At 46.2% G+C, this 142,081-nt stretch overlaps 4 protein-coding genes and 1 pseudogene across 27 annotated transcripts; 4 read left to right on the top strand and 1 right to left on the bottom strand.

Moving 5' to 3' along the window:
- The first annotated feature begins 1,204 nt into the window (after window positions 1-1,204).
- CUNH20orf202 (chromosome unknown C20orf202 homolog) lies at window positions 1,205-8,776 on the top strand. Its single transcript, XM_052725187.1, has 2 exons — window positions 1,205-3,348; window positions 7,468-8,776. Exons 1-2 carry the CDS (start codon window positions 3,283-3,285, stop codon window positions 7,696-7,698), a joined length of 297 nt encoding a protein of 98 aa, XP_052581147.1. The 5' UTR covers window positions 1,205-3,282; the 3' UTR covers window positions 7,699-8,776.
- Window positions 8,777-20,075: 11,299 nt separating this feature from the next.
- Rad21l1 (RAD21 cohesin complex component like 1) lies at window positions 20,076-49,125 on the top strand. Of its 8 annotated transcripts, none has more exons than XM_052723490.1 (14): window positions 20,076-20,191; window positions 22,433-22,608; window positions 22,954-23,083; window positions 24,776-24,869; window positions 27,156-27,262; window positions 30,602-30,772; window positions 32,541-32,633; window positions 33,689-33,802; window positions 34,965-35,191; window positions 35,569-35,665; window positions 36,799-36,923; window positions 41,344-41,430; window positions 44,471-44,560; window positions 47,245-49,125. In XM_052723490.1, exons 2-14 carry the CDS (start codon window positions 22,465-22,467, stop codon window positions 47,431-47,433), a joined length of 1,668 nt encoding a protein of 555 aa, XP_052579450.1. In that variant the 5' UTR covers window positions 20,076-20,191; window positions 22,433-22,464; the 3' UTR covers window positions 47,434-49,125. The 8 variants fall into 8 exon arrangements, 4 of the variants coding, with proteins under 4 accessions (XP_052579450.1, XP_052579448.1, XP_052579451.1 ...); XM_052723488.1 differs by having other exon boundaries at window positions 41,341-41,430; XM_052723489.1 differs by having other exon boundaries at window positions 20,089-20,215; window positions 41,341-41,430.
- A 113-nt stretch (window positions 49,126-49,238) lies between these two features.
- LOC128100831 (acidic leucine-rich nuclear phosphoprotein 32 family member E-like) lies at window positions 49,239-54,922 on the top strand (annotated as a pseudogene).
- Window positions 54,923-63,570: 8,648 nt separating this feature from the next.
- Window positions 63,571-107,784, top strand: Snph (syntaphilin). 6 transcript variants are annotated; one of them, XM_052723493.1, is made up of 7 exons: window positions 63,571-63,704; window positions 63,906-64,012; window positions 94,452-94,479; window positions 95,254-95,920; window positions 96,553-96,660; window positions 99,603-99,752; window positions 103,764-107,784. In XM_052723493.1, the coding sequence occupies exons 4-7, from the start codon at window positions 95,739-95,741 to the stop codon at window positions 104,929-104,931; spliced, it is 1,608 nt and encodes a 535-aa protein (XP_052579453.1). In that variant the 5' UTR covers window positions 63,571-63,704; window positions 63,906-64,012; window positions 94,452-94,479; window positions 95,254-95,738; the 3' UTR covers window positions 104,932-107,784. The 6 variants fall into 6 exon arrangements, with proteins under 6 accessions (XP_052579453.1, XP_052579457.1, XP_052579456.1 ...); XM_052723497.1 differs by lacking the exon at window positions 94,452-94,479 and having other exon boundaries at window positions 95,824-95,920; XM_052723496.1 differs by lacking the exon at window positions 94,452-94,479 and having other exon boundaries at window positions 95,824-95,920; window positions 96,454-96,660.
- Window positions 107,785-108,329: 545 nt separating this feature from the next.
- Sdcbp2 (syndecan binding protein 2) lies at window positions 108,330-128,659 on the bottom strand. 12 transcript variants are annotated; one of them, XR_008214961.1, is made up of 10 exons: window positions 124,267-125,238; window positions 118,733-118,805; window positions 118,421-118,490; window positions 117,603-117,703; window positions 112,198-112,356; window positions 111,434-111,609; window positions 111,182-111,353; window positions 109,074-109,165; window positions 108,700-108,814; window positions 108,330-108,607 (listed from the first exon to the last, which is right to left on the bottom strand). XR_008214961.1 is itself a non-coding variant. In XM_052723501.1 (10 exons), the coding sequence occupies exons 2-10, from the start codon at window positions 124,338-124,340 to the stop codon at window positions 108,760-108,762; spliced, it is 972 nt and encodes a 323-aa protein (XP_052579461.1). In that variant the 5' UTR covers window positions 124,341-124,352; window positions 125,144-125,239; the 3' UTR covers window positions 108,330-108,759. The 12 variants fall into 12 exon arrangements, 11 of the variants coding, with proteins under 11 accessions (XP_052579461.1, XP_052579460.1, XP_052579468.1 ...); XM_052723501.1 differs by having other exon boundaries at window positions 108,330-108,814; window positions 124,267-124,352; window positions 125,144-125,239; XM_052723500.1 differs by having other exon boundaries at window positions 108,330-108,814; window positions 124,267-124,352; window positions 124,887-125,237.
- Window positions 128,660-142,081: the final 13,422 nt, after the last annotated feature.

The raw sequence follows: 142,081 nt of genomic DNA, 5'->3' as shown, positions 1-142,081 counted from the left end.
CTCCAGACATTTTTAAAATCTTACTTTTTGCACTGCCAAAAGAACATGCCTAGAAATCCTGGAGAATGGCAGGAGATCTGTGGAGCAGCCTCAGACCTGTAGATATGTGGCTGGCAGCAACTCACCATCCCATCAAACCACTAATTTTTCTGTGAAAATAGATGGTTGCTGTGATTTGGGTAAGTGTCCTCCAAAGACCCATTGGTAAAGTCCTCTCCAGCCTGAGGTACTAGAGGGAGGTAGGGGAACCTTGAACATGTTAGGCCTAGTGGAAAGTTTTCCGGTCATATGAAGGGAATAGTGGGACCCTGGTGTTCTTTCTCTCACCTTCCCCTATGTGGCTGTCATAAGATGAACAGCTTGTTTCTACACACACACAGTGCCGTAGTGTGCCACCTCACCACGGTTCCAGGTGGCAGGGCCAACTGACCATGAACCCAAGCTTTCAAAACTGAGCCAAAATAAACTATTTTACATTCATCATCTCAGGCATTTGTTATAGCAACAGAAAACTGATTAGTGCGATTGTTACTTGAAAGTATGGCGTTTTAGAGATGTTTGTTATCCAGTACTCTTGGGACAGTGCCACCTCTGGGGCAAATTCAAAATGAGATCAGATCTGATTGGCTCCTTTGGTCACCACCACCAAACAGCTCCATGAACATCAGCCACCATGAGCCAAGGATCTCCTTCCTGTCCAGCCTGCAGGTGGCTTTTGTGGACTGGAGCACCCATCTCTGCTCTGACAGTTGTCCTGTTATTTCATAGCCATGTGACACAGAGCCTGGAAAGGATTATTTCTGGCCCCCATGTTTAATAGCTGGGCGGATGTGGTCAGCATCTATTTCTCAGAGCACTTTGGTTCTAAAGCGTGACAGCTGAACCAGAATAGAATTTGCACAGCAAATTTTGTCTGTGTGCCGCCATCGGAATCCATCTTGGGCTGTAAACCCCAGAGTGAAAGAAAGCGGCACTCCTAACAACTCACTTTAGGAACTTCCTTCTACAAAGCTGGAGGCAGAACCCAGGCTCTGTGCAGCGCTAGGTCCTTTTGCCTGACTTAGAGACCTCACACTTAGAACCCAGGTCCACCTCCATGCCAGTGAAGCCCCCTCAGCTCTCTCTGGACATCACACCATGCTTCGTGTGCCATCCATCAAGTGCCCACCGCTTCGCAAAATTCCTAGCAACACTCTCCCCGGCAGAGACCAGCTTCCCCCATGTCCTTCACCCAGTGCTCCTGCCCTGTTGTCTGGGGCTAAAATAAGACCCTCCTCCTTGATTTAAAGATATTTACTTGAAGTTTTTTTGCTCGAATAAATTATCAGGTTCTATTTCAAATCCCCTTTGTTAATATGGTATCTTTTTTGTTTTTAATTTTTTGTGTCTATAATTATTTTCCTAATACTTTTTGTTTTAGACAGGGTCCCACTGTGTAGACCAGGCTAGCCTAGAACTTACAGAGATCCGCCTACCTCTGCCTCCTGAGTGCTGGGACTGAAGATGTGCAGCACCAAGTCAGGCTTCATAGTATTTTTCTCCTAGAGTTCTTGGAGGAAGAAAAGTCTGGTCCCATGGTGGTTGGTGTCTGCTCACTGTCACTTGTTCTGGGCAGTTTCCTTACATGTTTTGTCATTGTGGGTCCTGGATGGATCTAACGGAGCACATATCCATGGGTATGCTGTCACAGCCTGAGCTGAGAGCATGGATGGAATTCATTTAGCTGGTCCTCTCTGCTCTGTATCTAGGTTCTGTATCTAGGATGGCTATATCAGCTCTTGGATTGGAGTTTCAGATTCATGCGGATAGAGTGCATTTTTGAAAACCCTACATGAGAATTACATCCTGTTTATTCCCACTGTAACATGAGTTTGGGTCTCATTTGTTTCTGTTTGGTAGAATATCGACCAGCGAAACAAGGTCATTCTCTCTCTGGTTTGGAGCTTCTTCCTGGTGCCTGGGGCAGAACTTGGCACACAGTAGACAATCGTTAAGTGTTTATTGGAAGGGATGATGAAGGAATATCCTTTCCACAGTGTGCTGTGAGGAATAAATGTGGAATTGGGCAGGACCGGATTTGATGGCAAGCAGCGGAGTCCAGTTCAAAAGGCATTTACAGTCCCACTGACATGCAGATGGTGTCGCTGACTTGGTGGAAGCATGATTTCCAACCTCTCCTTTTGTTGGCTGTCATCTTATCGTTGCTAGACGGCAGCTGTAGCTCCAGGCACCACATCCACATCCCAGGCAGACGGAAGGGACAAAAAGCAAAATTAAAGAGGAAGCAACAGTAACATTTCCTGGTTTTTAGGAAAGTGAAGATTTCCCAATGTGTAAGAGCACATTTCTGCTGTGATTTCCCTCATGGAGAACTGGTCACGTGAGCATCCCAGAAGTTAAGGGGCATGGGAAGTCAGCATCCCTTCATCCAGACTCCACAGGTGAGGGAGGAAGGGTGGGAGACTGGGACCACAGAAGGGGTATCAGCCCCAGAGGGCATGTGTAAACTGCCTACTCTACACAGAAACCATAAAGAAACCCTAATAGGCCTTTCTGTGCCGGCCTCACTCAGCCTCATAGTCCTGGTGTGCCTGTGGACCATCACCGGCCTCACTCAGCCTCACAGTCCTGGGATGCCTGTGGACCATCACCGGCCTCACTCAGCCTCCCAGTCCTGGGGTGCCTGTGGACCATCACCGGCCTCACTCAGCCTCACAGTCCTTGGGTGCCTATGAACTATCACCGGCCTCACTCAGCCTCACAGTCCTGGGGTGTCTGTGGACCATCACCGGCCTCACTCAGACTCACAGTCCTGGGGTGTCTGTGGACCATCACCGGCCTCACTCAGCCTCACAGTCCTGGGGTGCCTGTAGCCCATCACCGGCCTCACTCAGCCTCACAGTCCTGGTGCCTGTGGACCATCACCGGCCTCACTCAGCCTCACAGTCCTGGGGTGCCTGTGGACCATCACCGGCCTCAGCCTCACAGTCCTAGTATGCCTGTTGGCATCAGATCCCCTGAGCTCCTGGAACCATCAGGCATGAAGATATCCATATCCCTGATTTCTCCCCTTCTTTCTTGTTTTGTTCAAAGCACTAAAGCTTAAAAAAAAAATCCTAAACTACGTTTTCCAACGTGAATAATGTCCTGCTCTCATTAATTCCACCTGGTGACTTAGCTGACAGGCTGAGACAGCTTGAAGGAAGCCGGTGACTGTACAAGTCAAAGGTCTCTCAAGCTCGTAGCCAAGTCATTGCCAAGGACTCTATCAAGGACACTGAGATGGAAATACCAGGAGAGCCGGCAGCCAATCTCGGGCAGATCCTGGAATGGCTGAGGAAGGAGCTGGTAAGCCTTTTCTTTCGCCTTGTCATTTCTGCCTGTATTTCCCGAGGCTTCTGGTCACACACACACTCTTCCCAGGACCTCGGTGGCTACGACAGGGGCTTTGGGCTGAAGTTTGAGCCCTGCAGGCACTCCTCCTGGGGCAGCCACACAGAGTACAATGGAGTTCGTAGGTACTGGGAAAGTGGGTCATGGCCTACATAGGAGACCCTGGGTGCTGGCCAGACTGGTTTTAGCATTGTGCTGGGTGCTAGGAATGTACCCAGCTCTGTTGCTGTGTGACCTCTAATTAGTGTCTTTACCTCTCCGAGCCTCAGTTTCTTAAATCACAAGATGAAGGTAATAATAATGCCAACATTATGAGGGCTGTTGGAAGGCTTCAGTGAGAGGTGTATGTCATTTATTTTATTAGTGCTTGGCACCTAGGATGAAACATGACCCCTGGGACAAAGGACACCCAGCACATTAGCTAGGAAAGCAGAGGCATCGACAAGAACTGAGCCTAAGATATAAGTGGAGGGAGATGAGCTGGAGGAAGCCCAGTAGAGGCAAAAATGGCATTGGGCTGGGCCAGGCCGTGAGTACTGACACCAGCTCCCACTGCAGAAGGGGCCAAACAGAGCCAGTGGCCTGTGGGACTTCCTCTCAAGTGTTGAAAGAGCAAGCAGGAAGACGTTCACTTATGCAGCTTGCTCCTGTCTCCTGTTTCCAGTTGGTAAAGACTCACCCACGGGTCCTAATTCTCCTGAGTATATATGCCGTGTTACCTGGGAAGCCAGGCGCCATGCCTCTCATTGTGGTCTTTTCTCCATGTCCCCAAATAAAGAGGCGTCCCAAAATATGTGTGCACAGCAGCCAAGACAGAGGAGAGAGTGCACAGGAACACCAGAGGAGAGAGGGACAGACAAGATCATCCCAGGAGACCTTTGTGGGTTGCTAGGCAACAGGCCAGCTGGGAGGCAACCCTGACAGGGTTTCTCATGGGGTTGGGGGTCACAGCTGCTGCTGAAGCCACAGGCACCCCAGCTGCACAACTGGTCCTCCCAGTGCACAGACCCGGGCTCCTCATTTGTAAGGTGATCAGGTTAACACACACAAAATAAAAATCACTTTTCTTTTTGCAGTGCTAAACCTGAACCCCAGGGCCTTCCACAGGAAGTATTCTACCATGATCCCAGCCCTCTTAAACACTCTTTTTAGTAGGAAAATAATTTTGATAATTATCTCAATTATCTCATAAAGAGAGACCCTCGTGGTGCTAGAGGTCCATCCTAGGATTTGGTTGATACATCCTCAGCCCTTGAACATCTGCATCTCTGAACCTGTGTCCTCCTGTGTGGCCAGAGAGCCATACGCAGTGACTTCCTCTATGGAACAGCTGAGTTATGTTGTATAATAGCTTGGGCTGGAGTGGGGTGGAGTTTTAACTGTAGTTGACTCTACTATTTTTGTAAAAAAAAAAAAAAAAGTTTTAAATTACCTTTTGTACTGGCTAGTTTTATGCCAACTTGACACAAACTAGAGTCTTCTGAAAGGAGGGAAACTCATTTGAGAAAATGCCCCCATAAGATCCAGCTGTAGATTATTTTTTTTTTTGATTAGTGATTGATGGGGGAGGGCCCAGTCCATTGTGGGTGGGGCCACCCCTGAGCTGGGTTGTATAAGAGAGCAGGCTGAACAAGCTAGGGGGAACAAGCCAGTAAGCAGCACTCCTCCATGACCTCTACATCGGCTCCTGCCTCCAGGTTCCTGCCCTGACTTCATTCAGTGATGAACTGTGAGGTGGAAGGAAGCGTAAGCCAAATAAACCCTTTCCTCCTGGGGTTGCTTTGATCATGGTACTTCACAGCAATAGTCAGCCTAAGACAATCACTGTGACCAAAACAACTTACAGAAAGAAGGGTTTATTTGGCTTACAGTTCTAGAGGGGCTGTCATGGTTCGGAAGCGTGGCAGCAAGCAGTAGGCATGGTAGTCGGCACAAGAGGCTGAGGGCTCACTTCTTGAACCGCTACACACCGGGAACAGAGAATGAACTGGGAATGGCATGTGGTTTTCAAAACCTCAAATCTCAGCCCCCAGTGGCATACTTCCTTCAGTAAGGCTACATGTCCTAAACCTACCCAAACGGTGCTACCAATGTGGAAGCAAGTTTCAAACACCTGAGCTTATAGAGGACGTTCAAACCACCACATTAAGCTTGGCAGCAAGTGCCTTTACTTGCAATGCTGTCTTGCCAGCCCCACAGTTGACCCCCCAGCACACTAAAGATTTCTTTTTAATTATGTGTATGTGTGTGGGTTTGTACACATGAGTGCAGGTGCCCATGGAGGCCAGAAGAGGGCGTCAGATCCCTGGAGCAGGAGTTATGGCTGTGGAAAGCATAATCTTCATTATATCAATAGAAACCTAAGACACAGGCCATCTAGCAATGACCAAAGCAAACAGAAAGCTCACAGGCCATGTGCAAACATGGTTCCATTTTCTGTAAAGTGCTTGGATGCCCTTAGATCTTGGTATCCACCGGGATGGATCCTGGAGCCATCCTCCTTGAATAATGAGGGACAGTTACCCTTTTGTGGCTTTTCAATGTATGTTGCAAAAATTACTTCATCATAAAATAAAATTTAACATTTTAAAATAGGGTGCAGAACAGACAAAATATATAGGAAAAGATTTCTGGAAGATGAGAGGTTTGGAGGTAGATGACAGTGATATTCTAGCATAGCAGCTTTGAACTCTTTGTCTTAGGTCCCCTTTGTGTTTGGCAAAACTATCAAGGGCACTGAAGAAAAACGTCCTTTATACGTATTATAACCCAAAGCCGAATACTTTAAATTATTTATTCATCAATACATTTGAACAAATAAACTCACAGCATGTTAATAAAATATTATTTAAATAACTGATTTTTTCAAAGCAGATATTTAGAGAGAAGAGTTGACCCTGCTTTACATTGTTGTAAATCACTTTACTATATGGATTAGTAGAAAACAACTGAGTTCTCCTTTCTGTTTCTGTATTCAATCGAGGTATTGCATGTCATTGGCTTCCGGAAAATCCCACTGGGTGATAATAAGAAAATAAAAGCAAAGGGGGAAATTGTATCTTATTGTAGGGCAAGTTGTTTTGACACTGCTGATCCCCTGAAAAGGTTTTGGGAACCTAGGTGTCCCCAAGCCTTGCACTTCCTAATGTGTTCTAACTGTGGGGTTGGCTTCACTTCATTATTAATGACAGAAGCCACTAGCATGTTAGCAATTGTGATGGCTCTTCTTGGTTGTCAACTTGACTACATCTGGAATTAACTAAAACCCAAGTAGCTGGGTACACCTGTTTTTTTTGTTTTTGTTTTTGTTTTGTTTTGTTTTGTTTTTTTGATTTTTTGAGACAGGGTTTCTCTGTGTAGTTTTGCACCTTTCCTGGAACTCACTTTGTAGACCAGGCTGGCCTCGAACTCACAGAGATCCACCTGCCTCTGCCTCCCGAGTGCTGGGATTAAAGGCGTGCGCCACCACCGCCCGGCGCTGGGTACACCTGTAAGGGATTTTTTTCTTAATTAAATCATTCAAAGTGGGAAGACTCCCTTTTAATTGGATCTTTTGAGGTGAGAAGACCCACCTTTAATCTGGATCTTTTGAGGTGGAAAAATCCACCTTTAATCTGGGCCACACCTTTGGCAGCCTGTATAAAGGACATGGAAGAAAGAAGCTTGTTCTCTTTGCCTGCTTGCTTTACTATCACTGTGAAATCCATTCCTTCGTTGGCATTGGAGCCCACTTCTTCAGGATTCTGGCATATTCTGAAGACCTGCTGAGACATCAGCCTCATGGACTGAACAACTACTGGATTCTTACACCTTCTGTTGGTAGACAGAGACTGTTGGGCTAGGTTGGGCCACAGCCTGTAAACCATTCTAATGAATCCCATCCATTCATTCACCTTGAGAAGGTGAGTAATTTGTTCTATCTTCCTAGATTCACAACTGAGGCTTCAGGGGAATATGGCACTTATGGCTTGTGTGAGGAGGTAAGGGCTTGTCTCCACTGAGACAATGACATGATGGGGCTCAGTGAACACAAAGAGTGCCTGTTTCATCCCATCGATGCCTCCTCTCTCCTAGGCTGAGATGCAGATCCAAGACCAGCAGCTGCTGCTCGCACTGAGGCATCTGCAGAGCCTCCTGGAGGAGCTTCGAACCGAAAGCACCCACTGGGAGGATACAAGGTCCAGCAGAAACACATCACCTTTCCGAGCTAGACTGGGCTCAGAGGGCCGGGGCTGCCAGCCTGTGTTGAGGGAACTGGCCCAGCTGCACCGAGGGGAAGAGAGCAGACGAAGCTCCCTTCCTTAACCAGCCAGAGAGGGTACTCATCAAAACCCTCCCACCTTGAGTATAAATTTTGTGTCTGCTGTGTGTCCTTGGATCTGTCAATTCTTAACTGTCTCTGTCACTTATCAATGTATGTGTGCGTTTGTGATAAATCATTGGATGCACACATGCTTCAAAAGAACAACCCTGTTACATAGTTTCCAGCAAGTTTATTACCCAGGGTGATAATCCTATTTTTAGGAATTTTTCATAGGGCGATTGTTAAAAGAAAGATTATGATGTGCAAAGATGGCTGCCTACTGTTGTCTTGGTTAAAAATCAGAATACCTGTAGTGACTTCCTGGCTACTTTCTGTGTTCCCAACAGGCCTTCCTGGCCCTCTTTATCTGGTAAGAACAGACCCTGTTGCCACCACAGATCACAGAGATGAGCAGGTCTCCAGGCCTAGTCAACTATATAATTCATGTTGGCTCTAACATGATTCGTGATTGGTTTAATTCATGGGCATGTGACTCAACAAAGCCAACCACAGTCCTTCCCTGGGATTGCTATCTGGATTCTGCCAACCACACTTCCAGGATGCAATTTGATTTCTCTTAAGCTGGGTTGGTCTTCACCAATAAGCCGTGTAGGGTTAGACTCTAAGGCAAGAGGTGGGAGGAGAGACTGGCTCCTTTGTCCCCACAGTATCTTGTAGGCTTCTTGCAACTCTTGGTGTCACCCTCAGTGATGCTTCACCTCAGAGCAAGTGGCACCAGCTCTGTCTAGATCTAAGGCCCAGCCTGGAGGCACCGTCTAGGCTCCAAGCCCCCTTTTAGATGTCTGTAGGCCAGTGCTACAGGCCTTCTTTCTGCGTGGTTTAAATTTTAATCCTTCAGCTTGTTCCCCCGGCACTGGTGGTAAATTCTTCCTGTAATTGCAAGCTTGGAATTCTTTTCATAACTTCTCATCCACTCAGTTAACTTTATACTTAGTTAACAATTCTTTGTATTAAATTCTGTGTGTTTAAAAAAAAGGAAGAAAGAAAAGGTGTGGCTTCTTTCCTACCTATCCCCACCGACACCATTTTTGCCAATGCAGCTCTAACTATTCAAATGTCTTCCAGTGCACAAGAATCCCTAGGATGCATATGTCAAAGAGAAGAGCCAGAGAGATGGGGATGCTTTTGTTTATAAGAAGCTGTAGGGAAGGCACTCACAAGGCCCCAACCTTAACTGAGGAACTAGTGATAGTTGATGGCCGCTGGCATCAACTATGGTACTTTCTTTAAGTGCATTGTCTCTGGTAGGTCAACCCAGTGCCAGTGGCTGGCCCCATAACCATGAGTGTACAAACTGGACTCTGTGGGTAATAAGATAAAAATAAAAGACATATAGTTAGAAGGAGGTTGGGTACATCTGGGAGGGGTTTCATGGAGGAGTAGGGGTGAAAATGATCAAAATACTGAGGAAGTATATGAAATTTTCAAATAACTAATATAATATCATAATTTTAAAAAGAAAACCTTAGCCCAGGGTAGGAGTCTAGATTCATCCTGCATGCACATGCGACAGTTGGTGCTCTGAATCTGGCCAGCACTCAATGTTATCAATTGAAATTTTGCCAGTATAGACGGTGATGACTATATTCCCAGTACTTGTGGAGACTGAGGCAGAAGGATTTTATGAGTTCTAGGCTAGCCCTGAGCTACATAGTAAGGGTTGAGGCCAGCTTGGGATGGAGATGTATCTCAGTGGTTTAGCACATGTCTAGCTCGTGTGAGGCTCGATTTGATTCTTAATATCACAAAAAAAGGACTTTTTACATGCTTGATTCTGATTACAGAGATGGTTGTTAAGCTGATTTTTAATTTAATTTTAACCCTACCTTTTCGAGTGTGTGTACGTGCATGTGTGAATATGTGTAGATACCCATGCATGGGTGTGCACATTAGGGTGGAGGCCAAAGGTCACTGTTGGGCATCTCCATAGCTTCCCATATTACTGTTTGAGACAGTGTCTCCTCCTTGAGCCTGGAGCTTCCTAATCAGCTAGGCTGATTGGCCACTGAGCTCCAGAGATCCTCCTGTCTCTTCTCCCTTCACTGGGATTACAAGTGCATATCACCTTGTCTGGCTTTAAAAAACAAACAAAACAAAACAAACACTGTATATTTCTGTGTTTGTTTCTGTTGGTGGAAAGGGTATGGAGATATTCAGGTACCCACAGAGGGAATCAGATCCCTGTTGTGTGACAGAACTTGTTCTGGGGAGACACAATACAAATGTCTACTCACCCCAGATAGGAAACTCATAACAGACCAAAGTACAGATACCACCAAAGTTCAATTTTGTGAACAAATGACTTTTATTGGGGTTGCTTACAGGAATGTAGGCAGAGTTTTCCTATCCTGACCACCTGCTCCCAAATAATCTATAGCTGCTTCCCAAATAACTGACTCAGAGACTTAAAATAAATTATAAATGTTCGGCCAATAGCTCAGGCTTGTTACTACCTAACTCTTTCATTTAAATTAATCCATATTTCTTATCTATGCTTTGCCACGTGACTCGTGGCTTATTACCTCATTTTCTACACATCCTGATTCCTCAGTGGCTGGCTGGCATGTCCTCTGACTCTGCCCTTTTTCTTCCCATCATTGTCCTAGTTTGGTTGTTCCCCTTAAAATTCCTACCTGGCTACAGGCCAATCAACTTTTTATTAAACCAATCTGAGTGAAAAAACTTCACAGTGTACAGAAGGATTATTACACAGCACAGGAACATGGCTAAGGGGTCACAAGAGTAGAAATGACTCAAAGACGGCTGCATCACCGAAACCCACCCCAGCATGGGTGACAGCTCACAAAGCTGGGAACTTGGAGCACACTGCACAGCCTGCAGGCAGCTCAGCAGACTGGAGCATATGCCAGGTGCTGTGCTCTAAACCTCTTCCAGATAGCTCAATCGGTTTCTGCTTTTCCAGGCAGCTGGTCTGGTCTCAGGGTCTTCTTTGCAGCTCAGCTTGCTTCTGTCTCAGGGGCCTTCTCAGCTTTTATGGTTTGCTCTTACAGGAAGGGAACTAGTGAATCTGGTCAGTTTCAGGGACTTCCTGAAGCTATTTTGAGTTGTTTACCTTCCTGCTTAAGGAACTTCCTGCAGAATGAAAAGTTTTAATCTCAGAAGAAACTGTTTCACAACAATCCTCTAAAGCTGGAGTGACAGGTAGTTGTTTGGTGCTTGACCTGAAGGCTGGAAACCAAATTTAGGGTCTTCTGGAATAACAAACAAATGCTCTTAACCACTGAAACAGCTCTTCAGCCCTCTCCTGGTTTTTATATTGATGCTTGGGATCAGAACTCAGGCTCTCAGGCTTGTGTGGCAAGTACTTTATGGACAAAGCCATCTCTACAGCCCCCTCATTTTTATATTTTGCTCTTAGGTGAGTTTCTCCAGGCTCTTTGAGCCTCATTCACCTTATCCACCCATGTATAACAAGGTGATAACAATAGCACTTCTCACTTAATATTGTACAGATGAAGTGGACTCATTCACATATAACGCTTCACACAGAACTCTGTCCTGGAAAGACTAATACTTGGCAACTTGTTCTTCTTGCTATGGGGTTGTATACTAACTTGTGAAACCATGATAATGATAAGTGGACAAGCTTGTTAACAGCCATCATCGAAAGACACACCTGGCCATGCAAAGGGGAAAGGACAGTGGTCTCCCATTTCTAGTGACACCACTTCTACCCTCTGCCTGTTCCAGCTTCCCACAGCTGGCTCCACAGACCAAAACACCCTGCCAAACCCTTCTTCCACATTAATCTTAGAAGTAGACCCAGGGCCCTGCAGTTGCTCCTTTATGAGATATTCTCCCTGCTCCAGGATTTTCCACCTAAAACCAGTTAAAGTTCTGATGCTAGGTCAGAACAAACTGAGACTGAGTCCAAGTGCTGGGAACAACATCCTGCGCACAGGTTGCAGAAGGCTGGGTATTGAATCCATCCAGGACTGCCAATGAGCACCAGGGGGAGCACACAGATCATGCTATTCGAAAGGAAAAGCCAAGGCCTTTGTCCACTGAGGAGAGGAGGGAACAGAGCTGACAAACAGATGCATCAATGTGGTCAGATGTTAACCACTCAGGGGCAGGAAGAACAGCAGTTCAATACAAGAAACCCAGAGTGGCTTGAGGCAGCAGGACAGGGCTCACACTGGATTGATGATAAATGATTAGGTTGAGTCCTGGTCTTGAGCCATTCATGCATGACACATGACCAAGTATGCATCAATGTGTACAAACTGCCCCAAACTTCAAATGACAGCAATCATCTTACGCACAGCCACTGCTGACTGGTGTAAACCATCTCACCTGGGCCTGGGAGTTGCCTGGGCTCTGCCCAAGCGGGTCTCCCTTTGGGTTTCTCATGTGGTTGCAGATAGGCCTTTGGCTCTACACATCTCAAAGACAGATTCATTCGCAGGTTTAGCAGGTGACACTGGCTGTTGCCCGGGGCCTTATCTGAAGCTGTCACACATGACCCTCACACGGCCTAGGTTTCCTCACAGCACAGGATTGAGCTTCTTTAATCCATAACTGGGATGCCCTTTCTAGTTTTTTTTTTTTTTCATTTTCTCAGTTCTTTCTCCACTGGCAATGAATTCCACTGTCCTGCTGTATGTGTGCACGCAGTATATACGTGTATACATGTTCATAGATATGCAGGTGTGTGCGCATGTGTGCAGAGGTTGACATCCTGGTCTTCCTCTGACAACCTTATTGTTTTCTGAGACATGGTCTCTCACCAAACTGCTCATTGACTTGCCTAGACTAGCTGGCCAGCAAGATCTAGAACTCTGCCTGTCTCTGCCCTGCCAAGGCTGGGGACACAGACACACATGACTGCCCCTGGCTTTTGTGTGGGGTATGAACTCAGGCTCTCATGTTTGCACAATAAGCACTTTCCCAGTGAGCCATCTCCCTGACTCTCCTGTTACGTCTTAAAGTCGAAATCTGTAGAGAAGGGATCTGACTGGTCATCTCCACTTTTAATACATGGACAGGATGATGGTAAGGTACAGGTATATCAGCTTCTTCCTCAATATATAGGGAACAAAATCAGATCAATTAAAAGTGAGGGTTTTCACCCTGGGCTGCCTGAGTTTGAATTCCAAGCCTACTATTATAGGTTTTGCCATCTTGGGTAAGTAATAGAATTCTTAAATTATTAATTTTCAAAAAATTGTGTTGGGGTATACATGTGGGTATGTACATGTGAGTACAGGTGCTCACAGAGGCTAGAGGTGTGAGGCCTTCTGGAGCTGGAGTTACAAGTGGTTGTGAGCCACCTAGTGTGGGTTCTAGGACTCGAACTCAGGTCCTCTGGAAGAGCAATATGTGGTCTTTGACTTTTTTAACGTGAGTGTTTTGCCTGCATGTATGTCTGTGCACTACATGCATACCTGGTGCCTATGGAAGTTAGAAGAGGGTGTAGGATTTCCTTGAACTGGAATTATAGATGGTTATGTGTTACCATGTGGGGGCTGGGGATAAAATTCAGGTCCTCTGAAAGAGCTACAAGTGCTCATGACCACTTAGCCAGCCTATCTTCAGCCCAAGTAATATAATTTTCCTGTGCTTCTGTTTGTTCCTCTGTAAAGTGGGGATAATAAAAGAAATGGCCTCATAGGACTCTTGAGCAAATGCAGTGTGTCAGCACATTCCTGGCACATAAGAAGAACTCAGTATATCTTTAGCATTATTAATGGAGGATGAGGAGATGGCTCAGCCAGTACAGTGATTTCATGCATAAGGACCTGAATTCAACCCCCAGCACCCATATAAAAAGCTAGGCACAGTGCACACTCCTGTATCCTGACGAGGTGGAGAAAGAGGATATCTGGGACTCCCTGGCCAGTCAGTCTAGCTGAATCATCAAGCTCCAGGTTCAGTGAGAGACTCTGCCTCAAAACATAAAGTGGAAAGCAATTGGAGGAGACACCAGATGTTAACTTCTGGCTTTCACACAAGTGTACACATATGAGAACATGTATACATATACACAAAATAATGACAGTTAGTTTTTTTTAACCTTTATCTATTTTATTGGGGGCAGGGCGCATGTATGTCACAACTCTCATGTGGCGGTCAGAGGATAACTTGCAGGAGCCAATTCTCTTCTTTCATCATGTGGGTTCTAGAGATTGAACTCAGGTTGTTCTGATAGTCATAGCTTTTATCCACTGAGCCATATCAATGACCCTGACAGCTACAACAGTCAGGATGATATAGCAGTTGAAGGTACAGCCTTACGGCCTGTCTTCCAATCCCAGCTCTGTCATTCACTAATTGTGTGCTCTTAGGCAAGCCATTAAACACTCTGTGCCTCAGTTTACTCATCCGAAGAACAAGGCTAATAATGCCTGTCCTCTGAGGTTGCTGTGAGGAACAAATGAATTAATACACATGAAGTATTCATACCAGTGCCTGGCACCTAATAAGAACTACATAAGTGTCATACAGGCTACTCATTGTCACCTTGAATCATCCACTCTTACTTCCCATACCATGTACAGCACTAGAGTGTGATCGTATTGAACTGAACCCAATCAACATCTCTGCAAGAGTGATTTACAGCCCCATTTTATGGGTGACTAAATGAGCGACAGGGTGACACAAAGTCTCAGCCCCATGTCCTGTCTAGACAGAGCTCCTGTCATGCTGCTGAAGCTCTTATATTTTTGGTTGTGAGCCTAGCCTTTAACGGCTGAGCTATCCCTCCAGCCTGCTGCTGAAGCTCTTATCAGTCACCGTGGAGAGGCATGCCACGGGACAGAGGAGGCAGAGGTGTCAGGAAAGCCTGGCTCCTGTCCCTTCCTTCTACTAGCATCTGGGGTAAAGTGGTCTTTGGCAATTGTAAATGGAACTCTAGGATGACAACGCTGAAGCCAGAACCTGGTGTCCCCAATGATGCATCCCCTTCCTACCCTCAGCAACCTCAAATCCCTAGTTCCTGGGTGGCACCTCTACCCTGCTCTCCTCTCTGTCCTGTTTGCCCGCCCTCCCCCAGCCCGAAGTTCAGCTCTTTCACCGAGTAAAAGTCAGTTTTCCTAGCCCAAGAGCCAAGTGTTGGCCAGGCTGAATCCCTCTGGAGGTTCACAGGGAGAACTTGTCCCTTGCTTCTTGCTGTTTCTGGTGTTCCCGTTCCTGAGGCTGCATCACTCTGGTTTCTGCCTGTCTTCTGGAAGCTTTCTGCAGTGGGTTTATGACCTCTCCCTGTCTTCCTCTCATGAAAAAGCCAATGGTTCATTTAAAAACTCCTTGCTGCCAGGGCTAGCACAATCCACATGCAGGGGGCCCTGGACTGGATGCCCAGCACCACAGAGAAAACACAAAACACATTATTGTGTACGAGGCACTGTTTGGAACTGTGAATGCAGCAATGAATAAAACAGGTAGAATTCATGTTTCCATGCAGCTAACACTCTAGCTTTCTGGTTTTTGAGTCATGCATCCATTCATTTACAAGTACGATTCTGATCATTTGTTTCTGAGACTACTAGGGCCAGGAGCTTCCTAAGCCATGGCCATAGAGGGGATTCTAAAGACTAGAAGAGCCCAGGAAGGCAGGGGGAGGAGGCCAGAATGGGACAGACTCCACCTTAGAAAATTTAGGTCGTTCGTCAGGAAAATGAATGTGATGTCGAATATACAGAATGGGATTAGGAAGGGAATGGTGTGTTAGGATGAGGGCAGCAACAAGTTACAAAATTTCAAAAGCTGGTAAACATCACAAACAGCATAAAATGTAGACATGGTGCTAAGGCTGAGCTCTTAAATGTCACCCATGAGCTGAAGCCTTGGTTAGCAGCCTGTAGCACTACTGGAAAGGAAGGGAATCTTTAGGAGACAGAGCCTAGTGGCAGGAAGTTAGGTGACTGGGAATAGTCCTTGAAAGAGATATGAGGACCCTGGATATCTCCCCACCCCACACCACTCTCACACTCTCTACCACTTTCCCTCCCCTTCTCCCTCTCCCTCCTTCTCCTCTCCCTTTCTCCTTCCCTTCCCCCCGAGACACAGTGAGGTGAACAACAGACCTGCTGCTCTTCCAGGCCTTATCACCCTGTTCTACCTCACCAAAGCACCACAACAACATGGATTGAAACCGCAGGCCAAAGCAAAACTTTTCTTCTTTTAAGTCGATTGTCTCAACTATTTTGTCACAACATTGGAAAATTAACACATAGTTTTATTAATTGACTGGATGATATAGCTCTGTATTAATTTCTACTTTTTTGCTGATTAATCATGACAATGCTTTTGTTGTATTATTTTCTATAAAGAGCCTAGGGAAATACTTCTGTCCTACAAGGTTAACTTTTTATGTGTGGATAATCTGACAGTTTTCTTTATGTTGTAAAGCTTAATGACATGTTAATTCCTAGGATTGTTGTGAATTTGGGGAAATTGCTAAGCTTCTTTCGTATTGGAACTCTTAAGTCTTACTGTATAGTGACTAATTCTAAATATTCTTTGAGCTGACAGCACTTTAACCAGCTTATTTTTGGTGTCCCCACTGTAATGATATATTATGAGCTGTCTGTTTTCTTCATCCATGCCAGCATTTCATGTCAAGAAATAGAAAAGCTTAACTCTTTCTCAGTACATTTATGACTCACTCCTTTTTTTGAGACAGTCTCACTGTATAGTTCTCCCTGACGATGTAGACCAGGCTGGCCCCAAACTAGCAGAGATCCACTTCCTTCTGCCTCCTGAGTGATGGGATCAAAGGTATGCACTTTTGTGCTCAACCCTGATTCTCTCCTTTTAATTAATTAATTGATTGATTAATTAATTAATTTTTGAGACAGGATCTCACTATGTAACTCTGGCTGTCCTGAAACTTTCTGTGTAGAACAAGCTGACTTTGAACTCACAAAGGTATGCCTGCCTCTGTCTCCCAAGTGCTGGGATTAAAGGCCTGTTCTACTATGCCAGGCCTTCCTTTAAATTAATTAGATTATTAAATGATCAATAATATACTCATCATTTTGACTTGGAATGTATCTGCTTCTCTTAATGAATTACTAGTCCATTATGCTCTGCAGGACATCTCCTTTATAGGCACCAGACATTGCCAAGGCAGACACTCCACATAAGATTTGACCTACTACAATGAAATCATACAACAAACACTCCTACTGGCTGCTTGTAGTATTGCTACATGTCTGTGCTCAACAAGCACAAGTCTGTGCATTTTGGGTTTTGTTGTTGTTTTAATTAGAAAGGAAGAAAATTATATATTACACCAATGACTGTATATGCTGCATTGCCAGAAGATTTCTGTTGGGTGTATCCATGCACATTTATATGTGTATTCCTGCATGCGAATATGGGTATGTTCCTGCCATGACAAGTGTTTAAAGATCAAAGCTATGTTTTTTGTTTTGTTTTGTTTTTTTTCACCGTGATAGGCCTCTCCACAGATGCAGCAATCCAAATCAGACCAAATTAGGTAAAGGCCCGGTTTAATGGGTAAAGTGTTCCTGGGTGATTTCCTTCCTGGTCCCCTGCAGAGAGGCAACAGGAAGAGAGACCAGAAGAACCACATGTCTGTTTTCTGGGATGCAGCTTATATACCCTGTGGGAGTGGTCTTGAGCCTCTCTGGGGGAGGAGCTGTGTTTGGTGAGCTTTGAAGGGGCAGGTTTGGGGAAAGAGATGGGAGAGGGGAGTTGAGATGGATCTTCCACCAAAACATTCCAGACTCTTTGGGTATAGGGATGCCAGGGTGCCAGGGGTTGAGGTGGAGCTCCCACCCAAACACAAACGACAACCCCAGGAGTGAATCCTCACCTTCCATCTTTTTTGAAACAGGGTTTGTTGTTTTTCAGGCTAGCTGTCTGAGAGCTTCTGGGTGTTCACCTGTCTTCACCTTCCATTTCTGTGTAGGAGCACGGGAGTTACAGACACTTATACCGTGTGTCCAGGTTTTACATGGTCCTGGGGATTTGAACTCAGGCCCTTACACTTCATGGCAAGTACTTTTACAGACTGAGCCCCAGGTTTCTGCTTTAACTGGCCTTTATGAGAGCCAAATCTTCTGCTTAAGTTATTGTGTCTGATGATGAGAAGTTGTTTTCCATGGACTAGCTTCCAACCTTGTTTCCAGCCCTGTGTACACACTCCTGATGCTGAGTATTAACATAGTTTTTGCCCATGGGATCCTCCTTCACATGGAGGTTGAGTCAGCTTAGTGTGTGATAGTTGCGTATCTAGAAGCCATTCCTATACTAAGATGGAGAGCAATGACGTAACATAGATGGAAACTAACAGTGGCCCATATGCATGGATCTCTTTGAACCTAAATTAAATGTGCACCTAAGTCTGTCTTGGCTGCTTCCTTTGTTTCACCAATATAGTGGGACAGAGAGTTGGAGTGAAAAAAAGCTATTGATCTTAAAGGATTACAGTTAAATATAATCCCCCAAAGCTTGCAGAAACACCTGGCCATGATGGTGTAGGCAGCATCAAGGATGTCTCAGATATTTGCTTGAGTAATGGCTGTAGCATCAACCTCAAGGTAGGAAATGGGAGCTATACTTGAATGTGAACCCTGTTTCTATCATTCCCAATGATGTGACCTTGGACAGTTTTGTTTCCTCTCTTAGAGATTTCCTTATTTCACAAAAAGAAAAACTAGTAACTACTATGTGGTTGTTTATAGAGTAAATGGGACAATCTCCTCCTTCAGGAAGGAGCCTGGGCCATGTTTACAACCTCATACTGGCTATCATTGTTTCAAGATGTATTATTGATACTTATTATGAAGCTCAAGAGAATTAAATTAGCATTAGATCATATGTTCCGGTATGATTTTCCTCAGATTCAAGCAAATGGCTTTAGCTATTAAAAGTTATAATTCAGGCTGAAAATGTTTACTGACCACAAAACTGGGGAAAGGGTGAGTCAATGTGAATGATCTTTTAAATAATAATAGCAATAATAGCCAATATTTGTTAAGCACTTATGACTGTGGGTCCTTTACATACATCATCTCAATAATTCTTTTTTTGCAATTCTCTTTGGTGTAGGTACTGTTATTATCAACATTTCCATTTTACAGATGAGAAAAACTGAGGTTCAAGGGGATGATGTCTTTTTTTTTTTTGCAGGGAACTCAAGTATGACAGGAGTAGCAAGTTGACTATGATGACTCCATTTTGGTACCTCAGACGACCTTTGTCTTGCTGAGTAGAGTGCCAATAACTAACTGTAAAGGAGAATTTAAGAAAAACAATTCCGGGAAGAAAAACAACTCAAAGATATGGGCTCCTGGCAATGGTCAGCCTGACCTCACTATTTTTGCTAATCACATATTTTAGTTTTTGAAACTATGTGCTTGCAGGTGCAGGAAGGGAACCTTAAGGAGTTTCCAGCCAGGATGTAGTTCTCTTGCTTACATATGGACCCTAAGAAAGGCTCGGGCGCACTTGGGTCCAGAATACCCAGGCACAGTCATCAGTCGTCTGGAATAAAGACTTTAAATTGGCTCATAGATTGTGTTTGAGTGGTCTTCTCTAGTGAGAGCCTTGCAACACGAGCGTGAAAGCGATTAGCACGCAGCCTAAGGAAGTTCAGAAAGTTCTCACCTTACACAGTAAGACCATAGGGCCTAAAACCTGAAAACCTGTCTCCACTCTATCTACCCTTGCAATTTTGTCAGAGATCTGTTCCTTTTTTAAAAAAAAAAAATTATTTTATTTTTGAGATAGGGTATCTGTATATAGTCCTGGTTGTACTGGAGCTAATGTAGCTCAGGCTAGCCGCAAACTCACGGAGATCAGGCGTATGCCACCACACCACCATGCCTGGCTCTGTGCCCAGAATTCAAGTACAGATCCTGAGCAGGTGGGCTAGGTCGGATGCCCACTCCTCACGCCTCAGCTCCGCCTTCCAGCCACCCTGTACACCTGCTCCTGCAGTTTCAACCTCTCATCCATCACCACACGCCCCCCGCCCCTCCACGCCACACCCTCACGCCCCGCCCCCTGCACTCCTCCTCTCGCCCCGCCCTCCACACGACCCCTCCCACCGCTCATCACAACGTGCCTGACTCAGCGCCACATTCTCGCGCCCCGCCCACCCCTCACGCCCCGCCCCTCCCACCTCTGGTCGCCCCAAGCCTTACTCAGCCCCGCCCCCTCGCGCCTCCGGCCCTCTTAATCTCTTAGGCTCCGTCCTACGTCACTTTACGCCACGCCCACCCACGCCACGCTCCTCACGCCTTATCCCGCCCCTCCACGACCGGCGCCCCGCCCACCTCTCCTCAGCACCGCACACTACTCGGCCCCGCCCCTCACGCCCCGCCCCTCACGCCCCGCCCCTCACGCCCCGCCCCCCGTCCCGCCCCCTCACGTGCCAGTGCCCACTTGGAGCCTTCACCCGGCAGCCCGGAGCGGCGGGAGACCTGCGTCCGGGATCGCCCTCGGCGTGAGGCGCTCCACAGCTCCGACTCTACACTGAACGTAGGGCGGGGCCTGCGAAGCCAGGCAGGCGGGGGGCGGGAGGCGGGCTGGGTGAGTTGGGAGTGGGGGTGCAACTCAGAATCCTCTGGGCTCCTGGCGCCGAGCCCTGAGGCCCGCCTGAGGAGACGACCTGGTCCTGCTCTGGCCTGGGCTTCCTCTCAGCGTTCCCATCACCCCTGGCTGCGGCTCGACCCTCAGCCCCTCCACCCCGACCCCTCTCCTCAACCCCAGGCCCTCCTGTGGGGCCTCGCCCTCCCCTTGACCTCACACTCTCTCCTCAAGCCCTCACCATCCCCCTCCCCTCAGGCCCTGCCCTCCCCTCGGACCCTCACCCACCAGGCTTGCTTGCGAGGCTCCTTAGACACCTGCCCAGGTCCCGCCTCCTGGCCTTCCCTTCCCTCTCTTCCCTTCCCTGGATGGGTTTCCAGGAATCAGTCCCGTCCCCTGCTCCCGCTTCCTTGTGTCAGCCTTGGCCTTACCTTGCACGAAGTAATCTGTACAAAAACTAAGGGGTATTGGTGGGATGGGGAGCAGGAGCACCCGCGGGTGGGGTGGGGATCCATGCTCAGTAAAGCAGCTCTCCAGAATGTAAAATCCCAGCGTTTGGCTTTTTCTCTTATGTATTATTTTAATCTATTGCTGAAAAATTATTTTAATTGTCTCACTTGAGAGCATTATTTATTTATTTATTTATTTATTTATTTATTTATTTATTTATTTATTTATTTATTTATTTATAGGGTGGGTTCGAGACAAGATTTTCTTTGTGTAGCCCTGGCTGTCCTGGAACTTGCTCTATAGACCAGGCTGGCCTCGAACTCAGAGATCCACCTGTCTCTGCCTCCCGAGTGCTGGGATTAAAGGCATGTCACCACCACTGCCTGGCTGGGAGCATTTCTTTTTAAACTTAGGTTTGGAATTAATTCCAAGACACTGAAAGGAAATAGAGCCATTGCAGGGCGCAAGCCATAACCATATCGAAGTGTCTCCCTGGGGACTGTGGTTTGGTACATAGTGTAACCTTTAGTTTGATTCTTGTGGTGGAAATGGGCATTGATCAGAGTTGACCTACGTTTTTAATTCTGTGGCTGACTTTATGTTTGCCTTCATTTTGGCTCAGTGTTCCTTTTTACCAAAACTTTGGGTAGGAAAAAAGCTTCAGATGAGGTATGAAATCATTAATTTGTACTCCAAAAGTAAAAATATGACATCTCTTTTCATTTTTTATTTTGAAATAGAGCCTTATGGTCTCATCAGCAGTGCACACTGTAAAAATATCCATTTATTTCCTGTCTTTTTGTTAAGCAAAAATTATTTTAGCCTTACTCCAAAATATTAAAATTCAGTGGTGGTTTCTTTTCTGACTTCTGATTCTTTTTCTGTTCATTCTTTTCTTTTTTCATTTTATAGTCCTTTGGAATTCTGTTGTTTTAGCTTCAACATTAATATATTTATTAATTTATTAATAATTAATAAGCCAGGCATGAGGTACATATGTGTAATCCTAGCACTTGGAAGAAGAAGCAGGAAGTTCAGAAGATCCAAACCACCTTGTCTATAAGCAAGGCCCTATTTCAAATAATAATAATAATTAACAGTTAATAATATTTTGCCTCCTAAAGAAAAAAATTAGATTACACACCTGGCTGTAAATTAATGATACGACATCAAATTCTTAATTGTTAGGAATCAGATGACCTGTTTCTTGGTTTTGTCCACTTCTTTTTATTGTTTCCTGTTTCTTCTCCCCCCACCCAGAAACCTTCTTGTAACTATTTTGTTACTGTATTTTATGTAGAATAAAACAAAATTTGAGAACATTGATTAGAATACATTTAAACTGGGTGTGGTTCACAAGTTTCTAAACAGGGCTTTAGCCTTAGTTTAAATCATATTCTAAATGAGATTTTCTTTCTTTCTTTGTTTCTTTTTCTTTTTTTTTTTTGGTTTTTTGAGACATGATTTCTTTGTGTAGCCTTGGCTATCCTAGAACTCGCTCTGTAGACCAGGCTTGCCTCAAACTCACAGAGATCCACCTGCCTCTGCCTCCTGAGTGCTGGGATCAAAAGTGTGTGCCACCACTGCCCAGCTGAGATGCTCTTTTTTAATGAGACAATAACATTGGATTAGGAGATAATTTGAGTATTATTTTGTAGCATTAATGACAAGTTTTGCTCACAGTAAATGAATACTAAAAAAGTTTTCTTATCAAATTTAAGACATTTTTTTTGTTCTCTCCAGTTCCTTGAATATAATTGAGGAATACAGGCAACATGTTCTACACTCATGTGCTTATGAGCAAACGAGGACCACTGGCCAAAATATGGCTTGCAGCTCACTGGGAGAAGAAACTCACAAAGGCCCATGTGTTTGAGTGTAATCTAGAGATAACCATTCAAAAAATTATTTCACCTAAGGTATGTTACTGATTAAAATTATAATTTGTATTAGCCATGGCTGCTGTATAAGAATTAAAATACATTTCCAAGATAGTTTTTCTTCTCAAATGATCACTTTTAATTCTCCCCTAAATTATTGTCTATACAAAGGCACTCCAATATGGCATTTAAGTGAAGCATGACTTTGCTGAATAAACAAAAATAAAAGTCAGTCATTTTATATGGTGAGGTGAAAAGTGGTTTACTTTAATAAGAATACAACATTTGCTTTTCAAAGAGAAATTACAGTTTCCTTAATTTTCAAAGAACAGAATTTACAAACCTAATGTTTATTATTCTAATGTTTTAAAAAATTATTCAAAGGTGAAAATTGCACTCCGAACTTCAGGACACCTTCTTTTGGGAGTTGTTCGAATCTATAATAGGAAGGCAAAATATCTTTTGGCAGATTGCAGTGAAGCATTTCTTAAGATGAAGATGACATTTCGCCCAGGTATACATACATTGTTAATTTGTGTCACTGTTGATTACTTTCATCATTTTTGTGTTGGGTGGTCTCAATTAGCAGCATGCTGTATATAATGAATGTAAACTTCATTTTGACTGAATCTTAAGTTTCCATAAAGATAATTATATTCTTTCCCTTGTTCTTTTCCTGTGTTTATAGGAAATAGTTATACTGTTCAAAACTTTTATATTTTATGTATTAATATAAAAAATATACTTAAAATCATCCCGATTGTATAAGAAACCATTACACTTTTTTTTTTTTTGAGATGGTTTCTCTGTGTAGCTTTGCACCTTTCCTGAAATTCACTCTGTAGCCCAGGCTGGCCTCGAACTCACAGAGATCCGTCCGCCTTTGCCTCCTGAGTGCTGGGATTAAAGGCATGCATCACCACCGGCAGGTTCCCAATACACTTACTTTTAATGGGTTATGTAGTTTGCCATACCTGTTTTTGCCTTTATGAGAGTAAAATTAGAAACTGACAAAATGTAAATATTGATAATGTAGTTGTTTTTAGAATTCTTGAAACTCTTAAATTACATGGTAATTATGAAGTATTATCAAAATCCCTAGACATTCTGCAGTGCTATTTATTTATATGTGTTATAAATATAATTTCTAAAAATTTTAATTTACATAATATCTGTTCTACTTTTAGATATGCATCATTTTCTACCTTTGTCATACTTGTTTAGATAAAGGTCTTTCCTCTATCCCTAGTCTTCAAAGCTCCCTAAAGGAATCATCTTTATCATATACATTTTCCTGATCTCTTACAGTACCTGTGTTAGTGCCTTTCATATACCATCCCTCCATCAACATTTGTGGACTCCAACTGACAGCTCTTTTTTTATCTTTCTCATTTTAAATAGTTTTAGAATCTTCAGGTAGATTTATATACTTACTGGCTATGTTTTATTTGCTCATTTATTTATGTATCCCACAAATATTTATTGACTCATGCTTTGTGATTAATATGTTAGGCTTTAGAATACAAGGACAAGAAAGATAAATAGTACCTTTTCAGTCTAATGAGGAACTCAGATAAATGAAAATGTTTTAAAAACTTAGTATAATAATTACAGATTGTGGTCATGCTGGGATTAAAGGCATGTGCTACTGCACCTGTTAATGGTCATGTTATAAAGGAAACTAAACCAAGATGTACAACTGAAAATAACAGAGGAGTTCATTTTACAGGTTAGTTAGGGAAAACCTTTGTGAGGGGATAAAAGTTAAACTTACACTTGAAAAATGAGATGTACTTTGTACATAAGTAGTGACTGAGGGAATGGCAATATAAGCAAATGGAACTATAAGTACAATATCTTGAGTTGAAAAAATGCTTGCCTTTTTCAGGGAACACAAGGCTAGTATGTCTGTGGAGTACAGTGATGGAGGAGAATGTCCATAGATGATGTATGATAAGAGTGTAGGGCTACAGAAGCTCCAGTCAGAAATTTAAACTTATTGTAGTGAGGAAGGTCTTTAAGCATGAGAATTATCTGATCTGTTTGCTTTTGGAAACTGTTATTCTGTCTACTTCAAAAAAAAGTAGACTGTTGAGGGACAGAAGTGGATATAGGGAAGCACATGAGAGATGATAAAGATTTAATTGGAAGTTTAATGTTTCATAAAGGATTACTGCTTATTATGTTTCTTTTTCATTATTTTCAGGACTGGTTGACCTCCCAAAAGAGAATTTTGAAGCGGCTTACAATACTATCACATTACCGGAAGAATTTCATGATTTTGACATCTATAATATGAAGTAAATTATTTTGCTTTCTTTTTTTCATATTCAGATTTAATGACAACAACTTCAATTAGATAACAACTAAACAAATACAGTTGACAAAGGCTTAAATTATAGTGTGAAATTTGAAAGGCCAAAAACAAAAATGTCTCATATTTACTGAATGTTAGTATTGACAGTATATTCATCTAGTAAATACTTATTAAATAAATGCCTTTCCTATGCTAAGCACAGTTCTAGACATTGAAGAGATAGCAATGAAGAAAATAGTTCCTGGCCTAATGAATCTTATATTTTAGTTGGTATAGATTGATAATAAATAAATATGCAATATGTAGATAAATAAATCTTAAAACAAACAATAGGATTGTCAGGAAAGGATTTTCTGATAAAGTAAGAACACAAGCCTGAAGGAGCTAAGGGAGCAAACCTATAGTAACACAGAAGAGTGTTCCAGTGGAAACACCCAGTGAAGTAAAAAGTCTCTGAGGAAATAAGGCAGATGAAAATAACGTGGAAAGGCTATAAGACAGAGTACACTGGGCTTGTTCAGGAACAGCAAGAAAGCAAGTGAGATGGAGTGGAATGAAAGAAGGGCTTGGTAATAAATAAATGAGGTCAAAGAAGGAGCAGAAGATGAGGAGACAGGGTTTGTAGGCTACAGTAGAGCTTTTATTTTGCTGGGCGTGGAAGCACAGGGAAATTTTGAATAGAGAATAGAGGAGTGACGAGATCTCACTTGATCTCAGCATGTTCCCTCTGGCTACTTCACTATAATGGGGGGGGGAAAGGAAAAGAAAACTTGTCCATATGAAGTAATATGTAATTAGTTTTCAAACTTCACTTCATTAAGATGGTAGCAGTTAAATCAATGGATATCTGTGAAAGGCAGAGTAGTAATGATATGTTGATGAATTGGATGTGGCCCTAAAGAAAAGAATGACTATTTGATTTGGAGCATGTCTTAGTTCGTATTTCTATTGCTGTGAGTAGACACCAGAATCACAGCAACTCTTTTTTTTTTTTTTTTTGGTTTTTCGAGACAGGGTTTCTCTGTGTAGCTTTGCGCCTCTCCTGGAACTCACTTGGTAGTCCAGGCTGGCCTCGAACTCACAGAGATCCGCCTGGCTCTGCCTCCCGAGTGCTGGGATTAAAGGCGTGCGCCACCACCGCCCGGCCACAGCAACTCTTATAAAGGAAAGCATTTAATTGGGACTGACTTACAGTTTCAGAGGTTTAGTCCATTATGGCCATGGCAGGAAGCATGGCTACATGGTTTGAGCCTCTGAGACATCAAAGCCCACCCCTAGCAATACACTTCCTCCAACAAGGTCACAACTCCTAATAGTACCATTTCCTATGGGCCTATGGGAGGTTTATCCAAACCACCATAGGGCATAAAATGGAGTTACCACTTACTGAAACCAGGATAACTAAAGGATGATAGGTTGAAGAAAGAGAAAGAAGGAAGTAAATTAGGTTTTGGACAACATATAATTTGGGTCTGAACTCATGTATATATTTCTCTAAGTTCACATGTAAAAACTTAATCCCCATGGTGATAGTATAAATGATGGGAGCCTTTGAAGTGGTAAGGTTTTGAAAGGAGAGGGCCCTTTTTAATGAGGTCAGTGGCATTATAAAAGAGCCTGAGGAAGCTTTCTTGTACTTCCACTATCTGAGGATACAGTATCAAAGTGTTTTCTCTGGAGAATAGGCCTGTACTAGACACTAAATCTGTGGTGCCTTGATCTTGGCCTTCCCAAACTCTAGAATAATATGTAATAAATTTCTTTTTATAAATTACCCAGTCCTTGTCATAACATTAACAAAGGAAGAGAAGACCAAAGTCAAGATGCCATAAATTCAGAGGCGTTGCTTTCTGGTCTTACTACATCTTCACGTGGTATAAGGATCAAGATGGTAGTGTGGGGCCGTACAAGCTCTGTTCATGAAAACAGAACCCTCAGACTTGGTTACTTCCTTAAGGTCTCATCTCCTAATAGCATCACACAGGGATGTAGATTTCAGTATTTGGACTTGGAGGGAACACAAACATTCAAGCCATAGCAAGAGTGACCCTCTATTCAAATGCGCAAGTAAGGTAGCAACTAAGAACCACCACTGGATTTAATAATCTGAAAATTATTTGTATAGACGTGTCTAAAAGTTCATGTGCATAAAAATACTATTGATAAAGAAAAAATCCTTTTATTATAAACTAATTTTAAGTTTTTTTCCCAACATTTTGTAAAACCATAGTGTGCTATACATACATTTCCTAAATATGTTTCTCTATAGTGATATTGATGCTTCAGAGCCCATTGCTCAGAACCAAAGCAGACCAGAGGAAATCACACTTAGAGAAGAATATAGCAATGATCTACTTTTCCAAGATGGGAGCTTTGGTGAGAATATTTGAGAAACCAAAATTATAAGACGTCATCAGTGATATTTGCATTTTGTATGAAAACAGTGGTAATAGAGATATCTATAGAATGAATGTTTTCATGTATAAATGTAGTCTCCAAAATTTTTTCTTCTCTTTTTTCTGTTCTAGATGCTAATACCCTCTATTAGGGGGTATTTCTTTATCATTGTACAACCATGTTTTTAAATTTCTATTATATATCAGGTGCTGTCATAGACAAGAACAGTACTAATATTTAAAGATGTAAGTTCTGGGGCATGGTGACATATGCCTATAATCCCAGCTAGGGCTTTATAGTATGACCCTGTCTCCCTTCTTTCCTCCCCCCCCCCCCAAAAAAAGAAAAGTTTCTGCCCTCAAAGGAGAGATATCTAGATTAACAGCTGGTATAGTTAATATACATATATATATATATATACACACACATATATATACATATATATATGGTTTTATATGTATGCTGCATAAAATTCCTTCAAATGTATTTTGTCCAGTGTATGATGAGTATCACTTATAAAATAACAGATTTAAGTCACCTTGAGAATGAAGAGAAAGAAATGCTACCACAGTAAATAATATACAGCTTGATTATGAAACATGCAATGATTTTTGAAATGTTAAAATATTTTTAAAAAGTGTATGGTTTTTTTAGGTTTTTTGGTTTTTTGCTTCTTGTTGTTTGTTTTGGTTTTTTTGAGAGAGGATTTCTCTGTGTAGCCCTGGCTGTCCTAGAACTCGCTTTGTAAACCAGGCTAGCCTCGAACTCAAATCCACCTGCCTCTGCCTCCATTGCTGGGATTAAAGGCATGTGCTACCACACCCAGCTACTGATTGATTTTTTTTTAAAAATATCTGAACTGTCTCCCAAATCTTCTTTTTACTTTCTTAGCTGCAACGTCATACTAACTTCCTGAAAATCTTCCTCCATTTTCTTCTCGTATTTTACACATTTCTGCAAGACTAATTGTCTTTAAGTACTTTTTTGTCTACCTTTTATTCCTCTCCCTAAGCACCTTGGGTTCCTGTGACTGCATCAAACCTCTGATATTCCTCTCCTCAGTGCCCTCTACCAATTCATCATTCTTTATCAATTTATCAGCCTCAACATAGGCATTTTCCTCTACTGAAGAGTATGTCTTACTATCTAACCAGTTCTACTTAGTTGTTCACAGTTCTGTTATCTTACATAATTCAGAAAAGTGGAGAAACATATCAGTCTGCAGTTCTAGGTTTGAATCTGGACTGTTTTCTATCAATTGGTTTGTGTACTCAGCAGATGACCTAACTGAGCCTCATGGCCCTGTCTGTAAAGTTGAGATCCTACTAGCAACATCACAGATTATTTTCTTTATTCTTGCCTTTTGTCCTCTCCACCAATATGTGATTTTCCACAAAAATCTTAAGAAATGTTTTATATTAATCTATCCTATTATTGATTATAATGTAAAATTGAAGGTTATGATTATTTCTTCTCTGTAATCTCAGGTTAGATAGATAGATTGATAGGTAAGTAGACAGACAGACAGAAAGACAGACACAAATGACAGTCTCACTACCTAACCCAGTCTTCTGTGGAACTCTAAATTGGCTTGCTGCAGCCTTCTGAGTGCTGGAATTATAAGTATGCAGAAAACATACAGTCTCACTACCTAACCCAGTCTTCTGTGGAACTCAAATTGGCTTGCTGCAGCCTTCTGAGTGCTAGAATTATAAGTATGCAGAAAAATAGCCAATTTACTCTCAGACTTTTGAAATGCCCAACACTCAGAATTTAGTGTCTGTTCTTGAGTATTATTCTTTGATTGAGGAAGGTTGATTTTCCTTTTTGGAAAAAGCTGCCCCTGAATAATATAAACACATTCTTGGTTCTTTCTCAAAAAATGATTAAGTCAGCCGGGCGGTGGTGGTGCACGCCTTTAATCCCAGCACTCAGGAGGCAGAGGCAGGAGGATCTCTGTGAGTTCGAGGCCAGCCTGGTCTACAAAGTGAGTTCCAGGAAAGGCGCAAAACTACAGAGAAACCCTGTCTCGAAAAACCAAAAAAAAAAATGATTAAGTCCATTTAGTAAATCTGTTTTTTAAGAGTTTAAATTTCATTTATTTTTATTTTATGAACATTAGTGTTTTACCTGCATGTATGTTTGTGTGAGGGGGTTGGGTCCTTTGGAACTGGAGTTATAGACAGTTGTGAGCTGCCATGTGGGTGCTGGGAATTGAACCCAGGTCCTTTGGAAGAGCAGTTAGTGCTCTTAACCTCAGAGCCATCTCTCCAGCCCCCATTAAGCAAATCTTTAATCCATTGTGATGTAGGTCTATATATGAATGTACAATATGGGTGATACTTCATGATTTTCTTTGCTGTATGAAAATTAACATGGATTATTGGGAGAGAAAACCATCCTCTGTCTACAGGGTTCAGAATCCTGGACATAGTGACTTTAAAATCTAAAGGTTGGAAAGAACATGCCAGAGCTGACTTTGGATCCCCTGTAGCTATTAGTATAACCTAATGACGAATTAGATCTGGCTCCAAGCCTTTCAGTGATAAGTTTTATTATTTGTTCAATGAGTATTATGCCTTCTATTACATACTACAATTAACTAAGTGCTCAGTTAATGTTAACTGACTGGCTATGCTCTTTTTAGTGTTCTATCTCCAACTCCTAGTACATTCTACAAATATTTACTGAATTATTATTATAAGCCCATTCTTTAATATTTTAACAAACATTTGGGGGGGATTTCTCTGTGTAGCTCTGGCTGTCCTGGAACTTGCTCTGTAGACCAAGCTGGCCTTGAACTCCCAGAGATCTGCCTGCCTCTGCTTCTGCCTCCTGAGTGCTGGGATTAAAGGTGTGTGCCACCACTGCCAGGCCTTTTGTTGTTGTTTCAGAGACAGCGTTTCTCTATGTAGAAGAATTTTCCAAATTCTTCTTAGGTATAAACTGTTCAAGCAGTTGTCTATATAAAATGACATGAAATAATACTTGGTCAAACAGAATGTGTCCTACATAATGTATAGGGAATCAGTCTACTCCCATGGCATTTTGACTTTCTAGGACATGACTAAACTATATTATAAGTACAAACTCTACTGAATGCTCTGGCATTTTTTCCTATTGTATTGGGAGAGTATTAAACTTGAAATCTATGTTGATTAACTGGGTGTCTTCAGTTGGATAATTCAATAATTTTAAAGCTTTTATTTTCCTCATAGAACAAGGATGAATTATACTAGATGATATATTAGTTTCCTCTAACTCTAAAAGTGTATGTTTCTATGATTAGTTTGTCACTAATGGTATACATTTATATAGGGGATGAACCTGAACTCCTCAGAAGACATAGCCTCTTTGATGACAACATATTAATGAACTCCAGTGGTCTTGTAGTTGAACATAGTTCTGGAAGCCTCATTGAGGAAAAATCATTGTTCTTTGACAATGGAGATGGATTTGGCGATGAAGGAGCTGCAGGAGAAATGATTGGTATGCTTTCTGGCCATAAAATATCAAATATTTATTTTAATCAAATCATTGTAATATATGTTTTGTTACATTAAATTGAATTTTCAGATATATATCTGTGCTTGTAGGCCAAATTATTTTTCACATACGTTTTCAAAGTCTATATATTTAGTCTAGGCCTAAGTTAATAGTCATCTGCTTAAAGATATTTCTATAGAAGCTATTAACTCCTGTCTGTTTTTATTTGTATCCTTCAACTTTGGAAAGAAGTGAGGTTACTATACTCTTCACAAAATGTACTAGATTATATGCTGGTAACATTGTCTTCTTTAATACAAATTGTGGAATAGATATTCTTCAGGGTCAGTGTAGCATTTTATATTAAAATTACAATATTAGTATAAAATATACATTTTGGAGAGACTGGAAAAACAAAAGTATGTATTTTAAAGATTATTAGAAATACATTTACAGATTTTTTTTTTCAGTTTGCATTAAAAGTCCAGTTATCACCCAGGCATGGCAGCTCATACCTGTAATCTTAGCATTTGGGAAGCTGAGGCAGAAGAATCATGAGTTTAAGGCCAGCCTGAACTATATAAGGAGTTCTAGGCCAGTTCACTACATAATGAAACCCTATCTCGAAAGAGAAAAGGGAATAGGGAGCAAAGAAAAGAGGGATGGGAAAGAAAGAAGTGTGGTTACGCTTTGTGTAAATCAGGGCTTCTTAAAACTTTTTCCATCCACAACCCTCTTTTGCCCAAGAAATTCTTATGTGGTCCTGGGTATACAGGTATATAAAATATGCATGTAAGGGATTGGAGAGATGGCTTAGCAGTTAAGAGCACTGATTGCTCTTCCAGAGGAGCTGGGTTACTAGCACTCACATTAAGGCTCACAACTATCTGTAACTCCAGACCCAGGGAATCCAAGGTCTTCTGTGGGCAATGCATATGTGTGGCACACAGATGTACATATAAGCAAACACCCAATACACATAAAATAAAAAAACACATTGTAAAATTTAAAAAAAAGTAATAGTAAGCCAAATAAATTTATTCTAAAAATAATTGTTTTGTATACTATATAATTTTACCATTTATTAAAATAAATATTTATGAAATTGAGATATATGCTTACTTACTTTTACATTAGAAAAACTAAATCTCTGCTAAAGCTTTGATAATCCAGGATATAGAGCATTTTCAGTGTTTTTCAAAGTTGATCAATATTTCGATTTTAGAATTTGTAATGCTGAGAACACTGATTTGAATAAATAGTCGTACAAGATGATAGAAGTATGTTTAGTTATAATCTAAAGATGTGCTAATTTGGGAGGAATAATGGTAGGAAAATATTAAATGTCTTTATTTCCTATAACTAAGTCATGTTTCTATTAGAACAGAAAATGTACATATAGTAAAAGCAATGCAATTCATAACATATATTAATCTTTAATCTGTGCCAAGATACTTCAGGCAGTGTGTTTGGCATTGTAAGGCACATGATAGCACGCACAGTGCAAAGTGCACATTGTGTGTTCAGAACCAAGGCTGCAGTGAAGTGGTGGAGTGAACTATGGGTGAACACTGCCAGAAATAATTTTGATTTTTAATTGGTTTTCCTTGTTGCTAAAATTTTCACAACACCCCAACCCCTCCTAATTGAGTTATGTGACCCCCATATGGAGTGAAAACAAATAATTTAAGAAGGAGGAATATAATGTCTTGTGTAAACTAATGCTAGTAAATGTTTAGTGAATAAAAAGTATTTATTTATGTTTTTAAAGACAATCTATTGCAAGATGAGAATACCCTTTTAGAAGACATATATTCGAACAAAGAAACGTCTCTGCCTCCTGAGCTTCCCAGTAGTATAATGGGTATGTTGAAGTCTTTTGCATATAAAATGTATACATTCTGATGTTTGGAACTTCTAAGTTTCAGCAGCACTGTAATGAAGAACATTGTCCTTCAAATTCTCTTAACCTGACACTAGACAGTGTAGAGTGTAGAACAGGAAGTTAGATTCTGAAAAAGTAGCTAACCAGGATTGGCTTTAGTAATTCATATTTATTCTTCTCAAGCAGTATGCTTTCAAATCCAAAAAAAATAATATGTTCTATCAGAAGAAAAATTATCACATTATGTGGCTTGACCATTGGTATACAGTTGAGAGAAGTTACAATTTTTCAAGTGAGCATATTTTTCTCTACTTCAAATTCTTACCAAACTACCTCAGATGAGTTGATGCCTTTAAGATTTTTTTTCCCTAAGTATTAAAAGTATAATTGGGCTGGAGAGATGGCTCAGAGGTTAAGAGCACTGACTGCTCTTACAGAGGTCCTGAGTTCAATTCCCAGCAACCACATGGTGGCTCACAGCCACCTAATGAGATCTGGCTCCCTCTTCTGGTCATACATGCTGTATACATAATAAATAAATAAATCTTTAAAAAAAAAAAATAAAAAAAATAAAAAAAATAAAAGTATAATTATCCTCTTTTTTGTTTTTTCACAATGTTTGATGTTACATTTGCTTTCTGGCACAATAATCAAAGTTAAAAATATAAAAATTATTGGGCAATCAAAACTTAGCTATTGTTCTTTATGAGTCAATTGATGGCTCAATAGAACATGGATGCTTTAGTTGTCATAGCAAATTTCTATCGGTCAGTTTTTTGTTTTGTTTTACTTCTGTGTGACTGTAACCTGAGATATCTCATATGTAAATGAGGGTGATGCCACTTGACTCACTCAAATGTTGTGGGTCCCAGACCATTTATTACTGAACTTCTTTGCCTCTGTAAAATTCATGACTCTAAGAATTTATGTATCATCCCAGCTAGTAGTATTTCCTCAATTATTTTTTACTTTATTTCTCATATTGTCTTCTAATGTGTAGCATAGTCATGTGCTTCTGTTTTTACTTTTATTAGTAGAACCAGGTAATTCAGATGACCAATACCTACCTGAAGACGAAAAAGTAGATGAAACAACATTGTTATCAAATGAAGAAGAAGGGTTTACTCTTGACCCAATTGATGGTTTAGGTAAGAGGTTTCGTGTTTTTATTTTTCCCTTTGGTACCCTGCTATCTTAATTGCTTTGAGATATGCAAACAATCCATAGAATGTTATAGAAGGCTGCCAGCATGATAATAGCATTGGGCATTAAATAGGAGAAGAGTATGAAAGAAATCAGAGATAAGTTTTTCATCACATCTAGTCCTATTCAAATCATATGTCCAGTTTGGAAAACTGGAATTTTTTTTCTTTATTAAGAAATTTTTTTATTCATTTTATATACCAACCACAGATCCCCCTCTCATCCCTCCTTCTGCTCCCTCCCAGCTTCCCCCCTCCTCAACCTACCTCCCCTCCCCTCCTCCAAAAAGGTAAGGCCTCCTGTGGGGAGTCAGCAAAGCCTGGTATATTCAGCTGAGGCAGGTCCAAGCCCCTCCCCCCTGTATCAAGGCTGTGCAAGGTGTCCTGTCATGGGTAATGGGCTCCATAAAGCCAGCTCATGCACCAGGTATAGATCCTGATCCCACTGCCAGGGGGCCCCTTAAACACCAACAAGCTACACAACCGTCTCACTTATGCAGAGGGCCTAGTCCAGTCCCATGCAGGCTCCACAACTCTTAGTCTAAAGTTCATGAGTTCCCACTAACTTGGTTCAGTTGTCTCTGTAGAGGGAAACTGGAAATTTAAAAACTGAGTTCAATTCAAAACATTTTCAGCTTTACTAAAGAAAAGCTTGACTTCTACTTTCTGTGTGGTATGGAATTAGCTACCTACTTTGAATTCATACATGAATTTCAGTGTGGGGAGGTGAAGTACACTGGAGAGATACACATTAATGTTTTGAAACATTATCCTGTTACACATTAAAAAAACAGAAAAGAAAAGCTCCAGATTCTTTAACTGCCCATTCCCTCTTTGCCATGTTTCTTTAGTTGCCCACTTAATTAACAAGTGAACAGAATCCCTCCTAAGCCCCTTCAAACAATACCTTGAAAAATATATCAGCTTTTGACTGCTCAGATACTCTAACTTTGCAAAAACCTTGCAAAGCTTATTTTCAGAAAACAGAAGGAGTTCTTCCCAGTGCAACTTTGCGGGTTATTTGTGATATACTTTCCTTAGATATGTAGTAGCCTAGAATATCATTTTACAAAACGTTCTAAGTCCATTTATACCTGTTTCTCTCTAGATATTGCTGAGAGAAGGAAAAGCAAAAAGAGGAGGTTGCTTATAGATCCAGTCAAGGAGATAAGTAGCAAGACTATGCATAAGCAGCTTACTTCCTTTGTGGACACTCTCATGGTTCTGGACCTTGCACCTCCCACACAAAGATTGATGATGTGGAAGAAGAGGGGAGGAGTGGATACACTTCTGTCAACTGCTACCCAGGATCTGATTCATGATGAACTGAAAATGGTAATTGTTTCCATCCTTTTGCATGAATATGATGCTTGTTTCTAAATTAATATGTTCATATTTATAATATAATTAGACATGTGGGAAGAAGAAACTATTATTTTAAAACTTAATTTGTTTAATAATTGTGTGTAAATGGCTTTTTTCCCCCAAGACAGGATCTCACTATATAGCTCTCACTATCCTGGAACTTACTACATAGATCAGGCTGGCCTTGAATTTACAAAGATACATCTGCCTCTGCTTCCAAGGCGTGCACCACTATGCCCAGCTTGAAAAGTTGTGTATGAATGGCCTTTACTTTCTAGCATATGTACTTGTGCTTTATTGATTTGCTTTACTAATACAAAGTCAAGAATATAAATGTGTTTTTACAGTTGTTTGCAAAATGCTTCCTGTCTTCTGACTTTAAACTTGCAAAATTGATACAGAAGGAGTCAGTAAGGAAAGAAGTGGGAACTAAACACATTCTAGGTAAGATTTCCTAATTCTGTTAATGTCAAGGGGAATGTTGTGTTAACAAAAATTTAACTTTATGTTTCAGAATGAAAACTAGGCTCAAATACATATTTTCAAATATAACCACTATTTGTAGAAGAGTATTTTAAACTTAAAATATTACCTTAGTATGGCACTTTTCCGCTTTTCATATTAATTTCTGCCCCAAGACTTCACTGAAAAGATGAAATATAGGCCATTACTAATGTCACAGGCCTGTAATCCCACCTACTCGGGCAGAAGGATTGCAAATTCAAGGCCTGCCTGGGTTATAGAGCAAGTTCAGGGCCAGCCTGGCCAATTTAGTGAGACCCAAACTAAAACACACTAAAAGGGGCTGGTGGTGTAGTTCAATGGTAGAGTACTTGTCTAGAATGTGTGAGGGCCTAGGTTTAATCCCCAGTATTCTCTCTACACACATACAAAAGATTTTATTTATTTATATTTATATTTATACACACACACACACACACACACACACACACACACACTGTGTGGATAATTTTTCTCTCTCTAACCTCCTCCACCCTGAAGGCAGTATTCATCAACTCTTAGAAAAGAAAGTCTTTGTGTCTAGCAGAATAATGTTTCATTTAAAACAACCTAAAACTCAGATAGTGATAAGAACAGTACGTAAATATTACAACTACTCGGAGACAAACATCACCATCTGCCTAGAATAAAGTTCACAGAATGTTAATAATCACTCATTATTGCTGTGACAATTATAAAGTAATGAAACCAACTTATGTGATGAATAAAGTTCCTTTTCCCAGTGACCATTTCTGAAGTCATTGGTATTTACAGAATAGTACACCACAATGAGCCTAAACTGTGCCTGCTGTCCTGTGAGTGAATGTGTGAAAGTGAGTGAGTGAGTAAGGATGACTGGAGGATGATGGGGAGTGGAAATGATAAAGAAACAGAGGAGGGGAAAGAGAAGATATAAATTCTGTGAGATGCAAGGGAGTATGAAAAAGTTGTGCACTCCTTATTTAAATTCTTGGATTCTAAGTTACTGGCCAGAAGTTTTCTTTTTGAATAGCCATATGCTAATTCAAGTTTAAAATGCACTTTTGTAACATTTTCTTTACTTCCTTGTAATTAAGAGCTCTCAGTGATAGAAGAGCCCAATTCCCACAGAGAGTTAGATCAGCCCCAGTCTTGGAAGGATGTGATTGTTGAATCTGTGGGTAGCTTTCAGGAAGACATCAATATGAATATTAACTCTGAGGTAAGTTAGCCAGAGAGAATCATTGAAATATTTTTTATGCAACTCTAGTGAAGTAATATTGAGAGGCTGATACATACTCTTACATATATTGTTCATATTTCATCTTATGTTGTTCAGCAATTTCTCAAAGTGTCATTACTGTTATAAGATAAAAATATAATTTTAATCTGCAAGACAGTATTCCTTTAAAGTTTAGGATAGTGAATCACTAGATAAGGTAGTTTCATACTGAAATAATATTTTAGGTAGCTTAGTAAATGAGTGATTGTGCTTGAATCTGGTTGTATATTGAAAACCTTACTAAGCTCTACATTGAATGAGTTATGGAGTCTCCTTGAACTCTAACCAGATGTTTTTATATTGTTTCTCGTCATAAATTCACCCATACTTTTCCTCTAGAACAACATTTTAAACTTCCCAACTATCTTTACCTTTAATTTGAAAGACTACCTGAAAGTCTATGACCAAAACAAAATAATTTTGTCACTCTGAAGGAACAGGAAAACAAAAATTTTCTTTGAGGACAGTTTTTATTTGAAAAGCTTAACTATTTGAAAACAGAAATTTTAAAAAAATATTTTTAAATATTTTTACACTAAAATATATAAATAAATATAATATAAATTTTTATATTAATTAAAAATATAGCCAGGCGGTGGTGGCACACGCCTTTAATCCCAGCACTCGGGAGGCAGAGCCAGGCGGATCTTTGGAGTTCGAGGCCAGCCTGGTCTACAGAGCGAGATCCAGGAAAGGCGCAAAGCTACACAGAGAAACCCTGTCTCAAACAAACAAACAAACAAACAAACAAAATATACATATATATAAAGTATTTTCTCTGTTGGGCGTGGAGGTACATGCCTTTAATCCCAGCACTCAGGAGGCAGAAGCAAGCGGATGTCTGAGTTTGAGGCTAGCCTGGTCTACAGAGTTCCAGGACAGCCAGGGCTTCCTAGAGAAACCCTGTTTTGAAAAATAAAATAAAACACTTTGTCACTTAAATATTAGGGTCTTACTTATAAAAATAAGCCAATGCTTTTCAGGTCTGTTCCCTCATCATTGTAATTTTTTTTCCTGTGAAAAAAGGAAGGCTTTTATTGGGGGTAAGGAAACACACTCACAGGAGGCACAGTGAGAAAGACTCCCTGCAGAGCAGAGACGGGGGAAACTTGGGAAGCAGAGCCCTCATCATAGTATTTTGATAACCACTCAGAGAATTCAGCTAACCCACATTGAAACTGGATGCCCTGGGAGGAAAGACAGTTTCAGAATACATTAAAACAGAACATGTTCTACTAAATACTTGACAATATACTGTATACTGATATGGTGAGTTGCCATGCTATCTGCTGTTTGGGGGCTTGGACATTTGCTAGGATGCACCTACTGAATTTCCTAATTCTTATTAGGAAAATGTGTTTAATTTATGATTTTGGGAAGGAAAATATAAGTGCAGTTGTAAACTGCTTATTTGCAAGAATTAGATTTTTCTTCTTGTGCTGTACCAGTTCTTTTGACTCTTACTCCTTTATACTATGCTCTGCTCTAATCTTTATTTCTGTTCTTACTTTGTTTTCTAAATGGTGAAGAAATAGGAAATATAGTAAAGTATGGGAGCATCCACAATGAGTTTAAAGGGACAGAAAAATGTTGATTCTGATCAATCATTTTAAAATCTCATAAAACAGAATTTTTGTGTATAGTAATTATAAATTTGACATTATTTAAAATATAGAATATTCATAGATACTAGAAAAAGACAAATATATGCTAAAGAGTAAAGAGCAATGCCTTCTAGTCACTAAAATATTTAAAGCTGAAGTGAAAAAAGTATAATAGAAAATCATCCTGTCTTACTCAAGATCAGAGATGGCAGCTGGGGAACAGGGCTTCGTGACAGGTTAAGGATGGAAAGGGACCAGCGCCTTATAGCAGTGAGAAGAGGAGGAGACGAGGGAGAGTAGAACATTTCTGGCCTTTTCTCTTTTTCCTTCTTCCCTTGTTTTCGCTCTCCTTCTAGAAGATACAGATCATTTTTTGTTGTTGTTGTTTCAGTGACCACTCATGTGTTAGAGTCCTATCACAGTCCTGGGTAGGGATATGAGTGCTCTAGCCCTCACTCTCACCTCCTCTGCTTGCCCATGCAGGTTTCTTTCCTGCCTCAGAAAGCTGGTGCTGGCCTGAGTAACCGCTAAACAAGATACTTCAAAGGAAAGCAATCTCAGCAGCGCAGCAGTAGAGGCTCCAATGTGGAGCCTGCATGAAGAGGAGAAAGGGAGAAGTAGTGTGCAGGGTCCTTCATTTGTGGTGGTTTGAATAAAAATGGCCCCCATAGGTCCATAAGGAGTGGCACTATTAGGAGGTGTGGTCTTGTTGGAGGAAGTGTGTCACACTCTCTTCTTGCTGCCTGTGGATCAAGATGTAAAACGTTCAGCTCCTTCTCCAGCACCATGTCTGCCATTCTACCTGCCATGATGATAATGGACTAAATCTCTGAACTGTAAGCCAGCCCCAGTTAAATATTTTTCTTTATAAGAGTTGCTGTTGTCATGGTTCACAGCAATAGAAACCCTAAGACAGAAAGAAGTTCGGTGTTGTGATAGGCCTGACCATGCTTTTGTTTGGAGGAATGTGAACTTTGGGACCAGATTAGAAAAGCAGTTGAATTCTTAATTGAGGCTTAATGGGCCATCCTAGTAGAAGAATGGAAGAGAGTGGTGCTGAGGGTGATTTGAATTGTGAGGGCCTGACTCAAGAGATGTCAGAGGAGAAGAATTTTAGTATGTGGCCTAGAGACTGTTCTTGTGATATTTTGGTGAAGAATTTGCCTGCTTTCTGCTCTTGTCCAAAAAAAATCTGCCTGGCGATAAATTGAAGAGTTTTGAATTAATTGCATTGGCAGAGGAAATCTCAAAACAACCTAATATGGACTCTGTTATGTGGTTATTAGTGTTCACTCTTATGCAGATTTATAATGAAAAAGAGAAAGCTGATCAAGGAAAATACAAAATGTATGATTTAAGGAGAAAAAGAGCACTAGGAAGTGTAAACAGATTAAAGAAAAGCCTGATGCTAAGTGGAATAAAGGGAGTGGTGACCTCAGAGCAAGACCCCACCTAGCTTAGCTTCCAACTTGTGGAAAGGAATTGAAGAAAGTGAAAAGCAGTTAAAGGAAAGCTTATGGCCAGGCATAGTGGTGCACACCTTTAATCCCAACACTCCAGAGGCAGAGGCAGACGAATCTCTGCGTTTTCTTACAGAGAAAGTTTCAAGACAGCCACACTTAGATAATGAAGGAAACCATCGAAAACAGAGCGCTAGTGAAGATGTAATTGAATGAGAAGGCCATATTCCAATCCCAGCAAGCAGTAGAATTTGGCAGCTTTGGCCTCATGGTTCTGGCTTTAGAGTCAAAGATACCAGAAAGGGATTAGGGAATCTCCCTCCTTGTCTAAGGAAAGTTGCCTAGCCGAGCATATCTCCAGAGTGTCCCTACATGGAGGCCTAGAGAGGCTATTATGTGAAGCTACGAAGTTGAAGCTTGGATTACCTTGGAGACCCTAAATGTTGGAGATGACAGAGTTGTAGGATACCTGCCAAGTAAAGCTGTCAACAGGGAATGGAACGAGGCCAAGAGGAAAAAGTGTGTTGCAGTCAACAAAAGGTGAAAGGAGTTGGAGATCTGAAGAACATTTTGACATCAGACACGAAGATGCAGAGTTTGCCCAGCTGGCTTTTGGGGGGTTTTTTTGGTCCAGTCTTTCCTCACTGTGCTCCCTTTTGGAATTGTAAGGTACATCCTGTGCCATTATATGTTAGAAGTATGTGATCTGCTTTTTCATTTTGATTTTATGGGGAATTACTGTTAAGAGATTGCAGGAGTCTCAGAAGAGACTTTGGACTTTATTTTTAAGCAAGTTTAAGACTCTTATAGACTATGAGGACTTTTGAAGTTGGACTAAATGCATTTTTCATTATGATATGGCTTCAAGCCTGTGAGGGCCAGAAAGTGGAATGTGGTGGTTTGAATAAAAATGGCCCCCATAGGTCCATAGGAAGTGGCACTGTTAGGAGGCCTTATTGCAGGAAGTGTGTCACACTCTCTTCCTGCTGCCTGCAGATCAAGTTGTAGAACTCTCAGCTCCTTCTCCAGCACCATGTCAGCTTGCATGCCACCATGCTTCCTGTCATGATGGTAATGGACTCAACTCTGAACTGTAAGCCAGCCCCAGTTAAATGTTTTCCTTTATAAGCTGTGGTCATGGTGTCTCTTCACAGCAATAGAAACCCTAAGTAAGACAATATGTTAAACTAATTTGAGAAATTATCATTTATGTTAATAAATTGTTTTTAAAAATTGAGCTGTTCATATTATAACCACTAGCAGAATTACCTGTAATTTCTGAATTTTCTTTAGCAGGATATATTTGAAACGACTTCTCCACCTGCCGAGGGATTATCTTCAACAAATGCTTCCTCAGCCCAAAAAAATTGTCCAGTTGAATTGGTAAATATATTTGTAGTCTTTGGGTAATTTTTTCATACTTAATTAGTTATTTTTAGATTTAATATAATTTTGGCAATTTCATATATATACAGAATGTACATGGTAATCATATTAACTCTATATTCTAGCATATCCCCCACCAACTCTAGGAAACCTTAGTGAAACTCAGTATATTAAAAAAAGGACATGGAAGTAGAAGGAATGACTAATAGGGAAGAAAGGAATATTCTGAAAAGTTGTCTTCCTAAATGTTAATGTTTTATTTACTTAAAATTTGGTTTGCAAAACTGCTGTGTTTATTTGTAAGTTTATAATTTAAATTTATGTTCTCAAGAAATATGTTTAGCTTGGCTTGGTGGCAGGAGAATGAGTATGAAGCAAGCATAAACTACATAGCCCAGGCTAGTGTGTTTGAAACAACAGCTGAGATATTTGTAAATCATTTGATGAGCTATGAAGAATTCCCATGACTTTTTCTCATACTTAAATTATTTTTGAGACTTTAGATAAAAGCAAGTATACAATTTTATGCTTAGCAAAGGTAGGGTCATGTTTTAAAATGTTGAGAATCATCACTGTTTTAAATCATTCTTATCTTTGGAGATTATACTATATTCAGATATAACCTAGGGCATTTGAAGTTTTATTTTTTAAGAAATAGTGTGAGCATCTTTTCCTCAATATTGGCACAAAACCTGTGTCTGTAGGAAAGTTTCAAAATCAGAAAATGAAAATGCTTAAAATCAGAAAATGGTGTGCTTAAAGAGTCACATTTTGATAGCAAATCCAGAAATTAGACTCACTGACACCATATGCATTACTACCTGGTTTTTTTCTTTTCTTTTTTTTTTCCAAGTTTTTTTTTTTTTTTTCAATGTACTCCTGGCTGTCCTGGAACTAGCTCTGTACATCAGGCTGGCCTTGAACTCAGAGATCTGTCTCCCAAGTACTGGGATTAAAGGTGTTACGCCAACACTGCCTGTAGCTGGAGTTTTCTCCAATCCTGCCCAGCCCCACGGACCCCACAACTGCTTATAAAATAATCACTCAGAAGCTCATTTTAATTAAACTGCTCAGCCACTAGCTTAGGCCTACCATTGTCTAGCTCTTACACTTATACTCAGCCCATTTCTGTTAATCTGTATGTCACCACGTGTTCCATGGCTTTACCTGATGCCTTTACATGCTACTCCTTGGATGGCAGACTGGCGTCTCCCCCTCCCAGCCTTCCACTTCCCAGACTTCTCCTCTCTCTTTGTCCCACCTATACTTCCTGCCTGGCTACTGGCCAATCAGCATTTTATTTATCAATCAATCATCCACAGCAACTGCCTGGCTTCATTTTTTTTTTTAAAGATACATGCATGCATACACATAAAATAAAAATAAATCTTTTTAAGATTTAAAAATTTTTATGAGTGCTTTGTCTTTATGAAAGTTCACCATATATGTTCCTGGCCCCTAGGAAGCCAAAAGAAGGTATTTGGTCCCCTGGATCTTGTGAGCCACCATGTGGGTGCTGGGAACAAAACCTAGGTTTTCTGCAAGAGCAGCCAGTGCCATTTCTCCAACCCCTAAGTTACTTATTTGAACCTTCCCGCAGTACTGAGGGCATTTTTTACCTTAAATTTTATCAAAAGTTGTTTAGAGCCGGGCGGTGGTGGCGCACGCCTTTAATCCCAGCACTCAGGAGGCAGAGCCAGGTGGATCTTTGTGAGTTCGAGGCCAGCCTGGGCTACAGAGCGAGATCCAGGACAGGCGCAAAACTACACAGAGAAACCCTGTCTCGAAAAACAAAAAAAAAAAAGTTGTTTAGTAAATACTATCAAATCACCTATTAAGTCCTGATGTTAAATTTTTAGATTTATTATTTTTATGTGCATGTGTGTATGCCTACATGAATTTATGTGCACACAGGTGACTGAAGAGGCCAGAAGAGGCCATTGAATTCCCAGAAACTGGGGTTATAGATAGTTGTCAGTTACCTGATGTGGTTCTGGGAACCTAACCCAGGTCCTCTTCAGGGGCAGTAAGCACTTTCAACTACTGTGCCATCTCTATAGCCTCTTAACTTGTTCCATTGTTTGTTTGCTGTTGCACACTATGGTCAGAGCTAGCCTAGGAAAACTGATAAAGTAGGTCAGAACTGCAGCTTCTCACCCACAGCCCTTTGCAGCCTGTTCTGTTTTCCTTGTTGTTATTGTTACTGTTGTTTTTATCAGACAGATCAATACCTTTCCTGAGACCCCATTCTCAACTCATATGGTGTTAGTTTGTAAGAGATTAGACTAAATATCAAGCCGTCTCTGGAAGTGATTAAAAGACAAAAGAGTAAACCAATCTGATGACATGACAGGCAGTGAGTTAGCGTTATGTAGACAAAATGCCTCAAAATCTGAAAGGTCTCTTAAACCATTTTTAAGGGTGTTTATGTCACCAGCTAAGTTCATACAAAGACCTTGAAACAACAGATTTTCTACAGTTTTTCTGTTTACTCCTGTCACTAGAGTTCAGATTGGCCAGACTGAAAATCCTAGCCCAAAGCAGCTGAGTTTGCTAACTACTTTTCAAAGTACATAAGGGCACAAGCTCTGGGCTGCATCACAATAAAGACTATAGTTTCCTGCTTTGCATCTCTTTATCAGAAGGCATGCCTGGAGGCAAGGTACAACCACAAACAGGTTTTTGTTGTGTGACAAAACTTTTGCTGGGGATACACAGTGCACACATCTACTCACCCTGGACAGGGAACCTACAATAGACCAAACTACAGATACCACCAAAGTCCAGCTTGGTGAACCAGTGAGTTTTATTGGGGTTATTTACAGGAGTGTGCATGCCAGGTTACTTAGCTTTCCTGTTTTAATCTTGAGGAAGCTGTTATACAGTAGTTGTCTCATGTTTGTGTCATTCTTCTCTTCACCAAATCAGACATTTTTGGGGCAGGATTGTGTTACAGTTGTATTTCTGTAGTAGCTAATGCAGTGCTTGGTGAATAGTAAACATTCAATAAAATTTGCTTAAATTAAATATTTATCAGTCATTCAAACAGGAGTCATCAGGCAGCAAACAAAATACTGAGGCAGAGAAATGGAATCAAAGATTATTTCAGACATTAAATGAATTACGGGTAAGATGGTATTTTTATTTTATTTATTTTGTGTGTTTATATGCATGTGTAGTATATATACACATGTATATGCATGTTCTAGTATGGGGATACGTGTATGTGTAGGTGGGTGTGTATTGTAGGCCAGAAATAGACATCAAGTGGCTTCCTCAGTCACTTTCCACTTTATTTCCTGAGATAAGGCCTCTCACTGACCCCAGACTTTACTGATTCCAGCTAGTCTAGCTAATGAGCTTGCCCTGGAGATCCTTTGCCTCTGAGAAGATGTGAACTCCAGTCCTTATAATTGCAGAATAAACACTTTATCTACTGAACTATTTCCCTAGCCCTTGATTTTTATACTAAAAAGTCAGTAATATATTGATTGAGCATCCAGATATTTATGAAAACAAAATATTTTTTATGTTTTATTGATGACAGCAAAAGCCACTGGAGTGAAATGGTTTTAAGTGATATACCTAAGGCTAAATATAGAAGAGAAAGGTTATTAAAGGATGACTATCAGTTTCTATTTCAAAGATTATGTAATAATCAGTTTTCATTGAGGCTTCATAGTGTGATTACAATTATTTTCGTGTAAATTTTGTGGCTGTGTTATTTGGTTTATTATCTCTTTTTAAAAAATAAAAAGTTTGCCAGGCGGTGGTGGCGCACGCCTTTAATCCCAGCACTCGGGAGGCAGAGCCAGGCGGATCTCTGTGAGTTCGAGGCCAGCCCGGTCTCCAAAGCGAGTTCCAGGAAAGGCGCAAAACTACACAGAGAAACCCTGTCTCAAAAAAAAAAAAAGTTTGTTTTGTCTGTGCGTATGTCTGGCATCGTGTGCATGTAATGCTTGCAAAGGCCAGAAGAGGATGTTGGGTCACCTAAAACTGGAGTTACAGGTGGTTGTGACTCTCCATGTAGGTTCTGGGAATAAACCTGGCCCTCAGCAAGAGTAGCCAGTGCTCTTAACTGAGCTATCTCTCTAGCCCTTTATTACATGATTGTATTTCCTTAATTTCTGTGTACCTATCTGTAATTATTTTTTCAAATTGTTTGCCAACTTAATAAAACCTCTTATTATGTGTATTGACCCATTAGTTCCCCACTTTGCCTCTCATTATACTCTTGTTCTAATTCATACTAGTTTCTCTTATGTCTCCTCCACAGCTTTTGTCTTGAGACATTCCTAAACCACAGACATGGAAAATTCCTTTTCTCCTCTTAGTTTCTCTGTTTGTGCTTTGATCTTTTATCGTAAATCTTTTGTCAGTACTATATCACAACTTCTCAAAATAAATGGTGTATAGGAGATAGCAAGTTTTCAAACAAAGCCTAAAAATCTGTTTATTTTTAACTTGAGTTTGATTAGTTGTCTCTATACAACTTGGAAATACTTTGTCTGATAAAGTTTTGTAACATATTTGTGTTGTTATTGAAGCCATGCACTGTCTTGTTTTATAATCTTTTGTAGTGATCTTTATTTTTCTCTCTGGAAGCTTTTAGATCTTTTCTTTGTCCCCAATGCTCTGAAATTTCATGATGCTGAACTCTGAAGGGTTTTTATTTGCTTGATTTTTCAAGTTTATTGTATTGCTTTGAATTGGGTAGTTTAAATCACTATTTTCATATTCTGTTTTTTAATTTTTAAATTTGAACTTGACTTTTTAAAATTTGAACTTCCTGGTGCTGGAGAGATAGCTCAATGGTTTAAAAGCACTTGCTCTTGCAGAGGACTCAGGTTTGAATCCCAGTATTCACATGGTGGCTTACAACTATCTGTAACTCCAGTTCCAGGGGATCTGACACCCTCTTCTGGCCTCCATAGGCACCAGACACGCACAGTGCACAACATACATGCAGGCAAAACACCCAAACACATAAAACATTTTAGTTAGACTGCCTGCTTGTTGCTTGTTGTACAATGCAATATTTTACCTATTAATTTATCAAGTATTTTAGACTGTCATAAACTCGTATTGACATTCCTAAAAGTACTTTGCAGTCATCCAAGGAGTATGATAGGCATAAGATACTGGCAAATTTTTGGTCCAGTATTTTTGGGTAAATAAAAACTATACTTTTGTAAGAATCTGATTCCAAATCCTAGTCTTCATTAAAGGTACTATCTTCCTCCACAATTTAATACTGTATCTCACTTAATATTGTATCTCACTTATTTTTAGTAGGTATGCAGGCACCATGTGATGACTCCAACCAGGAGATGTTTACATAGCTACATTCCCCTGCCACTGAAACTTACAATTGCATTTCCACATTTACCACAGAGGTTATTTTACAGGCATCTCTAACGCCTTTAAGGCAAAGATACACAATGAATTGATTATTCATTATATGTGAAACCTCACAAAGTCCTGTGAGTTTTTCCTATTTGTAAGACTAAACCAATTGCACTTTCCATAAGAGATATTTATGTTAATATCACTTTTAAAAAACTAAAATTTATATAACATATAAATTTGTATAAAACTTAGTAGTTTTGTGTGCATTTTCTCCATAAAACAGGTTTGGTCTCAGTGATCTATGTTTTTAGATGTTTATTAGAGTCATTCTCTTTCTCTTTTTAAAGATATCATAGTTACTTAGCAAAAATTGCTGTATTTGTTGTTCATTATGCATCCACAGACTGCTTTACTTCTAATAAATTTTCCCTTTTCTTTTCTCTTTTCTAATTATTTTCCCAGGAATTCACCAAGATGGGAATGAAGTCCTTTAGTCTGATAAAGCTATGCAGAAATAGTGACCGAAAACAGGCAGCTGCCAAATTTTATACCTTTCTTATCCTGAAAAAACATCGAGCTATTGAGCTGAGCCAGAGTGTTCCCTATGCAGATATTATAGCTACAGTGGGACCAATGTTCCACAAGATATGAAAGAAATCCAGAGCATGCAGGTTTATGCCATCACTGGCACTTCTGCATAGACTGTTCAGTTTGCTGCAGAAGCTATCAAGAAACAGCAGATGGTCTGGCCCATTTCACAGACAGTCTGGCCTCCCATTTTCTATCTAGAGGGCAGAACCAATCACAACCAGAATTGGAAACCTATATGGAGATAGTTAAGTCACTTTTTAACTTAACCGATTTATCATTTCCCTGATCTGAGGACTGCTTTTAGATTGTGTTTAGCATGCATTGTAAAATACAGTGTACCTTCAGGAAACATTCAAGGGTGTTTGGGGGTTTTTTGTTTGGTTGGTTTGGTTTTTGGTTTTTTTGAGACAGGGTTTCTCTGTGTAGTTTTGGTGCCTGTCCTAGATCTTGCTCTCTAGACCAGGCTGGCCTCGAACTCACAGAGATCTGCCTGGCTCTGGCCTCCCGAGTGCTGGGATTAAAGGTGTGCGCCACCACCGCCCAGCCTCAAGGATGTTTTTTAAAAGACTGTTTTACATTGGATTATTAAAGTTTGTGGGGTTAATGAATAGTTAATATTTTCTTACTTGTAGACATTAGTTTATTTGATCTACTTTGTATCATCATTGATAGTACCTATTTCTCTAATTTTAATCTAATATCTTAGTTAAAGAATTATAAAACTTATTTTAAATTACCTGAGTTACTTTTAGTCTGGTTATGGGCCATATAACTTTTTCATTTAATATTTAATAACTTTATTGTCACCATTAATGTCCTAGTGAAACCAAAGCTGCTTATGTTAAAAACAAAATAAAACAAAAAACTGGCAGACACTTGTTAACGTTTTACCTGCACATTCAGTCGTAGTAAAGACCACTGAAACAGATGCTCTTTTACTTAGTGTGTACTGAGCATTTTTACCAGTAAAATCATTTGTTTTTTTTCTTAGTTAATGTTTGAGTCAAAATTTTTCATATGCTCTATGAACTGCAAAGTAAACTATAAAATGTGGCCTGTGTCACTGTAAATAATGATACTGAAGTTACACTGTGAACAGTTCAGTTCTAAAGAGATTCTTTGAATATATTTAACTAAGATGCAAATAACAGAGTTGTCTTAAATATTTTTATTTTTAAATTAATACAGAAAAAATTTGCTTGATTTTTGGTGTACAGGCCTATAATTTATATATGTATATATGTTTGTGTGATAGATATCTCCATCACCACAGTCTAGACATAGATCATCTTTTAAAAAAATCTTTCCATGTTATCTTCTTGTGGTAGTCCCCCATTCTAATAGCTAGCCACTATTCTCCATGACTATACTTTTGTCTCTTTGGGAATGTTATATAAATGGAATTATATAGCATGTAACATTCTGAGAGTGGTTTCTTTCACTCAGTGTAGTACTCTTGATATGTATCCAAGTTCTTTGGTCTATCATTGTTTTGTTCCTTTTAAATGCTTAGTAGTATTCTGTTGCCTAGATATATTAGCTCATTTGTACTTTTACTCATTAAAAGACAGTTGTTATTTCCAATTTTGATGATTATAGAGCTATAAGCATATATAGTTTTATAAAGATAAAAGTGTTTCTCTAAGAGTAGCATTTCTAAGTCATATATAAATGTATATTTAAATTTATAACAAATTATTTGCCATAAGTTGCACTATTTTGTATTTATACTAATAAAATATGAGAGCTTCAGTTCACTTGTGATTTCGTTTGTTTTGGGAGACGGGGTCTCTCACTATGTAGCTATGGCTGGCCTGGAACTCTACTGTAGACCAGGCTGGCCCTGAACTCACAGAGATCTCCTGCCTTTACTTCCTGATTTCTGTGTAAAGGTATGTGCCACCACACTTGTAGGTTTTGATATTATTTTTGTTGAGTATTTTTTTTAGCTATATTCCTTTTTTTAACCAAAATTTTCTTTACATAAAATATTGAGATACAATCTAATTTCTAAGATGAAATTGTATGTATACAGTCGTACTTATAAGTATGCTAAATCAAAAGCTGTACAATAATGAGTAATATCAATGGGGCAAATGTGGGCACAAGTGAAAACACTTTTGAATTCCCTGTGTCATTGAGCATCAATCAGGGGCTGGAGAGATGGCTTGGGTGTTGAGAGCACTGGCTGAACTTCCAGAGGACCCAAGTTCAATTCCCAGCACCCACATGGAGACTCACAACTATCTATATATAACTGCACTTTTCCAGGGCATCCTACACCCTCTTGTTGCCACCTCAAGTACATGGTGCATATGCACAGGCAAATACTCATACACATAAAATTAATTTTAAAAAAAAAAACCAACTATCAATCTCCAAGCACTCATTGAAGGGGAAGGATCTCTCTCTCCCTCTCTCTCTCTCTCTCTCTCTCTCTCTCTCTCTCTCTCTCTCTCTCTCTCTCTGTGTGTGTGTGTGTGTGTGTGTGTGTGTGCGCGCGCGCGTGCGGTAGAATCTCAACTCACTGAACGCCGTTTGCTATTCTTTTCTTTCTCCCCCATGCCTTGAGTGTTAGTGGGCATTTGTGCTTAGATTGCTTTTCATTCATTTCTAAATCTTTACACATTTTTTTAGGGTTGGAGGTAGAGGGAAGGGCAGGAGATGGGGAAGGAGGAGCATAGTAGCCAAAATGTAGAATGAGGACATGGAATTGAAGAATAGAGCCCTGGAGGAGGTGACAGTCCTTGATAATTTCCTGTGTGTGAATGAGGAAACTGGAGGTCTGAATGACACTTTTTTTTGTTTTGTTTTTTTGTTTTTTTCGAGACAGGGTTTCTCTGTGTAGCTTTGTGCCTTTCCTGGAACTCACTTGGTAGTCCAGGCTGGCCTCGAACTCACAAAGATCCGCCTGGCTCTGCCTCCCGAGTGCTGGGATTAAAGGCGTGCGCCACCACCGCCCGGCTGAATGACACTTTTAAAAGAACTTGAGTTTCTGAGTTTGGTTAATGTGGAATTACATTCATTGGCTTGGCTTCCCATCCTAAATAAATGTGGAAAGTTGGAACTTAGTAGCAATTTCTAAGTAATTACCACTTAGAAGTCCTGGCAGAGAAGTGTCTAAACCTTACCTACCTCTATCTGAGTGGAAACAAAACCAAACTTCTCAGTACAGTAGAAGCTTTGCAAAATCTTAAAAGAATTGAAGTCTTGACTTGTTTAACTGTAAGGTCACAAATCTGGAGGATTACAGAGAAAGTATTTTTGAATTGCTGCAGCAAATCACATACTTAGGTGTTTGGGGCAGGAGGATAATGAAGCACCAGACTTGAAGTAGGATGAAGAGGAAGATGAAGAGGAAGCTGGTCCACCTGAGTTTATGAAGAGGAGGAAGAGGAAGATAAAAGAGGTTCAGAAGTGGGAGAGGGAGAAGTTGGCCTCACACTTCAGGAAAGAAGAAATTCAGGATGGTGATGATTGTATTGATGAAGGGGAAAAGAAGAAAGAGGAAGGTGGTCTTTAGGGAGAGAAAAGGCAACTAGATGCTGAAGGTGATGGAGAGGAAGAAGATGATCAGATCATTCTAAGATGAGATTGCCTAATGCTCCTGGGAATGCAGTAGAGTGATCACATTTTGTTTTTCATGTATGATAGCTGTCTCTATAGAAGATTGTGTGTAATTTATTTTGAGAAAAGTATGTTTTTACTATTTTTGCCTTATTCTGATTAAGATTTACTGGTTGATTAATCATAATTATGTAGAAAAGAATTTTCATTGACTTTGCCATTGTGAAATTCTCTAGTATTGTATTTAGAATCTTCATTTTTCTAATTCATATTTACTGATCAGATGTTTTGAGCTCATAATTAAAACCTGATTGCTTTTACACAGGCATAGGGTTCATTTCATTCATAATGTATTAAACTTGTTTATAATTTAACAAATTACAGTCAGTTGTAATATGAAATGACAACAGTCTCCTGAATGATAAAGCTGATTGATTGCTTCATCTTCCCCACATTCAAAAGAAAGCTAGCAAAGTTGTGAACACTCGGGAACCTTTGTCTTGTATCTCAATCACTTAATTTTGATCTGTCTGGGTTTTAAACAAGTGAAGTGCAAGAAATGGAGTTGTTGAGATACAATGATGATTGATTATGGATGAATCTTAGGAAACAGGCTCTGCTGCTGAATGTCTTCCTTTGACCAAGAATTGTGCACAAGCACTTTACCAGCTGAGCTCCCCACAAGCCTCCCCTGACCTACCCATCCCCACTAAAATTTTATTGGCTTTTTTCAAACATTTTTTGGTTTCATTTATTTTCTCTTGTTTTTCTATTTTCTATTTCATTGATTTCTGATCCTGTATACATTTTTTGTTTGCTTTGGGCTTATTTTTCTTTTTCTGGTTTTATTAAGGTAGAAAACTGATTTGTGATTGCCCTTCTGTTCTGATGCAATTAGCCCTCATATTTCCAAAAGCTTATAGGGAGCGGCACTATTAGGAGGTATGGCTTTGTTGGAGTAGGTATGGCCTTGTTGGAGAAAGTGTGTCACTGTGGAGGCAGGCTTTGAGGTTTCCTATGCTCAAGATACTGCCTAATGTTACAGTCCACTTCCTGTTGCCTTCTGATCAAGATGTAGCCAGCACCATGTCTGCCTGCACACTGACATGCTCTCCACCATGATGATAATGGACTGAAGCTCTGAAACTGTAAGTAATCCTAGCACTGGGGAGGCAGAACCAGGCAGATCTCTGTGAACCCCCATGAACCCTGCTTAGTTGATTCTGTGGACTATGCTCTCTAGATGTCCACAACTTCCCTGGTTCCCACAATTCCTCTTCTCCCTTTTCCACAGGGTTCCCCAAGCTCAAGGGGAGGGACCCAATGGAGACCTCCAACCTGGGCTCTTTCTCTCTGCCTAATGTTTGGCTGTGGATCTCTGCATCTGCTCCCATCAGTTGTTGGAGGAAGTCCCTCTGATGATGACTGGGTTAGGCATTGATCAAGGAGTATAGCAGAACATTATTAGGAATCATTTAATTGAGGTTTTGTTTTTGTTTTTGTTTTTGTTTTTGCCAGCTGTGTTTGGTTCCACCCTAGGACCCTGGGCTCTCCAAACTTCATTCCTGGTCATCCAGGCAGTGTAGTGCATGGGCTCCCTCTCATGGCATGGGACTCAAATTAGACCAGTCATTAGTTGGTTACTCCCACAAATTCTGTGCCACCATTGCCCAGGCACATCTTGCAGGCAAGACAGATTGTAAATTGAGGGTTTTGTGGCTGGGTTGGTGTCCCAGTCCCACCACTGGAAGCCTTTCCTGGTTACAGAATATAGCTTGTTCAGATTCTGTGTCCCCCATTACAAAACTAGGTGTCCCCTAATTTCCACTAGGGTCATCCTTGTAGATTCCAGGGAGTTTCCACTGCACTAGGTTTCCACATCACCCCCCCCCAATGCCCTCTAATTCCAGTTGTCTCTCTCCATACTCTCTCCCTCCATCCCTTTTCCCTGACCTGGTCCCTCCTATTCCCAACCCTACCTGCCCCTACTCTACCCACAGAATCTGTTCTGTTTCTCCTGAGAGAGCTCCATGCTTCTTCCTTAGAGCTCTCATTACTTCATTTCTCTGGGTCTGTGGATTGTAGCATGATTATCATCTACTTAACAACTTATATCCACTTATGAGTACATACCATGTTTGTTGGTGGTGGTTATTTTTTCTCTTTTGGCTTTTTACTCCTTGCTCATTGGGGGCCTCACCACCCAGCTCCCAAATAAATCACACACAGAGGCTTATTTTAATTATAAATGCCCAGCCTTAGCTTGGCTTGTTTCTTGTCAGCTTTCCTTAAATTATCCATTTACCTTTTGCCTCTAGAGGGGCTTTTACCTTCTTCTTACTTCTGTAAATCTTACTTTCACTCTTACTCCATGGCTGGCTGGCTGGCCTCCTGTGTCCTCCTCTCCTTGTTCTCTTGCTCCTCCTTTTCTTGATCTCTTTCCCTGGATTTCTCCTCTTTTTTCTCTCTGCCTGCCAGTCCTGCCTATCCTTTCTCCTGCCTCACTATTAGTCGTTCAGTTCTTTATTCGACCATCAGGTGTTTTAGACAGGCAAAGTAACACAGCTTCACAGAGTTAAACAAATGCAATAAAAACAAAAATAACACACCTTAAAATAATATTCTACAGCATTTCCCCCTTTGTGTCTAAATAAAAAAAGAAATATTTTAACTTTAACATAGTAAAATTATACATAACAATAACAGTTATCAAGAATTAATTTACAATATTCTGTCCATTTGTAGTTAGCATCCAGAGAAAATAATGCATTATCTATCCTATCTTAGTGAATCCAAAGTTTTACACCTAATTTACTTTCTATCATAACTAAGGAAAACTGCAACTATAACTATCTAGTCTTCAACTCCATCAAAGACCCAGAAGGATGTAATGTTATCTAACAACAGAGACATGTGGCTGCCTGGACAGTCACCCAAAGTTCCTCTGCAACATTGGGGCATCCATCTTCAGCCTATAGTCCTAGGGTATCTGGCAGATTTTTCAGTGAAGCAGAAAATTTGAAGGACTGTCCTGCCTTGTATTGGCAAAGTTCATCAGTCACTTCCCTTTGTGTCCTGCAGAATATCTGGCAGACTCTACTGTGAAACAGGAACTTTGAAGGACTGTCCTGCCTTGTTTTGGCAAAGTTCAACAGTCTTTCCTGTGTGTCCTGCATGTCCAGTCTGCATAGCACATTGTCAGCAGTCAAAGGCAAAAGTAGTTTCTTTGCCCAGTGGCTAACCTTGCCACAATGAAAGCAGTTTCTTCAATGCCCATCATCTCTGAAGTAAATTGGTGCTGCCAGGAGCAGATGTGTCTCATTGTCATGAAAAGCCCTAAGTTAACAAAATATTTTAAATACCATGTGTTTGAAAACCATTTATCTAAAATATATCTCTATATAATCTTGAAAACATATTAAACATACCCACAAATTTAATTGTTATAGATGACTAACTACTAATCTGTATTTCTTGGTTATCCTAAATAGTTCATAATAATAGCTTTCAAAAACTAGAATTTTACCTTACATTTTAAAATGAACTGCATACGTACAATACCTTAAACAAGAGTAGAAGCATATTTACAATATAACAAAAATAACCTTAAATTTGTATCAATATATAAAAATCCTTTAAACAAGAGTACAAACATATATAGTATAACAAAAATTACCTTAAATTTGTATCAATGTACTATATTTCCCTAAATTATAGCAGACATCCATAACCCACCAAATAACCAAAGACCATACACACACCCCAACTCTTGGGAATGTGGACGTCATTTTCTTCAAAATGCTTCCTGCTGTCTGTGGAAGAAGTATCTTTATGGTCCCAAAGAAAAAATTTGAGATAATGGCCAAGTCCTGGGAAGGCCAGCTATAACATTTGTTGATAGCTATCACCTGTCAAGGTTCAGGAGGTCTCCCTTGATCAAACCTGATCAATATTATTCCTGAAGGAATCCACAACCTCACATCTCCTGTGGGAACAAAACAAAGCATTTTTGTTTTCCATTTGACAAATTTATTTTTGACTTCATTTTTAAAGTTAAGGCATCCCTAAAGTGTCTAGACTGGTTCAGTTAGCAGTCCAGTTCACAACCCCATGTCTCTCAGTAGCTATTGTCTGCTTGTCAGCATTTAAAACACTCAAAATCAATACAATAACATACAGAATTCAGACTCCCTGTGTATTTCCCATCTCTATGTGGCTTTTTCTTTTTTATTATTTTACTTCTCTCTTAAAAGACTTTATTTTATTTTTAAACTATTTCTTTCTTTCTATGACTGTCCATACCCTTTTTCTTTGTTTTTTAAGCTACATACATTGTAAAACACACTGAAACCTGTTTAGAGGGTTTTTTCCCATCTGGACCTCTTTTACTGCATATCTTTTAGTCTTTTTTGACCACACAAGCAAACTTTAGACTGCTAAGCTACACTTGGATCCTCCTAGCAGCTCTCAGCTCTGCCCACTTCTCAGGTTGGGAAAGCCAACCAGGTCAGAGGTTTATGACCAGGAATTACATTAAACCTTTCTAGCTATGGAAGCTGGTACCTGCATTGCCACAAGCACATTTTTTTTTTTTTTTTTTTTTTTTTTTTTTTTTTTTTTTGGTTTTTCGAGACAGGGTTTCTCTGTGTAGCTTTGCGCCTCTCCTGGAACTCACTTGGTAGCCCAGGCTGGCCTCGAACTCACAGAGATCCGCCTGGCTCTGCCTCCCGAGTGCTGGGATTAAAGGCGTGCGCCACCACCGCCCGGCCACAAGCACATTTTATTTAGCTTGCCATTTTTATTTAACACTGCCAGCTGAACATCAGCACCTCTTAAAGGATCTGTGTCCTTTTTCTTTTCTTTCTTTTTTTTCAGCTTTCTCAGGACCTATGGAAATTTGGGCCCATATTGGAACACCAAAATGTTGTTGGTTGTTTTTTTCTCTTTTGGCTTTTTACTCTTTGCTCTTTGGGGGCCCCACCACCCAAATAAATCATACATGGAGGCTTATTCTTAATTATAAATGCCCAGCCTTAGCTTGGCTTATTTCTTGCCAGGTTTTCTTAACTTTAAATTATCCCAGCTACCTTTTGCCTCTGGGCTTTTTACCTTTCTCTTACTTTTGTAAATCTTACTTTATTCTTATTCCACGACTGGGCTGTATGACTCAGTGGCAGGCCCCCCCAAAAGAGAAAAAAACAACCAACAACAGTTTGGTCTTTCTGGATCTGGGTTACCTTACTCAGGATGATTGTTTTTTCTAATTACATCCATTTGCCTGCAAATTTCATGATGTCATTTTTTTAACAGTTGAGTAATACTCCATTGTGTAAATATACCACATTTTCAAAGGGGACATCTTGATGTTCAGCAATCTGAATGGCCTTTTAGTTATTTTCATGAATTTTTTTCTTTTTTAGTTTCTACTAATGACTTCATTTTATTACCAATCTGCAATTCCAAGATCTAAAAATTCAATTAGAAAAATCCTAATAAACAGGAAAAAATGGACAAAAAGCTAACACCCAGGGATTTGTGGGTATAAAAACAAAAACAAAAGCTACAGACACAAAATGAATGCTAAAGAAATGTCATGATCCCCAGAGGCAAAGGCCAGTTGATCTCAGCACCAGGGAGACTCCCAAGTTCCAGGCCAGCCTAGGCTACAGAGTGAAACTCTATACCAGAAAAAACAAAAATTAAAGAGGGTTTGATGAGCACCAGGTATGGTGGTACATGCCTTTAATCCCAGTGTTCATGAGGCAAAGACATGCAGATCTCTTATTAGTTCCAGGCTAGCCTGATCTACACAGGAAGTTCCAGGACAGCCAGGGCTACATAGGAAAAACTTATCTCAAAAGGGGTTGGGGGTGGGGTGGCAATGTGGGGGCTGGTTGGAGAGATGACTCAGAGGTTAAGAGCACTGGCTGCTCCTCAAGATGACCAAGGTTCAATTCCTAGCACCCAGCATGGTGGCTCACAACCACCTGTAACTCCAGTTTCAGGGGATCTGACATCCTCTTCTGGTTTCCATGGGCACCAAGCATGAAAGCGGTTCACAAATCTTCATGTAGGAAAAACACTTTTAAAATGTAGATTCTGCTTTTAAAAAAAAATTAAAAAGGCCAGGGTGTGGTAGTAGTGCACACCTTTAATTCCAACACTCAGGAGATAGAAGCAGGCAGAGCTATGAATTCAAGGCCAACCTAATCTACAAAGGAAGTTCCAGGCCTACCAACCATACAGTAAGACCCTGCCTCAAGAAAAAAAAAACTGAAGAGTTCAAGATCATACTCTGCTATATTTTGAGTTGATGCTAGCCTGGGCTACACTGATCTCCTAGGAAAAAAAGACAAAAATAAAAATTGCAACCGCCTGCCTGCCTTCATCCGATTTTGGGTGTCAGTGTAGACAGGGGCGGAAATCACTAACCCTGGGTCCTTTAAATGAAGCCCTAAGGCAGTGCTTCTCAACCTTCTTAATGCTTTGACCCTTTAATACAGTTCCTCATGTTGTGGTGACCCTCCAACCAACTGTAACTTTGCTACTTTTATGAATTGTAAGTATCTGATATTGCAGGATATCTTATATGTGACCCCTGTGAAAGGGTCACAACCCAGAGATTGAGAACCATTGCCCTAAGGAGCATAATAGATGCCTTCTCTTTAGATTAAAAATGGTTGGGGCTTGTTTCATTGTCATATCCATGTCATATCTATCTTGGTACCCACATGTTGAAGCAGAGATTCAAAGTCTCTGGAACGCCTCCAACATTGTGAGGAATTTGGTGGCCCTGGGAGGCCTGGGCTGTCCTGCTTACCTGGGGCTATAGATCTCTTAGCAAGGACTCCTTGCTCATTGAAGGGAGCCTGAGCTGACAGTTTTCAGAATGGCAGCAGCGGGCGCCATGGCATTGACAGAATATGAAGCTGGTTGGGCTAAGGTGGGACATGAAGGCCCACGGTCCCTCCTGCTCCGTGTCACCACCTGTGCTGAATGAACCAAGTCTCAACTCCCTCCTCCTTCAGGTCAAGGGAGCCAGGGACTTGCAAGTTTCCACATCAGGGCCAGGGTCCATCTCAAAATGTGTCTCTAGTCCCAGTTCCTGTAGCCCTGAGGATTCAGGATACAGGAATTATAGGAACTCCACAATTCTCCCATCTGGACTAAGCAAGTTTCAGGGATTGGTGCCAAAATGAGTCTTTTAAACTTCTAAATATTCTGTTTGTCCTTTGATTCACAATATATAACTCATGACAAGGGACGTGTTTCCTCTTCCTTAGGAAGTGTAGCAAACATGGATGGAGCTGTATTAGATTGCAGCAATGTACAGTAACAAAAACCTCATCAGGCAGACGTAATGTTGCTGTCAACAGTCAAAACTGCCATGGCATTGTAAAGATCAAGAAGAGAAGGGTGGTCTGTTGTGGGATATTAGTTAAACATGTGTTTACATTCTTTTATGCTGTGGAACATTTGTTTAATGCTGCAAAGATAGGTTACATTCTTATATGTTGCATTTGTTTAACTCTGTGAAGCTATGTTACTTTGCCTGTCTAAAATACCTGATTGGTCTAATAAAGAGCTGAATGGCCAACAGCTAGGCAGGAAAGAGGAATAGGCAGGAATGCCAGGCAGAGAGAATAAATAAGAGAGAGAAGAAGAGAGAAGAGGGAGGAGTGAGAAAAGGAGAAGGAGAGGAGGATGCTAGGGGCCGGCCCACCCAGCACACAGCCAGTCACAGAGTAAGAAGTAAAGAAAGGTGTATAGAATAGAGAAAGGTAAAAGCCCAGAGGCAAAAGGCAGATGGGATAATTTAAGAAAAGCTAGCTAGAAATAAGCCAAGCTAAGGCCAGGCATTCATAAGTAAGAATAAGTCTCCGTGTAGTTATTTGGGAGCTGAATGGTGGACCCCCAAAAAGCAAAAAGAAAAAGAAAAACAAAAAGTTACAGTGGTCTACTAGAGTTACTTCAATAGCTACTATTTCCATTGCCCTCCCTTCATGATGCTTTTCCTCATGTACCTTTTGTCTGAAGAACTGTCTCCAGTTCTTTATTGCTATTTATTTTAATTTTATGTGCATTGATGTTTTGCCTGCATGTATGTCTGTGTGAGGGGAGGGTGTCGGATCCCCTAGAACTAGAGTTACAGTCATGAGCCACCATGTGGTTGCTGGGAATTAAATCTGGGTCCTCTGGAAGAGTAGTCAGTGCTCTTAACTGCTAAGACATCTCTTCAGCCCCTGTCTTCAGTTCTTACCAGCAAGGCACCAGTGGTGCTCTTAACTTCCCTTTCTCTCAGAATGTCCTTGTTTTACTTTCATTCTTTTTTTTTTTTGTTTTTCGAGACAGGGTTTCTCTGTGTAGCTTTGCGCCTTTTCCTGGAACTCACTTGGTAGCCCAGGCTGGCCTCGAACTCACAGCGATACGCCTGGCTCTGCCTCCCGAGTGCTGGGATTATAAAGGCGTGCGCCGCCGCCGCCGCCGCCCGCCGCCGCCAGCCGCCGCCGCCGCCGCCGCCGCCGCCCGCCGCCGCCCGCCGCCCGCCGCCGCCGCCGCCCGCGCTACTTTCATTCTTAAAAGATATGCTTGCTAGGTATTACAATCTGGTTGATGATTCTTTTAACCATCCGTTAAGTTTGTTCTCTTTTCTTTTGCCCTCCATTGTTTATGATAAGAAATCACAATTATTCAAAACATTAATCCTATAAAATCAATGTATCTTTTTCTCTGCCTTTTCAAGATCATCTTCTTGGTTTGGTGTTTACCAGTAACAGAAAAGTATTGTTTCCATCATGGCCGTTACTGGGGCTTCATCAGAGAACTGCAGCCGGGGGCTGTGTTTGCTCTGTCCTGTCCTGCTGCCAGCTTCCCACATATGCTCCTGCAAATGGAGCTAAGAGTGAGAGCACTAAGAGAAAAATGTAATAGAATATTATCTTAAGGGGTGGTGCTTTTGTTTATGTTGCATTTGTTTAACTCTGTGAAGCTGTGTTCCTGTGCCTGTCTAAAACACCTGATGGTCTAATAAAGAACTGGCCAATAACAAGGCAGGAGAAAGGATAGGTGGGGCTAGCAGACACAAATATGTAGAGAGGGAGAGATCTAGGAATGAGAGAAAGAGGAGGACTCCAGGGCCAGCCACCCAGCTACACAGCCAGCTACAGAGTGAAAAACAAAAGTATACAGGAATAGAAAAGGAAAAGCCCAGAGGCAAAAGGGAGATGGGATGATTTCAAGTTAAAGAAAGCTGACAAGAAAAAAGCCAAGCTAAGGCTGGGCTTTCGTAAGTAATAATAAGACTCTGTGTGTGAATTTATTTGGGAGCTGGGTGGTGGGCCCCTCAAAAAGAGTAAAATACCAAAAACAACAGACAAAGCCAGCAGGTGCTCACCTCCTGCAGGACCACGCCTACTTTTTCGAAGTAACCTCTCTTCCCTGGAGTTTTAGCCAGCTGCAGTTTCCTGCTGCTCCAACGGCCCTGGCAGGATTGCCTGAGAACTGAGTTGTGAGAAAATGGAGAAAGATCTGAAAAGAGAAATCATTTCCCCCACTTATACTGAGCATCATATGTCTCCTTTCCGGAATCTTGAGGCAGAGCTGAAGGGGCTGTTTGGATGTCTTGTGCTGCTTCCCAGCTTCAGGGTTTGTTGTCTTGAGATCAGGCTGGAAGATATGCAAGGAAACAAAACTGTGAAATTCCTGCCACTCCAGTGACTTACCACCCTGTGGGCCTTCTCCAGTTAGCCCTGCTGGCGGCTTCCCTGAAGAATCCTCACATAGCTCCCATGTGCATGTATTTTGTTCCGATTTTAATGCTGCATTCAGTGAGAGCAGGGTGCTTACCCAGAAGTGGAATGACATTGCTTTTGAAACGGAAAGAAATTTAAATATTCCCTAATTAGTACAAAACAAAATTACTGATTTCTTTGGAGTAATTTTATCTTGTTTTATGTTTATAATCTTCATTTGTTGCAATTTACATTGTAACTAAACACTGATTCTCTTCTCAATTACCTGCTTTCTAAGGCTCAGGAGAATTCTTTACTGGCTGACACCATTCCAGATGGGAGTAGTGTAGGTGGAAGAGTTCTTTTGCTCTGGGGACATTGCTAGTGGAGACTTCTGGGAAATGTAGTCTTCTAAGTACCAAGTGGGAGGGGGGAAACAACAGGAAAGGAGATATGGAGTAGATGACAATCTCAGAATTTTCTTCCCATAACCATGCAATGATTGTATGGTGTTCTTTTAAGTGTGAAGAAGTCATTTGTTTAATTTAGGTGGTCATTAAGATAGACAAAACATGTCATCAATTAACTCTATAGAGTAACACTAGATATTTTTTAGACATTTCCATGACCTTTTCAACTGGAATGTATTGTTCTTGCTACAATTGCTCATTTGTGTTTTTCTAAAATGTATATATAATGATGGCAATTTGACAGGACAATTCAATTTAGCTGGATATTTAATAGAGAGAAATGTAACAAATGCCCCCAAATAGGCATTTATTGTAGAGAGGGAGGGAGAGAGAGAGAACCCCTGGTAGATTTACTGTGAATATGAACTATATGAACTATAGAAAAAAAGATTTGACTTCATAAGAAATAGGAAAGTTAAAATAATGATTTCTTCATAAATATTATGACTATGTACAAAGCTACTTTTGGAACGAGAGGCCGGCACTACAGAGTCTTAATGTAAATCAGTAAAGTTGCTTTGCAGGTTCTGTTGGAAAACTCAGCTTGGATATCGAGTCGAAGGCACCAAGTTCAGCTTTGCTCTTGGTCTCAGTCCATATTTCTTGACCACCTACCATGTGTTAGATTCTGTTCTAGGCACTAGGGATACAGCAAGGGGAAAAAGTTCTTCCCCTCATGATGTGTACATTCTAATGGAGGCGGTAATCTAAACAAGTAGTCAATAGACTGTCTTTTTCAATTATAGATATTTAAAGACAGCAAAACTCAGGCATTAGTGCAGGGGGTTGGGGATGCTGGGGAGACAGATGGCTCCGTCACTAGAGTGCTTTCCAGCAAGCATGAGGTCCTGAGCACCCATGAAAAAGCCAGACATGGCAGCACTAGTCTGAATCAGGGAGCTCCAGGCACGTTCACTGAGTGACTGTCTCCACTAAGGTAGAGAGTGGTTAAAAAAAGCCTCTGGTCTACACCCCCTCCTCCACGCGCGCGCGCGCGCGCGCACACACACACACACACACACACACACACACACACACACATAGTAAGAAAAAGTGAGTGAGGGAAGAAGTCAGTGTTTTGTAGGTTGAGCCAGGAAGGTGTATTACTTTTCTTAATGCTGTGACCAAACATCTGTCAGAAAGACAGCTTAAGGAAGGAAGACTGATTTTGGCTGTGATTTATACAGTGGCTGCTTATATATTTGGCTGTGGAAATACAGTCCATCATGACAGAGAAGACATGGCAGAAAATGGATGGCCCAGTCAGGAAGCAAAGAGATAAATGCCCTTTGTTTTTCTCTTTTTCCCTTTTAATCCAGCCTGGGCCCTAACCCACATCCAAAGTGAGCTGTCCTTAGTTAAGTCCCTCTGGAAACAGCCTCACAAACACAGCCAGACACATTTCCCAGGTGATTGTACATGCAGTCACGTTGACAGTGAAGATTAATCATGGCAGAAGGCCCCCCTGAGATAGTGCTGTCTGAGCAGAGACTTGAAGCAAAGGAGCAAACTGGAAGTCTAGGGTGTTCCAAACCCATGAAAAGGCAAATAAAGACGTGGTGTGGAGGCCCAGCAAGGCACAATTTGCTGAGAGTAAGATGAGTGAGAGTCTTTTGAGGGGATACCAGAGAGTTGGGTAGGGTAAGGGCAGGTGGCAAGGTGATCGAGAAAATTCCCCGCAGGCTGTGAGCAAAGACACAGCTGATCAGACAGGGCTGGTTCAAGAAGAGGAGCCCCTTCCCACTCTACCTAGTGCAGCAGGCAAGAAACCAGGCCAGCGTGTTAACACAGTCAGAAATGGGTGGGCTAGAAACGGACGGTCGAAATCCAGTTTCCTGGACTTCGTGGTCTCCTGGGCCCCTGTGAGGCCAGGTAGAAGGCAGGGGAGAAACCCACAACTAGGACCTTGGGTTGCGATCACTTAGCTTATCACTTATGTTTCCCATCTTTCCAGCTTGCTCTTTTAATACTGGAAAGGATAGCGTTTCTTAAGTGTCCTCGGGTAGTTAAGAGTCCTACTATCATTTGTTCAGAAAGCCAAGAGCTGTTTGCATTAAATCACTCTGGCACTCACAAGTTGGTTTAGGGGATCCAAAATGTTCAGAAAGGTGTCCAGATAATATTACCACTTGTCTGTGTGTCAAGGTGTGAGACTGGCGTGAGGACACTGAGGCCCAGAAAGTCAAGGGACATTCCCAGGGTCACATCGCAAGCCAGTGGATTGACACCCTTTGTACCCCTCCCCATCCTCCAGCTCTGCGCAACAGCTAGTTGTGGACAATAAAGGACCCTGTGCTGGCGTGCGATCGCCCCGGCTCCAGGGCTCTCAGAGCGAGACCAACTATCTCTTTAAGAAGGAAAGTGAAGACGGGCGGCTTACGCAGCTGCCGGCGAGCTGCCGACTGGCTCATCCCCTCCATCCACCTCTCCTCCCCCGCCCTCCACCTCTCCCTCCCGGCAGCCCCAGCCCCAGCAAGCACCCGGCTAGCCACCTCCAGCTGGGGCTCCGGAGAGCAATCTGGCTGCCCTCCTGGGGCAGCCCAAACCATGGAAGCCTTCGCAGGTGATGACAAGGACCCCGGGGACCTCCAGGCCCACCGCCCAGCCGCGCCCGCCGCACCCAGGAGTGCAAGTGCGGGGGTGCGGGGCGCCGGCCCAGCACAGGAGCTGCCCTAGCCCGTGGCGGGCAGCGAGTCCTCCGAGCTTGCAGGCTGCGGCCGCCCGTGCTCACCCGCCCCTGTCTCTCTCTTCCCCACCGCCGCAGGTTGCTGATCACCGCCAGGCGGCTGCTGCAGCGACTGCAGAGGCGCTGCGCCAAGCGGCGCGGGAGTCGTGCGAGCCGGCGGGACTGCGGAGGGCGAGTGGACCCAGGTGAGAGGCCGCGGCGGAGCGGGAGGGGGCCTGCGCGGCTCCGCGGCCGCCGGGGGCGGCGTGAGACCACTGGCTGCGGCGCGATCCCGTAGGGGTATCAGCCGAGGAGGGGATTAGTCGTGACTCATGCCTACCCTCCCTCCATTCCCCTACATCCTCCTAAGCACTCCTCTCCCTCGCGTGAAATTTACTAACTAGAGGATGCTGGTTTCAGTAGGGAAGACGCCCAAAGGTCTTCCTTGACATCTAGTAGGTGGGTTTTAGGGAACTAACCCTTCGCCCCTTCCTATTTGTTTTCTTCTTCTGGTATTCCACAAGCAAACATGTGAGCTTCTGTTTGGAACCGCACACCCACCCCAAGGTCAAGTGTCTATGACTGCTTCCTTCCTATCTTGCCCGCTGAGAAACATCAGAGCTCTGCAGTAGATCTGGCAGAATTTCCCATGATCCCTAGAGTGGGAAATTTGCCTCAGTCTCCCTGGAGCTTCCTCGGTATATGCTGTTCTCTCTTTCCACTCCCTAGCAGGGAGCCAGACGGCTTGCAACACCTGCCAGCCCGAAAAGTCCCACATTCCCTGCCTCAACTCTGCAGGGGTGGGAGGGCTGGTCACATGCTGCCGGTTTCCTTGCCCTTTTCTGCCCATCAGGGGATGGAGGCCGAGCTGGGCTGCAGGAGTTTCCCAGAAAATGCTGGTCTCTGCCAGTGGAGGGGTATAAGGAAGTGCCAGAGCCTGAGGTTCTGGGCCTTGGTTGGTCCCAAGTAGCCATCTTACTGTATTTTGGGTGTGGGTGTCTGCTTGTCTGTTCAGTGCGGGAGCTAGGCTAGATGCTTTGTACAATTTCAGTACATTACTTGAGCATGGCTTCGATAACTCTGGAGACTCGTCTATTAGAACAATTTAAATTTAGGTCCTTGAAATAATTGGGGTCCCCTTGGTTAGTCTTTCAACTCTGGACTTCTCAAGTGAAATGTTGACCTTGTGGGCCTTACAGCATGAAGGCATCAGTCGATTCTGTGGTGACATCCCTGCACTGACAAGTTACTATCTTCCCCAAGCCTGAAGTCCCTCATTTGTAAACCTGGGGAGCAGGGTACCTGCCTCAGAGGGTTGTCCTAAGATGAGAGTGATGTGGAAGTTCTTGAGACAGTATTGGCTTGACTGACACACACAGTAGGTTCTCAAGGATTCAGAATTTGGAGGTAAATTAGGGGAGAGTAGTTCTCCTCTGCCCTACCAGACTCTTCCACACCCCTGTAGAAGGTGTCCCTGCGGCGGTGGCCGGAGGAGGTAGGGGTAGTAACCAGGAGAGGCACACATCTCCAACACAAGAGCTGCAACAGTTCTAGCAAAGGATGGCTGCCTGCAGGCATGTATAACCCAGCCATGGGCGTGGAAGACCCTGGCATCCTTGGGCGGCATCCCTCAGGAAACAGAAGCACCTGAGTCTTGAGTGTGGGCAGAGAGCGGGAGCCAGGCTTGCAGATCTCACACCAGTCCTTGCCTTCCCTGGAATCTGTTCTGAGACTGGAGCAAGGGTCAAGTTCCAGGTGCCCACATTTCCTGTTCCCTAGCTCCTTCTCACTGTCATTTCCAGCCGACCATCCCTCCGGTCTGGTTTTAGTTTATTCCGCATACCTTGTGCCTTTTGACAGCAGCATAAAGGAGGTTCCCAACAGGGTGGGGCGGAGCCTTTGCTGCAGCACCAGTTAGGTCAAAAGAAAGTGTGATGCACCCCCACCCACCTGCTTCTGCCCTAAATCCCTGCTAGACCATGAGCTCCTCCTGGCAGAGGCCCAGGCTTTGCTTCTCTGTCTCCAGCCTCTGGCCCGTGACAAGGCATAAAGTAGGTGCTTAATAAGTGTTGAGTTAAATACATTTGAGAGGATGATGCTTTCAAACCAACTATTGGGAGAAAAGTGAGTTGACTTTCAAAGGTCAGGTGCTGCACACGTGTTGGTTGCCATTATATTGGGAATCTTAATGTTCATTATTGTCATCAGCTGTGGCTACCAGACATTTTATCTGTACTTCCAGGCTCCTCGTTAGGGACAAAGGGGGCAGGTGTGCCTGGGGACTTGAGGCTGGCAATCAGGGTCCAGTTGGCACTGGCTAGTGAGCCATGGCTCTGAAGGGGACTGGGTGAGGAAGGGAGGGCTGCACAGGAGAGCTAACCAAGCCAAGAAAGCAAGCAGTTGAAGGTCAGAAGACCCGGGTCCCAGAAGCCATTCAACTGCCACCTCAATGTCTGACCTGGGGCCTAATTCTTTAGTGTGTGTTCATCTCCATCTGTATATTGAGGAGACTGGACTAGAGGACCCCTCGAGCTCCTCCTGGTTCTGAAATTTTATTAAGAAGACTTTTAAAAACAAAAATGGATGGTTATTTATTATTCCTAATATCATTTATGGAATGCCAGAGCATGGCAGGTGGCCCTTATAACCATTGTGTCTTTTAGGAAGGGAGGAGGCTGAGGCTTAGAGAGATTAGGGATGTGCCTAGGGATTCCCAGGAGGAAGTGGTGGTCTCTCTGGTCCAGAAGCCCCGCCCCTTTCACATATCCTGCTGCCTCCCACATATACCTGGCGCGTGTGTGAGTGTGTGCGTGTGCGTGTGTGTGTGTGTATGTGTGCGTGTGTGTGCGCGCCCGCGTGTGTGTGTGCGTGCGCATGTGTGTGTGTGTGTGTGTGTGTGCGTGTGCGTGTGCACTTGCACACAGGCGTGGAGTTAGAGTCAGGAAAGCTGTGAAGGATCGTGAGGGCAGATCAGGCATCTCCCCAGAATGACTGCTGCAGAGGATGTGCTGGGCTGAACTGAAGTGTGTGAGTCAGGGCTGCAGAGCTCTGCTTAGCTGATGGATGGAGGGTTCCCCTTTCTCAAGGAGAATGCCTAGGTCTGAATGACAGCCATGACAAATGTGCTTCCTGAGTGCTCCCTATGTGCTATTTTAACGTGGTTTCAATGACGTACTCTTCAGACCATCCTAAAATATAGACTCCATACATCATTTTACCCATTTCACAGTGAGGAAGCCCAGCAGACAGGCTGGGAGTGTTCTTCCAGAGCTGGACAACTAACATACTACAGAACCTGGAGAGTATGGAGCTGGGAACACATTGGCTCAGGAGTTAAGGAGGTGATTTAGTTTGGGTCACCTTGGGTAAGCCAGTCTCCCTCAGAGAGTCAGCGTCCCCACTGCTCCAACAGACTGAATGCACTGGCTGGTTCTAAAAGTCTAAAGGTGACCCTATTCCAGCACAGGGTGGAGGGATTCCCAGTCCTTTTGAACAGTGCTCAGTGTTTGTTATCATTCATTAGCTAGGCTCTGGGCCAACTGCATGGGTATGGGAAAGAGCAGGAGCCAATCCTGAGTTTCAAGAAGCCCAGTGCAGGTATGAAAAGATGTCTAGAAGGCAAACTGACACATACCATAACTGGATGGGGGGCAGAGAAAGAGCAGGGGATGGTCCTTCCCGCCCAGTGAGTCAAGAAGACCCTGTGCTAAATTTGGGAATAATGATACTAAGATTCTTCCCAGCTCCAGTGTGAGAGGCCTGTGAGTTCTTCTCTCCAGCAACTTAGAAGGAAGCAGCAGAGTCTGAGGGACCACCTATGACACTCTGTGATACTGCTCAGTTGACTTATACAGTTGTCTCAGGTGGATCAGACCCTTTCCTGTCCTTAGAAGCTTTCTAGAAACAGGATCTGCCAAGTTTGTTTTTGTTTTTTGAGACAGGGTCTCAAGCTGACCTTGAACTCATGATCTTCTGCCTCCCAAGTACTGGGGTTATAGGTGTGTGCCACCATGCATGGCAAAAGTGTGACTTTTCTATGTTGTTACAAAGTCTGTCTGGTGCCGCGACTACCTGGGAATTTCAGACGCTTTTCCTCAACATCTCAACCATGAAGAAGAACCAATCACCCTGAGAAGCGGAGTCATTGCTCAAGGTTTCTCAAAGGGGCAGGGACAGAACCATCCAATAGGAACTGCATTTCTGAGTCATATGGGCTCTTTCTGTGTCTAGGCCACCCAGGCCCTAGGGGTGGGCAGCTGGTGCTCAGTGCCGATAACACTGAGCCAAGAGCCCTTGCAGAGGGAAGTCTGTGTTCCAGGCTGCTCCACATCTCTTAATGGATGGATATTTATGAAGTGTTTGTCACATGCCCAGCACTGTCCTCTGAATTGAGGTGGTGAGCCAACCCTCAAGGAGTATCTGGGAGGCAATGGAGAGGGCTAGTGCAGGGCTACAGTGGAAAGAGGCATGTAAGAAGTCTGAGACTGGGGCCCTCCCTACACCCTGCTGTCCACTCGCTTGGGGGCCTGAGGTCAGGCCTCTTCACACCTGCAGAGTAAGAGTTAGAGGTGGCAATGGATGAGGGTCCTTCCAGCTACGATGGGCTAAGGACTTCACAGCTGTTTTCTTCTGTGTCCACTTTTGAGGGGGGGTGTATGTGGATGGGAAGCAGATGCCTGTAACTTGAGGAAGATTCAGATAACGTAACAAGAGGCAGGAACAAACGCTCTGTGGATTTGCTAGAGGGATAATGTTTGGGAATGGCTCCATTCAAAGCCACCTCTTGAAAGATAGAATGCTACAGATATCAATAGATGGATTCCTGTGGATTCAGGTTTGAATCAGGAGGAGCAGCAGGAACCTGCTGTCATATGGGGTCAGGCTGGCTATGTAGCAAGGACTTGAGTTTACAGAGATCTGTATTTTGGGGAGTCTAGCATAGCTTGGGCAGCTTTATATTTTGCCAGATAAGGACATTGCAGGTGATACTCAGCATTCTGTTTATTATGATAATCATAAGAAAGAGCCGCTGACTACCTCCAGGCCCCATACCAGTATGAAAGAAAGATACCCTGCAAACTGAGTATATTTGCTTTCTGAAAAACTCACTGTAGGCTGGGGGCATAGCTCAGAGATGGAGCATTTGCCCACCATGCCCAAATCCCTGGAGTCCTTCCTCAGCACCACAGATGATGATGATGAGATGATGATGATGATGATGATGATGATGATACATTTTATAATTATTTTATTTTTAGCATGGGTGTTTTGCCTGCCTGTGTGTGTGTGTATCATGTGAATGCCTAATGTCCACAGAAGCCAGGAGAGAACATTAGATCCCCTGAAACTGGAGTTACAGATAGTTGTGAGCCACGATGTGGGTTCAGGGAATCAAACCTGGGTCCTTTGCAAAATCAGTCAATGTTCTTAACCACTGAGCCATCTCTCTAGCCCCCATAACAACACATTTAAAAGCCCTAACTCACTGTCCATATTCGGCTTAGTGTGCCCCCCAGACAAGTGTCCTTGTGTTGTTGGCTGGAGTCAGGCTGCTTGAATTTTAATCTCTCCCCACATCCCACCCCCGCATCCCCCAGGTTTGTTTCCTTGTTCTGTGAAATGGCAATAATGTGCTCTGTTTGATGAAATCATTAGGAGGTTCATTCACCAAAATAGAAGCCAAAAGCAAGGGGCCTCCCTTCCAGTTCTCTGCAAAGGCACAGCAGACTGGCTGGGCTGTAGCAGCTCCACGTGCTCTCTGGAAAGAGGCAGTTGCTCTCCTGTCCTGCCACTCTGGACTGTGAGAACACCAGCCCGGTCTTCTTAGATCTGCTGGTCTGTGAGGCCGAAGCCTGAATAACCGCTGTGACGGTGCTCAGCTTTAAAAATGGAACCCGTGACGCAATATTCCCAACGCACATAATGAACTATGTCTGTGTTAGGTCATTGACGGCCTCTGATGGAGATTTTCAATGTGAGGCCCACAGTGCTCAGCAGTTGCCGGCTTGTCTTCAGAGAGTGAAAACGGTCTGGCAGGCACAGGCCAGGGTAGGCCCATTCTGCACGGCTGGGACTTTGCCTTGCTTTGGTTCTGACCCCCTGATTTCCAAAGCCCCAGTTATGCCCTTCACTTTCAGCAGCACTATCTGGACTGCCTGAGGACTGAAGCCTGTAGTACCCCTGTACCCATTCGAAACCAGCCCTAGACAGGCGTCCAACCATAGAAGCTCCAAAAGCTTGGTGGGCAGTCTTAGTAGAGGGTCTTATTGAGTGGCCTGTGAAGCCTGATACAACCACTTTTGAAGGGGCTCTGGCAGGCCCGAGCATGGTAAACATGGCTCTGGCGGCCTTGCCCTTCCCCGATCCCCTCTCCCTTGCTAAAAAACCATCAGATTACATTCCTAAAGCTACCTAGCTACCAAGGTCTAGTTCCTTATTTGGCCACTTCCTCCTCCTGAGACTGACTACCAAGGTCCAGCTATCAAAGTATTGAAGTCTAGCAATCAAAACCCCCTTTGGCTCACCTAATTAACATACCCAATCAAAACAAACCAACTCATCATAACACGAGGTTCCCCTTTTCCCTTTATAAACTCATTTGCCTGTGGGCCATGTCTGTCTCCTCTCTATCCCTTCCCCCTGTCCCTTGTTCCCTTCCCTTTCTCCCCCCTCCTGTCTTTGTCCCTTCCTCCTGCCCCTCTGTCCCTCTGGGGCAAATAAATCTCCTTTGTGCTGAGCACTTGGCCTTGGGGTGTCTTGTGCCGATTTTGGAGTTGAGGAAAGGCCCCTGGTGCAGTAGTTTCTGTCTTTGGAAGTGGAATATGTACGCTGTCCTCTGCTTCAGTAGGATATGACCGGCCAGCAGGTAGGCAGTCTGCATGCTGCTCTGTCAGCTGGCCACCTGGGCAAAGTGGGCTCTGGCTGCAGAGGAAGCCTGGAGTGTTCTAAAAGAAGGGCCTCTGAGGAACTTATAATTAGCAGAAGGAACCCCACAAACATGGATTCAAGGCCTTCCAAGATTCAGACGAAACCCCTGATGTCAGTTTACAGTCTTGTGGCCCCAGTTAATCAAATATTCATCAAGCAACTTAATGTGATAAGGCTCTGTTCCGGACATGTCAGGAGAGGCAAAGATACATCTATTCATTTACATCTGTTCTGCTGAGTGTCTGTCTCAGGTCCAAGGTGTGCTCCCTGCCCTCGGGGAGCCTTCTAGCCTGGCTAAAGATGAGTGGACAGATGATATACACAGCCTGGTACACAGAAGTGCTACCAACAGCCACCAATGGGCTCTGCCACCAGAATGCAAGTTTTAGAGAGCACATGGCATTCAGTACCATGTCTGCCACTCAGTGAAGTAGCCATGTTACAGTTGGCCTGGGAGATCTGGCAGACCCAGAAGAAAGGCAAAGACTGGCTGGAAGAAAAGGAAGCAGCCAAGCTATCCAAGGGCTCAGGGGCATGGGTCAGAGGTGCTTTTGTGTTTAGTAGACCATATCTGGACCCAGTGTTCAGTACCTGCCTCCCAAAAAACACCACTTGCGGCCCCTTATCGTCGGTTATCCACACTTTATAGTGGGAAGCACTGAGACCAGGAACAGAAGCAGTTTGCTCAGGATTACGTACCTGTCATGTAACAGACCCCACGCTGTTTTGGCATGGAGGCTGTGTTCTCCCTCTAAACTGCCTCCAGATAATGATTCCTTTGATGACCCCATGGGCCAGCACTACAACTTCATGGGTAAGCACGTTGTCATAGTTTAGGAAACTGGGACTCCTAGAGAGAAGAGCTGGCCCAAGGTTTTATACCCATAGTGGCAGGGTCAGGACTCTGACCTCCTGGCTTCCTACACTGTAGAGACAGAATAGCACCCTGTAGGGAAGGGCAAAGGGGATCCTCTGCAGGTATTCAAAACCCAGTCACAGGAGGCAGCCTGCACACCAGACAAGGCAAACCCTGGCCCAACACTTGCTAAGGGCCATCAAGGGAGGCAAATTCTAGCACAGACCAGAGCATGTTCTCAATAATAACCATCTAGCAATAACCATCCCCCAATGGTGCATTTGAGGCTGAGGAAAAGGCTTGACCGTTAGAAGCAGGTGCTTCTCTTTGAGAGGACCCACGTTTGATTCCCAGCACCCACATCTGGAGGCTCACAACTGCCTCTGTCTCTGGGGGGTCCAACACCCCTGATCTCTGTGAGCATCTGCACAGAGCCCCCCATTACTAAAAATAAAAAAAAAATCTACAGAAAAAGAAAGATAAGGTATCTTTAGAGCTAGGTTCAGGCATTAGGGCTGCCCACAAAGGCCAGGATGTCCTAGAGGAGCTCCAGAGGTGGCATGGCATTGAGTGGCAGCTGTGTGTGACTCGTCCTGTGGTACAGAGGGTCTGGAATTCCAGGACAGGGCACAGTGATGCAAGCAGTCAGCACCACTCACATTTCCAAAGGACAACCGTAAGCTGGTATTTCCAGGAAGGCTTATTGGAGGAGGAGGACCCAAATTCTGGCAGAGTAAGGGCTGAAGGGAAGAAGAGGAAAAAGCAACGATCCCCAGCTTGATGCAAAGGGGACATCCCCGTCCCTCTGGCAATGGGGGCACTGGAAATCCTAGGTCTGCCCCAAAGTCTCGCAGGAAAACCAGTTTGGTGCCATTTCTCCCATCCCCACACATCCCTCTCTTCCTTGTACTGTGTTCTCTCTCTCTCTCTCTCTCTCTCTCTCTCTCTCTCTCTCTCTCTCTCTCTCTCTCATACACACACACACACACACACACACACACACACACACACACACACACACACACACACCACCTTCCCTTTCAGAAGTGACAGACTTTAGACACTGAGCTAAGTGCGAGAGAGGTCCGCTGAACATCATCTCTGCAGTGAGGCACAGACTTGTGACAGAGGCCACCTCCCTCACCTATGGGGTCCTGAGCCTGTGGGGAGGAGCCTTGGATCCGTTCTCTGAAGTGGCCCTGGCTCCTCAGAGTCAGGTCTGGCTCGCTTCCCGGTCTGCTGTTTGTTAACCTGGGACTTGACACATCCTGTGACCCCACCCTTGGCCACGTTCTCATCTACCAGAGAAGGACCAATTGTTCCTTCCAGAGAGCAGATGGGACACTCTCCTGAGAGCCCATGTGAAAAGGGTCCAGTATGCATCAGGTAGCCCCCAGAGCTGCCCCCGGTCACCTTCCTCCCCTGGCCTTAACCTCCCTCCCCTTCTCAAAGCCCCAGGGGACAAAGAACACTATTACCCATGCAGGCCCAGGTATGTGGGACCTTACAGCCCCCTCCTGAGATCCCACTAGGGACAGCATGATTCTCCAAAGGGATGCTGAGTTATAGGGAATTTAAGCAACTGGTCCAGGGTCCCACACTACCACATGGAGGCTACATCTCCAAACATCTGAGTCTAGCCCGGTCTACCTCTTTTTCTTTTGCTTGTTCTCTGCCTCATTCTGTTCTTGGAGGAGACTTGTACATATCCATTCCTCACTCCTCAGCTCTCACCCGGGCTCTTCAAAGTAGGAGCATGACCAGGGCAAGCTAAGAAAGGACTCTTGATGGTGTGTGACCCCAGGAAAGCCCCCAAGTGGCCCTGGACTTGATCTATTCCAGATCAGCAGTCTCCCCTCTCTGCTGCCTCCTACCTCTATTATTTCACCCACCTGCTGCCTCTGTATGTAACCCTCTTCCTGCTGATGTGTGCTTGTGTTCAGGGCCCAGCTCAAATGCTGCCTTCTAGGAATCCTCCTCCAAGGCCCACTTAGAACCCAGGCCCTTTACAGTCATGCTAGGTTCTGTGTGGTCAGCAGTGGGATGGCCCCTTGCTACCCCCAAGGAAAAGGTGTCCCTTTGTAGAGCTCCAAAACTGAGGGGATACTGGCCTGTGGGTCACTTAGGACTTAGAGGAGGTGAGTATTATAAGGGTCCCAAAGATGAGCTGTCACATTGAGAAGAGGGCTCACGTTGAGGCCTTTTGTCTCACTCTCCGAATGGTCAGCTATGGAAAGCACCAATAGTCTCCTGGTCAACCCTTTAACCTCTACTGTGAACAAGGCACTACATTTGTCTGGCCTTGTTACCTCATGGGTAACTGGTCAATGTAATTGAATTTAGCCTCAGATGAGCAACATTGAAGTGAAATTAAACTCTGTTGGGAACTCCATTTGTGCTCCACACAAATGGGTTCATCCCATAATAGATGCACAGAAAATTCCAGGAATTTTGACTCTTGTCTCCTCAGGTCTCTTCAGTTGACAGTGAGCTTGCTCCTCACCACAGGGGTTTAAATAGGTCAGGTGCCTGCAGAACAAAGAGAAAAGGTCACTCAGAGAAGCGTTTATTCAGAAACAATCACTCTGGATGGTGGGCTCTGGGGCCCTCAAGTCCCTTCCTGCTCTGAACTTCTGTGACTGTGTGAAGACTTGATTCCCATTAGTTGGTTATTAGAAGTCATTTGGAGTTCAGCCTGGATGTCTGTTTAACAATGATAAAAGGCAGAATTCTGTTACAGTCATGAGCTAATTGAAGGTTCTCTTCCAAGAGGTAGCAAGGTTATAAAATCCCAACCATGAAGAGCTTCAATGGAGTCCAGGAAGGAAACCCAGATGGGGTGGTTGGAGCCTGTGTCTGTTTCTGTTAGGTTTGGGAAGCATGCATCATGGCTGCTTGGATGGATTTCCTGGGGCAAGAGTATCCTCAGGAAATACTCAGCCTGGCGTGAGTGTGGCACACAGGAAGTACTCTGAGGAAATGACAAGCAGCCTTAGCATCTCTATCAGATGAAATATTTGGCCAGCAGGGTTTTCAGGCTACCCCAGAAGCCATGTGGCAGCTTCATCCTCAGTGAGTGTATGTGTGTGTTGTGTGTGCTCCCTAAGTCTCTTGCTGACTGACACTATTCCTCCTCCTTCCATTTCTCCCACCCTCTCCCCTCTCCTCCTTCTAGCTTGAGTGAAGTAAAGTCAGCAAACAGTGAGCTGCACATATCTGAAGTACACAGTTAGGTCATTTTGGCAAATCACCCTCGTAATTAAGGCAATGATCACCTGCCTCCCTAGAAATTTCCCCTTGCCTCTTGTGACCCATTGCTCTCTATTCCCATCCCCTCATGCCTGTGCATCAACCTACCTGCTTCCCATCACTGGTGTTTCCAGAAGTTTCTATAAATGTGATCCTACAGGGTATATTCTGTAGGGCCTGCATTTGTTCATTCAAAATACTTATTTTGAGTCTTGTTGTATATATGAATAGATGATACCTTTGGGGCATTGGGGAGATGGATCAGTGGGCAAAGTGCCTACTGAGAGATCATGAGACTCTGAGGTGAGATCCCTAGAACCCATGGAAAAGCCAGGTGGAGTGTGCACATCGTGGCTCCAGCACTGGCAGGTGGAGTGTGCACATCGTGGCTCCAGCATTGGCAGGCAGAGGCAGGTGGAGTGTGCACATCTGTGACTCCAGTACTCGCAGGCAGAGGCAGGTGGAGTGTGCACATCTGTAGCTCCAGCACTGGCAGGTGGAGTGTGCACGTCTGTGGCTCCAGCATTGACTGGCAAGCAGAGGCAGGTGGAGTGTGCACATCTGTGGCTCCAGCATTGGCAGGCAGAGGGAGGTGGAGTGTGCACATCTGTGACTCCAGCACTCGCAGGCAGAGGCAGGTGGAGTGTGCACATCTGTGACTCCAGTACTCACAGGCAGAGGCAGGTGGAGTCACTGGGCAGCAAGCCTTGGCAAAACAATCAGGTTCAACTAGAGACCCTGTCTCATAAACTAAGGTAGACAAGTGATGGAGGAAGACATCCAGCGTTGACCTTTAGTGTCTACATGTACACCCACAGGTGAGTACATCCACAAACACATATGTAAACACAGGCATACATGCAGGAATGGACACAGACACACACACTGAAAAAGAAAAAAATAGCTCATTCCATGTTATTACTGAGTAGCAGTCCATTGTATGAGTAAAAGATCAACCATGATTGGTTTATCCACTCATACCTTTTTGGTCATGGTTTGTTTGTTTGTTTGTTTGTTTTTGCTGCTACAAACAAGGTTGTTGTGAACATTTTTATGCAGATCTTTTGATGAACACACACTATTTTCTTGGTTAATTTCTGTAACTAAAATGGACATATCATTTGATAAGCATGTATTTAACGAAGACACTCCCAGTTCACAGTCCCATATCAGTTCACAAGAATTCTGGCTCCTCCATGTCCTCTCATACACTTTAACTGTTTTAGTTGATGTGTGAGGATGCCTCTCTGTGGCCTCCACTTGCCTTTCCAAATGACCAATGGCGGGAACATCTCCTGTACTTAATTGCAGCCCATGTATCATTCTTGGTGAGGTGTCTATTCAGATATTTTGCCCATAAAAGGGGGCAACAGCTGAGTTGTTATAGTTTATTACTCATTTTGGATTCATGTTCTTTGTCAAATATGTACATTTTGTAAATATTGTGTTTTAGTCTGTGGCTTACCCTCCAGGGGCTATGAGAGTCTCATACTCAGTGTACATGTATGGAGATGGAGGAAGGCTGGGCTGTACTCAGTGTACATGTATGGAGATGGAGGAAGGCTGGGCTGCACTCAGTGTACATGTATGGAGATGGAGGAAGGCTGGGCTGCACTCAGTGTACATGTATGGAGGTGGAGGGCTGCACTCAGTGTATGTGTATGGAGGTGGAGGGGGCTGGGCTGCACTCAGTGTACATGTATGGAGGTGGAGGGGGCTGGGTGACACTCAGTGTACATGTATGGAGGTGGAGGGCTGCACTCAGTGTATGTGTATGGAGGTGGAGGGGGCTGGGCTGCACTCAGTGTACATGTATGGAGGTGGAGGGGGGCTGGGTGACACTCAGTGTACATGTATGGAGGTGGAGGGGGCTGGGTGACACTCAGTGTACATGTATGGAGGTGGAGGGCTGCACTCAGTGTACATGTATGGAGGTGGAGGAAGGCTGGGCTGCACTCAGTTTACATGTATGGAGGTGGAGGAAGCCTGGGCTGCACTCAGTGTACATGTATGGAGGTGGAGGAAGGCTGGGTGGCACTCAGTGTACATGTATGGAGGTGGAGGGAGGCTGGGCTGCACTCAGTGTATATGTATGGAGGTGGAGGAAGCCTGGGCGGCACTCAGTGTATATGTATGGAGATGGAGGGGGGCTCTGCTGCACTCAGTGTACATGTATAGAGGTGAAGGTGGAGGGCTGCACTCAGTGTACATGTATGGAGGTGGAGGAAGCCTGAGCTGCACTCAGTGTACATGTATGGAGGTGGAGGGCTGCACTCAGTGTACATGTGTGGAGGTGGAGGGCTGCACTCAGTGTTCATGTATGGAGGTGGAGAGGGCTGGGCTGCACTCAGTGTATATGTATGGAGGTGGAGGTGGAGGGCTGCATTCAGTGTATATGTATGGAGGTGGAGGTGGAGGGCTGCATTCAGTGTATGTGTATGGAGGTGGAGAGGGCTGGGCTGCACTCAGTGTATATGTATGGAGGTGGAGGGGGCTGGGCTGCACTCAGTGTACATGTGTGGAGGTGGAGGGGGGCTGGGTGACACTCAGTGTACATGTATGGAGGTGGAGGGAGGCTGGGCCACTGAGGACTCTGGCTTCTGGATCTAGTTCTCTCCATTGCCTTTTCACAGGTGTGCACAATCTTTTGACATTTCAGCACATTGCGGTCCTTTCTGTCTTCAGTTCTGCGAAGTTCACACTCAAGAACCACACAATCCATTTACCAAAAACAATTTCTCCCAAACCTCATAATACTTGGAGCATATACACCATTGTGTGTTGGGCCACAGTCATATCTATCTTGGGCCTGCTGCAGCTCAGGGATGCAAATTGAACACCCTGGTAGTCAGCACAGATCAGCATCCAGACGTATCTACAGAGCACAGGTCCTTAGAGCCTCCTTGTGCAAACAGGAACCCCGTGGAAGCTTAGTCAGAGCCCATTCATGACTGACTTTTCAGGGAAGAGGGCCAGAGCTGCCTCTGATGACTGTAGGCAAGTCAAGGGACTTTTCTGCCTCCTTTATCTGTAAGATGGGGACAGCAGAGCCTTGCTGTGGATGAGAGGTGGGGACTGACTCTGCAGCTGTCCATCTCCACCCAAGGATGAGGAGTGCATGTCTGCACCATTGCCATCCCAAGGCCTCTGGGTGGGAAGCAGAGGAGGGCCCTGTGCTCATTCAGAAAGGTCTGTGGAGCTTGGCCCTGGCCTGGGTGGGACAGAACGTTGTTTGATAGCCTCCTTCGCTGTGTTCTGGCTCTCTTGAACAATAGCAGCAGCATCCTTTTGCAAACGCTCTTTCACAGCTCTGTGGCATTGTCTAGGCTCAGAAGCCAGCTCCAGGTAGGGCTGTCCTCTGAGGAGCATATATAGCAGGGCCACAGGTGGGAGCTGTGAAGTTGACCCCCTTTGGAGCCACCCACAGGCTTCCCTGCCTGAATGACTTTGGCAGACTAACAGAACTGACAGGCTCCCGAGAGCCTTTTAGGGGGCACTGCATGGGCAAAGCTGTGACTCCACGTGAACTCAGTCAAGGTGGTTGGGAAGAGGGCTTGGGTATGAGGTTGGGATGTCACAACAGCTCTGAGAGGCAAGAAGTGTAACCTTCACTTTATAGATGGAGATACCAATGTATGAAGAGGTCAAAAGATGTGTGTCCATAGGCTGAGGTAGGTGCCCAGGAGAACAGAGGAAATTCCAAGAGGCCCCTTCCTGGTGCCCAGAGTACTCTTTGGGGATCTCAGGATGCCCAGGTCATCTGTAGACTGCTTAGCACCCCTCAGCAGATGTTTGATCTGCTAACTCTTGATTCTGAAGGCAGCCCTGCTCCAGGTACTGCGGAAGACTCCCTGCCTTTGAAAGCATGGCCCTTCTTGCTCCCCCTTTGCAGATGAACAGCTGGCCAGGTTCTCAAGCCCCAAATGTTGGGCACATAGTTCACAGATGGGAGCTGCCACTGTGTCTTGCATACAGAGTTGGGGGTGTTTGTAGAGATGCTTTGAGCTGGAGACACTGCCATCTTTGAACAAAATTGGGGTTCTGCAACAACAAAAAAGAAAGGGAGAAGGAGGTCTGAACACTGGGAGGTGGTGATTAGTGTCCATGGCCTCCCAGAGGCCTGGTGTCCTCACAGCCCCTCTCTTCCCCTTGTCCCTCCTGGGCCATAGCTCCTGGGCTCTGAAGAACTGACCTCCTGAGTTCCTCTTGAAGTCACTTCGGCTTCTCGCCCCTGCCCTTTCATCTTGTTTCAGCGTTCCACGGCCATCTTAAATACCTTACCGTCTCTTGCCTGCTCCACTGGAGTCCCCCCTCCTCCTCATCTCTGGTCACCTGTCATGATTTAAACCTGACCGACAGCATTAACCCCGACTTGACGTTAATTCTGCTAGCACACCCGCACCTCCTGGCCCCGCCTAGCTCTCTAAAGCCCCTCTGTTCTTCCTGTGGGAGGAACATTAACTGCTGACACACACACACACACACACACACACACACACACACACACACACACACACACACACCTCCCAACTGTCCCACACTTAAACTGGGAGAGCCCCTCCACAAGCAGCTCCTATACGTTCTTCAGAACCCTGTTCAAGGGCTCCCTTCTGACTCCTGCAGAAACACTCACTTGTGTGCCGGGCCTCTCCCAAACCTGTGCCTTGATACTTTGGACTGTGGCATAGGAGGCCAAGACACACCAGACACAGGTGCTTGCGAAGTCCTGAGACACCGGGAGGTGCTGTGACTGGGGGTAGGGACACCGTGGTGGCAGATTTGCTTTCAGTTTGGGGCTCGGTCAGTTTTGAGCTTGGCCATAATTTTCCCGCTTGCCACATGGGTGTGAAGACACTCACCACGAGGGAAAACAGAGAGCAAATTCTTATTGAGTGACTCTTGTGTCTGAGCTTGAATTTGCCCTTTAAGGCTTTGGTCAGGCCCAGTGGCTTTGCCACATGGAAAACCTAGCCATGGTACAGATGTTATGGGTGGGAGGAGTCAACTGGCAACCTGCCCTTCAAGAAATCAGCTTGGCGGAACGTTCAGACTTGTTGACCCTGGAATCCACCCAGGGATCCACCCTGAGGAAATAACACTAAATGTAGAACAATATGGATAAGGATGGCAATTATTGCGCTGGCTTTGATAATGAGAAAGTACTAGTGTTCAGCAGAAGGGGAAAGTTAACCATCGCAGACCAGTGATGGAAGATTATGCAGGCCATAAAACTCTGTGCGTGTGTGCATGCTTATGTGCACGTGTCTTTGTTAATGTGGGTGTGGGTAGGTGGCCCCTGTTCACGTGTGTGAGTATAGGAACAGCTGTGCCCCAGCACTGGTGTGGAGGGCAGAGGACAGCCTTGGGTGTCGGTCCTCACCCTCGCTGCCTTTGCCTGGTGGCTTGGCCTTCAAGCTTCTAGAGATTCTCCTGTCTCCACTCCCTTCTCACTAAGAGCGCTCAGATTGCAGATACGCATTCACGTGGGTTCTGGAGATTCCAGCAGCTCTTCACACTTGCACAAAGATACCCGCTGAGTCATTTCCCCAGCCCCCACAAAACACACTTTATAAAGACTGCACCGTATGGACAATTCTTAAACCATGTTAAATTTTTTAAAGATGCAAAGTTGTATATATACTATGGTTAGAACCATGCAGAAACAATAACAACATCCTTCTCACAAAAATACTCTGTGCTAGCTGGGTGGTGGTGGCGCATGCCTTCAATCCCAGTGCTCAGGAGGCAGAGGCAGAAGGATCTCTGAGTTCGAGGCCAGCCTGGTCTACATAGTGAGTCCTAGGACAACCAGGATTACACAGAGAAACCCTGTCTCAAAAAGAAAAAGAAAAAAAAATACTCTGTGCTTTGTGTGTGTGTGTGTGTGTGTGTGTGTGTGTGTGTGTGTGTGTGTGTGTGTGTGTATGGAGGGGGGGTTAAAGATGTATACTACTATATTTAGCTTAAAAGTGGTCCAGTCATGGTGGCTCACCCTATGGCCCCAGCACCTGGGAGGTGGAGGCAGGAGGATCGAGAGTCCAAGGCTTGCCTCAGTTTTAATTGAGTTTGAGGCTGGTCTGGGTTATACAACACCTGACCTCAAAAAGACAAAAGTTGACCTGGTCCAAATGAAGGAAGGCTCCTGCAGCGTTGGAAGGCCTGTAATCCGGCCTCCAAGGAGTGTTGAGGCTCCTTTTGGGCATCACTAAATGGGTCTTTGCAGCTGACCCTCACTTGGCAGGGAGGGAGAGCTGAGGTTCCTATCCAGTCCTCTGCTGGGAGTTAGGTTCCTGGCTCAGTCCTGTCCTAGGACAGCTCACTTTCTCTTCCTACCATTCCGGAGTCCCTGTGATAAGACTCCTCTGTACTCTTAGGAAAGGGATGTGCTAGAGCCCGGTGTCAAAAGAACCAGAAAGGGCGAGTTGTTTTCCGGAGTGGGGATCATGTGTGCCAGCTGCCAGGAGGAAGAGAACTTTTTCCCCCAGCAGCCCTAGTGGCCTTGCCCTTTCAACCCGGTCCAGCATTTTCACCAACTTCTGGCAATAGCCAAAAGAGCATGCAGGGCTGGCCTAGCCCACTGTGCATCACGGCACCCTGGTTTTAAACCACAAGCATACGCTCCAAATCCTAGCTCTACCACTGATGGCCTTGGGGCTTTGGACAAGTGCCATCCTGCATCCCACACTCAGATCCTTTGCCTATATGATATCTCTAAGAGAGAGAGAGCAGAAATTCTTAGCCTATCAGGAAGCTACCAAAGCAACCAGACCATGAGGGGATCTCCTGTCAGAGTCCTGGGAGGAGCCACTTCCCAGCCTCAGCCTCCATTGCTGTTCTGGAATATGCACACAGAGCTGTCGGGTCTTTGATTTGTTCAAAATAAGCCAGACATAATGGATTTCAAAGAAATAGGAAATCTCTTAGTTTATCAATGTTCACTGTGTACAGACACAAGGCAAAGGGAAGTGGCCTGGAGCGTGACACTGCTTGGTGTAGGCTTGGGTCCCCTGTGGGTGTCAGCATCTGAACACCTGACTCTGGCCCTCAGGCCATAGAGTCCTGATGGACAGTCACTGCTGGAGCCAGGGCATGGCAGAGCCGAGGAGGAGGGATGGAAGGTTTGATTCTGTTCGTCCTCCGTGCTCACTCAAGCCAGATACTGTCTTCAAAGGCTGTCTTGTCACCTGCTGGAAGTCCTGCCCCAGCTGTGACATGCCTCATGTGCTAAGAGCTTCTGTGGTGGGCACTGCCCTTCATGACAGTGGTTCACCTCAGGTACACTTAAGGAAGGTGACCCTGAGCGGGACTGGCCTGAGGGCCCACAGCTACCCTGACTTACCATCTGAGCTCTTGCACTACAAGGGGCCCTCTGGTGCTGGGGCTAATGGCATTGTTTTGTACCAAGCCTGGAACATATGAACTTCAACTAGACCGATCTTGTGCACATCTATGAAAAAAAAAAAAAAAAACTATGTTTAAAAAACCGTCAGACTTGTGGTATTATATTTTACAAAGTTGCAACAAACTCTAAACTATCTAGTACTGAGCCACTGTGGTTAAAGGAATCATGGGTAGGTTTCTGCAGGCCTTGGCCACATTTTCATCCACGTATAACCTTACCTCATGTGAGTTTCTGTTTATATCTCCTTTAATACATGTTGATTCATGTTATTTAATACATGTTGATTCATGGGCATACAACCAACAGCATTATGGCTTATGCTTCAATGAAGTGTTTCTGACCAGTGTATTTCTCAGTGAGAGAGCCTTCCTGTGCAGAGAAACACCAGATGGTTTTTTAACATGAGGTTTGGAGCAGTCATTTCAACCATGAAATCACGAGCAAAAATGTTGAAAATCTGGCTGTGGTAGACCTCGACTAGATCCTGTGCTTATAATAGAAGGGGTCAGCTAAGAAGCTACCTTGTTGGTCTGGAGATGGCTCAGTAGTTAAGAGCACTGGCTGCTCTTCCAGACCACTGGATTCAATTCCCAGCACCCACATGGTAGCTCACCACCTTCTGTAATTCCAGTTCCAGGGGATGCAATGCCCTCTTCTGGCCTCCATGTGCATGTTAAGCAGACAAACATACACGCAGGTACAACACTCACATAAAATAAATCTTTTTTACACAACATTAAGAAGATGCGTGTGGTCCACTGAGAACATAGGCATCTAGTAGCTCAAACTTTCTGTCACCCATGCCATCTGTGAATGACCAGGGAAGAGTTGAGACTATAAATATCAGCAAGTGGTGACTTTACAAATATAAAATCCATGGATAATGAAGAGCAAGCATAATCGTTAGGTGTTGATCTTTCTCTGAGAGCTGCTGTCAGGCTTTGAGATTGCTAATATACCTAATTAGATTTTACAAGAGCAGAGAAGTAATTTGGCGGGGGTGGGGGGATGGGGGGTGGTGGTGGCATGCAGCTGGAATGAATTCTGAGCTCTGGAGAGTCCCTATACTGCCGAAGATGAGGCGTGAATGAATAGAATGCTTGTGGAGCACCCACTCCTCATGAGCAAACAGCAGCCTTAAAAAAATGTTGTTTTTATTCTTATCCTCAAGATCCAGTTATGAGTTTTGTGCTCAGGTCTCTGCCAGGGAGTAGAACCAGCCTGGAAGGAAAGATGACCCACCACACAGTGCACTGTGCACAGAAGGGACTGTGAGCGAAGCATTCCCAGCTGTCTCCATTGCTAAGAAGCTTGCATTACCCCAAGCAAGTGCAGACTCCCCCATCATTCAGCAAGTCTGCATCGGACACTGGGCAGATTGCAGGTCCTAATCTAAGGATTGGGAACACAGTCAAGAACAAAGTAGGCCTATGTCTTTAACTTTCCTGGTACTTATAAAGATAATAGACAAATAAGTGCATAAATAGGTTAGTAGTTGCTAAGGATGATAGAGAACAGTGAAGTGAGAGGAGAGAGAGGAATGTTGGGGGATGGGAGCTTGTATCATATTCAATGAGGTGCACTGAAAAGATGCCCTTGGAACAGAGACCTGAGTGAAAGAGGAAATGCTGAACAGAGGTGTGGGAGAGGAGCATTCCAGGCAGGTGAATTGGCACGTGCAAAGGCCCTGAGGTGGGGATGTGTGAGAAGGTATAGTGGATGAGGGGAGCAGTAACAGAGGTCAAAGACAGTCGATGAAGGAAGGAAAGACTGTAAAAGACTTTAGACCAGCCAAAGTAAGGCCTTGGCTTCTGTCCCGAGATGGGAGACATTGACTGGAGGGGTGCCACAATCCAATCCCTGCTCTGAAGAGACCCCTCTCACTACAAGATTGTAGGGGCTAAGAGGATCGCTGTGTTCAGACTGTGGTGGCTGAGTGTGTGGATGGGCACTGGCAGTTCTGACATGTGTCGGGTTCTGGATATGCTGAGCAGGAAAGGGAGGCTGGCACAGCTCTTCTGAAGCGTGTCAGAGAATCACATGATGAGGCTGGAGCAATGGGGTTGCTATGAATAATAATAGAAGGAAAGCCTCAGAAAAACAGATTCCTGAGGAAAGACTAGAGAGTTGTGCTTTCAGGAACGTTAATCTTGGTGTGCCATCCTACACCCACGTGGCAGTGTCCTGGAGTGCCATTGTTTGCTCGACAGTTATTGGCTTCTCTTTTTCTTTTGCCCCACCCCAACTAGAACCCCAAGGTGAAAGAAATGTTTGGAGGGAGCTGGACCAGGAGATAGCTCAGTCATTAAAGGACTTGCTTGCAAGCATGAGTTTGACCCTGTGTCAAAACCTGAGCATGGTGACACACATTTATAATCCCAGTTCTGGAGAGTTGGAAACAGACGTCATTGGCTGGCCTAGCCTAACCTGTGAGCTCCGAGTCCCAGTGAGAGAGACCCTGTCTCAAAAAACAGGATAGATGGCTCCTGAGGAATGACACCCAAGGTTGACCTCTAGCTGTCCCGTGCACACATATGTGCACATCAGCACACACACACACACACACACACACACACACACACACACACACACACACAAAATGCTTCAGGAACCTCTGAAGTACAAATTGTTCTAACATTGCACATTAAGATTTTTGAATTGAGAGGGCTGGGGAAATGGCTCAGTCAGTAAAATAAATGTTATGCAAGCTGAGCATGTGGCCCCCAGCACCAATGGAAAAACCGAATGCAGTGGCGTGTGTCTGCAATCCCAGCACTGGGAAGACAGAGTCAGGAGCATCCCTGGAGCTCATTGGCCAGCCACCATCGCCTAATTGGTGTGATCTAAGATCAGTGAGAGAGCCTGTCTCAAAAAATAAGGTAGAGGATGGTTGAGGAAGAAACTTTGTCTCCACACATATACATGTACAAACATGCACAAACCCACATGACTTATATGCCCATCATGCATACACATATGTACACACAGAAAGAATTAGGATTGGAATAAAGATAAAAATATATGAGTTACATTAAAGTGGGGCTGGAGAGATGGCTCAGCAGTTAAGAGGACTGGCTGCTCTTCCAGAGGACCCGGGTTTGGTTCCCAGGACCCACACGGCAGCTCACAGTTATCTGTAACTCCAGTCCTAGGGGACCCAGTGCCCTCTTCTGGAATCCATGGACACTGCACGCAGGTGGTACACAGCCGTGTCCACCCACACTTTTAAAACAAGAAAGATGTTTTTAAGAAGAGAATGGCTTGCCGGGCGGTGGTGGCGCACGCCTTTAATCCCAGCACTCGGGAGGCCGAACCAGGCAGATCTCTGTGAGTTCGAGGCCAGCCTGGGCTACAGAGTGAGTTCCAAGAGAGGCGCAAAGCTACGCAGAGAAACCCTGTCTCGAAAAACCAAAAAAAAAAAAAAGAGAGAGAAAGAGAGAGAGAGAAAGTGGCTGGGGAGATAGCAGTCAGTAAAGTGTTTTCCGGGTAAGCACGAGGGCCCGAGTTCAGATCCCTAGGACCAAATCCAGCCGTGGTGATGACGTGGGGTTACACTTTTGTAACCCCAGCACTGGGGGACAGGCTAGGGGGATCACCAAAGCTGGGTGGCCAGGCAGGCCAAAGAATTGGTGAGCTCCAGATTTTAGTGAGAGAGCCTGTCTCAAAAAGTACGGTGGAGAGTGATAGAGACACGTGATATCAACCTCCAGCCTCTGTGTACACACAAGTACACACATACCGGTACACACACACACACACACACACACACACACACACACACACACACAGAGTCAAATAGTGCCAGTGAAACGGCTCAACAAGTACAAACATTGGTTTTGTAAAGCCTGAAAACCTGAGTTCTGTCCATGGATCCCATGGTAGAGAGAGAGACCCTGCTGCCGGAAGTTTTCTTCCATGTGTGAGTGCGTGCACCCCCACACATACCGATCATAATAATAAGCTGGAAATAATTATAAAGAGAATAGACTCGGGTAAACGAGTGGAGTGGTCCCTACTGTCTCTAGAGAGAGTCCTCTGTGTCGGAGGAGCTCTGCCAGCATGGAGCGGGCATTATTGCTGATGTTCTTCAGGGCTGTTCCATGTACAACTGTAATCAGCCCCATTTACAGAAAAGGCACCTGAGACTTAGACATCCACAGTGGCATTAGGAGCCCGAACCCAGGTGCATCTGATCCCAGCACCATGCTGTTCTGTTAAGTTAGTTGGTTTCTCCATGAATAAAAACTTCCTGAGACAAAAGACTTTTGAGTGGAGCGTTTGCAGACTCCCCCTCTTAAAGCATGTTTAAATGCTTGTTTTGACCAAATCAAGAGGCAGAACAGCTTCTGTGGAGGGGGGTTTGTTAATCCCTGGCCCTTATCCAGCAAGCGTGAGCAATTCTGGGCCTTGCTGAAAGCCGGGGATCTTCCTGAAGGTGAAAGGTTTCCACATGATGTGGGAAATGCCACCAGCAATCAGCTTAGCTGGACAGGGACCAGCTGCAGAGCAGGCTGGGCAGCTGGCAGCTGCAGATGAGCAAGAGGAGCAGAGGGTGGAGGATGCTGCAGTGAGAGGCATGGCTTGTGGGCAACGCAGGGCACGCTTGGGTGAGCCGTGCTGCATCTCTGTGCTCAGCCCTCAGGCCTCAGGGACACAGATATGACCTGGCTCCAAGCAGAAGCAGCAGGGCATGAGTGAGTGCTCGTGGGACCAGGATGAGCTGGGTCATGCCTTCTGATACTGTTGCTCATGCTGTGGGCGTCACAAGTCTCTGGTTTTCTGCTAAGAAAAAGTGACCATTGAACTAGAGCAGTAGTTCTCAACCTGTGGGAGTTAAACAAACCTTTTACAGATGTTGCATTACCAGATATCCTGCATATCAGATATTTGCATTATGATTCATAACAGTGGCAAAATCCAATTATGAAGTAGCAATGAAAATAATTTTATGATGGGGGTCACCACAGCATGAGGAACTGTATTAAAGGGTCACAGCGTTAGGAAGGTTGAGAACCACTGGACTAGAGTGTCATGAGGAGCTGGTGGGATCAGGGAGATCGGTTGTTGGAGTATATTGGTCCTGATTTGGCTTCCCCAGGTGGCAGAGGCTCTCTAATCACTGATTGGTGGAGGGCTGTCCCCATGGAAAGGGCCTGTGGTCCCAGGCAGATCTGTTGACATCTCTGCATCCCTTTGGTCCCTGATACACAGGCCCCATGATCAAAACAGCATTTGAAGGTTGGCTTGGGTGAGTTCTGGGGGTACCCGCCTCTGCTTTCTCTCAGGTTCCTCCCTGCAGACCCCCCAAGGAGTAGGTTTCTTCTCCTGCAGCAAATCCTATGCAGAAATTCTTCCTGAATGTTTAATTCACTTAAGGGATGTCTTTATTTTTCCCAAAGCATGAACCTGCCCCTCATTGACCATAAGAAGACTGATCCTAAGTTCCCTGTTTAAATCAGTGGGCAGGATGCTTGGGATTAAACCACTCCATTTGTACTCATGGTCCTGTGTGGTGGTCCCTTCTTCCTTGGGCCTCAGTCTCACCTTCTATTGATGTGTGACCTGCCTTAAAGTTGGTAGAGCACTTGTTTTATGCCTCAGCTTTTTCTTCCTTTGGCAAATCTCTCCTTTGTTCTAATTGAACTCAGGCTTGCTTTTAAATGGGGATGGGTGGGGGATGGGCAGAAGGCCTTTCCCTGGAATCCAGCTATCAGCCCAGACTCTGTCTCCCATTTGCTGGTCAACCACAAACAAATTACCTGCCCTTGCTGGATTTTAATTTCTCTGTGGATAAAATGGTGACAAATTCTCCCTGAGGTGTCTTCCATCCTAGGCTTCTGAGACCGCATTAGCTCCTGCCAGTACTTGGGATGGGTGTTGGCATAAGGAGCAGTGAGAACCCAGGCTCCCAAGAGCCAAGGCCCAAAGAGCAGAGAGAAGCCATAGAGATGGAGGTCCACCATCATCCTCTTCCTGTGGTGCTTGAGAGGAGGAGGGGCAGGGGAGGGGCTGCAGAGATTGACGGCTCTATCAGTGAGGAGGCCCAGGGAAACATATGCTGTGGCCAGGGCTGCTGGGGGCCTCCATCTGCCAGGAGTCATGTGCCAAGTTGGCTACCAAGCTGAAGTTGGCACCATGGCCTCCCTGTTCCCTCACCTCTCCCTGGTGTCTGCAGAGAGTCTATCCTGGAACAACTGGCATTGGAAGGAATAGACCCAGGGTTCCCCTACTGCTCCCTGCCCCTGGTAGATGTCCTTGGGCAGCCAGCCTGGAAGAGGGTACCTGTAACTTCAGCATCAGCTCGTGCCTTCTCAGACTCTGAGAGGCATACAGGTATATATACAGGTATATACCATAAAGAAGAGCAGATCCCTTTAAGGGGCAACGATGGATATGATGAAGCATCCTGATTTTCCAAGAATTGCCTATCTCTCCCTTTATTATCATGGTTGGGTCACAGCAAGAGGTTACCACAAGGGCTTGAAGTCGCTGTACTTGAGAGAAGAGAGGCCCCAGATCTCCTCCAGTGATCATGTGATGTGACTCTGAGCTGCCAAGGGTTCAGGGCACTGCTTGCCCGGTGCCTAGGCTGTAGAAAGGAGAGACAGTTGGGAGACGCAAGAGCCGAAGTCTCTGGATAGACTTTGCTTTGTCTACAAGAACAGGAGCAGTCCTACTCAGGCTAGAGAGAAGGCGTAGGAAGAATTCCTTGGGAGCAGCCTAGATGCTGCCCTTGCTTCTGGTCTCAGGGGAGGGCAGACAGCTGGCTTTCCATCTTGTCCTGCTGCCACTGCTGAGCGTTCTGGACCATTCCCTCCCTTATGGACCATGCCAATCCTTTAGCGACTATTCATTAAAAATAGAGATTATGTGGATTTGTTTTGACTGGGTTTTTAAAAATTGAGATGCAGTTCACAGACCATAAAATTCAACCTCTGAAAATATACCACCCCCCAGATTTGTAGTACATGCACAAAATTGTGCAGCTAACCCCATTATCTAATCCCCAAGCATCTGCGTCATCCCCCTTAAGAATCCCCATCCTGTCGGCAGCTGCTTCCGTTTCTTCTTCCCTCCATCTTGACAACCACCAAGTGGCTCCTGTCTCTATGGATTTGCCCGTGGTGGTATTTTGTGTAAACCGAGTCATTCAGCACTTGGTGTTTGCATCTGACTTCTTTCCCTTAAGTCAGTGTCTTCCAGGCTCACCCATGTTGTGGCACATGTCACTACCTCATTTCTTCTGTGGCTGAAATCCTGGTACACGGGTGTCCTGTGTAGCGCTCATCCCCACCTACTGACGACCACTGGGTGCTCCCCACCCTCGGCTGTTGGGAATAGGGTTCGGATCAACCCTGTGCAGTGTGTCAATGCCCATTTCACTCCTCGGGAAATCTGTCTAGGAGTGGAGTTGCAGGCTCCAAGGCCATCCTGTTTAGCGTTGTGGGGGACTCCCAGGCTGTTTTCCGTGGCAGTATCACCATTGTGCGTCCCCACCAGCTGTGCGGGAGAGTTTCTCCACATTTGTCCCCTGTCTTCTGATAGCCATCCTAATGGATATGAAGTTGTCTCTCAAATTTTTAACCTGTAGTCACCCCTCTTGTTTGGGGGGTAGGCAGTGCTTGGGGTTTAACCCAGGGCCTCCCACATACTCTGAAAGCCCTCTGCTGTTAAGTTACATCCTCAGCCCCCAAATCCTTCTTTAAAATATGGTCTTACTCTGGGTTTGGTTCCCAGCACGCACATGTGGTTCAAAACCATTTGTAACTACATTCTAGGGGATCTAATGCCCTCTTCTGGGCACCAGGCACACATATGATGCACATATATATATATGTAAAAACTCATACACATAATAAAAATAAATTTCTTTCAATTAAAAAAAAGTAAAGAATTCGAAAACAACAACAACAAAAAATGGTCTTTCTGCCCTGGGGAAATGGCCCAGTCAGTAAAGCCCTTGCCATGTAAGCCTGGGAACCTGAGTTTGGACTCCCAGCTGGGCATGGTGTACACTGTAATCTCAGCCCCTGGGAGGCTGAAATGGAAGGATTTTGGGGGTTTGCTGGCCAGCCAGTCTGGATAAACTGGAGGCTTCAAATTTGGTGAGAAACCCTGTCTCAAAAAATAAGGTGGAGTCATTGAAGAAGACACACACACACACACACACACACACACACACACACAGGGGGAAAAAGTCTTCAAACTTTCTGATGGTCAGTTTTTTGTCCCTGTGGCTAAACATCTCAGCAAAATGAGAGGTGGGGATGGGATTCATTTTGTGCCCAGCTTAAGCAGTGTTAGCCTATCGGGCAAGGGAGGGCATGAAGCCACCACTGTTCACCTCATGCAGCCAGAGAGGGGAAGAACAAGAGAATACCCATCCATACGGATTCTGTTCCCTTTGTTCTGGCCTGGGGCCCCGCCTCTGGGATGGGGGTGCTTTCCTCATCCTCCGTGCTGACAGTCAAGATTAATCAGCACACAAGTAGAACAGATATGAGCATCCCATTGGCTGAAATGCAGAAGGAAGCCTGAGCACACCCAGCTCAGCAGTCCAGAGCTAAGTTCCCTTAGGTGATGTGTAGACCAGGGCTTGAGACCAGTGCTGAGACATCTGAGACTTGTCACTGAAGGCTTCCTGTGGAGCTGCCTCAGCCCTCCAGCCTTTCCTGGTTGCCTTGGGAACTCCTTGAGCATTTGGCCAAGTTATGGAACAGCCCTGCCACTGTACTGGGGTTGCCACAGTGAGAACATAGAATTCAATGGCTCCGTTGAGTGGTTTCAGTCCAGGGAGTGGCTTGTGCCAGAGACAGGAAGTGAGCTGGAGAAGTGCCCCCACCCCAAGTACAGGAAGGCTGGGCTTGAGTGTGCTGGTGGGGGAAGATGAGGCCGACCTGAAGGCTGCAGAGTTTTCCCGTCGCCTCAGTGGAGTTGCCCTAGTGGTCTAAGGTTGGAGGGTGACTGCTGGCAAATGTCCTGGCCCCTTTCCATTCCCATCTCTGCATTAGCATTCAAGGAGCACAAGTTGCTGTGTTTGCCTAGGAAGAATGTTCCAGGTTCTGCTGCTGTCTTGGCAGAGACACGATCCCTCCCAAACTCTGGTTGCCATGCTCTGCTTTGCACAGCTGTTGGGGGCTGAGTCATCAGCTCAGCCTGTTCTGTTCTCTGGGATTTCAGGGCTGCTTTTTTCTTTTGTTGATAGCTAATGCTTTGAAAAAGACCTTCAAAGGTATATTCTGGGACTTTCCCTTAGAATACTGGGTTGACCTGACCACCTGGCTGCTCCCCTGTTGAGTAAGATGCCAGGATCTCCCCAGAGATATGCAGCTTCCTAATCTTATAGCTGGGGAAACTGCTACCCAGGAGCCTAGTCATTGAAGAAGAAAGCATCATTTGCAAGTCCCTTGTTTCATAAACAGCCCTAGAATCAGAATGTGGGACCCAAAGTTCCTCAGAGACCATCTAGTCTAGCTCCGTGATCTAGCACAGGTTTTTAAGCCATTGTATTATGAACCATTATGCGTTAATTGTGTTTGTTCCTATGGAATACACCAGGAAGCTTCAGCTAAGGGGTTAAGACAAGAAGGGATGGGGGCTGGTCCCTGAAGGAAGGCTGCAGAGCACACCCCAACACACACAGTCCTGGGGATGCTGTAGGCTGGCAGATAGCTCAAGCAGAGAGACGGTGGTGCTTTTTCAAGCAGAGCTCTCATTGCATACATGCACATATACACACACGTGCATACACACACAAACATATGTGTGCAAGCGAGCATGTGCAGAGGGGGAGGGAGAAGAAAAAGAGGAGGAGGAGGAGGAGACTGTTGTAAGTGGCAAGGACTTGGACCAGATTAAGTGTTTTCCCTTTATTCTCTCATAACCATGAGCTTCTGATAGATTCCAAACAGGGTCCAGGTCCTTTCTCTGTTATTCCTGGTGCTGCCGAGACCCATGCCCTCCTAAATTCCCTCCTGGAAGACCCAACTTGGTCTCCTTCCCTCTGGTCCTGTCCTTTCCCAACACACTCTAGAGGGCTTCCCACCCAGGGCTTTCTCACATGTGCTTACTCTCCTTTTGGAACAGTTCTGTGGCTCCCTGTGGCCCACTGGACAAGACCCTGGCTTATCAGGTTGTATGTGGCCTGGCCCCAATTCCACTTTCAGCCTCACTCCCACTGTTCCTCACCAGGCACCAAGCGTCCAAGCCACTGTTGAGTTATTTATGAGTTATTTACAGCCTCTGGCCATGCTGCCCCTGCCTTCCCACTGGCGGTCTCCTACTCATCCTTCCAGACCCAACACAAGGTTCTGGTTGGAAAAGGCTTTTCTTGGCCTTCCTGAGGCCACCAAAATGTCTTGTGTTTCCTTCTTGAAGGTCATCTCACACTTCACTTGTTTACTTCCAGAACACTGTCTGTTCCTGTTTGTTTAGCGTCTCTTGTGTGACAGAGCACCCATCCATGCCATGCCCATGCTCTGCTGCATGTTACTCTCACAGCACCCAGAGGGGAGGTGCAGCCCATGGCAGAGGAAAGGCTGCAGTTCAGCAGTAGCCAGACTTGCTGAGGCATGCAGTCAAAGAGTACAAGAACCAGAATTTAATCCCAGGTCTGTTGGACCCCATTTCTGCATCCTTTCAGCTCTCCTTCCCCATTTCAGGCCCTCAGGCAGCACTGAGCATGGGAACGACCAATCCAAGAGGCAGATGTTTGTGTGGTTACTATGGAGTGTGCACAATGGGGAAACAGAGGGAACTGGTGTGAGAGGGACAGGTTTCCTTGGGGTTGAAGGGATGAGAGATTGTTGGCCCTGCTCCCGTGGCTTAGGATTTCCTTTCAGCGTCTTTTCCAAGTGGCTGCCTGGGGACAGGCCTGTGGGACTCCAGGCTGAACAGGCGGCATGAGGATAAATGCCATGGCAACATGCCTCCTCTCTAGGGCTAGGATGAGAGGGCGGAGCCAAGAGGGCACAGGACACACACTGGGGCCTCTGAGCAGGATCCTGAAGAGGAGGTGCCCTGTGGGCCTGGGTGGCTTCTGCCTTCCCAAGAGGGCCCCTGCCTGTGAGGTCCCATCCCAGCAGGGGAAATGGTACTTCCACTTCTGGCCTGAATTAATGGCTGGTTCTGGTCTCCCAGGAGACTGTCAGCTGTGTCCGGGTACAAATACCACCCCATTCCCACCCACAGCCAGGGAGGAAGGAACAGAGAACGCAAGAGGGGGGTGAAGGGGGCTGCCAAGCAAGGTAGTAGCAGGGACAGCAGGGACAAAGCTCGCATTGTACCGGGGCCACATGGGGTTCCCATCTAGCCTTTCTCACCTGCCTCCCAAGACCTAGCCTCCGCCAGCTCTTCAGCCATACTCACCCAAGCTGGTTGTGGTAGAGAAGCTATCTGGGAGGTGAGGCCTACTGAAGGTGCTAGAACCAGCCTAAAGCCAAGAGGCAAGCAGTGATGGGAGCGTGGCCAGTGAAGCCAGGGTGACATGGACTAGCAAGGGCCCGAATGAAAGAAAGCTGCTAGCAGGCCACCTGACCTCAGAGGAATTCGCTGTGTGGCAGGTTGTCCTCCAAGATTTGTCCACACATGAGCAAAGGCCACTGCCCCCTCCCTACACCACTCCAGCTGCTCCCACAAGACCCTCCTGTGCCTCCCATGGGGCAGGAACCCTGTGTACCTCTCTGGACAGGTATGCAGTCCACGGATGCCCACCCTGTACTTGCCCACAGCCTCCACTGTGGGTCTGGCCCTGTGTTGTTTCCAGAGGCTTTTCTTGGGTGACTGAGACTGGTGGAGGAGAAGTGGTGCCAAGCTGGTTGGGCAGCTCAGGTGACGGGCATAGTGTCAGCGGCTCTTACAGCCCAGTACCTGACACCTCTGGGCAGACAATGCGGCCTGTGTCCAGGCCCTCTAGGGGGACGGGCTGTGTTCTGTGTCGCAGCCAGGAAACTGACCATCTGAGTAGTGCCTTTGTCCACTCAGGAGGTGGCCCCACTACTGTCCAGGAGCAAGCTCCTGGGGACCCTGCGTGGGAAGGAGGTAGTCCCTGGGTCAGGAACTCTGGGGTTTGAGATCTCAGTGTCCGATGCTGGTCTGGTTCAAATGCTGGTCCTGCCACACAACTGGGGTGTGACTTGGGCAAGTCCTTTTGCTCATGGTGGCCCTAATTCCTTATTTATAAGGGGGGACTAATCTCAGCCCTTCCTCATAGGGTTGTTGGGAGAAGTCAATGGCGTAATGTACGTAACCGTGTAGCACGGGCCGGTGTGCAGTGGGGCTTAGCTTGGCGGCTGCTTCTCCCCCAGCATGAGCAGAAGTCCAGGGCATGGCATTCTCAACTAAGCTTTCCCAGGCTTATCGTCCACAGTTCCTTCTCTGAACGTGGAGTCAGGGGCTATGACCTCTAGAGCTGGCTCAAAACTACCCACTGGCTGTAGAAAACCCAGGTTTCTCTCCATTGATCCAAGGGAGCTCTGGGCTGATGTCTAGTATAGCCCTGATCCCAGACAGCTACACCCTCCGCATGGGGCCTCTCCCTCCCCCACATCCCTGAGGACATCCTGCAGAGCTGTTCTTGACACTAAAGTCCCTGCTCAGAAGAACATCCTAAGGACCCAGCGCAGGAGTCAGTGGGCCTGAGTCCACCCAGCCCCCTTCTCAAGTCTCCTGGGCATGTGAATGCCACTTGCTAGACCCACCCACGGCAGGACACTCAGCAACTAGGGAGGGCTTCTGCTCTCTTGACCCTGGCCTCCTGTGCATCAAGCCTGTGCTCACTTTCCTGGGATGTGCTAAAATAAACGTGCACGTTTATATGACAAGAGTCTAGCCTGCATGCATGTATGCAGCATGAGAGTCAGGGGGCCTGGCTGCTTTGTCCTGCCTTGGGAGCAGGCGCTTGAGCATGTACATGGACCTGTGTGTGACACATCTTGGAATGACCTATTTTGTCTGTATCCATTGATCTTTCTACACGTGTGCTGGTATGTCCGTCTGTCTTGTCTCCTTTGTAGCCAGGAAGCCCTGAACCACGTGCCAACTGGGAAGGTGATGGTCAACGAGACCAGCCCGGCCTAATCTGGGGCACCTACTCCTGCACCAGGAGTCCTCCGACCTGCAGCCCCTGCCACAGAGGGAGGCCTGGATGTGGGAGGCGGGCTCTGAGGGGCAGGGACCTGGGGAGAAGCAGGCTTTGCTGGTAGAGTAGAAGACCCTCTTGCTGCACTGGTGGACAGGAGACCCTTGTCCTGCTGTCCCCGTGACCGTGGTGGGCTCTTCACCCGCTGGGTGCCTTCACTTGACCTGGAAGATCTGGGGTTGGACTGATGACTTCTAGCCACCCATGAGGCTCTGAAAACTAACTGAGACTTTAAACCGGGCTTAGCAGTCCGTGCCAAGCCCCCCACTGAATTTATTGGCGGAGGCAGCCGCCCGCAGCCTAGCCCACAGGTCCTCGCTTGATTCTGGGGTGTCGTGCCGAAGGGCAAGAGGAGAAGCCATGCCAGGCAGTGGCCCCAGTGAGAGGATGACATGGCCCGGCCCTGCCCTCCCTACGCCCCCCACAACCCGCCCTCTCTCCTCAGCCCCGGGAACACCGCCCATCCCACCGCTAACCAGGACCCGCAGCCTCATGGCCATGTCCCTGCCAGGAAGTAGACGGGCCTCTGCTGGATCTCGCAGGTGAGTGAATCTCTCCCTTGTCTAGAGCCTGAGCTTCAGAGGCTCGGCTTTGTCTTCATTGGCAGCAGACTTGCAGTGTGCCTTTAAGCAAATTGCGCCCTCGGTTTCCCCATCCTTAAAATAGGCTGGTTGATCCATGCCACCTCCAGGAACTATTTAAGGACCTAAATGACACGGTGGATGTAACAGTTATCTGAAGGTTCCCATCAGCACCAGCCCTGCCATTACGGTCCCTGCAGTAGATGATCTCCTTTGACTGTCACCCTGTGGGTCCCTCCTCCAGTCACCCCCTGTCTGCCCCACGCTATCCCCTCTGTTTCCGTTCATGCATGGATATCCTTCCCGGGGCTAAGAGACCCCGGGGCCCGCCATTTGTCCACAGCCGTGTCTAGCCTCTGTTCTTGGCCCTGGGGAGCTAGGAGGGTCAACCACCTTCCGGTTTCTATCTTGATTTCTACTGTGTTCTGTCACCCTTGTCTGTGTATGTGTGTGTCCCCTCCCCACCGCCTTCCTTCCCTGCGATGAACCCGAAGCGGGGGCACTTTAGGCCGTAGTGGCCTGGCAGTGTTCGCCCAGTGCCCACAGCTGCCCGCCAGCCAGAATGAGCAGCTGCCTCTTCTCCCCGCCTCCAGGCGTACTTCTCCACCTGTGAGTGTGCGGGACGCCTACGGCACCTCTTCCCTCAGCAGCAGCAGCAACTCTGGCTCCTACAAGGGCAGCGACAGCAGCCCCACACCGAGGTAACCCGCTCCTCCTCCCAGCCAGGCCCGGCCGCCTGGGAACCTGGTGCCCAGGAGATGGGGGGAGCAGCGCCATGTTCTGATGTCCGAACTCCAGCCTTCTTACTGACTGTGGCCTAGAACATGTCACACGGCGCCCCTCTGAGCTTCGGCTCCTCTCTGTAAGATGGACATGAGCACTTGCGATGAGATGTCAGGGACAGAGACAGGGCAACTCCTGAAACATCACAGATCCCACCTGTTCCTGGTCACCATCCATGTGAACACCTTTTGTCCTAATTATTCCAAGATGGCTCCTGGGCCACCAGCCATCCCATCAGCAAGGAAGAAGATACCCCCTTGAGTTGGTGGCTCTGAGAAGGGACGCTTGCCCTGTGAAATTTTGCCCAGACTTCATTGGTTAGAATCGGGTCACGTGACTTACTAGCGACCTATCCAGTTAATCCAGGGAGGATTAGTGTTTTCCCCCCAATGGCGCCACCCCCAACAAAGAGGAAAGGGCCAGATGGATGTGGGGCATTTGTCTCAGACACTGCGAGTCGCAGAGGTGGTGATGTGCTGCAGGTGTGGCATGTGCTAACTTATGGTCTAGGTACAGCAGGCAGAGACCTGAAATGCAGGGTCACACTGGCGGGCAGGTAAAGAAGAGCTGTGGGTCCTTGATTCTATCCAGGGTGTGAGAGTCAGGGTGCTGGTGTGGCATCCTGCTTCCTGGGTGCTGGAATACATGTGGGCACTAGGGGGTTGTGGGGAGCTTCGGGCTTCCTGTCTATAAAATGGAGCTAAAAACACAGATGCCAGCGAGTTGCTCTGTGCACTGCCTGTATGTCCTGGGCCCTAGTGAGGCTTGAGGGTTAGGGACATGGGGTGAATCCTAACTGCAGACCCACAGTCAAGCTCCTCCCTGCGAGCCGTGCCCTGCTCCTCTCAGCAGAGATGTCGTCTGTGTTCAGTGATGTCCAGAGCCGTGAAAGCCACGGATCTCAGTTTTTTCCAACAAGGTGTGGATGGTGGGTAACAGTCGTAAGCAGGACCTGTGCCCAGCTTTTCTAACCGATTTATATCTTGAAAAGCATGGGATGGGAAGCATCCAGACCCTTCTATTAGTAACAGTTTTGTAATACATCTCCCGAACTGCAAGTTGAGCACCTGTAGAGAAGTCCTGCTGCCCAACAGGAGGCCTGCTACCCCTGGAGAGGGGCAGGAGAGTACCGTCTAAGGGCCTCGCTGCAGCCTCTGTCTCTGCTAAGCTGTGTCTGATCACATTTCTGTTTTTTAGTACATCACACACGTGGGGCAGGAGGCTACTAGTGACTATAAACATGTGTTAACTGTTATCTTGGAAACAACGCCCGTGAAAGCACATGAGAACGTTCACTCTAGCCCTGGTTCTCACTAGCTCAGCATTGGCTTTTCTCCCTCTTGCCTCATGCCCGGCTGAGAACTCCTCACTGCCAAATCCCTTGCAGGGCAGGACAGATACAGGTCCGAATGGAGGAGGCTGTATGGCTGCTTCTCCTTTGGGGGGGGGGGGATCTTAGAGCAGGGTGTGAAAGCCCAGACAACCACCACGCCACCCCTTGACCCTTGCAAGGTGGAAGAGAGGCTGTGTGATCTGCCTCCCCCACCCCCCGGCCACCTTCTCTCTAACACGTCACAGTCTGCCGTAAACGTGACACAGCTTCCACGAAACTTTAAATCTGCCTTGAACCTGGCCACTTCCACAGTGGGCCTCCACAGGACCTGTCTCTCCCAGCCCTATGAAGCGTCTATGTGAGGCTAAGTGTCCCCAGCCCCTGGAGCAGCAGAGTGATGCAACGGCAGGCCCCAGTCTCCACTGTGTGGGAACACTCCCGGGGTTTAAAACCAAGATCCGAGCAAGGTTCTTAAGAACAGATCCTGCAGCCAGGAAGCTGTGGGTGGAACCATCTGAACCATAGTCTGTTGTGGAATCAGGGAGTTCTCCTTCCTAGGAAAGCCTTGGCCAGCCCTCCGCCCTGAACCCAGTGGCCCTCCGGGCGGAGGCTCCTCCACAACGGTGTGGTATGACACACTGTATTGGTTGCAGAAGGCGTCCAGCCAGCTGCTACTCAGGGCCCTGCTGCTAACTGTCCACACCTAGCAAGTGTCCATTTGTGTGCTCACACATGTCCCAGAGCATGGGTACGTAAACATGGCAGGTGTCCTGGACCAGGCAATTACCTATGAAGGCAGCATGAAAATGCTGTATGTACACCCATGGGGACGTGCAGGTGCACATGGCTGGAGACACCATGAATTTCCTGAGAGGAAGGAGTGGCCAGGCCTCCCAATGTGTACATGTAATGTAGACCTGTCCTGTATGTTCCTCGAGGTGGGTGAGGAGAGTGCATCATGCTATCTGCAGAGACAGCCGTGGCTTCACACCTGTGTCTGTGCCCCCCATTCCTGTCCCTAGGCTAGATAGGCTTTCAGCTGCAGGGAGGAGAGTGTCTCCCTCCCAGGAAGATGTCACCTCCTCTGCAGGTGAGTCCTTATCCTCCAGGCCCACTTGGAACCTGCCCTTGCTTCCCATTCTCATATCCTCTGGTGAAGACAGGCAGCCGGGGTACAGGAAGCACAGACTGCATGGATGCTGGTTGAGCCACCCTCTCTGAAGAGAGGGTATGTCCGCAGGACAAAGGCTTCCCTGCACCCCCTGCTGCATTGAGGGTCCACACACGCTGTCATAAGGCACTGAGCACACACAAGCCTCCTGAGGTCCCCCTCTTCCCCAAGCAGAGGTGTCTTGAGCCCCCTCACCTCACAGAAGGCTGGCTGTCTTTGTGCCATGCCCACAAGGCCTGCCCAGGAGGGCTGGTGGCACAGGCTGAGCTGAAGATAGTTAGGCTGCTCCCTGGCCCAGCTCTGTATCCGGCCTGCCCTCCTCATCCCCCCCGCCTCTGATGGACACACTGTTGCAGGCGCTCCATGAAGTATACACTATGCAGCGACAACCACGGCATCAAGCCCCCCACCCCAGAGCAGTACCTGACTCCACTGCAGCAGAAGGAAGTCTGCATCCGGCATCTGAAGGCCCGGCTCAAGGACACACAGGACCGGCTCCAGGACCGGTGAGTGGCAGCCAAGGAAAGCTCTGGGAACACCAACTAGCTACAGTCTCGGCAGAGCCAGGGTCCTGGGCCATCCCCTGGGAAGAAGGAGGGATGGGCCTCACTGCCATCTACCTGAACTCTCCTCTCGGCAAAGTCTCACATGGGCCCATTTGTAGAGGCTCCAGCCCCTGACACCCCTTGACTACTTTAAGCAGGTGCTTGGGGCCAGTGGGAAAGGGTCCCTGTAAGGACTGTCAGTCACTTTCCTTCTGTGATCCTCTACTGACCAGAGCCCTGCACCTCCTTTTGATGGCAGCTTCTCCCCTGGATCCTGTCTTCTCAGGGAGCTGGAGCATCTCTCTGGTTCCCTTATCCCTGGGGGGCGGCGGGTGAGAAATAGACCTTTAGCTCTCCCATGCCTCTACACAATGAGACAGAGGGGTCTCAACCCATCAGACCAGGCCTATAAGCCTTCCTCCATGTCTGCTTCCTTCCTATAGAAGATGTAAGATCAGGAGATGCTATGGCTGAGGTCCGACTCAGCCTGGGGGTCTTCCAGGAGCTCAGGTCCAGCTATGCTCATTCTCAGGTCCTTGTAGACACTTGGTGCTGCCCCTCCTGGTGGTTTCATCTTTAAGAGCCACACTTCAAAAGGTTGAGCTTATGGCACATAGGTGTCACCCCAGCACCCAGTAGGCTGAGGAAGGATTGTAGTAAGTTTGAGGACAGCTTGGAGTGCATAGTGAGGCCCTGTCACAACACACAACAAAAACCCTGTATTAGGGTGGGATCCTCACCTCTGATCACCTTCGCCAGCCTCCTCTGAGCCATGTCTGTTCTGAACTGGACCAAGCTGTGCGGGTCACTAGAGCTCAGGGCAGGCGTCCCCACGGTGCCTTTTCTTTGCTTCTACAGCAGCTTTTATACCCACCGGAAGTTATTCTAAGTGCCACAGAACTGGCCCTTCTAACCACTGGATGGTGTGTAGTGCCCTCACAGAGTTCTCAGTTTCCACAATCCGATACCTCTTTGTTGTTGTTGTTTATTTTTGTTGGTTTGTTTTTACATCCCAACCAAAGTTTCCCCTCCCTCCTTACGCCCCTCCCCCCACCTCCCTCTTCCCTCAGCACACCCACTCCTCCTCCTCCTCTGTTTCTCTTCAGACCCTCCCATGGTTATTGGCCAGTCATGGTGTGTCAAGTTGCAGTTTGACTAAGGCACCATCTCCTCTCTTAAGGCTGGATGAGGCAATCCAGTAGGAGGAAAGGGTCCCCAAAGCAGGCCACAGAGTCAGAGACAGCCCCTGCTCCCACTGTTAGAGGTCCCACAAGAAGACCAAGTCACACAGCTGTAACATAAGCGGAGGGCCAAGGTCAGTCCCATGCAGGTTCCCTGGTTGTCAGTTCGGTCTCTGTGAGCCCCTGTGAGCCCAGGTTAGTAGGTTCTGTGGGTTTTCTTGTGGTGCCCCTGACCCCACTGGCTCCTTCCGTCTTTCCTCCGCTTCTTCTGCAGAATTCCCCGAGCTTGGCCTAATGTTTGGCTGTGGGTCTCTGCATCTGTTTCCATCAGTGGCTGGGTGGCCTCTCTGAGGGCAGTTGGGCTGGGCATCAGTCTATGAGTGCAGCAGAATATCATTAGAAATCGTTTCATTGACTTGTTTTTTTGTTTTCCTGCCAGTCATGTTTGGTTCTATCCTAGGTCTTTCGGGTATCCCCCGTCTGGGTCCTGGCCCTCAGGGGTGAGCTCCCTCTCATGATCTGAGTCTCAGGCTGTGCCAGTCATTGGTTGGTCACTCCCACAATTTCTGCGCTCTGATACCTTCTTTTACCACCCTGTTCCCCTTAGCAGTCATTCCCCATCCTCTCCAATCACCTAGCTCCTGGCCCCATCGGTCTTCTTGTCTTCCTCGATCTCGGGACATGTTATAGTGCAGCACGCATGACCAGACTGTACCAGTCCAGACTGGGTCTGTTGTGGTTTCAGAGGTCGGGGTGGTCTGGGGGCTCCACCATCCTTGATTTAAGGTTTTCCTTTCGGGTTCCTGCCTCTTTCCAGTGATGCTCAGGGTCTGATTGCCCTTTGACACTGATGTCCATGAGGAGCCAGAAGCTCACCTCCCAGCTTCTTCTCTGGACCAGCCAGCAGTGTCATGTAGGCATCTACCTGTTTTTGGCAGAATGTCCTCTCATCCCCAACCACTGTTACCTTTGAAAGGCCCTCAGCAGGCCTGTCCTTGGCATAAGGCCTCTCTCCTCCCACCCTCCAGGTATTATTTAATATCCATACTCCTATGCTAGCCTTCCCTCTACTTCTCAGCCACCATGTGCTTCGACAACCCCCTCTGTGCTTGTGGACACTGTGTTCCCACACTTTGAGGTGTTTTTTCTTCCATCTTGCATCCTTGCTGCAAGATACGGTTCACATGTTATTCCTATAGCTGCAGGCCAGCTCAGGACGGGGATGCCATTGTCCCTGAGGTCTAGCTAGCTCCAAGGAGAGAAGCACAGGGGCTGCTAAGCTGAGCATGCTCAGCTCCTTCTTATAGACTCACCTCGGGGGGGGGGGGGGTGCACCAGTGGGAAGTGGAGATGCTCCACCCTGAGGAAGAGGAGGGAGATCAAGGACCCCATGCCTGTTATCTGCCTGCTGATGCCACTTAGGTAGCTCTAGTTCACTGCCCTCCTCTAGCCCACTGCTGAATTATACCGTGGTCAGACCCTCCGAGAGGATATTGCTTGACCTCTGGAGCCTATTCCCGAGTGGGATTCTCAATCTAACTTTGGAAAATCTGTGGTTCCTTATGTGGCACAGTCACTCTGCTAGGCTCAGAACCCCCCTAGTGGTAGCCATGCCATTAGTAGTTTATTCACATAAGCCAGACTTCCAGCTGAGATGTCCTATGTGGATCCCATCGCTAAGATGGTCCTGAGAAAGAGTGCCTGGACAGGATGGTAAGCCCCGTGAGTGTCCGCCTTTCCCACTGCTTGCCATCAGTGTCCACTGAGTCTCACCCTGACTTTCCCTTTGGCCACTGCGGCGTGGGTCCCTAACCACCTCCCTCTTCAGCACCCCCGGGTCCATCTGGGACTCAGGGACCTGAAAGGCTTTAGCCTTTCTGGGTGGAAGCCTCGCTGCTGTTCTGTTGCTGGTGCAACCCTTCTCGCGGTAACTGCGTTTCCCATCCATCTCTTCAGCCCCTCCTCTTGACAGTAAATACAAAGAAGCTTCTAGCATGCATTCAAGAGAGCCACCCAGTCCTCCTCGCCCTCCTCTGGCTCCTTTCACTTCTGTTCTCTCTGCAAGAGGAACACTAAAGTCATCGGCTCCCCCACCAACACCAAAGGCTGTCGTTTCTCTCGTCACCGTCCTCTCTCTCCCTGGGGGTCTGGGGACAAACGTCTCTCCACTTAAAACACTCACAAGCTGCTTCAGTAGGAAATCATACCCCTCTCTCACGTTCGCTGCTTTGCATTAGGAGTTTGTTACATTTTATTTTTATTTATTTATTTATTTATTTATTTATTTATTTATTTATTTATTTATTTAGTTTTTCAAGACAGGGTTTCTCTGTGTAGCTTTGCACCTTTCCTGGAACTCACTCTGTAGCCCAGGCTGGCCTGGAACTCACAGAGATCCGCCTGGCTCTGCCTCCCGAGTGCTGGGATTAAAGGCGTGCGCCACCACCGCCCGGCAGGAGTTTATTACATTATTATAGCAGTGGGCTCATCAATTAAGGATCTGGGTAGTGTCTTCTGGAGGTGATGACGTGAAGGGCGTGGCTCAGCGGTGAGATGGGGATGTGGCTCCGGCTGCCATTTCTTCTCCCTCTCAAGGAAGCCTCTCCTGGCTTGGCCCCTGGCTCCACCCCCTTCCTCCTCCCTGTGGGGGGATCCTCCTACTGTCAGCTCTAGCGTCGAGCCACCCTGCTCTGGGGCCATCTGTGTTTGGTGACATCCCCTGGCCCCTCCACAGCAGCACTGACGGGTGGGAGGACAGGCCGCAGAGCAAGTGTGTCTCCTTTGCTCACAGGGACACGGAGATTGATGACCTGAAGACTCAGCTGTCCCGCATGCAGGAGGACTGGATTGAGGAGGAGTGTCACCGAGTGGAAGCCCAGCTGGCTCTGAAGGAGGCCCGCAAGGAGATCCGGCAGCTGAAGCAGGTCATCGACACTGTCAAGAACAACCTGATTGACAAGGACAAGGGGCTGCAGAAGTACTTCGTGGACATCAATATCCAGAACAAGAAGCTGGAGACGCTGCTGCACAGCATGGAGGTAGCCCAGAATGGAGTAGCCAAGGAGGAAGGAACTGGGGAGTCGGCTGGCGGGTCCCCTGCACGCTCCCTCACCCGCAGCTCCACCTACACCAAGCTGAGTGACCCAGCTGTCTGTGGCGACCGCCAGCCAGGGGATCCCTCCAGCGCCTCTGCTGAGGATGGAGCCGACAGTGGATTCGTGGCTGCTGACGACACACTGAGTCGGACGGACGCCCTGGAGGCCAGTAGCCTGCTGTCATCAGGAGTGGACTGTGGCCTCGAGGAAGCCTCACTGCACAGCTCCTTCAATCTGGGCCCCCGCTTCCCTGCCAGCAACACCTACGAGAAGCTGCTGTGCGGCATGGAGGCTGGCGTGCAAGCCAGCTGCATGCAGGAGCGGGCCATCCAGACAGACTTCGTGCAGTACCAGCCTGACCTGGACACCATCCTGGAGAAAGTAGGCCAGGCTCAGGTGTGTGGGACAGTCCCCAAGGACAGGCACTCAGAGCTGGATCCCTACCCCTCGGGGCCCAGAGACCCCAACTCGGCAGTGGTGGTGACAGTGGGTGATGAACCTGAGGCCCCAGAGCCCATCACCTGTGGGCCGGCTACACACCGGCCTGCGGCCAACTCCAACCCGGGACTGCCAGTGAGTGTGGTGTGTCCTGTGGAAGAGGAGGAGGAGGCAGCTGCCACCGAAAAGGAGCCCAAGAGTTACTGGAGCCGCCACTACATTGTGGATCTGCTGGCTGTGGTAGTGCCAGCTGTGCCGACAGTGGCCTGGCTCTGCCGCTCCCAGCGGCGCCAGGGCCAGCCCATTTACAACATCAGCTCCCTGCTGCGGGGCTGCTGCACAGTGGCCTTGCACTCCATCCGTAGGATCAGCTGCCGCTCGCTGAGCCAGCCGAGCTCCAGCTCAGCCGGCGGCTCCCAGCTCTGAGGAGGCTGCCAGCTCTCCACTTTTGGCAGCCTGACCACTGATTGTAGGATGCCACTTGCTGCCCCCCTCAGATCCCCATGGGCATCCTCTTATTTACTTTCAGGTCTGGAATAGTGCCCCCCCCCCCCCCCCCCCCGCCAGATGTTAATAGTGTCAGGGATTCAGAAAGGCATCCCAAAGCTTCAAGAGAAAAGGTGGCCAGTTGAAGAGGGAGAAACTGGGAAGAGCTCCCCTCTGGCCCCTCTGGCCGCCCGGACTTCAGACAAGGCAGGCCCTGCTCAGAGAGTCTCCGGGCTGTGTTGATCTGGGGATCTTCCTTTTCCTTGCATCCTTTCCAGCACCCAGTCCACCTCCATGTCTTCTCGCCCACGCCACCCCGTGTGCCCTCCTCAGGCTCCTGGACCAGTATTACCTCCTCAAATGGAGGCAGCCAGGACCCCAAATGCAGAGAAGCACTCCAAGCAGGGTCTGGCTGCCCGGGTCCCACTGAAGCTCCAGCCTCTCCTCCTCCCTTGCCCTGGGATGCAAAGTGTGATCCAGCTGGCATGACCAGCTCAGGCAGGAGGGGCAGAGGGCAGGGTAGGTTCTGTGTCTGTCTGTCTGTCCTCCAGGCCTCCCCCACAGTCTGTTTTCCTTTTGGCTTCTGGGTGTGTTAGATCTTCATGAGCTGTCCAGTGCCCATCACTACTCCTGACACACTAATCATGGGGTTGGGAGGGAGCGCCAGTACAGAGAAGGCAAGGCCAGCAGCTCTGGGAACCCTTTGCCTTCTGAGATGAGTCTATCTCATCTGTAGCCTAGAGGTGCCTCAGCCAGTTGGGAAGGTCAGAGGCCACTTGCCCCAGGCCCTTCGTCCTCAGACCCTGCCTATGTTTGCTCTTGGTTCCCTTAGGGTCTTGGTTTCCTGCCCATCCCAGAACCCCCAGGCTGCTTGCTCTCTGGGATGAGGACTTCTGAATCTCTGACCCAGCTGTCTCCAGAGGAAGGTGGCCATCTGGAGGAATCTCCAGATAGGGTTCTGAAGCCACAGTATCTGCCTATCCATGCCAAAGCAGGGTCCCCTGAATGTGCTTCCTAATCAGGGGCATGGCCAGGCGGTGGGAGCCTGCCTGGGCTGCTCCTGGTCCAGTCAGCCTGGGAAGATGCCCTGATCCTCACCTCCCTCTTCCCAGAGAGGTCATACCTACCTGACTGGCCCACACCCAGGGAGTTGGTAGAAGCCTGCATCTCACTCTCTGGCATAGGAGCCTCTCTGGTTCTCTGCTAAGGTTGCTTGCCCTCACCGATGCCCCGGCAGCCACTACTTGACTCCTGAGTTCTGCCCCTCCACTCTGTGCCCTCCCCAAGGGCACCTGCATGCACTGGGAGTGGGCAACCAGCCTAGCCATCAGGGCAAGAGCCCTCTGCCACGCGCTTTGTGCCTCCAAAACTCCCCCACCTTGGCTGGGGCCTCAGACCGGCCATCCTTGGTGGAGCACCCCTACCCCAGCTGAACCAAACCCAAATGCCTGAGGCCTCGCTGGGGCTGCCCCATAGGACACTGGGGTGGTGCCATGGAGAGACAGGGGATAAAACTGATCCAAAGTGAAGCCAGGATTGGCCACGGACCCAGCCTCCTGCGCCGTGCACTCATGGAGCTCCATATGTCTCCTTAGCAACAGTCGAAGCTCTGCTGAGAAAATAAATGTATGAACTATATTTGACAACATAAAATCCATATATTTTTCACCATTGGCATTTAGTCCAACTTCGCAGCCCCTCTGTTCCATGTCTTGCTGTCTGGGCCTTCTTGTCGTGTCTCGTGTTTTGGTGGACTTGGGCAGGGCTAGGACTGTGGTCCGCTCTGCTCCTGCTGCTGGAGAAGCCATTATAAAGCGTCCAGGTCTGTAGAGGCAGTAAGTGAAGCTGACCATTCACCCTGCTCCTGCTCTGACCCTAGCCCTGCCTCGCCTACAGCAGGGGTCCTCTTTTGTGAGTTCTGCCTATCAGAAGGGCTCTGCTCCTTGCCAGTGGAGTGAGCAGGTCATTACCCAGCCCTTGGATGACCCTGGATCCCTGCAGGCTGGGGTACAGGTCCTGCTCCTAAGTGTATATAAGCCCAGAGTCCCATACCCGTGCAGAGGGGTTGCGATGCCTGCGCAATCCCAGGAAGTGGGCTTGGACGTCGACACTTCAGCAGCCTGCTGGTTCCAGATCTGGAGGAGGCGGCTGAGAGCAAGGTGGGACTGGGCCAGGCTCCCCCTTTGATGCTCATCCCCAAAGCTCCCCCTTTCCTCCCAGTTGGCCAGCCCCCATAGGCTGCAATTTGCCCTCTTGCCCTTGGCTCCTGGAGCAGAAATGTTTAGGGTGCTCCTTTCCCCGCCTCCAGTCAGAGCTAACAAGGTCTTGAGGAAGTGTCCCCGCGAACTGCCTTCTATAGCTACTGAACCCTTGGAGCGCAGTGGCTTGAAGGAGTAGCTCCTTAGTTCTGGAGCCCTCTGTCAGGGCTCAGTGAGGACAGAGGCAGCCTTGAGCAGAGTTCACAACCAATGTCTTCAAGCAGGTAGCATACAGAGCTTTTCACTGAGACCCCTTCCCACCTGCACAGGCATCGGACAGCAGATCCCAGGCTCGAGGGCCAGAGGCTGTTGAGGGCCCCCACCCAGGGCACTCACAGCCCCTCTGAACTAGGTGACGACATGAGTAGACCACCGTGCACTCTCACATCAGGCTATTCCCTTGACAGAAACTTCAGGGGACACAGGACGGGGGCCGGGGGGAGGGGTCTTGACTCTCGGTCTCCTTTGTCTTTTTGTTCGGACAGAGTTGTGCCTGTAGCAGACAGCTCTGAATTAAAGCATGAACACACACGCAGCCCCTCGGCCTGGCGTCTTTGTACCGTGTCATTTCTCTAAGTGTGCTGGGGTAGGTGAGAACTCACCATGGCACCCAACACAGATGGAACCAGCCACTGGCTGGCTCAGCCCCACCAGGCCCTGCTGTGTAGGCCTGGGGCTTCTCTGCCCATCTGGGATCAGGTACGGGATCTAGAATCCCCACTTGGATCCCAGTCACATCCTGCCTAACACGGGGAGACTATTCCAGTTCTTCCCAGTAGTCCTGAAATGGCTTCTTCGGCCCATTCTGTAGCTACAAAAATGGCCACGACCACTCAAGCCGGGGTCCCAAAGCCAGTGCGGAGTCTCCTCTCCTATCCCTGCCATCCCACAGCCACATGACCCTCAGTGCCAATATTCCTATGACAGACTGGCAAGCAGCCCACGATACACAGACAGACCACTGCTCTCAGAGGCACACAGATAAGGCCCTGGCCTGGTCTCTGTCCAAAAGCAAAAGCAGCCCTGGCATGTCATGGGTCCAGTGATTCTGGAATTTCCAGGAACTTTCATAGAAGGGGCTGTGTTTAAAATCCACTCTTTATTCAAAAGACAGTAAAGGGTTACACAAGTAATCTATATACAATCTGTGACAAAGATCAGTGAAGGCAAAGAACACACGAGGAATTCCTCTGTCAAGTCAGGTGGCTGACTTTCTAGAAGAGGCGAAAGTCTGCAGAGGGACCCAGCTGCCTTCGGTGACATTCTGCCATTCTGCCTAAGTGCCCAGCAGCTAGGGTACAGAGAACCTCAGTCCCTCCTGTACCTCAGCATAGCGAGGAGTCAGGATCCAAGGAGGCCTGGAAACAGCAATGACAGACTCATCCAATATGCGTCCACCTGGGACATGACCCCTGCAGTACCCAGACCCAGGCAGCAAGCCAGCTGCAACCTGTCATCTGAGGACTGCCATCTGCTGCAGGATGGCGGGAGGCCTGGGCTGCCCGTGACTTCAGATGTCTGGAATGGAGTGGTCCATGGTGTGGTGAAGCAGCAGTGGGGACAACCTAGAGAGGGCAACAGTGACGGTGGCTGAAACTGGTCCCTGTTGGTCCTTCGTCCCACCCCAGTCTGCGCACCCGACAGGGGCTGCGTTCAGCCCCCACTTCTAAGGACTTCAAGTCATGAGACGCCACTGGCCACCATGAACTGGAGAAAAGTCGAAGATAGAACAGACCAGACCCGTGCTCTGGGTCAGCACTGAGGCTGCCAGGGCGCAGGAGGTGGACAGGAAGCAGAGTGCAGGGGTCGGGTTAACAGCCTTACTTTTTGACCATATGCTCGTAGATCACAGTGGGGATGATAGTCAGTGTGACGACATTTCCGGCTGTGGTCAGAATCTCCGTAATCTTTTTGTCCTAAAGAGGAGGAGAGTGACTGGTCATCTTGAGGAACAGGAATAGCACTGCCACCTGACTGGTGGCTCAGCGTGGCTGTTGCTAGAGGACACCAACTACACCTCACACCTGCCCGCAGCGGCTGGCTGCTGGGACCCTGGACATCTCAAGTGGGGTATTGTTGCTCTCATTTGAGATTGGCAGGGTCACGGGAGCATGGCACTGGCCTCCCATTCTTGAAGGCCAGCCATGTGGGCCTTACAGCACTGCCCCACAAATGTGATTCTCCTGTCTCTGCCAACTTCACTGGCTCCAGTTACACTTAGGCTCCTGTGGGGGACACTGGGTCCACCTGGGTCCTCAGACTCCTGCTGGCTCACCAGCCTGAGCCAGCCACATGGGTCCTCTCCCACACCTCACTGACTAGTAAGAAAAGCTTGTAGAAACTGCTTAGATCCTGAAGAGAACAGACAAGCTCCATGCAGACGGTGTCCACCAGTCGAATGACTACCGTTGTGAGAAAGGGCCTCTGGTCCCTGCTCAGCTCCTGGTGACCATCATTTTGCATATGTACAGAATCTGGTTCTGTGCTTTCTTAGTTGTTCCAGAATAAATGGGAGAAGAGATGCCCCATAGGACTAGTGATGGCCGCAAACTTTGAAAGATACCTGACTTCAGAAAGGGTGACTACTAGGCACTGCTCAAGAGCACAGACCGAGTACCTGAGGGTCTCATGGTACCATAGCTAGGTGGAGTAACCTGTAAGGTCAGTGACGCCATGGGCCATCGGTGCAGCTATGTGAACCACATCCAAGCATGGCTGCTCTTAGAGTTAGGAATGGACTGTCGTCTTTTCAAAGAAGCAATCCCTAGCTGCTCAGGAGTGGCATTACTGCACTCAGCTTTTCAAGCACAGACTGTGGTGGCCTTTTGCCCGGTATGCTTGACCACAGAGAAATGGGAGAGGATTCACCAGGAGGGATCTCAGACACGGGAAGAAACTTCCTGATCACAGCAGTACAGCCACCAGAATACGCCTCCCCAGAAGGTGAAGGGAGACTGCCAGGGACAAGGAAGCAGACACGTGACTGGAGTGGCTTATGCCCTGTGGTGATCATTTATCTGTGTCCCCCAATAAAATTTATCTGAGGATCAGAGGATAAAGGTCAGCCACTATTAGAAAAAACCATAGAGACCTGGAGGTCTGTATAGACAGGCAGTGAGGTAGCCAATGAGAGGGCAGAACAGCAAGGCAATAAAGGTGTGGGTAGACAGGAAGTAACACACATTTGGAAGCTGCAGAGTTGGTGAGTTAAGGTTGGCTGGTGGCTTCTCCGATCTGTAAGGCTTTCACTCCTATATTTGGCTCCGTGTTTTTTATTTAATAAGACCACTTAGAAATTTGTCTACAATGCCCACTGTGGAGTGAGATGCCACCACTTGCCCCATGAGCACCGGTGGGTGGAGAGGCACACTCCCATAGTAGCAGCATGAGTCAGGGCTGAGTTGCTCTCATTTGTTCAAGTCTCAAACCACAGCTCCTTACTGCCCATTCCCAGAAGACACCCCTCTTCCCACATCTACAGCATGGGTCCAAAGCCACTCTGTACCTTCTTGGTTTGTAAATAGAGGATTTACCTACCCTCCCTAAATAAGCCAAGGCCAGCAATGGATTTCCAAGTCACGTTTTCTAAAGGGAGCCTCATTACTGTACGTGATTAGCATCCAAAGAGAAGCGCCACACAGAGGAGGAGGTATCCTCTGGCCAGCAGCCATCTGGGGATCCCGTGTCCTCGCACATTATGATACCCCTCTGGCACATCTTGCATGTTAGCGAATTCTTACTGGGCACTTACTCATTCCTGATTGACAACTGCTCAGAGCTCCACAAACACAGTCATACTGAAGTCCCCGTCTACCTTAGGATGGGGGTGTTGAGGCTCTGGCAGGTTCTACAGCCTATGCAGACAGGAGCCATCCCACCCCCACCATCTCCACAGTGCCCGCATTTCCTGGCAGAGCTACACCACTGCCTACCTTTAGCCCAATGACGTTCTGTCCGTTCACCTCACACACGTAGTGGTTGGTGAGAAGTCCATTACGGGCTGCGGAGCTTCCCTTTACCACGGATACAATCTTCCCCTTCTTGATGAAAAATCCAACTTGGCCTGAGCTGTCCTTGTGCATAGTGACAGTCCGCTGGAACGGCCTGGTAGAGAGTGATGGTAAGCTGGGCTTGCGGGTGTGGCTGGGGCCAAGCAGGGAGGATGCTGGGACCTGGCTACTGACCTGTCCCGAACAATCATGACAATCTTCTCCGCGGATGCCTTCTTCAGTGCTTTGTGAGCTTTGTATGTGCTCCACCCAGCACAGTCACACCCGTCAATCTGCAGGATCTGGTCCCCAAAGCGCAGCCCCACGAGGGATGCAGGGGTGTTGGCCTGGACCAGCTGCACAAAGAGCCCCTGGGAAACAAGACTCCAGAGTCAGCACCCCTGGCTGCCTGTCCCAGGCCCCTCCTTTCAGATGTTCATTTCCCCCTACCCTGTGAGCTTAGAGTGTAATGGAACCTAAGGTCTGCAGGGGGATACACAGGTTACCCTTATTTTCCTGGAGGAGGAAACACATCAGACCACACAGAGTCCGCTGAATCAGGATTTCAGCATCACAGTCAATTCTCCTGTATCACCCTTCCCAAGGGCATCATCTGGCTGGCTTTCTCTACAGTCATCAGGAAGCCAGACCCAAGGGCGTTGGGGTACAGGAAACAGGGGCTCTGAGTAAAAGGAGCCTTGTATGGGACTTAAAGAGGATCCTGCTGCAACTAGGCACAGCCTTGAGGCCTCGGGTATTATGGTGCCTGCTTGGAACCTTCCTTACCGTATACAGAGACTCCCTGAGCCCTGGAAGGGGAGGCCCTTAAACTCTACGCCATCTCAGACTGCCGGGCAACTGTCCTGAAAGGGAGCTTGTATCCCTGGGGCTGTGACAAGTGCTATTTAGCACCAGAGAGGCACACTGTCCTCCTGGGGTCCGCCACAGATCTTGCTTACCTTGTCAACAGCCTGCAGGCGCAGTCCAGTCTTGCCACGCTCGTCCTTGCACAGGTGGATCTCACGCATGCCAGGCTTGATCTCTGCACGCAGCACCCCCAGGTTGTTCCCAGAGACTGGCGCTGCCACCTGGCCAGGCCCGGGGCTAGTGACCACCATCTGCAAACACAAGCGGGGGAGGGTGGTCAGCCAGGCACCTGGGTCCCAAGCCTCCAGGGTCTCTGGGTTCTAGGAAGGGATGAATAAGAGGATGGAACAGTCCCTGGGTTCCACACACAAACACACTTGGCAGAGGCTGCGCGGGAATGGAGCTCGATGATGCCACTAGAGGGCGTCAAAATCCATACCCCAAAACACGAGAGGAAAGGGAAAGGAAGCCAGGCTCAGGAAGGAGTCCCTTTATTTTCCAAAGGAAATGAATGTCAAGAAAAGATCCACTTAAAACAAAGACATTTCACAGCAAGTAATGAGCCATGGGAAATGAAAGGCTAGTTTTGACTTTGTCTGGAACCAAGAATAAAAATTAACAAATGATTTCTCCTGGGAGACAGAAGAGAAGGATGTCCAGTCTCAGGCACAGGACAGTGAGGCAAGAAAATAGAAAAAGGCACACAGGACAGAAAGGAGATATAATTACTCCTGTTGATTAATGGCATGATGGTCTACTAGAATATCCACAGAAATCTAAAAACAAATTGCTACTTATAAGTAAATACATACAAACATTCAAAGACCTAGAATTCAATGCCAGCATATAGAAATCAACTGTGCTGGGCATGGCACCATGCATCTGTAGTCTTAGCTACCAATAAGGCTGAGGCAAGAGGATAACTTGAACCCAAGAGCTGGAAGTCAGTCTGAGCAAGACACAACTGTGTTTATCTACACTCTAACAAAAAAAAAAAAAATGGGGGGGAGCAGGAGAAATGAGATATGTATGAATCTAACAAGACATGTGCAGAAATTGTGTGACAAAAATCCTGATAAACATCAACAAAGACCTAAGCAAATAGCTTTCCAGTATGCACACCCTGGAAGAGCTAGCAAAGCTGTTGACTCCTCAGGCCAGTGCACAGACACAGCACATTTCTATCAACATCCTCCAAGCTGTTTTGGTGATGCAGGTGGAATGATCTAGCTTAAGGTAGAAAGGCAATGGGATGTGAATAGTGAAACCGATTCCAACAAAAAGAACAGAATGTGAGGAACTGCACAGACACATCAAGGTTTCTCTTGCCACAGTACCCAAGGCAGCAGGTACTGGACACCTCAGTCAACAGCCAACTAGGAACTCCAGAGAGAACCTTACCATGGAGAGGACAATTGCTTTGTGGCAGAGCTCAAGATCAGTTGGGATATGGGGCTATCTCAACAAGATTCACTGCAGCAATGGATGCCCAGGGGAAAAATAGGAACTATGACGTAGGAACCTTCTCTGCTGGTGGCCGTGTCAGAGGAGCAGCAGGTGGCAATTGAAGTTCAGGTGTCAGCCCACCAGGAGGAAACCCCCTGATGGGTGAATCTCGGATAGGCAAGGTCCCGAGACCACGGACTGCAGAATGTCTTTTGCTTCTGCTGTGCCTTTACCTGTTTGCTGCCGCTCTTTCTCTGGGATCTGGCATGGTGTGAATGGGGGTGTGGAGATCCCTACTGCCTGTACTGTAATGTGCTTATCTCATGGAAACATCCCGTTCTACTGGGTATTTTTACCTGTAGATTATTATGAAGATGATTTCTTCCTAAGCTGTACTGTCTAATTATTAATAATAATGTTAGTTTAAATAGAGTTTTGATGATAAAAAAATAAAACAAGGAAGTGTCACACAGCTAGAACACATGAAGGAGCTGTATAGACTGTGACTTAGGTTAATGATTAAGAAAAACAATTGAGTCCCAGTAGGCCAGCTAGTTTAAATTCTTTTAATCTTAGTGTTAGGAGATGTGTTCACAGGTTTTAGAGTGCATCAGAGAATTAGGAGGAGAACATCAAGAGAGTTAGAAGGAGAAGGAAAACATCAAGAGAGACAGAAGGGACATTTCTGGATAGAGATAAGAAAAAAGAATATAAAACACAGAATAAAGAACACAGAAAAATAAAGAAGGAAACCATCAAGAGAGAGTGTGAGTGTCCTTTTCCCTAACCCCCTCAGATAAAAAAGTCTAGTACGTGCCGAATCTGTGGATTTCCCTTTGAACCCTGTGCTGCTGGAGGCTGGTTCCCCCAGGCAGCAATATTTTTCCAAAAATCTATTCAAGTGTAATTATAAAGTTGTCTTAGTGAGGGTTTCTATTGCTGCGACAAAACACTATGACCAAAAAGAAAGTTGGGGAGGAAAGGGTTCATTCTGCTTACACTTCCATACAGCTGTTCATCACCCATTATCAAAGGAAGTCAGGACAGGAACTCAAGCAGGGCAGGATCCTGGAGGTAGAAGCTGATGCAGAGGCCATGGAGGGGTGCTGCTTACTGGCTTGTTTCACAGGGCTTGCTTAGCCTGCTTTCTTTTTTTTTTTTTTTTTTTTTTCTTTTTCGAGACAGGGTTTCTCTGTGTAGCTTTGCGCCTTTCCAGGAACTCACTTGGTAGTCCAGGCTGGCCTCGAACTCACAGAGATCCGCCTGGCTCTGCCTCCCGAGTGCTGGGATTAAAGGCGTGCGCCACCACCGCCGCCCGGCTAGCCTGCTTTCTTATAGAACCCAGGACCACCTGCCCAGGGATGGCACCACCCACCATGGGCTGGGCCCTCCCCATTGATCACTAATTGAGAAAACACCTTATAGCTGGAGCTCATGGAGACATTTCCTCAACTGAGGCTCCTTCCTTTCTGATGACTCTAGCTTGTGTCAAGTTGACACAAAACCAGTGTGTACAAAAGTCAAATGTAAAACAAAACTATAGCAATTTCAGAAGAATGTAAAAGAGAAAATCTTTAGGACCTAGGGCTTGAAGGAAAATTCTTTAGACAGGAAATCCAAGAAAAGAAAGGGGAAAATATGAAAAAATATATTTGACCTCATCAAAATTAGAGGCATTTCCTCTGCTAAAGACTCTGTCAAGGAGATAAAGAGCTAAGCCGAGGAAGACTGGGAGATGGTATTTATAACCCATGTTATCTGATGATGATCTCAGATTATAAAGTGTAGTCACTAAACTCGACCTTTAAAAGTCTAATTAATATGCATGAAATGAGCCCCGTGATGCGGCTCAGTCAGGAGGGTGCCTGCCTAGCGTGCTAAGGCCCTGGGTTTGCCTAACACCACACAAACCAGGTGCAGTGGCACACATCTGTAACCCCAGCACTTGAGACATGGAAGCAGGGTGGGGGGTGGGGGGTGTCAGAAGTTCAAGGCCACCCTCAGCTATACTGAGTTTGAAGACAGATAGGGCCAGATCTTGTCTCAGGTGGTGGGGACATAATAAGATATACCACACCACTAGCCATTAGGAAAATGCAGATGAAGACTTGTCATAACTAGTGATGACACTGAGTGCTGGTGAGGATATGAAGACACCAGGCATTTGGCACCATTGACAGGAGAGATGAATGCACAACCCCTCCAGAAAATAGCCTGACAGCTGCCTACAAATGCAGATTTATCACATTGTGTAACAACTGCAAATTCCCGCCCGCTATGCCGAAAAGGAAATTTGTATCCATACAAAAGCCTTTACACAACAGCTCTGTGTGTAATAGTAAGAAACTAAAATTATTCTTGGCAGGTAAGAAGTGGCAGCTATGCACACATGAGATCCTGAATTCAGATTCTCAGAACCCACATACAAAGCTGGGTATGTGACCATGCATCTGTCACCCCGGTGCTGGGGAGCTGGGGAGACAGAGACAGGAGGATAGCTGCCATTCATTACCCAGCCTGGCTCAACCAGGGAGCTTCAGGTTCAGTGAGAGACCCTGTCTCAAAAAATAAGGTGGGGAGGGATAGAGCAAGACATCAACCCTAGTCTACACACACACACACACACACACACACACACACACACACACACACACACCAGACATACAACTAACACATGCATAGAACACCCTAAAAGAGTCATACTTTCTGGTTTCCATTTATACAACATTCTGAAATAAAATTCTACAGACAGAAACCAAGGCTGGGAGTGTGACACATTGTGGAACAAGCTAACACCCATGAGGTCCCCAGTACTGCCAAAGAAATAAAAAGAAAGGGGGGAGGAAGGGTGAGCAATGGAAGAAATAAAAAGAGGAGAAGGTTACAGGGGTTGGGGAGGGCTGGAGGAGGGAGCAGGTGTGACCACGAAGGGGTGGAGAGCTTCCTGGGGAGGGATGATCCTGCCCAGAGCTACAGACACTCCACTAGTGTAAATTATTCATCCTGCTACTGTTCTGTGGTTATGGAGGCAATACTGGTGAAATAGACTTCCTGTCTTTGCAAGTTACCGGGAGCCTACTATTTAAACACAAAAAAGTTGAGAACATTGAAAGTAATTACAATTAAAAAAATTGTTAGCCGGGCGGTGGTGGCGCACGCCTTTAATCCCAGCACTCGGGAGGCAGAGCCAGGCGGATCTCTGTGAGTTCGAGGCCAGCCTGGACTACCAAGTGAGTTCCTGGAAAGGCGCAAAGCTACACAGAGAAACCCTGTCTCGAAAAACCAAAAAAAAAAAAAAAAAAAAAAAAAAAAATTGTTGAGTATGGAGCTGGCTCAGCAATTAAGAGCACTTGTTGCTCTTGCAGAGGACCCAGGTTTGATTCCCAGTACCTACATGGAGGTTTACAACCTTCTATAACACCAGTTCTAGCTAGGCATCTGACACCCCCTTCTGGTTTCTTCAGGTACCAACCACACATGTAGTGCACATACATACAGGCAAAACAATAATATACATAAAAATAAAATAAATCCTTTTCAAAAACATTCAAGAAGCCGGGTGGTGGTGGCTTATGCCTTTAATCATAGCACTCAGGAGGCAGGTGCAGTGTGTCTACAGAGCGTGGTCTACAGAGCACTAGGAACTATCCAGGACAGTCAGAGCTACACAGAGAAACCCTGTTATGAGAAAACCAACAGCAACAACAAAAAATCCAGGAGTGGTGGTGCATGTCTTTAGTTCCAGCACTTGGAAGGCAGAGGCAGGCATCTATCTCTATGAGTTTGAAGCCACCTGGTCTACACAGACAGTTCCAGGCCAGCCAAGGCTACATAGTGAGACCCCATGTCAAAGAAAAAAAAAGACAACCATCATAATTTAGGGTGAGTGCATTTGGGTCCCAATTGCTGTTATAAAGAATGACTGGGTTGACAATATATCCATACACACACACACACACACACACACACACACACACACACACCTTTTTAAATGGCAAGACCAAGAGATAGGATGTTTAGTGGCCACCTGAGGCAGGGGACAAATACCTACATTGTCACCATCTGGAATCTGAGGCAGGCTCTTCTGGACTTCTTGGCTAGAGAGGGACAGCCCCATATAACTCTCCAGTTCTGCCAAGTTTGGGTACAACTCTGATGGCAAAGAAGAGACAAGGGTCACCCAGGGGCTTGCGCAGAGCCACCTTGGCTGGCCCAGGGCCACTCATTTTCCATGAACCTGGGAAACTTCAACCACACCCTGATCCCCTGACCATGCTGTGTGTCCTGGGGATGCTTGCCAGTGGCACGGGCCAGCTCTGCCCAAGGTTCGAAGCACCTCTGTCTAGGAGTAGCCTCAGACACTGAGTTTCTCCTATACCCCTGAGGCACTCAATTCAACTGCTTTGACAGCTGACACAAAGCCAGAGCAGGTGCAGGACTACCAGAGACCACGGGCCATGGTGGATGGCAACTTGGGGAGATGGCAGAGCACCGAAGGGGGAACCATGGGCCCTAGTTTAAGCTTCTCTCACAGGACTGGCTCAAGATTGCTATGGGCTTCTCTAAGGGCTACCTCAAAATCTGGTCTTCCCAGACAGTCTGCCTGTGGTGGCCCCAAATCAGGCACTTTCTGCCTCACACGTCAGTTTCTCCAATGTTTCCTCAAAGGGGGAAGGTGAATTATACGTGAGTCCCACAAAGTGACAGGTGAGAAACGGGCATTGAGATGTGGCCAGAATGCTGGGCCACGTTCTCAGAGTCAGTACACGGCACACCCAGGAGAGGCGGGCCTGCCTTCCATGGTGAGAGACCCAGCAATGCTGGGCTGTGTGACGGAGCTGTCATGATGCTGGGGTCAGGTTCACTCACCTGAAAGTGGGGGTGCAGAAGCCATCGGGGCTGACGGAGTGAGCATCCTGGGTGAGGCTCTGGCTTGGGCCTAAAAAGAATGTGAAATGTTGCTCAGCTGTAGCTGGGACTCTTGGATCGTTCAATCCCCAAAGGGGTCGCCACCCACAAGCTGAGAGCCACTGCATCAGCCTCTGCACTGTGTCCCAGGGCTTCCAAGGAATTCCCAAGGGCTTCCAGTACCCAGCATCCCCCAAGACAAGCCTTAGTTACTAAGGTTAATTCCCAAGGTCACAATAAGGGACTCTAGGCAGATGGAGACTAGTTCCTTACCTGGATGACTTGGCTCACCTTCAGGTCCTCCAGAGATGGGTATAGGACAGACATAACTGCTCCTTGAAGCACCCTGCAAAGCAGAGAGGGTGAGGAAGGATGAGGATGCTGCTCCTATCTGCATCCAGGAAGGATGAGGATGCTGCTCCTATCTGCATCCAGAAAGGCTTCAAGGGTGCTGGCTGAGATGATCCAGCCTCACAGACTACTCCAGGCAGGACTTGACCATAATCCTAAATTTTCTTTGGGTCCCTATAAGATTACCAGTGCCCCCAATCAGCAGGAAGTAGCCTAAAAAACTATGTTCGCATTCCCAAAAAATGGATTATGGATGTTTGTCTTTGTTTAGAATGTTGGTTACAAATTGTTATGGATGATGGTCAGGAAAAAAGCTAAACAAAGGAAGATTAGATTTAGGGTTATTTTGAAAAGAAAAAAGGGAAATGCTGTGGGATAATGCTCAGGTACACTGTAAAGATTTGTCACTCCTATTGGTTTAATAAGATGCTGGTTGGCCAGTAGCCAGGCAGAAAGTGTAGGTGGGGCGACCAGACTAGGAGAAGGTGGGAAGAGGAAGGGAGAGGCAGAGTCTCCAGCCAGACACCGAGGAAATAAGCAAGATGAGAATGCTGCACTAAGAAAAGGTACCAAGCCACATGGCTAAACACAGACAAGAAGTATGGGTTAATTTAAGCATAAGAGCTAGTTAGTTATATGCCTGGGCAACAGGCCAAACAGTTTATAATCAATACAAGCCTCTGTGTGTTTATTTGGGACTGAACGGCTGCGGGACCAAGCGGGATAGAAACTTCCTACACCTATCTTTCTGAAAAACGGTAGAACAGCTGCTCCTGCCACCTGTGCCCCACAGCACTCTATGATCAGCAACAGGAGTTACTATCCCATTTCAGAGATGAAGAGCCAGGATTTACACCAGTCTGTCTGTTTCAAGCTCAATCTCCACCCACAAAATTCCACATCTGACTGACCCTGGATCTTAGAAACCAAACCTAGTGGACCATCCAGGATATACCTACTAGAACAGACAGGGTCAAGAGCCATGTGTCAAAGGTCAGATGAACTATGAGGTTTCCTCATCCGGTTCAGCAGGTGCACATGGAGCAGCTGCTGCATACCAGGTAAGGCTGGGAGCTGGCACAGCATCACTCACAACTACAAGCAGGTTGGGACTTAGCATTTACAGAAAGGCAGGAGACTCTAGAAACCCTCCCAATTCTTTTCATCCTGAGTATTTCAGCTCTGCAGTGCACCAGCTGGCTTAGGGTTATTGTTGCTGTGATGAAACACCGTGACCAAAGCAACCTGGGAGGAAATGGGTATACTTCGTCCACACTTCCATATAACTGTTCATCACCAAAAGGAACTCAAACAGGACAGGAACTTGGAGGCAGGAGCTGAGGCAGAAGCTATGGAGGAGTGCTGCTTATTGGCTTGCTCCCCATGGCATGCTCAGCCTGCTTTCTTGTAGAATCCAGAACCACCCAACTGAGGGGTGGCAGAACCTACATCAATTAAGAATATGCCCCACGGGCCTGCCTATGACTGGATCTTATGGAGGCATTTCCTCAATTGAGGTTCCTTCTACTCTGGCTTGTGTCAAGTTGACATAAAAACTAGGTAGTACAATTGACCCCTTGACAACTTAACACACAAACACATCACTTATTAAGCAACACTCTGTGTTCTTTCTCAGGCCCAGGCCAGCACTTCACCTGGGATGCCCACTCTGTTGACCCCGATGGCTTCTGCACCCCCACCTTCAAGAGAGTGAGCCTGACCCCAGTGTCCATACCATGATAGCCCCAACTCCTTTCTTGTTGTCCTCATTAATTAATATTAATACTACAATCAGTCTTTACAAATCCAAACACTTTAAAAGTTCAGTCTCTTTAAAAATCCAAGGTCTCCTAAAAATCCAAAATCTCTTTAGAAATTCAAAGTCTCTCAACCGTGGGCTCTTGTAGCATCAAAAACAAGTTAGATCCTTCGTTACTCCATAGAGAAGAGTCGAGTGGTGGTGCCATTGCATGGCACACTGGAGGCCCTGGGTTCCACTCTGACACCACAGTCCTCTCTCCTACACACACACAAACTTGGGGCACTTAGTATAACCCTGCTCCACAGGGAGGAGGAACAGACGATGCAGGGGTACTGCACATACACACACTTCATCATCCCGCCTGAAAATCTGCAGCACCTCTAAGCGAGGTGTTCAAAGCAGCTCAGACTATCAACCTCTTAAAAACACACCATTCCCTCCCTAGGTGAACCGTCCAGGGGGAATCTGCCCTTCCGGGTTCTTCCTGGCTCTGTCATACTTCCTGCCCTCTGCGAGGCAGGCCACTCCAGCTAGATACCCCACCCTACCTCCCTGTCACCTCCCCCTTGCTGGACCCGCCTTCTAGGGTAAAGGTCACTGCCCTGTCACACTGGGCCCTGTCACCAGGACAGGCTCTGAGCTATACACCCACCTTGAACTTTTCAGTTACCCCATGCCTTTCCAGCTCACTGCCACTATTAATGGTCAAGGTATGTCCTTCTTGCCCACATGTAACAGGAATGTCAGAGGTGACATAGGGAACTGATTAGGCTGTGCCATGATGTGTGAAACCAGCCCCATGACCCTGTATGACCCACAGGCACTGAGGGCATTCTCATAAGTCACTTCTCCCTCTGTACTTGCTGCCCCAACCCATGTCCTTAACTACCACCCCCACCATCCTTCTCGTGTGTTATCAAGTCACCTCTCACCCATATCCCTGCCATACAGACCTCTTTCACTGTTCTGTCCCTCATTAGTGCCACAGCATCCCCTAAATAGGCCATGGACTCCTCTTTCTCTGCTCCCCAGACGGTAGCCACCAGGCCTTTTATGCATGAGGCCAGGATGTTGTGGCTTTGCTTAAAGCCCTCCCCCTTGGAGGCAGGAGCTGATGCAGAGGCTGTGGAGGGGTGCTGCTCTCCATGACCCCCTCCTACCTTCAAAACCAGTACCACCTGGGTGGCTCTTACACTGCCGCCCAGCTGCCAGCACATGGCACCACGCTGGCTGAGTCTAGAACACAGCGCTGTGTGCCGACTCTCAGGAAACACTTCCCAGACGTCACCTGGCTAGTGCTGGTCTTTTGTAATCACCATTCGTTTAGCAGCCCCAGCTGGCCAGCATCTATTGTCGCAGTAAAGCGATGGTTTTACTTCAGTGGTGCTGCTCTCTTACTAATCACAGCTGAGTCCTCAGCCCCAGCTGACCAGAACCACAGATTCTTAATTCAAAGTATCAAACGGCCCCAACTGGGCCTTTGCTTCTCTCTGAAACTTCCCAAGCCAGGCCTCCGTCATCTACACTGCTTTCGGCACTACCCTCTAATCTTCCAAGTTCTCACAACAGCTCACCAAGCTTTGAACACTCAATGGCTTCTCCAACCCAAAGTGCCAAAGTCCTTCCACAATCCTCCCCCAAACAACATGGTGAGGTAGATCACAGCAATATCCTAAGGGACGAATTTCTGCCTTAGTTAGGTTTATTATTGCTGTCATGAAACACCGTGACCAAAAGCAACTTGGGGAGGAGAGGGTTTTTCTGACTTACATATTCTGAATCACAGTCCATTGAAGGAGGCCAAGGAAGGAACTCAAACTGAATGGGAACCTGGAGGCAGGAGCTGATGCAGAGGCCATGGAGGAGTGCTACTTACTGGCTTGCTCCTCGTGGCTTGCTCAGCCTGCTTTCTTATAGCACCCAGGACCACCAGCTCAGGAGTGGCCCTACCCACAATGGGCTGAGCCCTCCGAAACCAACCACTAATTAAGAAAGAAAATACCCCACAGGCTTGCCTTCAGTCAGATCTTATGGAGGCATTTTCTCAGCAGAAGTTCCCTCTCTCAGATGACCCTAGCTTGTGTCAAGTTGACGTGAACTAGCCAGCACACACACACCACACACACACACACACACACACACACACACACACACACACACACCAGTAGCCCCCCTGGAACCTAGCCTGTATTTCCTAAAATGGCCCCCACGGGCTTCTTGAATCTTCCCTGGAATGAACTGGTGGCCCAAGGGCCAGATGTAAAGAAATTGTATTTGACCTTGCAGAATACTTAACAATTTGTTTGCAGATGCTACACTAAACAGATTCTGACTGATCCCGGAAAAGGGGGAAGCTTTGGCACCCGAAGTGTCAACTGAACACCCACAGACTCCAGTGTGCACGGCCCTACCACTCTCCACTGTCTCCACACCCAGGCCACTCTAGTCATTGGCATTGAGTTCCAACAAATTGCTTACCATTTTGACCTTACTCCCCAGTTCCTCATCTTTCCATGTGCCTTTCCCCCACCCCTACTTTCAACTGCTGCAACAAGGAAATACTGGAATGGATGTCTCTCTCTTGTCTCTCAGCCTTAGAATGGTAGTCCCCCTGTCTGGCATACTGTCTGGATTACAACCCCTGGTCCTTGCCCAGCTCATTCCTAATAATCCTGAAGTCTAAAACCATAAGATCTTTCTCATAGGAAGCCTGCTTTGGATGGGTGCACGTCACAGTGCTCCCCCATGTCCTTACTCCTGTTTATTAACTAGTCTTGTAGTTGACTCTCCTTGTCCTGCTGTCTTATTAGACTGGGAGTCCCAGGAGGGCCTTCTCATTGGCTGCAGAACCTCTCAAACCCTGTGCACAGAGGATAATGCAATAATATGCCAGAGGCAATATATTTGGTCCTTCCATCCTTCCCCTTGTAAAGCAGAGTTCTGGTATTTCAATATTATGCCCTTCTTAGAAATGGAACCAAGAACCAGAGGTCTAAATGCACCTTGTGAGTCGATTTGTTTTTTGTTTTTAATGTGCATTGGTGTTTTGCCAGCATGTCTGTCTGTATGAGGGTGTCAGGTACCCTGGAACTGGAGTTACAGACAGTTGTGAGTCGCCATGTCAGTGCTGGGAATTGAATACGGGTCCTCTGGAAGAAACAGCCAGTGCTCTTGACTACCGAGCCATCTCCCCAGTCCCCACCTTGTGTATCTTAATCCTGTGTAGTTCCTTAAATATGAATTGTCAATCATGGGCCTACCCCTTTAAGATGATCACTCTAGGAGACCAGATCCCGAACCTGGCTCCTCCATGCTGTTTGTCACATGTCTCTCCTAGACTAAATCATGTGGTGTGGCCCTTTCTGCCATTCCCCAAAAGGATATAAAACTCAAATACTTTCCCATGTTACCTCCCCCGTTCTGTCTATGACAGCGGTCACTCTAAGCTCTCTCTCTCTCTCTTAACGCAGCTCCTCCTCTCCAGATTTTGAGGGGAAGCCTCTCCTGTCCTTAATCACATTGTCTCTGATAGAAAACATCATTCCTTCTTAATGCTCTCCCTCATCAAGGCCTGATCATGGCTCCTATGGTCTCAAGGATCTTTCTCCCAACAAAGTTCATCCCTGAAGGGTATTTTTGTGTAGGCTTCTTTCCAAACCCAACCAACCAACACCTGCCCCCCCGCCCAACTCACCCATCTGCTTGCAGTCCTGCTTCTCTGACATGAACCTGTGCTAGCATTACAAAATCTGAAAATAGGAAGTTCATTGCTAATTTGTACTGAAAAATATAAAAATTGACAAGGTTAAGTCACATAGCCAGGACTCTTTCGTAGATGGGCTGTACCAGCTTCCCTGCGGCTCAAGTACCCAGCCAGCCCTTTGCTGATTTTGTGCTGCCTGGCTGGCTGCTGGAGGACACGGCTGCAGTTCTCGGTCCTAGGGTAGTCTTCGGGGCAAAAATGACTATCCTAAGACGAGAATTCCCAAGAGGAGGGGCGAGTATGATTCTAGCCTTTTAGATCAGCTAAGGGAGGAGACCCCTTCACCTGGGACCTGCCCTACAGTGCACCCTCCAGGTGGCTTTTAGCCCTGAAATAATGCTCAGCAGTTACCATATACCAAATTATGCTTTGCCACCAGGAGTATGCACTGCGCATATACAAACGTAAGAGACCACCCTTGTCTACCTTTTTCTAACAGTACAGCAATAGAAGAGATGCGTTCTGCAGCTGCCCTCTGAGAGAAAACAGGCCCAGAGACCCACTTCCTGGAAACTGCTTCCAGACTAAAACCCTTTCGCCTCTGTCCTTACAAGGGGCGGTGCACAGTCTTCTATTGCAGGCTGCTGTTCTTCCCCTCACTACAAGGCGTCCTTGCCTGGGCAGTAACTCAAGGCGAACCTGTAACCCGTCCCTTCTCTTTAGAAACGGGAGCAAGTAGGCACAGACTCCGCACACTTCACGCACTGAGTACCCGGGAGAGTCCCAACTATCCAGGGGACATCCTCTGTACGCCCCTACGTCACACGGGTCCACGACCCGACCCGACCCGCCCCCACAAGCCGCCTACACTCTGCTATTCTAAGGCTCGGAGCCCGGCCGGAAGCTGCATCTCCCCTGTCGGGTACAACTCCTGCACAGAGATCCGGCTTGCCCACGTGCGGCGCCTACAGCGCACGCGCACCCAGCCTGCTCGCTGTAGGCTCCCAGGATGCCCCGCGGCTGCGGAGCTAGCCGGGTATCCTGTTGTCGCGGACGGTGTGTGCTATTAGAGTGCACCCTGCTTCGGGTTTCCTTCAGGCGCCCGTATCCAGAGTCCAGCAATGCAGCAAAGGAGTACGGGTGGGGAAGACTACCCGGGCTCTCAGCCCTCCTCATGTGTACCCAAAGAGACTCAGCCGGTGGTTCTCGCGAGAGCCCCTTGTTGGGGTCGTAGCTCGTCACCCGGTTTGACTTACTCGCCACTAAGGCGGCGATAGATGGGAGAGCAGAGTTCACACGCGACCCGCTGCTCGTTCTGAAAAGGAGATTTCCTCTCCCTTTAATTTAGAAGCGCCTTCAAATCCCTAGGTGTTGCTTCTGATGTCGCCCTCTCTCCCACGCTCTCGGGATTCTGGCATGGCCCTGACTCGACCTGCCCTGCTTAAAAATGCACCCCCACCACCCACCCACAGGCCCCAACCATCAGTGATGGAACCATTGGACATCTGCTGTCCAGGGAAGTGGACTTGGCTGAGGGATCACTTTCCACGGAAAATCAGACTGATCGCCCTTTGTAAGGGACCTAGGCAATGGACTCCATGGGGTGCAGGAAAAATAGCTGGAAAAGGCCGGGCGGTGGTGGCGCACGCCTTTAATCCCAGCACTCGGGAGGCAGAGCCAGGCGGATCTCTGTGAGTTCGAGGCCAGGCTGGACTACCAAGTGAGTTCCAGGAAAGGCGCAAAGCTACACAGAGAAACCCTGTCTCGAAAAAACCAAAAAAAAAAAAAAAAAAAAAAAAAAAAAAAAAATAGCTGGAAAAGCAGGGAAGCCTCCGAGAGGGAGAAGACCTGCCTATGACCATGAAGGATGGAAAGTTTAAGCCAGTGAAAGTAGAGTGTGCTATTCCTGGATAGGGAGGCCCAGGCCTGAGTTCCACCTGCTGTTTGGATATTTCTTACCTTCAATAGATCATTTCAAACGATTTGCTGGTTCTGAAACTCAGCCTGCTAACCCATGCCTCCATGCTTTGGCACTGCTGTTCCCTCTGTCTTGAATGCCATCCACAGTTCATGTGGTGAATTGTTCAGTTCTAAGCCTGCCTCTAAATCCTACACCCACACAACCCCCAAGGATCGTTATTCTTCTGCCTAGACCACAGCATCTCATGAATTCCCTAGTCATTATTCATTCCCCAAATGTTTAGGAAGCACTGAGCTAGGCCTTTCGAATTTCCTGGATTGAAATTCCACCATGCTGTGTTTGTTTGCCCGTATCCTCACTAGCCAGTGTGAATTCCCAGGGCCAAGCCCTCATAAAGTTACAGGAGAAAAGCAGACAGGGAAGAGAATTCTGAAACCTAGTGGGTAGCCATTTCCTCTCAATTGAAACAACATTCCCTCCTGGAAGGGAGTGGGAGGACTCGGGAACCTAAGGAAGCATCAAGACTCCAAGAAGCTCAGAGAGTTAGGATTCACAAAGCCCTTCACCCCCCATGGTTCTATAAGCACCGAACAATTGCCAGAGGAGAGAAGACTCTCAGGGAGGAATCTGCAGCCATCGCCCTTGCTGGGGTGGGCTCTTCTGTGATGCAGCTGCCTTTGAGTCCTAGGCTTCTCCAACCCCACTAAACGCCTTGGTTTACCACGGAGACATGGCATCTTTTAGTTGCTCTGTCATTGGTTCTAAGGTGAACAAATGTTTGTTCACGTCTCCCCAGAAATGTCACCTGACACCTAGATAAACATTCTTCCAATTACCACCTGTAGACAGTCCTTGGGAGACTAACTGGGTGTAGAAAGGGAAACTGCAGCCCCCATGAGGTACACACACAGCAGTGTGACAATGGAAGGGTTTGTTCAGCGCCTACAAGTTGCTGTCTTCGTCTTTGAAGGGAACCCATCCAGTCCTTGCTCCTGGAGGGACTTCCCTTCCCCACACCTTTCAGATTTCCATCCCAGAGCTTTCTACACCTCTTCATATTGTAAGCAATAATATCGCCCACAGCCTATCAGCAGGCCCTGTGGAATCAGCCCATCGGCCCCCATCTTTGAACTTAAAGAATGAGAACATTTTGTTCCAAACTGCTGGAGCTCAGGGACTCCCACTTGTTCCTGTGGACAACTCATCCATCCTTCAGAAAACAGAAGCGTGGGTTAATGCAGTGGAGTAATAGCTCCTGTAAGGCCAAATTAGCCCAGGGATCTGGTGAATCGGCAAGGAGGAGGCTGTTGCTAAGCCGCAAGCATGTGCCCTCTTCTTTCAGGGCTGTACTGTGCCAGAGGGAACTGGACTCAGAAACTGCTGTTCCCCCAGTGAAGGGCTAGGGGAGGCAGAGCAGAAGCTTGGACTTTAGAGAGAGGCTCAATCTACTACCTGCTCTGGCTGTGAGAGCAAAGACCGGGCAAGGGCCTACGTCATTTCTTTTGTAATAGCAGTAATAACACTTCACCACAGTTATCCAGGCATTAGATGATTATTTAAAAGAAATGCACATAGAGGACATTTAGCACAGTACCTAGCACAAATAGGCAACTCCATAATAGCTTTCTGCTCATCCCACATGCATTTATTAGCACCTCATAAGTCCAGGTACTCTTTGGGATGCCAGCAGTAAGAAGTGAGCAGGGGTTGGGGATTTAGCTCAGTGGTAGAGCGCAAGCACAAGGCCCTGGGTTCAGTCCTCAGCTCCAGAAAGAGCAAAATCATCACTCTTTGAGGTAGGGGCTTTATTGAAGAGCTGGATTAAACCTTGTAGGCTGTGTCGGGTGGTGGGAAGAACTGGGGAGGAATACGAAGTAGGATGGAGAGAGAACAGAGTGGCAGTACAAGCAGGGGAGGCTTGCTGTGGGGGTGAGAGACATCTGACCAAAAGCTTAAAGGGCTGACTGGCTGGGCAAGAACACTCCAGGGAGCCAGTGCCACTGCACAGACCCTGAGGTGAGAGTGCCCTCTGTTTAGGGACACCTGACCCCCCAAGACTGAAGTTAGCTGTTCAAAGGACTCTAAGGGAAGAAACCAGAGAAGTGGGGAGAAGTTCAGGTCCTGGAGGGCTTGAAGGTCTCGGTGAGGATTTGAGCCTTTCTTGAGAGAGAGCCACCTTTGGGACCTCCTGGCTAACGGCTGTGGGACAGATTGGAGTAAGGGGAGAGGCATAGAACAGTGAAGAAAAGCATTCATCCTTCAAACCCTGCCAGGGCCTGGGGTCAGAAAAGGGAAGCTTTGTTCCCATTTCATCCCAAGAGAGAAGCAAGTTTTTAAAAGGACTGCCCAGGAAGTCCTTGAAGACAGGACAACAGAGGCAAAGAAATGGTTGTGAGCAGGTCTTGTTTAGAATCTGTCCCAGCCAATACAGACTCTGTTCTTACCTGCTGGCCAGATGCTCTGTCTCCGTCTCCGGCCACTGCAGAGTCTCTTGGGATGTGCTGGTGGCCTGTGTGCCAGTTGGAGTCCTGCTCTGGGAAGGGTGGTGCCCGCCCCTTGTTCAGCTGACTCACAATAAACTGGGATGGGCCCAGGTTAGGCTGTATGACTAGGTAAACAGAGCAGTCACCAGGCACACGAGGCCTTTGCCTTAGTCTAGATTCAGAGGTGGGGTTAAGGACACACAGCTGATATGAGCTGTTGGAGAGATGGGAACAAACCAGGGCTACTTGGCCCTATGAGGAAGTCAGCACTGGCTGTGGAGGCCTCACTCCACTGATGGGGAAAGTCAGCTGACTGGAGAGCAGTGAGATAGATGCCCTGGGTTTTTTAAAGTCCATATTTTGTAACCTAGTATATTTCTTAGAAATGTATTACATTGAAGTCTCTGGATCCATCACTGTGTTTCTTTTAGTAAAGCCAATCTGGAAATCCCCAGATGCCTGACACTGGTTAAACGAGTCACCAATCTATGGAAGATGACAAAATTATTAAATCACTTAAGGAAGGTGCCAGAGGAAATGGGACCACGACACTAGTGAGACTGGGAAAATCACCGTTGGGGTCCTCCCGTCTGGTTTAGTTGTCAGAAGTCTGTTTTCCTGCAGCAGCGGAAGAAGATGTATTTAAATGCTGAGTGGCTCTGGATGGGAGCTGAGGTTGAACTTTTTTTCCTCTCTCTTGTTCACCCATTCTCTGAGATGCTAGGGATCAAGCAAATGCTAGCCTGAGATCTCCAGCCCCTGGTGGGCTTTTTAGTTTGTACTTCTGTATGGGTTCCAATGAGGATGGGGTGTGTGTGTGCGTGCACGGTGTGTGCAGCATACTGGCCTGTGTGTGCATGTAGGGGCCAGAGATCGACACCGCCATCTTCCTCTCCACCTTAGTTCTTGAGACAAGGTCTCTGACTGAACCTAGTGCTCCCCATTTGGGGTAGACTGGGCTGTCCAGCAAGCCCCTGGGATCTATCTCTGCACCCCTAGTGCTGGGGTTACAGATGTGTGCTGTTGTGGGGTCCTCATTACCCTCTGAGCCAGCCAGCCAGCCTTGCTTATGATTTTCTTGAGAGCAGTAAACATGGTTTTGGTTTTTTTAATTGGTTGTCTCCTGGAAGGGAATTAAGGAACAGTGTTGGGGTAGTGTTCGGGTAGGACAGTTTCTTCCTGTCTTTCTTTTCCTTTGTCACTTTGCTTTTTTTTTTTTTTTTTTTTTTTTTTTTTTTTTTTTTTTTTGGTTTTTCGAGACAGGGTTTCTCTGTGTAGCTTTGCGCCTTTCCTGGAACTCACTTGGTAGTCCAGGCTGGCCTCGAACTCACAGAGATCCGCCTGGCTCTGCCTCCCGAGTGCTGGGATTAAAGGCGTGCGCCACCACCGCCCGGCTAACTTTGCTTTTTTTTGACACAGGGTCTCTATATAGTCTTGGCTGGCCTGGGAACTGACTATGTAGACCAATCATAGAGCTCTACCTGCCTCTGCCTCCCAAGTGCTGTGTTTAAGGTTTGAGCCACCATATCCAGTCCTTTGTGCCTTTGAAATTTTGAAAAGTATGTTTATCCCACTAAATAATCATATGAAAATCAAGTTAAACGGAAGAGGAGGAGGAATTCCTGGTGGGTATAGTTAGATGTTGTCTAGGGAGGGACCTAGGAGTCATGTGCTAGGCAATCCCCTAAGGAATGAAGCAGTGCATCTACCTACTCAGGGTGGGGTGAGTATCAGGGATACTTGCCAGGCAGGCTCACTTCACAGTTCCTATGATGAGCCTGGCAGGATTGTACTAACAGCAGATCCTGAGGCACTGCGTGCCTGTGGGGAGCCTACAGCCCAGAGTGCCACACAAGGAATACATCCTAGGAATGGTGACACCCCTGTCCACGTGGCCTTTTACCTCTGACTCTGACAATCATCATCTTGTATTGCTTACGTTCCCAAAAGGCTGAAAATTCAACCTGTGGTTCCTTGAGTGCAAGGCATACATGTTAGATCTACAAAGGGTGTTCTCAAAATAAATACTAGAACCAGGGCTATGACCAGGATTTATTTCTGTTTTTTATAGACTTGCATGAATAATTTTAATAGGTTTAAAACATTGGTGGCTAAATGTGCAGGATTCAGAAACTCCCTGACAGCACTGTGGCAGATCTGAGCAATCAGCCACTGCACCTTCGCTCTTAGCCCATGGCTTGTTCAGAATCCTCCATGTACCCAGGGCAGTGGTGGCGGGACATCTTTAATCCCAGCACTCGGGAGGCAGAGGCAGGCAAATCTCTGTGCGTTTGAGACCAGCCTGGTTACATAGTGAGTTCCAGGACAGATAGAATCACATAATAGAAAGACCCTGTCTCAAAAAAAAAAAAAAAAAAGGCAGCACAAATGAAGGTGAGGTTGATGCCTAGAGAAGAGCATTGCTTTGACACACATGTGCTGACAAAACCACTTGAGTTTTACATGTGTCCTGCAGGCAGACGTGTTGAAAAGAATATTGAGGATACCTGTAGGAAGAGGCAATGAAGAAAATGGAGTTGGGTACAACTGATTCCATTGTGAAATAGCAACAAGATGAACAGATGGACAGTTTTCTTGAATCAGGTTGGCCATTTCTCTACTTACCAGGTTATTCATAAACTTTAGAGTTGTAAAAAAAAAAAAGGCTAATTTTGAAAATATTCCTAAAGCTGATCATGGTAGTGCGTGCATTTGGGAACTAAAGTAGAATGATTTCCTTGCGTTGGAGACCATCTTGGGCTTACAGCGCGAATGCCAGGCCAGCCAGGGATACATAGCAAGACTGTCTCAAAACAGCAAACATGGAGGATGGGGAGTTCTGTGAAATGCTGTCCTCTAGACAGAACAATGCTGCTGCACACACAGATCCACCAGAGCTGTGGTTGCCTGTGTACATTCAAGCCAGTTAAAATTCCAATATGGATCTCGGAGTGGCCTGCCTGAGGCCCTACCCAGAGCTGAGGAGCTATTGGCAACTGATGCAAGAGTACTTCTCTCCCTTCTCCTTCCCCTGCCTTTCCTTTCTTTTTCCGTCCTTCCTTCCTCTCGCCTTCCCTTCTCCCCCACCTTTCTTTCTGAGACAGGGTATCACTGTGTAGCCCTGGCTGGCCTGGAAATCACTATGCAGACTAGGCTAGCATAGGACTCACAGAGACCCACCTGCCTCTGCCTTCCGAGTGCGGGGATTAAAGGTGTGTGCCACCATGCCCAGTCTGAGAGCTACTTTTATTTGGAAAAGCCTTTTAGCGAACTTGAGACCCTTCAGAAATTAATGGTTATGTGAACATCCTCTAAGCCTTAAGCTTTTAAACTCAAGACATGGTTAGGGAGTATATTATTGAAAATCTGAAGATTGACATTTTTAGCTGAAAATTGGAATTTCAAATGAAAATGAAAGTTCTTCAGCTGAAGTCTGAAGAATGTAGGAAGGATGAACTTGTTAGTCGTGTGGTTCATGGTGTGGTGACCTTTTCTTGCATGAGTGTCAAGTATGTGACCTAGTGCTTAAGAGACTAACCTCCATACCATGTAATCACTGTGACCATGGGTTCCCAACACTGACAGCTCTATGTACCAGTCCTGCCTCTTTCAGTTTGTCCCGAGACAGTACCTTCAACTGCGAAATGTATTTGATAATCAAGTGAGGGCAGCATGTCTAATGGTGGCCTCCAAACCTTCTCTTTCTCAAGGTTATTATTAGTATTTGGGAGCTTGTCTAGGAACTTGTCTGATTACAGCAGAGGGAAGACAGGGGTTTATGAAGTCTGACCTTCCTTGCATGTTGTATCTACTGTTTATTTAATAGTGGTCAGTTACCGTACCTAGAGATTTAATGGTTTTTCCTTATACAAATTATAAATTTTACCATAAAGTGGAAAAAAAAAACCCTTCAGACATAAAAACATCTAGGGCATTCTGGTAATGAAAGTCAAAAGATCACCAGGATTTCAGTGACAGCATTCTCTACTGCAAGAAAGGAGAGGCTGCTCAACAGGGAAGGAGCTGCTGTACCCTCTGACCCACCCCAGGAACATGGAAGGAGCCTTGCAACCCAGGCCAGTGTGCCACAGCTGCATCCGTCCCGCTGGGAGGTAATGGTGGGCCAGGTGCCTTCATGGCATTCCGATAAGCTGAGTGCTCTCCTTGACTCTCATAAGCTGGTCTCCAACGTTCTTCAGAAATCTCCAGGCTGACAGCAGCACCTTGGTTGGGGCACACAGTCTAGCTTGGCTGCAGCAGAATGCAGTTGCCTGGCTCCCAGCCCCATGCAGCTGGGCTACATACAGCCTTTTACCTAGAAGACTTCACTAGGTCTAAGCAGCTTCAGCTTTAAAGGGTGGCAAGAATCTCACTTCATGGCCACATGCATGGGAGGCCAGGAAATGACATCTTTTGGCTAGGCTACTACCAAATAACACTGGGGTTCCTTTAGAAAGAAACGGGAGGCCAGGCATTGTAGTGCATGACTTTAATACCAGCTCTCAGGAGCCAGAGGCAGGCAGATAGATCTCTATAAGTTCAAGGCCAGTCTAGTCGACACAGCAAGTTCCAGGCCAGCCAGGGCTGCATAGTAAGACTGTCTCAAAAAAAAAAAAAAAAAAAAAAAAAAAAAGAATTAGAAGAGGAGGAAAAATGCAAAGCAAAGGGAGGAACACGGGCATGAGGCAGGCACTGAGCAGCCTTAGCCACCTTTGCCCAGGTGTGCATAGGGCCTGAGCTGACTGATCCTGCCTGGCACTGTGCCTGTCTGTCCTTCCCAGACACTGTCCTGAGAACATCTGCCTAAAAGAAAGGGCATGGTGCTGGGTGGTGGTGGTGGTGGTGGTGGTGGTGCATGCCTTTAATCCCAGCACTCAGGAAGCGGAGGCAGGTGGATCTCTGTGAGTTCAAGGCCAGCCTAGTCTACAAAGTAAGTTCCAGGACAGCCAGGACTGTTACACAGAGAAACCTTGTCTCAAAAAACCAAAAAAAGAAAAAAGAAAAAGGGCATGGAAGAGTCATGAGTGGGGACTGTTCCTAATCTGTTTCATCCTTCTTCAGGCCTCCATCTTCCTATATGTCAAATGAAGATCATGACTGACAGATTTCTGACCCCATCAGAGAGAGCTCTGCTTCGGGAGTCCTCTGCCAAAGCACACTATCAAGCCTTTGGTCTCTGAGCCTCAGTTTCCACATTTGTTCAAACAATTTGGGTGGATTATCCCAGACTTCCCCCATGCTATCTAAGGTCCCAAAAAGGGCCACACAGTGCCACCTGACTCCCTGTTAGGAGCCACAGACGCCCATGTGAGCACTTGGTCTCCAAAGACAACACCAAAATGTGCTTTTTTTTTTTGCTATTTGGCAGTTTGTTCTGCCAGGGTAGGCAAGGCCATGTTAAGGTAACAAACACAAAGCTCATTTCTCACACATGCACATGCCTGCCAATGGCAGATCTCCATGTCTCCTAATGCCAGGTTTCAAGGTTGGTAGAGCAACTGCAGCTCCAAGGATGAAATCCCCAGTGACATATGAAGCTTTGTAGTACGATTAAGCATGGAGGTGGAGCCAATTGTGAATGAGACTCATGCTTTTAGGAACCTTGGACACTTGTATTCCTACAGGAGAGGACACCAAGGATAATGTACTGACCCAGCCCCTCTTCTGAGAGAGAAGCCAGGTGTGCTCTAACAGGTGGTCGAGCCTTGTGTCCTACAACTTAAGCCCTGGCCTGTCAGATTTATTCCTTTGATTCCTGTTTCTAGCAATGAGACCAATGGGTAGAATGGTCTCAGGACTCACAATCCTGAGGTGGCTGCTTGAGGTGGCAGGGACTGAGAGTTCCAACTTGGGGCCTGCATAGGCCATGCTGAAGATTGAAGAATGGGTCCCCCCTTCAGGAGAAGGAACCAGGGTTCCTGAGCTGAGGTGGGGCTGTACAGGCCAGCAGCACCAGAGAGAGAAACAAGGTTCCTGTGGGATAACAGTAAAATGAACCATTTTTGAGCACTTAGCTGTACACCAGGACCTGAGTCCCTGGATCCACGGGATTATCTCAGAATTCTCACCCTAGCCCTAGTGTAAGTCAAACTTTACAGATGAAGGAATTGAGGAACAGAGTTTAAGTTTCACACCCAAGGTAGGAATTGACAGCCAGATTAGAATCCAGGCAGTCTGGTTCCAGAGCCTATGCTCTTAACTGCGACTGTGTGTGTGTGTGGGGGGGGGGGGGGGGGGGATGTGAGAGAGGGGGTCCCATTTCCCCCTGTGGAGGCTATCCCAGTTTTCTCCTCCTCTGCCTCTGATTCCAGGAGGAAGGAGGGACCAGGTCAAGCACAGGCCCTGCATTTCATTCCCAAAGCTGGAGTATTAGGCAGAACTGCCCAACTACAGGGAAGTCTAAAAGCTTCCAACTACAGAGGACCCCAGGCTGTAGATACTTACCGACCACCATCCTGCCTCCACTGAGAGCTGAGCCCCTGCAGCACACGGGTGAAGTGCTTTAGTGCAGAGGCACTCAGCTGTCTTGTACAGAACCATGGGGTTCTGGGCTGTGTCCAGAACACCTGTTTTTTGTTGGCTCTCCTGGATTCAATGACACCAAGTTGAATTTTAAATAAAAATACCAAATCTGCCTAAGAATAGTGTAAGTTTTAAACCAAATTTGATGTACCCTATTTAAAAGTTCATTTTTGTTTATACCAAAGTTCTTCACATCTGAACTTCATTTAGCAATTCTTGCTATAATCACAAACTATAGAAATGATCCCTGAAAGCAGAGTCTAGCAGTCTGTACTTCTAAGGGTGTTGCCTGGCTGTGGGAATCAGTCTTCTGCACACTTGGCAAGCTCTATTTCCATGTGACATCATTTCAGATAATGAAGTTATAAGAGATCCAATCTGGTGAAATGCTTGTTTCCTGCTTGGTGCCCAAACTGGAGAGCTGACAGTGATGACGCCTAACTCACCCTCCACCTGCTGGCTGTCACTGACACATCCTCATCCCAGAAATACTAAAGACAGTGGGGTTGGGAGGCAGTGTGTAAGAACTAGTCATGACCCAGTAGTTCACTTTCCAGGAGACAGCTACTGAGCCCAGCAGGACAGAGATGTGACATTAGGCTGGTGACAGCACTGCTTTTTTAAAAATATAATTTATTTATGTGCATTGGTGTGAAGGTGTCAGATCCCCTGGAACTGGAGTCACAGGCGGTTGTGAGCTGCCATACAGTTGCTGGGAATTGAACCTGGGTCCTCTGGAAGAGCAGCCGGTGCTCCTAACATCTGAGCCATCTCTCCAGCCTCAACATCACTGCTTTCTAACAGCAACTTCAAGTAACTTCTTTCTGAAATTAAAAAGTCCAGAAGAATCACAAGGCCCAGGGAGGGAAGACTGTCCAAGCACATGGTCATCAGGGGCAGGGGTAGAATGGCAGCCCCACCCCCTCCTCATGTGGCTCTTATACTTTAACATAGTTTTATATTTTTTATTACTTTTATTACAATGTATGTGTATGTGTATGGATGTTTTGTCTACATGTATGTATGTGCACCACGTGCATGCCTGCTGTCTACGGAGGCCAGAAGAGCGCGTCAACACCTGGAACTGGAGTTACTGATGGTTGTGAGCCACTATGTGGGTCCTGGGAACCAAAGCCAGGTCCTCCAGAAGAGCAGTATGTGCTCTTAACTGTAGAGACATGTCTCCAGCCCTGGCCCTCGTATTTTGGTGTTCTTCCTCATATACACCCATCCTAACCTGGCCTGTTGGATCCAAGAAGCCCTTCCCAGGCACCTGGTCTGGGTATGTGCCTCATGGCAAAGTACTGGCACTTGCTCGCTGTTTCTGATGTTGACTTAGGAGCCAGATCCAGACTTTCTCCCACTCCCAGCTATGCAAGCTTTAGCCCATTCCTCCACATTATTGACTGACGGCTCTCCATTGTAAAAAAAAAAAAGGCTATGATATCTACCTTATGGTGTTGATATTAAGTTTCGGAGAAGGGTAGCCTCACCCCATCTTCTCTACACAACATAGTAATGGCCAGAAAATACGGACAGAATTTTTTTTCTTGTATTGAATTTCAGTCTAATTTCGTGCCAGTCTAAAATAACCAAATAAGCAAACAGTATTATTATTTGTGGTGTGTGTCCAGAGATCAATCAACCTTGGATGTTATCTATCAGGTATCATCTACCTTGTTTTTTGATACAGGGTCTGGAGCTAGTTAAGTAGGCTAGACTGGCGGGCAGTGAGTCCAGGTATCTGCTTATTTCCCCTCACTGGAATTACATGTGTGCATGCTACCATGCCCAGCTTTTTCATGTGGGTTCTGGAGATCAAATGCAGGTTCTTTACACTTGCACAGGAAGCACCTGACCAACTGAGGCTTCTTCCCACTCTCCATAAACACGGTACTGTAACATAGAGTTTCCCCCACAAGAGGAGAAAACACATTAAGAGTGAGCCTGTGAGGTCCTATGTGGCTGGCACACAGAGGTACAGTGCTCGAGCTGTAATGCTCTCACAACTGCATGTGCTCATTCTTTTCATCCCGTTTTTGTTCTTTAAAGATTTTTATTTTACACATGTGTACTTGCATATATGTGTGTGCACCACGCACCAACCTGCACAAGCCAGAAAAAGGTGTCAGACCCGCTGGAACTAGAGTTATAGATGATAGTGAATGGGTGCTGGGAACTGAAACTGGGTCCTCTTTAGAGCAGCAAGCACTCCTGACCCGAGCCCTGTTTCTAGCACCCATCACTCCCCACCTTTTCTTGAGAAGTGTCTCACTTTGTAGTTTAGGTTGGACTTGAATTCACAGCAATCCTGCCTAAACTTCCCAAGTGCTTTGGTTATATACGTGTACCTCGACACCAGGCTTTCCAGTTGTTTAAACGCAGAGGTGTGGAAAGCACAGAGAAGAGGGGACTATGCCAAGTCAAATGGGCTGCTCCAAACCGTCACCAGTGTCCAAGGCTGAGCCGATGTTAGGGCCAAGCATAGATGGGAAGTCTGCCACATTAGCTTTCTTATAGATTCCGGTATTACAGGAAGCACTGTTAAAATATGCTAACATCATTAAAACTGAACAGGGGCCACTTTGCTGCAGTGCAAGTCGTTTACAGCTGCCCACACCCTCCCTCCCCGCTTCATATGCTCCTGAGGTCACTTTTACTACTCTGAACAATTATTTATAGGGCCAGGAAGGTGTGCTAAAGTATTTTATCGACCATTACTGCACTGTCAGATGCTCTTTTTTGTGGATCTGAGTCACTTACCTACATCATGTCTCTCCCTGAAGAATCTCTTCTAACATTCCTGGTTAGTTGAGCTGAGGGTTTGTTAATGTTTTCTGTTTTTGTTTTCTTTCAAAAAATCAACTCAATTGATTCTGTGTATTCCTTGAGTTTCCATTTCATTAATTTCTGCATGTTCCTTATTATTGTTTGATGTTTAGATTATATTATTCTTAGTTCTCTAGGACCTTCACTTGACTTCTCTGGTCTTTAATGAAGCTCACAGCTATGAGTGATCCTTTTGGATCTGCCACAGTTGTAGCATATTCCAGAGGGTCTGCTAAGCTGTGCCTTCATCTTCACTTTATTCTTAATTTTCTTTTCACTTGACTCTCCAGATGTCCTGTATTATGTTCAAGAAAAGCGTAAGAATCCTTTAATCTGCTAATACCTAGGTACTACCCTGTCTGATGTGTCAGTAGTCCACACAGGGGCTAGTGGGGAGGCCCGGAAGGACCGCATCGTTGTCCTTTTAGAATCGTGAGAGCTGCTACTGTGGAATTCTGTAGGAGCTGAGGATACGTGGGGCTTCCATTTTTTGTCACTAGGTCTATGTCCAATTAAGGGGAAAGATACCTAGGCATTACCAGAAGTATTGGGAAAAAATACAATATTCCAGACAGCATTAAGGTGGAAGAATTATTTGGCGATTGGAGTCTTGCCAATGGCCATAATCCAAGAGTTGGAGACAAATTGTCTAGAATGTGAGTTAAAAACAGAGTAGAAAGCCCCACTAACAAGGAGAAAATTATTGGTCCTACCAGGGACTGCAAGATTTACCCAAGGCTCTGTAATACTAATGGAGATGGTCAGAGGCCAACTAGAGCCAAAGGTTTTCTCATTCCAGGGACAACATCTGGGGTCTGGACCATAAATCCATCAGTCTTTGGGAGCAGTCGGCCCTCCAGTGTCGTCTTGTCACACTGAGGGCAAGAGGTCTTAGAGGACATACGTGGGTAGTTTCCCTTCTGTGACCGATCTGACATAGCATTTGTCAGTTTATTTCCCCCAGTAGAGGAGTTGGTTGATCTGAGTGTGAGTCCTCACACCCTTGTTCTCCTAGCTTTGGGCTCTTTGTGTTCCCACTTCCTCCTCTAGATTCTGGTTGCAGAAAGCAGAACTTGTATATAGCAGATAATTTTTGTAATTTTCTTCTGATCTCAGAGTAGATTAAGTAAGAAATCTGTCCTGGAGATGATTTCTCCAGGAGAGAATCAGAACACTTCTGCAGTGTCTCCCAAAGGTACTCTAGAAAAGATATGTTTTCATTAGGTCCTGGTTCAACAGTTGCCACTTTGATTCCTGAGTTTCACTGATCATTAGGCCCTCAAGAACACAATCAAGTGTCACCATTGCTGTGTGACAATCCCACTCTGGAGAACCCACCATGGATGTTTCTGGTCCTGTAAGGCAGTTAGGATTATCTTATGTAACTCACATGCATATCATGTAGGCCTTAGGTTTTATTCTAGTCCTCCCAGTTTCAGACCTGTCCATCATAATGCTGACATTCCAAGGAAGCTCATTATTTTGGGTGAGATGCTGAAAATACTCTACTTTAGCACCATTCAAAAACCTTCTGCCAGGTATGCCCCGCCCTTTAAATCTCAGCACTCAGGCGATAGAGGCAGGAGGACCTCCGAGTTTGGGACCAGGCTATATGAGATTTTACCTGTTAACATAGCTGGTCCTTCCAGTAGATGAAGCTCTATTCCTTCATCCCTTCCAACCTGGGATGGCCATAGGTTTACCTTGACAGAGAGCACCAAAGTCCTACAGTGTGTTCTTCAGCTTTGACAGTCTTTGAAGCTCCTTGTCTTGGGAACTTGAGGCCACAAGGCCCAAAAGCCTGGGCATGTTTACTGAGAGGTAGGCCACAGATGCCTGGGACATTACCACAGTAATATGCTATAAACATCTTGAAATTTAAAACTAGTCTGAAGTATTTTTTCCCCTTAGAAATGTAATATTTAGGGTACAAGATTTTTGTTAAGTTTTGAAAATTCTATTATAGCTCGCTTTTTAAAAGAAATCTAAAATATGTACAGTGGAGCTGGAGATACGCTGAAACCCATAAAAGACCACTATAGAAGTCACTGACCTGTGACATAACACTGCCTATGTACCCTTGCTAGTCCCTGTAGTCTCACTGCTGCCACCAGCTAACCCAGTACAACAACCCTCAGAGCCTTCGTATTTGGTGTTCCATTGGCCACTCCCTGCTCTCTGCTGCATTCATGGTGCATGCAACCATTTACTCACCTGCTGGTTCTCTTCACTAGATGTTAAGAGCCTACAGCAGGGCTGGAGAGATGGTTCAGAGGTTAAGAGCACTGGCTGCTCTTCCAGAGGTCCTGAGTTCAATTCCCAGGACCCACATGGTGGCTCACAACCATCTGTAATGAGATCTGGCTCCCTCTTCTGGCATGCAGGGATACATGCAGACAGAACACTGTATACATAATAAATAAATCTTTTTAAAAAAAAAAAAAGAGCCTACAGCAGCACTGCCTTATCTCAGGCTGTAGTCACTCCTAGCACCCAGGATGACTGGGTCACATGACTGCATAATAATTACAGGACACTCTGCAATTAACTGGATATACTTTCCTTAATAAACCTTGGGCAAACATTTTTGAGGAGTACTAGAAATTAATGTTAAGAGAGTGCCCATCAGTAGGTAGATCTGACCTTGTATCAGCCACACATACATCATCAGAATATTCTTCAACCTTTCCAAAAGCTGACAGTGGTTTGTCTGTGTGCCATGTAGCTCAGTCGGGCAAACCCAGCCTCCAATGGGTACAAAGCTCAGCTACGTGGGGCACACACATCTGGAATCTAAGCAACTTAGATGATCTCATCACACACTCTGATCAGAAGACAGGAGTGCTATCTTGGGCACTTTAATTTTAGTGCATTTTAAAAAAACTTTATGGGTGTTTTGTCTGCACATATGTCTACACACCACTTGGTGCTTGGTCTCCACGGAGGCCAAAAGAGGGCTCTGGAATGGCTGGAACTGGAGTTATAGACACTTGTGAGCCGCCACGTTGGCTGGCAATCAACCTGGGATCCTCTGGAATAGCAGCCAATGCTTTTAAACACCTGTAACTACAGCTCTATGGGATCCAAGACCCTATTCTGGCCTCCAGGACATCTACACACATGCTGCTCACACTCACACACAAACATACATGAAAAAGTCTCTGGGGGGTATGGTAGGATATGAGTTGGAAACGGCATGAGCCTTTTCTGGGTTGACAGTGATCTTGATGGGGCACAAAAATGTAAACAAATACTGCCCTCTACTTTATATGTGTTTGGGGAACTGGAGTGAAATGTGACAGAAAAGACGGTATGTATCAAGCACCAACAGTTTTTAAATAAGTAGTCGCCAAAAATACCATTTTGACAAATCTGATAAAATAACTTTGAGGAAAATTAATATGTAATTCTAGGCTATTACTCCAGAAGTCTAAATTGAAATAATTTAAGGAAAGTATTTTTGAAAACCATTATTCAGGCTAGCAAGATAGCTCTGGATGAAGGTGCTGAACCCTCAGGACCCACACTGTAGGAAAACTGGCTTTTGTAAGCTGTCCTTTGACCTCCACATCAATGTAAAAAATAAAAATCAACCATTATTCCAGTACTTGACAACCTCTGTATTTAAAATGACTTATTAGAACTTTTTTTTAAGAGGCAGGGTCTCAATATGTAGACCAGGTTGGCCTGGAACTCACAGAGATCCACCCGCCTCTGCCTTCTGAGCGCTGGAATTAAAGGTGTGCGTCACCATGCCCAGCTCCAGAGCAATTTTAGAAGGTATCTGTCAAGGTATTAAGGGATCTTGGTGATCAGCGTTAACTCTTAGTAAGAGAAACATTACTGGCACTTACAGGATGGGGGAGGCTAAGGGGAGAGGGTAAGATAGGAAAATTACAAGGCAGTCTTTCCATACTATCTCATGCAGGACAGAGATTACATCCTATCCATAATCCTTCACACATTTGCTTATAAAACTTCTCCATCTGGACTCCCTGTTGAAAACAGGTTGATCTTCTACTTCTCTGTGCCCCCAGAACGGTTAAGGGAT

Source organism: Peromyscus californicus, unplaced genomic scaffold (genome assembly GCF_007827085.1).
Source record: "Peromyscus californicus insignis strain IS unplaced genomic scaffold, ASM782708v3 Scaffold_7__1_contigs__length_154581171, whole genome shotgun sequence".
NCBI lineage: Eukaryota > Metazoa > Chordata > Mammalia > Rodentia > Cricetidae > Peromyscus > Peromyscus californicus.
Note: the sequence above shows the minus strand (reverse complement) of the source record. Positions and strands in the feature narration are given on the sequence as shown.

What these genes read in the sequence shown, in the direction of transcription:
- Sdcbp2 (XM_052723501.1), bottom strand. Translation starts at nt 124,340, where the DNA reads ATGAACTTCCTATTTTCAGATTTTGTAATGCTAGCACAGGTTCATGTC. An exon ending in GCAGGACTGCAAGCAGATGG is followed by an intron (nt 118,806 to 124,266) that starts GTGAGTTGGGCG and finishes TCTGCTTTGCAG; the next exon opens with GGTGCTTCAAGGAGCAGTTA. An exon ending in TACGAGCATATGGTCAAAAA is followed by an intron (nt 108,815 to 109,073) that starts GTAAGGCTGTTA and finishes TGCCCTCTCTAG; the next exon opens with GTTGTCCCCACTGCTGCTTC.
- Snph (XM_052723495.1), top strand. Translation starts at nt 95,739, where the DNA reads ATGCCAGGCAGTGGCCCCAGTGAGAGGATGACATGGCCCGGCCCTGCC. An exon ending in GCCTCTGCTGGATCTCGCAG is followed by an intron (nt 95,921 to 96,552) that starts GTGAGTGAATCT and finishes CCCCGCCTCCAG; the next exon opens with GCGTACTTCTCCACCTGTGA. An exon ending in CAGGACCGGCTCCAGGACCG is followed by an intron (nt 99,753 to 103,763) that starts GTGAGTGGCAGC and finishes CTTTGCTCACAG; the next exon opens with GGACACGGAGATTGATGACC.
- Rad21l1 (XM_052723488.1), top strand. Translation starts at nt 22,465, where the DNA reads ATGTTCTACACTCATGTGCTTATGAGCAAACGAGGACCACTGGCCAAA. An exon ending in AGCTGCAGGAGAAATGATTG is followed by an intron (nt 30,773 to 32,540) that starts GTATGCTTTCTG and finishes ATGTTTTTAAAG; the next exon opens with ACAATCTATTGCAAGATGAG. An exon ending in AGACATTAAATGAATTACGG is followed by an intron (nt 44,561 to 47,244) that starts GTAAGATGGTAT and finishes TTATTTTCCCAG; the next exon opens with GAATTCACCAAGATGGGAAT.
- CUNH20orf202 (XM_052725187.1), top strand. Translation starts at nt 3,283, where the DNA reads ATGGAAATACCAGGAGAGCCGGCAGCCAATCTCGGGCAGATCCTGGAA. An exon ending in AATGGCTGAGGAAGGAGCTG is followed by an intron (nt 3,349 to 7,467) that starts GTAAGCCTTTTC and finishes CCTCTCTCCTAG; the next exon opens with GCTGAGATGCAGATCCAAGA.